At 39.0% G+C, this 144,179-nt stretch overlaps 1 protein-coding gene across 4 annotated transcripts; it reads left to right on the plus strand.

Annotated features, from left to right (window-relative positions):
* The first annotated feature begins 46,998 nt into the window (after positions 1–46,998).
* On the plus strand, positions 46,999–96,129 carry LOC307176500 (centrosomal protein of 78 kDa-like). 4 transcript variants are annotated; one of them, XR_013824802.1, is made up of 8 exons: positions 46,999–47,044; positions 49,076–49,246; positions 53,504–53,615; positions 58,105–58,317; positions 59,346–59,529; positions 81,485–81,575; positions 92,013–92,129; positions 95,812–96,129. XR_013824802.1 is itself a non-coding variant. In XM_079902684.1 (7 exons), the coding sequence occupies exons 1-6, from the start codon at positions 47,027–47,029 to the stop codon at positions 81,531–81,533; spliced, it is 747 nt and encodes a 248-aa protein (XP_079758810.1). In that variant the 5' UTR covers positions 46,999–47,026; the 3' UTR covers positions 81,534–81,575; positions 88,176–88,251. The 4 variants fall into 4 exon arrangements, 2 of the variants coding, with proteins under 2 accessions (XP_079758810.1, XP_079758809.1); XR_013824803.1 differs by having other exon boundaries at positions 92,045–92,129; XM_079902684.1 differs by lacking the exons at positions 92,013–92,129; positions 95,812–96,129 and adding an exon at positions 88,176–88,251.
* The last annotated feature ends 48,050 nt before the right edge of the window (positions 96,130–144,179 follow it).

Consider the following 144,179-nt stretch of genomic DNA (forward strand, 5'->3'; position numbering starts at 1 on the left):
TAAGCTACTACTGCAAAGAGTGCAATGTTACTTGGGGTCATCTAGTGCAGCTCTGTCAAAGTAAAGAAAAGGAAAGGGGCCTAGAATAACTATAATTTTCCCAAGAGGACACTACTATTTTATGGTAAATCTGAGTCAAGAACCCTGATCTCTTTGATGCCATTTCATTGTTCTTTCGTTGGGTTCTGAACAACCCAGAGAAAGAAAGAGAAATAAAACTCCTATGTGTTGTGTCACTGGTACAGGACGTGACAAGATTGGAATTGGAGAACTACATATTAACAGATATTTGGGAAATTCTTCAAACTAATTAAGATATATACCAGGTACATAAAAAACAGTATGTTTTCTCAAGATGATTCTGTGGAATGAACAGAACTGGTAACTGAAGGTGTCTGTGTGCTGCAGTTCCAAACAGGATGGGTGAATGCCTGTTTTCTGGCACCTTTAAGACTCCACCCCAATACACACATTAAAATAAAATTAACATTTCAACTGGGTCATATTTAATTCTGCATGCACTTGTAGGTCAGCAAAATATTCCATATATCATTTAAGTTGTCACTCACTTTTTTTCTTTTTTTTTTTGCGGTACGCGGGCCTCTCACTGTTGGGGCCTCTCCCATTGCGGAGCACAGGCTCTGGATGCACAGGCTCAGTGGCCATACCTCACGGGCCTAGCCGCTCCACGGCATGTGGGATCTTCCCGGACCGGGGCTCGAACCCATGTCCCCTGCATCCGCAGGCGGACTGTCAACCACTGGGCCACCAGGGAAGCACGTCACTCACTTTTTAACTTGAGTTTTAATTTCTAAATGTCTTTCCAAACACAAAACACAGGTGGGAAAATGGTATATGGGAAGCTGCAGAGATGAAATAAGCTTAATTCATTCGGCATAAAGATGAATACCCAAACAACTTCCTCATAGCTGAAAGTGTCCAAATCTACTATCTTCATTTTGTAGTCAAGGCTTCCGGAAAAATATGCTAACGGATTCCTAATTACCCAAATGCCCCATATCTGTTTCAGTAAGTATCATTATATATTATGGAAATTTTTCTCAGTGACAGAGAAAGATATCCTGGCAGAGGATCCCCCTGCCCATGACACAGAGATGATGGTCTCAAGCTACCTTGAAGGCGTTGGAGCCCACTTTATCCATTACTAATATTAATGGAGGACAAAACTTCATATTCTGTTTGCTCTGTATTTGTTAAATCACTTCTTCCCTTCATTAAAATGGGTGACACATAACTGAGTCTGTAGTGTGTGTATCATTGGAAACTGAACACATTTCTGTTGGTTTTATTAATGTCATAGGTTTCTAGGGAGGGTCTACTAAATAACTAAGTCTAGTTTCACAGTTACAAATAAATTATGATGTAACTTTGAATAAATTAAGCTCATCATAAAGGAAGGATACTGATAGTTGCTACTACCCCTTCCTTGAGGGGCTCTTGTAAAGCACTGAATAAAGTAACAGAGATTTATATGCATGCATATATTTTCAATGATATTTGTACACACTTAAAAAGAACTCTACAGAATGCATTATAAAAACCTTGATGCTGTGTGTCCCTAGTTCCCAGCTCTCTCATTAAAACTATTTATATGAACAAAATGTTATCTATTAGGATAGCTATCAGAGTACTCCAAATACTACTTCTTGCAGTACCCTGTTCCAACCATTTGCCTTCCTCTTCCCATTAGTCCTTAATTCAGAAACCCCAGAGATTTGTTCATTAATTTATGAACATATTTCTTCATTCAGCCAAGAAAATTGATTGATCCCTTACCAAATTTCAGGCACCCTTCTTCAGTATATTTTATAGGCATGTTCAGGAAACACAGCAGTGATTAACACAGATGAATATAGCCTCTCTTGAGCTGAGGGGAGAGACAAAAGTAAAGAAGCAAATATAAAATCATAGGTATAAATACATAAATAAAAATTGAATAAATGGTAGAATAACTAGTATATCAGGTAAGTGCTGGAGAAAAACAACAAGCAGGGAAGGGAGATGGAGATTGTTACCTGGTAGGAGGAGGCTGTGATCTGAAACTCAGTGATCACTGAGGGCTTCCTGGGGAAGATAAAATTTAAGAGGGAACCTAAGGTTGTAAGAGGGAGCAAGGTGCATATCTGGGAAGTGAATAGTACAGGCAGAGGGAACAGTCAGATGAAAAGACAATGAGGCAAGAGTGGGTTTGGAGTATCCAAGGAGCAGAAAGGATGTCAGTGTGTGGAAAACGGAGCAAAGTGGAGAGGAGAAGGAAACAGTCAATAGGCCCAGATTTCTAGGGCTGTGGAGGCAACTTTTCTTTTCCTGTGAAGAAGCCATTGAAGAGACTAGAATGACATGATCTGACTTATGTTTTAACAGGATCTCTCTGGATGCCATGATGATTAGAGACTGCAGGAGAATAAGGACAAGCCCCAGAAGACCAATAGTTGATTCAAAGAAGTGATTTACTGAAACATGCACCTCCTCCTCAGTGAGGACGCAGAGCAGGGATCGGCAAATACTGGCCACAAATCAAATCAGGCGCTCAGCCTGGAACTGTGTGACTGAGAGCTAATAATGGTTCTCACGTTCAGAAAGTTTGTTGAAGAAGAAAGAGGAGGAGAAGTTACAGAAAGTGTATATGGCCCACAGAGCCTAAGATATCTAAAATCCAGAAAATGCTTTCCAACACCTGATGGAAGGCATCTGGCTGGTAGGAGGTCCTCAGCAAAATTTGGAAGAGGAATACATGAGTCAGTTAGTTCCTGAAAACACTGTAAAGTGATAGGTGTCAAGAAACATTTATGCCTTCACCCTTAACCTTCACAAATGATGCCATTTCCATTGAGCTATTGAAAAATATATTCTGGCTTTCAAAACAGTAAACCGCAGGGCATTTTCTCACATAGGCAAGGTCATAAACAACTGTCAGCTAAAGCTGAAATAGCAACAAATCAAATAATAACAAAAACATTTTTATAGATTTTTAAACCTTACAAAGCATTTTCATGTTCATTATCTAATTTAATCCTCAAATCAATGCCATGAGATAGTTATTATTTTCCCATTAGAAATGACAACATGTTAAATGCTTAGTGATTGCTCAAGAAAAGCTGAAATCTTGAGTGTTACCTCTATTAATGCCAAGGTTGGGTGTTTTCCCATGGGAACACTGGATGCTAAAATCACCAGGGATTTTCAGCTCAAGATGGCAGACTAGGAAATATATTTACTTTCTGGTCCTCCTGAAACCATACTTAAATAAAACTATAGAAATACCAAAATTCATCAACCAATAAAAGCCAAGACATTGTGGAAGTCATCAACCACAGAAAGATTTCAACACATTTCGAGAAGGCAAACAATGAAATGGAGGGGCCATGAATAAAATAATGAAGAAAAGATTACCCTAAGTAGGGTCTGCACAAAGCCAGTCAGCTTTTGCTGAGCTTTGTTTATACTAAAGGGCAGACGAAAGAAGAGGGGCTGAAAACAAGGAGACAAAAGTCATTTTAGGAAAAAACGTTCACTTAATGAGCTCCAGGGAACACTCAGCCTGCTGCCATACTCACTCACGTATTACAGTGGATTGTTGGTAAGCAAGACAAGAAAACAGGGAACAAACAAAGAAAAATCAAGACACTGTTTCTTACTGAACTCTTCTCAAATGAGATCAAGAAATTATGGTTCAATGCCATAGCTGTAAATCATTTCTGCTCTTGGAGAGGTTAGAAAGGGCTTATAATATTTACCCTTTTTATTCAGACAGAATTTAGGTCTGAGCAAAAGCTTTTGTGTCCTCCAACTTCAACGTTTATTGGGGTGAAAGTCCAAATTTGCTTTGACATACCATAAAAAGAATCTCATGAGCAGAGGGTCAAACTACTTTTGGAATATATGAATTATGCCCAGTGTTATTTTAAATAGATTTTAAACTAAAATATATAAATTTTTACTGATCTATATGATTCTGGGTTCTGAAACTTCTACATGGTACATGCCAGATATATAACACACAATGTCAGTCAAAGGAGAGAGAAAACACTCCAATGAAGCAAGCCAAAGAAACAAGATTCGAACAAGGTAAAGTGATGTGTAGACCAAGACCAGGATTTTTCAATTCTTTCCTGTCATGCTGTAGCTTCCAGCTCCTGAATAACAACACATATTTCCCTTGTCCTAGACACACAAGAGTGTGTCTCTGGGGCATAAGAAGCTCTAGAGTTACATATGTGTAGTAAAGAGTGCACCCAGCTGGCATACTCACAATGACCAGATTCTGTTGATCGTACTTTATTTTAAACCAATACATCGCTCCATGCTGAAGTTGCAATAAATGATATACTTGCTTTCTAGACATGAATGAGATGCCTTACTGGATATACTCCACGAAGGCCAGAGAAACTGGCTTCTAATCCATACAGAATAATTCACTGATGAATTCCTTTCAGGATAGCCCATGATTTATCTAGAATATAAGCTTTACACACCTGGATCCTTCAAACTAGATCAAAGGGAAAAATCTAGGCTGCAAGCCTCAGTTAGAAATGTGGGATGGTGCTATGCTGACAACTGGTGGTCCCTGACCTATCTTGTAAGATTAAAACCCAGTGTGGTGGATTCACGCTTTGAACAAAAGAACACCTCCTGCAGGGCAGTGTATGTGTTCATTACAGGTATGGCACTTAGGGCTAAGTATCATAAGGACTTCAAGAAAAAAAGAAAAAGTATCACATGAAGCATATATGATAAGGAGGCACCAGAGTCCAGAGCACGAGCTCTGGAATCACACAGGCTTGCTTCGAATCCTGGCTAAGCCACTACCATCTGTATACCCTGAAGAACAGTCAAAGGTTTAAATGTTGTTTTACCAAATTTCGAAAAAGAAGTGAAGAAAGAACCTATCTGCCAGGAAGGGACCTCGTGGGGTGCAGCATCCAGTTGGGTCTGGGCTCTGCATCCCCTGCTTAGAAACCTTCACTGTCTGGCTCATGGTGATGCTGGCAGCTCAGCAGCCATGGAGAAGGTGCTCCTGTCTCCACGGCTCTCAGACAAGCTGGGGAGGTCCACGGAGGAGGCAGGCCACAGCCTGGAAATCTCTGGGTGTATTCTGCACTCACCTCTGAGCAGGCTCTGGCCTCTGGGCCCCGTTGTGGGGAAGGGCTGGCCGACAATACCCAGAGCTGAGGCGCCTGCAGAGCCGGTGCCCAGGTAGGGTGAGCTCTGGAGGAGAAGGCTTCCACAGCCCCCAACAGTCTCCGCGTGGTGGCCCATCCGGTGCCAAACACCTGCCACCCACAGCGAGAAGTCCCAGCCGCTAGAAAGTCCAGAAGGGCTCGGGTTCTTTGCCCTTGGGCCGGGTTTCTCCAGGGGCTGGGCTTCTGTGGCGCCCCCAGCCCACCCCCTCACCCGCCCGCCCTTGCTCTGTGACACGTACGATGGAATTTCGAGACCCAGGCTGAGCTGTCCAGTGTCCAGTGCGTGCTAGACCTAGAGAACAGTTAGAAGCTAGGGAGAAGTTCTCCCACTTTCACTCTCTTTTCTCAGATCAGGCAGGCAGCACATCTCACCCCGAAGCTATGGACACCACACCTCCTTCCAAGGCTACCTTTTTCCATTCTGCCCCTCGTTTCCCCTTCCATTCTGCCTCCCTTTTCCCCAGCCCCCCATTTATGGCTTCAGGGGTAATCGGTGCTTCAGCAGGCAGCACGTATGACCCAGAAGCTATGGACACCACACACCCTACCCAGGCTATCTTTTTCCATTTTGCCCCTGTTTTCCCTTTCCATTCTGCCCCTGTTTTCCCCAGCCCCCCTTTTATGGCTTACACCAGTATCGGTGCTTCAGCAGGCAGCAGCTCTGACACCAAAGATATGGACACCACACCTCCTTGCCAGGCTGTCATTTTCCAGTCTGCCTCGTCTCCAAGTAGAACCACTACCCATTTCACACGGCTGTTCCTAGTTCTGGGAACACACCACTCACTGGTAGCAATGCCTCAGCCCATGCCTCGACTCATTTACCTGCAACGTCGGCCAACAGATAGACCAACACTTCAAAGTTATGACAGAAAGTTGAGTAAGTTATATGCTTGGAATTGCATTTATTATTATTAACAAGCACAACTGTAGTGCTTAGACTATAAAAAGTAATATTCTAAGTGCTTAGCAAATATTAACTCATTTAATTCTCAAAATGGAAACACTATAAGTACGTAATATTCATAATATTCACATTTTTTGAGGGAAACTGAGGCCCAGAGGGGTTGAATACCTTGTCTAATGCCACACAGTAAGTAGGGCGCAGAAACCCAGCATGAAAACCAGACTGTCTAGACTTTCATCACTTTGCTGTGTCACCTTATTATATGTTGTGGTTAGGGAAGGAACTAAACTGACAAGACTCTGAACTAGAGGGGGGAGAAATGAGAAAATGACTGATCCTAGAAACTAGAGAGGATTTCAGCTCAGAAATTTCTGGTGATGAGACCTGGAAGAACAAGAACTTGGTTGGAATATTAACTTGGGGTAGTATCTGAATCCATTGAGAAATGGTTTTTTTTTTTTTTAAATTTAGAAAGGCCAGTTGGATGAAGATTAATGAAAAAAAAGGTAGAAGGTGCCATAAGTGAGACATAACCTCTTCTCCCTATGTACTAGGGGTGGGCGTCCTGTGGGAAAGGATGAAGCTCTCTCTACAGGTTTGTCACCAGGATGAACAAGGAGAAACATGGCAACCATTGTACTGGTTTTGATGATCTCTCAAAACCAAGACTTCAGTTTCCAAGAACTACCTATGGTAGCATACCTACCATGTGTCAGACATGCCACCAAGTGTGTTTCCAGTCACACATTTTAATTGGAGAAATAGTTCCTATGAGGTATGCATTAGTTCCCTATGGCTGCTGTAAAAAATTACTACAAATGTGCTTGCTTCAAACAAAACACACTTATTCTTTATGGTTCTGGAAGACAGACTTCCAAAACCAGTTTCCCTGGGCTGGAACCAGGAGTTGACAAGGCCATCCATCCTCCTTCTAGGGGCTCTAAGGGAGAATCCGTTTCCTTGACAGCATTCCTTGCCTTCTGGCAACATCAATCCAACCCCAACTTCATCATCACATTCTCTTTGGAGTAAAAACTCCCTCTGCTTCTCTCTTACGAGAACACCAGTGGTTACATCTGGGTCCATCCAGGTAGTCCAGAAGAAACTTCCCATCTCGAAATCCTTACTTTCATCCCATTGGCAAAGTCCCTTCTGCCATTTAAGGTGACATTCACAGGTTCTGGGGATTAGAAGGTGGACATTTGGGGGCAATGGTATTATTCAGTCTACTACAAGGTAGATACTATTATCTTTCTCAGATGTAGGAAATGAGATTTAGGGAAGTAATTTGTCTCAGGTCTACAATTTCCAGAGTAGAGATTTAAATTCTGCCACTGAGACTTTAGGACACACTCTAAACAACTTTAACCTGTGGCCTTAATTACTGCATACTCCTTGGTTAAGAGTCACACTTAGGTATCAAGACCCAGTTGAATATAACACAAGTACTGTCTCCTCTTTTACTGTGTTTGCCTGGTGTATTTATGAATCTTGCCCAGAGCAGAAGAGTTCAGAAAATTGTAATGCACGTTTACTAAGAGAAAGCATTTACTGTTTGATATGCACAGAGTAAAGGAAGCCTATTTAAAATAAAATAAAATAAAATAAAATATGCCACCAAATCGTCAAATGTCACAACAGAGGTAACCCAATGGGAGTCTTGAGGAGACTAAAATGATCTCCAATAGTGCAGATGAGAAAAGTTTCACTAAAGGCAGGTGTAGTTCAGCCAAGCCCTACAGCACAGAAGTAGGAATTTGGATATGTATGAATGGGGAAAAAGACACTTTAGGCATGGGAAACAGTTTAATGCAGAATGGATGAGAAACATGCATTAGACCTTTCTAAATCAATTGCCTTATTAACTCAGTAAATCAGATTTAGTCAGTCAAACTAGCTTTAGCTGATTACTTATCCAGGGGATAGCTGTTCAGAGTAATTTTTGTCATAGAACAGTAAATAAAATTGTTGAACTATAGCTTTAGGCTTGCTAAGTGAAATAGATTGCTCTAGATGATTTTCAAGTGACTTACTTGGTACTATTCACGAAATTGGAGGTTAACACCTGCTTAAGACAACATAGAGAATTGATCTAATATAGTACTTGAAGTAGTTACTGTGTAAAGTATCTGTTCAGTAGCTCATGGTAAATGGTTGTTTATAATCCCCATTGGACAAACAACTTCTTTTTTGCAAATGGTAATGTAAATTGCTGTTGCATAAACTATAGTAATGACCACCTATCTAATTTGTTGTCCAAACCAGAAATCTTCTAACAACACAGGTCTCCTAATAAAAATAAGCATGAAGGTAACACACACTGGGTGTCTCCCATGTGCCTGTGCATGCATCTATATCTCACTGAACCCCCATAACAGCCCCCAAGAGAGGGACTCTGAGTGTCCCCATGCTGCTGGTGGAGAAACAGGCACAGGAAGGTTCAATAGTCTACCTACCTAAGATCACACAGAGGGTGGGAGAGCCCGTTTTTAAACCACCTGCCTCCAATTCCAGGTGCCAGGAGCCAGACTCAGCCTACAGGCCTCTTCTGCTCGTCTGGAGGTGAAACCATGTGTAAGGATTAGTCAAATCCTGTCTTCACTCATCAAGGTAGCTTGAATACTTGCACATCCTCCAAGTAGCATGTAGCATAAGAAATAAGCAATAAGCAATAAGATGTTTGCCCAGGGTATTGTCCAGGAACTTGGCATCAGCTGTGTCTAGTTAGGTTGAGCTGGTTAAGACTGCAGAGGACCACCGATCTTCCACCTGGGCAAGTGCCTTTTGACCTCCTGCTGTCGGAGGGCCGAAAACTCCAGCCTGAGAATGTGCTGAGCCCTGTAGCCTAGTTACGCCAGCTCAGAACAATGATGAGCACACCTTTTTCCAATCACCTTTCCTCATGCTCCCCATGTCTCATACTGCCCTGCTCCTTTAACCTTTATCCCACAGATACCCCAAGCCCCTTGCCTTTGGGGAGGCGGATTTGAGACCTATTCTCACGTCACTTCCTTGCTTGGCTGCCCTGTTAATAAACCTCCTCTTTGCTGCAAACCTCAGCATGTCAGTGTTTTGGCTTGCTGCGCCTCAGACAAAATGGTTGGGAGCAGTGGTACAGGTCCCTTGCCTGTGAGGGAAACTGGTTCCTAGTAGTCACCTTTCGGATGTTTTCTCCTCCCAGAGGTGAGGGGTTGGGGGGGCAGACGTCCTGCTCTTCCAGAAAGAAGGGAGAAAGGCAGGAGCTGGACCATTGCTCTCAGGGTCACCGTCACCTAGGAGCTCATTAGAAGCACAGAATCCAGGCCCCACCCAGAACTACTGAATACCAGCCTGCATTTAACAAGATCCACAAGAGAGGCATACCCACATTAACGTTGGAGAGGCACCAAGCTGGAGTCCACGTTGCTCATCCCTAGGGTCATCCTCTTCTCCGCAGCTAATGAATACGAAGCAAAGATTCATCCCGAGCCTACTCTGCCTCAGTCACTTGGATATCACATGAGCTCATTTAATCCTCCCCAGAACCTGCAAATGAGACTGAGGGACAGAGTGGTCAAGCACCCAAGGGTCCATAAAAGAACAAGACCAAGGCTCACTGGAGCCCAGACCTCCAAAAAGAAGGCCCCTGAGCACAGCATGGCACCACAGCAGCCCAAACGGTGGGCCTGGAGGGTAGGCCAGGCTTCCCATGCAGAGTTTCCACCATTCGACAGATGCCCACAGCAGACCACAAGGGAATATGAGAAGTAAGTTCTGATTGTGGAATCTCTGAATTTTGAGATTTAAAGGAAAACATCTGTTTTTTGGGATTGGTTAAAACAGTTCTACCAAGGAGTAAAGAGAGGGCATCTCAAGGCCCCTTCTGGACTTAGAATTTAATGCCTATTTATTGAGAAACGCTTCATGCATTTGCTCAGTCCTAAGTCAAGATGAAGTTCTCTGTGCCCTAGAAACTTAGGTTCTAAAAAGGTCACAGAAATGGGTGAGACTTAAAAAATGCCAGAACAATGCAACAGCCTTAATCAGACTGTCTTTGCTTTGCCTTTCTTACAAGTCACTGACTTTAAACTGAATATGGTGTCATGTCTTTATTTTTCTTGAAGTTTTTTTTTTTTAAAGATCATGTAAAGATTTTCTTCCATGGTAAGACTTTTATACTGTATTTTTCTTAATGTGGAGTATGGTACATTTACCCTCCATCAGATGATTGCTTATAACTCAGATTGCTTATAACTCACCTTGCTTTATTAAGAATACCGCTAGAGGTTTCTATGCACCTAGTAATACAAATGCATTTTCAGGATCATTCAAACCAATGACAATCCAAGTTTACAGAGTGCAGGATAATGAAAATTCTCTCGACCCATATCTTTTACTACTTTTAATCTGTTAACAAACCCTAAGTGTCTCAGATGAAAGGTACTGTAGCGGGAATTGACATCATTAACAGCATTCCATACAGGTAAGTCATGATTGTTCCAATTTCTCAAAAATTTGGACACTTTGACTGCCTCTATAATATCTCTAGGGTGTGTGAAAGAAAAGAAAAGAGGCCTCTACAATTTATTTCTCAAAATACGCACAGAAATATTTTGCACATACAAACAGGGAAACCTTATAAATAATGTATGGGGAGAAATGTAATGTCCAAAACAGAACTACTCGTTTCGAAAGACAACACTGTCACCAAGTGTCCTCTCAGCAAAACTGACTGGGAATTTTTAGGGGCTGCCCAACCAGAGGTGGAGATTTATAGGAACCTGGGATGTTTGAAAAATTGTTTTGGACGACCTCCTCGAGGAAGGCACCAAGCCACATCCCAAATTGCAAAAATGGCTCCAGGTTGACTCCTTGTGTCCTCACTCTTTGCAATTTGACATTCCAACTTCTCTCATCAAGAGGCAGAGTTGATTTCCCCACCCTTGAAGTTAGGTGACTTGCCATTGCCAATAGAAGGCAGCAGGAACAATGGCGTGCCAATTCAGAGCTAGGTCCCACGATGCTTCTACTTTCCCTCTCGGAGCCCTGGTACCCCCAAGAGTACAAGCCCCAGTTACTAGCTGGGGCATAGGAGGTATGTGGCCCAGTCAAGCCCCCAGTCCAGCTACAGCCAGCCCCCTACAGGTGTAGCAGCAATTCCAGCCATGATAAGCAGGGTTGTGATGAAGAATTAAGAGCATAAGTGTATTCTATAATTTATAAACCACTCTGTCAAACTATGACATTATTTTTCAAAAGCATTTTTGTTATTTTGAATCCCTACGTGGACATATTGAAAACAGCACTGCAATGATTGTTGGAGAGCAAAGGATGCAACCTGAAATAGAGAGTAAAATATATTAGTTTATCCAGATTCACGTATTTGTATAAATTACTAGAAAATCATCTGAAGAAAAACAGACATGAATGAAGAAAACAGTCCAAAGAACACGGGTGAAGAAAGATGTCTATTTAACACCAACTAGTACATCAAAACATGTAATGGAAAGTATATGTTTAGTTCTCTGCATAATGCTGTATAATTTTCATCACAAAAGAATTATTGATTTGTACATACTTGGAAGAAAACAAAGCATTAAGATCATCTGCTGGTGTGAAAACTGGCCCCTATACACAGAGGGCAACGAGAGACTGAAGAAAGAGGCAGCCTGCCCCAGACTAGTCAGTGGCAGTTTTAACAAGCAAGGGAACCTGCTTACAAGGCTTGCCTTTGTCAACTGAAAGATGAATAGATCTCAGCACCCACCCGCCAGAATCTTGAGTTTACACAGCGACCTTAACAGGGTTCAGTCACATATACTGTCCACATGGTCTCAAGAACACATTACTCTCTCAAGGCTGAGTTTTTGAAAATGGTTCCCCCTGTGGGAACGGTGGGCAAAATGTATATTCCACGGTCAGGGGAGGGGGTCATGCCCTCTCAATGGCCTCCTCTGACATTTCAGCAAGGAAGGATGCCAGAGAAGAAAGCCTAGGGCAGAAACCACTCAACTTGTTATCACGAATACCAGGGGAACCCAAGCAAGTGGATATACAAGCCTGCGTAGGCCTTGGAAGTAGGAAGCATTTGGGGACTACACCTGGGCTGGTACTGGCCTCCCTCCCCCAAAGGGACAAGGACAGCGGAAACCTGGATGGAGTCAAGAGAGAGAACAAAGAAAGGCAAGGCTGGATATGGAGCAACGTGTGGATCCAGGAGCATGTGTCTCAGAACTGCCGGGGCTCTGCAGACCATCTGCATCCCCATTCTCCTTGACCCTCATTGGTATAATTAACTCAGGGTGGGCTCATTCCGGCTGCCAAGTCACTTCCACCTGTCCATGGAGTTGACAGTTACTTGCTCACAGTGAACCAACCTCCGTGGACCTAACAGCTACTGCAGGTGGCAGTAGTGGAGAACAAGGTGACGACAACCACCAGATGCAAAGTAGGAAGACATGCTCAGCATTCTGACTGGGTGGATTGATGGTGTGGGGTTAAGTCTGCAGAGCTAAAGGGGCCAGATGTAGAAAAGGGAAGGGGAATCATGAGGATATGATCAAGCCCCATCGTATGGATATTTCATCCATATGTTGTACACAAATTCCATTAAATTTGCTCTGAATGAAAAAGAGAGAAAAAAATTATCCTTTAAACCATGTCAGTGACTTTATTTACCATCTCATTTGATGAGCTCATAGTCCAGGTTCAGAGGGAAATGGGAGCTCTGAGTCTGCCATATCTCAGGAAGTCTCAAGCTTCAGAGGACACTAATAGCCAAACTACCTCCCCTTTTGCACTTTTCAAGCAACGTTATTCCTAAGTGCGAGTCACCCTCTTCATCGGGTTCTCCAAGAAGCAGCAATCTCTCCCAATGAGAGAGGAAAAATGGGCTACTTTGGCTTTTTGAGGCACAATATGTAGCTCTCCAAAATGGTACCTGTCTGGGGGATTTTTCAAGAAAATTAACCAGCAGTGGTGATTTGTTTGTCTTCACATAACGTATGACCCAGATGTGCTGAGAAATAAGAAAAGGACGAACGAATCAAGGACAGCTGATACAAGGAGGCAAGGGGCAACTTCCACAGCCTCCGTGGAAAGCTACAGGAAGGGAACATCCAGCTGGTGGGAGCTGAAGACAGGGTCCAGTCCTCCTTGGGCTCGGGATGCCATCCTCTCTTCCTACATCTTCATGCTCTCCTTCTCTGTTGGCCCCTCCCAGCCAGATTAAAGAGCCACAAGGAAATGCCCTCCTCCATTCTATTCTCCTCTCATTCATCCACCCCTCCCTTCTTTCCTTTGCCATCAATTTCTTGACTTGCCCCCAGTGCTCCCTTCTCTTCTACACTGCGATCTGGTTTCTGTCCCACTACTCTCATGAAACTGATCTCCTGAAGCCCCCGATGATTTCTCCGTTGACAAGTCCAGGGGACTACTTCTCAATCCTTATCTATGTGACCGCCAAGCCGAGCTAGATCTTAAACAACGTCTCTGTCTTGAAAATCTCTTCCCTTGTCTTCTGCGCCACCCAACCCTCCTGACAGTTTTCTGTCTCTCGGCACCCTCCCAGTGTCTTGCTGAGCTCATCTTCCTTGGGGTAATTCCTGGGGCTCTGTATTAGGCTCTCTGCTCTTCATCCTCTATGCCATCTCCCTGAAGGACCTCATCCTCTCCCTTAGTTTCAATTACCAGCTAAGTCTGTCTCCATCTAAGACCACTCTCTGCACCTTTCAATCAACATATGACTTCCTGTAAAACATCTCCATTTAAATGTCTCATAAGGCACCTCAAATCCAACACGTCCATATTACTGAATGTCCACTAAGAAAAACACCCCGTTACAGGTAGTTCAATACGACAAATTTCATATGGTGATGAAACAGCTAAAAAGCCAAATGGGATGGTGAGACATCCCAGAGAGTCACAGCAGTAGAAAACACACCCACCCCACTGCTGGGCTGGGGGGCAAAGAAGGAAGTGGTGTTGCCACAGCTGCCAGGCAGGAGCTGGAGGCACAGAGGGAGTGGCTTCCTGGTGGGTCAGCCACTCAGAGCAAAGCGGCCACCAGTCCTGCTGCAGCTGCCCGAACAGAGAGAGGAGGGCGAGGGAAAAATACGTTGGCTTCTCCCTTCCCCCTGCCCTCCAACCTCTGGCCAATGTTTTCCATTGGCTGAACGTACCTGGAAGAGTTGGCGAGGAGATCTGGGCGATGGGGTTTGCAGGATCAGCCCTGTGACACGGAGCAGAGCAGTGGAAAGGCAGGGAGCCGGTCTGAGGCAAACAGGCAAATGGCAGCACAGTATCCACTTCTCCCTACCTCCCCTGTCCCACTGAGTGGAACCATCTTCATGCGCGACCTTTCTCTTCCCTCATCTCCCACATCTACCCATCCATCCTCTAAGTAGCTCATCCATTCCTCTCTCTTCCTCAAAGTCACTGCCATCACTCACTATCGTTACTGCAACAAGCACCGCTCTGCTTTCTCCTGTCTCCAGACTCCCTCTTCTAACCAGTCACTACACTCCAGCCAGAAGGTTTTTCTCAAATGCGTATCTTACGTCACTCTGCCGCTTCAAGCCTTACAATGGCTGGCCCGTTGTGCTTAGGATCCAGTCCACATTCCATGGCAGGACTTCATCGCGTCTCCAGTCTCCCCTCCCCTGACATACTCCTCCACCCTCCACATTCCCACACCCTGAACCTCAGGCCCCTGAATTTCCTGGGGCACCTCTCAAGTCAGGGCCTTCACACATGCTATTCTCTGTCTTCACATAGCCCTCCCCTATCCTGCACCTCTTCTGAATTAACCCCTCTCGTGTTGGCCTCAATGGCAATGCTGCTAGGAAGACTTTCCTGGTCCTCCTCACCTGTGTTCCCTTGCACCCAACACTTTCCCCGGTGGTAGGGTTATCAGATTTAAGAAATAAACCATGCAAGTTTAACCGCGTGTCCTGTATTTTATCTGCAACCCTATACCTGACAGGCACTTGTCCCAGAGTATGACAATTGCATGTAGACATTTTAATTTCCCAACTAGCCTCCAAATCGCTTAAGGATAATGATCTTGTCAATACAATTCCCCATTTTGTTAACTAACTAGGTAAGGTTGGAGGAATGGATCAGTGACTTGCGGATGGGAGTTTTACTTGAAATCGTATAGAACTAGACTTCAGCCCTAAACAGGAGAGATGCTTAAGAGACTAAAGGGAGGCTAATGACAATTACTCACCCAAGTGGAGGCTCCTAGGTTAGTTCTGGGCCAGCCTCTCAGGGTGTAAGAGAAGAACTTGGAGGTGGAAACTGTACACTAAAGGGAAATGACCAGAAGGTATGACTGGAAATGATTATTTAAAGCTTTCAGCCTGCACAAAGCTAACACACTAACTTCAGCTGGTTTGGGGATTGCTCTGGCTCAGTTCTGAGTCCTTCACACAGCTGGAAAGTTTATGCTCCTGCTACTGGGGTTAAAACAGTGGAAAAGGCCAGAAGGGTGATACCAAGGATCATCATACTCTTCTTACCTTGCGATGGTTTCCTAATAGAAAGCTTAAATCTAGCTATTTTCAGACCCGGTACCCAAGGACAAGTACGTAACAAATATGAGAAAAGTGAGAAAGGTGGAAGAAAGGCAAATTAGAGCACACCATCTAAAGAGGCAGCCTCTACTGGCTGCAGACAAACCTCTATGCTGAAATGCAGGCCCAAATTTTCTCCCCCTTCAAGAAAAGACAGGAATCAAGATGTTAAGGCTTCATCTCATGATTTTATTTTAACGTGCCCATTAAGTCAATAAGTATTAAATGGTTGAAAAAGAACACAACTATAAGTTTATTACTCCGTGCGGGCTTCCAACACTGTACCGTGGAATCAACATGTGTCTCCAGGCTGAGATTCCCCTCAACTTGCAAACCTCAGGCAGATGCTGATTCAAATCCCAGAAGGCTCTAGTTGAAAATCAACGTCTGACATGCTCTGCGGAATCTAGGGAACCATTTGCTAATTTGCTCTGGGGCGAAATCTTCTATCAATATCAATCAGGCATGAATGTAGATAATTTTCCCATGCTATCAATATAGTCATCTATATGTTTAGTCAACATTTATTGAATATCGCATAGGTAAGGTTTGGTGGTCAGTAAACAGTGGAGAGAGGCCCAGAAAAAAAGGGGGTACACTCAGGCTTGAAATCCAGCAGGTACACGCCTCTGCTACCATACCAGTTATTTATATACTTATCTGCTACTTCCATCCTAGTTGGTTAACAGTCTCTGCCCAAGGCCTAGCCCTGTGGGCCTCAGACGCCATCAGTGGGCCACTCATCTGTGGCCACCTACGGCAAGGTGGTGCTTTCCTGTAGTCATCCTCCTTTGGCCACTTGTAATTTTGCCCTCTTCAGGGTACCATACTGGTTGCTCAATATTTTGAGCATCACACACCAATGCTCCTAAGAGAAAGTAAAGTGATAAATGTTCCCCCAAATGCTCACGTGGCTTTTGTCTCTCCCTAACCTCTTTTCTTGATTAACTCCTGCTCAACCATTCAGATCTCTACTCAAATGTCACTTCCCATTTCGCCATCTGGACTGTGTCTCCCTGACATTTACTCTCACAGCTCTGTTCCTTCACTTCATATCTTGTATCCATTTGCTTATTTGTTTGTCTGCCTCCCTGATGAAGCTGTAAGCTCCATAAGGGAAACAAAAATCAGAACTGATTTGGCAAACTGCACAGGCTTCTATATGGTTTATGTGGGATTGGCCACCTACCCAGCTCCAAGGATGGGTCCTGTTGTATTCCAGCCAGTTAGCATGTCCCTTCCTCCAGGTCTTACTCATTGGCATAGGAATGAGAACCTGACCTAAGGCAGCCCAAGCAGAGTGAGGCTGGACACTCTGGCGAGGAAAGCAGAGCTACAGACCTTTTCTGAAGAGGCAATGTCCCCAATGTGGTTGTCATGAAGCATGACACGAAGGAGGACAAAGACGCAGAGTCCCAGAAAGCTGGCTCCAAAGAATACACAACATGGGCCTCTGGAGTAAACCAGATCTTGGCTGGAGCTTGTCTTTGGACTGTTCAGTTACATTAAGCAATAATTTTTTTTTTTTTTTTTTGCTTTAGCCAGTTGGGACCAAGGTTTCTATGTATTGTGACCAACAAAATCCTAACTGATATATCTTGCCCCCGAAAACACAAGAACCTTGCTCATAGAAGACACCATATCTTGAACAATATGCCATTGGGAGAACTGGAGATGGCTTAATGGGGGAGGCGACTGGGTAACATCAGCCAGAGCCTTAATTTGAACATAGTTCTTTAGAAAATATGTTAGACTGCCCTCGATTTAAATTCATCAGAAATTCAGGAGTATTTTCCCCAGTGTGTTTTACAGCAGAATTGTTCCTACCTGAGGTTATTAACCTGCTCACCTGTCATTTTCTAAGAACTCCTAAAGATTTCTGCTTCAACCCCTGGACTTTCAACCTAAAGAAACTATGGTTTTAAACTGGGGAAAGGGAACAAGAAAGAATGATTCAGCCTCTAGCTGCTTTTTACTCTGCTGGATAAAATCATTATTTTTCCCCCCAGAATGACCTGTAACTTCCTACATTTCTTACATTTCAACATCAATTTTCATTTCTCGGGATGCCTACAGCTTTTCACCCGGCTAGATGGAAGCCAAGATTTTACTTTTCTCTTCGGGGCTATTCTGCTGGGCTAGAGTCATTAGAAGCAACTTTAACTTCAGGTTTTTATATATATCACATCTTTTAAAGCATAATCAGGCTATGTGGTTCATGATCTGGTTATTAGATTAAAGGTCTGTGTGGCCAAAGGGCTGTACTTCTACAACTATTGAGAAATAAACAACCTTGACAAGACAGGGAAGGAAAAGTGTGCAAGTTGGTCCCTATATCCTGATCAGGGGATTCTTTTCCTCCTTCCCTGATTCACCAAAAAGCACACTTGCCCATACTACTATTCACATTCTCAAAACATGTTTGTTACTCTCAGAGCTCCTGGAATATATATCCTCCAACGGTTGCCTTTTGTCAGTGAACTGTTCTGCACACCTCCACTGCTTATATTTTAGCAATTTTTTTTCCTTTGGGAGAGAGAAGAGTGGCTTGTAAAACTACTAGTGGAAAGTAAGCATTAAGAATCACTTCACCTTCTTCATCAAATAAAACCACCTGAATTGCTTGTTCTATGGACCAGTATGTAACTCAAAAGTGTGATGAAGAACAGAATACTTTGAGTCTCAAAATATCTCCCCATAAATTACTTATTAGCTAAAAGAGACAAATAATAACTTGACAGTGGAGAAAGTTCGTGGGCACCACCTTAACCAAGATGCTAATGAGACAGATGACCATCAGGGGGCTCTGGTAAGGATGCACAGAGAGACTCACCATCACCTCTGTGGAACCCCATCCAAAGCACAAAACATGACACAACCATGATGAAACAGAGGACAAACCCAGAATGAGGATCATTCTACACAACAACAGCCTATACTCGTCACAAACTCTCAATAATATGAAGAACAAAGAGGCTGAAGAATTATTTCATACTTAGACCAAAATGACATGAGAACTAAGCGCAATGCATGATTGTACACTGGTTCCTGGCCTGAAAAAATTAGCCATTAAGGATGTTACTGGAATAAGTGGCAAAATTTGAATATAGATGGTAGATCAGTCAACAGTATCAATGTTAAATTTCTGACTTAGACCACTGTGCTGTGGTTTGGTAAGAAAATGTTCTTTCACTTAGGAAGTAATCACTATTTCCAGGGAAAAGGGCACATGTCTCCTTACCCTTAAGGGGTTCAGGAGAAAAAAACATGTATATATGGAGAGACAGTGAATGCCAAAGCAAATAAAGCTAAACATTAATAATTGGTGAATCAAGGTAAAGCACATACAAGAGTTCTTTGTACTAATCTTGCAATTTTTCGTTCAGTTTGAAGTTGTATCTATAACTATATATCTACATCTATATAGATGTATAAAATCAACACACAACATTTAAAATAAAATGCATCAACCTAAAATCCAGCCTATTCTTCAGGAATTGTTGGCAATCTGAAGAGAAACAAAGGCTAGCATACCAAAAGGGATTGGGTCAGTAGATTCATTCATTAGGAACCTGAGTACATTTCTACTAACTTAAAGTATGCTTTCATTTGAATAAAACATTTTGGACTGCCTTAAACTTAGTGCCAATTACTTATACATTTAAACGCTCAAAGTATGAATTCCATACTTTTCCCCAAGTGAGGCGCAAGGCTGTCAGTATTCTCGTGTGCTAACAAGTAAGGAAGGCCAATTTCTATAACCTAACTATAGGACTTCTGGGTACGTAAAACTTTTCTCATAGGCCCAGTTCCCTATTTTCTTAGAAAATCCAATTTGCTCTGGGATTTCAAATATCACCGGCTCTTGTTTTTGTCACAACAAATGAAATATTTTATTCTTTAGATTCTTAAAAAGAAATTCAATGAATCTTTGCTCACTGCTAGCTTTTCTATATCTCTCCCAATATCTCTTTGATCAAGCTTTTCCACCCACTCTGGAATACTCCAGGGTAATTAGAACTTCTTACCTTCTTTAGCCCAAAAGGAGCCAATTCATCACAAGCTGTCATGGATTCTGATTCTAAATTACCAAGAGCCCAATTACTAACAGAGGCAGGGAATCTTCTTTGCAAGTAAAGTGATTATTTCTTTGCAGATGCAGTAGCATTTCACTTTTTAATTATGTTCATTCCGATCAAATGTAAGAAAATTCTTCCTCATTTTATTTTCCTTCCAAAGAAAACGGTAAAAGAAACATTAATCCCAGAGTGATACAAGGCCAGACCTGCAAGGGCCTTAGGCAAAGCTGGACAACTATCAATGGGTCTTGGCCATTTTACAGGGTCTGAGTGGCTCCTTAAACTCTAAAGGGGAAAAAAGGGACTAATTATTTGTTACATAACATACTTCACCTAAGGGCTTGCCAAACCTTCCAGCATCTGCTAAGTTGTGACGAGACAGCATAAGATGTTGAGATAAACATAGACTAGCGCAGAACAGAACAATTTTGTTTCTTGTGCAGGCAAAGAACAGAGCCACAGTGATGGGGATGAAGCAGTGTGTGCAGGTAAACATAAGCAACGAGGGAACAAATCTGTTTTTTCTCACTTAGGTGGTATTAACATGATTATGTGCTGTCAAATTTTGAAAGAGAAAAATAAACAAAAACAGTTTGGGAGAAGAAGGAGGACACTCCGGAGGATCTGAAGGAACATGAGGCCACCAAAGCTTACACAGTATCCCAAGGCCTGAAAGACACCTGTCTGTCCACTTTGCTTTTAACCTTAAAGACTGGCCAGTTGTGGCTCCCGCAGCCTGTAGACCCGAGGCCTGCATCCTTATCTGCCCTTCCCCTCTCTCCACGTGGTCAGCAGACTGACATCCATTCACTGGAGACATTCAAAGGTCAAGGTTTGCGCTCAGTGAGTATCTTCCAACGATCTGTGCTCCAGACAACAGTGACTACACTTTGTCCTGGTATGAATGCAGTTGCTCACCGTTTTCCAAACGCTTTCACACATATTTAAAGAAGAGTTTGGGAGCCCTCCAAGATTTTAAATTTCAGTTAAAAATGAAATTATATAGTAAGCTTTTGAAAAATTAAAACAACCACGTATGTGAGATTGTACCTCTGCCTTTACTGTAGGCTGTTTGCGAAATTCAGGAAGCCCTGCCTTTCCATTCATGAAACAGATAGTCGTTGAGCACGTCCTAAGGGCAAGGCAGGATGCCAGGTGATGGAGGTGGAGAAACAGGGCTTGTTCCTTGCTCTGATGGGGAAGGCACGTAAGCAGACACCCTCGGCACAGGAAAACACAGAATGGAGGTGCTGTGATGGGATAAAAGGGTCACGCTTATAAGAACAAAGGAAAAGTGCATCCTTCCAATGCAGGAGACACAAACAAGGTCAGGAGGTTGGCAGGTGTCTTGAAGGAACTTCAGTCTTGCTGAGTGGGGGCAGAAACTCCAGGCTTACCCGACGTAGCATGGGCATATATGCTTGCCACATTCCAAGAACCAGAAACACAAGAAAGACGAAGCCAGACCAGACACCACAAAGCTGTGACCGTTGGGCTCAGAAGTCTGGGATTTTTATGAACCAAGGAGGAGCATGAAGGGGAAGTGATGGTTCAACTGGCTGTGCTGGTAGGGGCAGGTGGGGGCAGAGGAGGCTGCTGAAATGATCCGCTGAGGGATGACAGAGCTGGCTGTGGCAATGGGAATGGAAATAAGTGGAGATTCAAGAGATATGGGGCCGGTACAAACCGCAGGGACTTGTAACCATCATATGAATGGATGAGGAAGGAGGCAAAATAGACTCTGAGCACTATTATATGTGAACACTCGGATGGCGTCCATGGACTGGCCGGCTTTTGCTGTTGAAACATTTACTGTGTTTAAACAGTCACATCCTGCACTGAGCCCTTGTTTTAAGCTCTTCAAACATCCCTGAGGTAAGTGGGGGAGTTATTTCAATCCTCCTTTTTACAGATGAGAGAACCAAGACTGGCAAGGTTTAGCCCTAAGCAGGAAACCCAACTAACCCAACTAATTGGTGCAGAGCTGGGACGAAAGATCAGTATAGTCCTCATTACACAATCCAACGAAACATGAAGATAGCTCAAAACTGTCCTAGTGACATGTTTCCAGCCTAAGTGGGACAAAGTTCATACAACTTTATACCGTGAGCTGGGTTGTAAGGTGGTTTGTTGATAATGTCCATTCCAAAAGCCAACGGAAAGGTACCAGTATGCTGAATCATTAAAAACATGGATGTGCAGAACTCAAGTCTTACACCTTTCTGAACAAAATACCCTTCACGGATGCTAGTTTTAGACTCAAGTTTTCCCAGCATAAAGATTTTAAAAGAACAATCTGTCTAAAAAGCATGTAAAGAAATTCATTGACAAAGGTTTAGATGTTTTAGGACTTTAATGTCCTTCACACGGTCAACATAAAACACTGACAATGGATGAACAGTAGGGGAAAAGACTCTTCAGCAAAGATCTTCCCAAGCTCACGGCATCACTGGTCAAACACCAGAAAGAGAACAGTCACGTGAAGAAACAGTAAGGGAATTTAACACAGATTTTTAGTTTAACAGCATAACTGAAAAACAAAACCAACCAACCAACCAACCAACCGTTCTTCTACCCACTGAAAGGAAAGTAAAAGTGAATCAGGGAGCTTCTAAATCTTGTGAAGCAGCTTAAAAAGGGAGAGGGGAGGGGGAATGGGAGGCACACAACTGTTGAGAACGTAACACTCTAATGCACAAGGTCAGGGATCCTAACAAATTCTCAAAGTCTCAACATATACCAACAAGAACCGTATTATTAGAAATATAAAGGCACAGAGATATAAATGCATAGAGATATAAACTATTTGGTATTAAAAACAGACCTTGCTATATAAACATATAGTAAGTCACTTTTATCGTTTTATGAGAATAACCGTATAAAGAAAGTCCAGAAGACCGCACTGCTGTCATCTTGCAAAGGATCAAAATTCAGCACCTATAGGGCCCCACCCACCCTCCGTGCTGTGTGTCTGTCTCTAAAAACAACAACTTGCAATTTGCATATACTTAAACCCACAGGCAGCTTTGAATATGAGATCTAGGCAGAAAAAGTAGTAGCAAAGAGAACAGTAGCTAGAATTTGGTAGAAAAGCAACAGAAGACTTTTTAAAAGCTTCCAGTTCAAGTCAGAATTAAGGTTAAGTTTCAACAGCTTGGGATAGCTGTGGATGTTTTGCTGTTCTCTGGAAAAAGAAGAGAATCTATCATAAGTATGTTCATTCGAGAAAAATACTGTGTGTGTTTAGTTTTTTTTAGACATGCCCAAGTGACTTTCAATTTTGTACACCTTCAAGGGCAGAGTGTATATTGGTTAGGATGTGCTCATAGCTGGTGCATCTCCAAAAAATGCTTCATGAAGGCTGCCAGCTTCTGACATCTTCGATGGTGACAGCCTTATGCAGAGAGGCCCGAATCCCTCCCACGGACCCAGAAGAACCACCGATGTAGCCGTTAAGAACAGGAACATCTGGTTGATCATCAGGACGACCCTCCTTCCCGTCACCACCTCCTGCGAGAGTCACGGCACCTGAGGCCATCGTGTCCAACCTCCCACCTGAAAGCCCCCGCAGGTGGCCAGGAGTGTCACACATCTCAGTCATTAGAAAATTCCTTTCCAACGCAGTGAAGGACCGTCACGCTCACAGGTAACCTAGGTTAGCTCAACTCTTCGATGAGCCTGCCGTGCGAGGAGCAGGGAGCGGGCAGCTATTCTCATGCATGAGAACATACATTTTTCATGGAGCTGACAGATTTAACTACTGTCTCTGACGTTCGGGGGAGCAGCAGTGTCTGTTCTTACACTGAACAGGCTGTGCCAGCTGCACCAGAGATGGGATGGCACCCTTTGTACTGTCAGAGCAGAGATTTTCAAAGGAAATTTTGACCAAAGCTCCTAGAAGGTGTGCCCCCCCCCATGCTCCCGGCCATGGAGTCGCGCTAAGGGGCCTGTAAGCAGCAGCAGGAGCACCCCTGTAACAAACGGTCTTTCCCAACTAGTTACAATAACTGCTACTCCAGGATGGGCAGGCTCCTAGATGTGTCTCCTTCAGCGCCTGAAAACTAAACCAATTCTCTGACAAGCTTCTGGATGGGACATGTACTCACCTATGCCCTTTCAGGGAGATCATATTGAGTTCAAGAGCTTTGTCGAGAAGTCTTCTTTCTAAAGCATCATCTCCTTTGGTGTTGCCAGTGTGGAATGGAATATTCATCTTCCTTCTATTCTGGGGCTCCACTGGGCATCTGAAAAACATGTTTCTTCTTCCAGCTATTTTTCTGCAATGTGCAACTGCCATTAACACAGCAACAGAAAAGTTTTAAAAACCATTTTCCAGATGCAAACAAGAGATTAAAAAAAAGATCTGTGACAGGACATTTATAATTTACTTAGGGACACCACTCTTGCATATGGAACAGTGACTTAACATTCCCTTATACGACTCAGACTTAATTTCCAAGAGCCTCAGTTTCCTCATCTGAATATTAGGAATAATAATAATATCTCCATTTCATACTAGTTATGACAGTTAGTGGTATAACATATATGAAGCTTCCAACCCATGGCAGCCACACAGCAATGTGAATGACCCTTTCTCTACAAGACTGCAGAGAAAAAAAATAAGTTGGTCCAAATAGTGGTGGTAAGATTTTAAAATAATGAGCAGCAGCTTTCAAAGCACTTAAAACACTGTATTGTCCCAAGTTGTGTGACCTTGAACAAGTTACTAAATCTCTCTGTTGTGCCTCTCTGATGTGAGGACTACATGGCCACAAATTCTCTGCAGCCCTCCCAGCAAGGGGTGGGGTCTTGTACTCCACACCTTTTGAATCTGGGCTGGCCTTGTGGACTTGCTTTGACCAAGAGACTGCAACAGGAGTGACGCTGTGCAACTTTCAAGCTGAGTCCTCAAGGGGCATGTGGCTTCTATACCTGCACTCTTAAAACATCACTGCCATGTAAGCAATCCCGAGCTAGCCTGCTGGAAATAACAGGCCCAGCCAACAGCTAGCCAGCAACAGCTGCCAGCTGCCAGATGAGGGGGGCCATTTAGACTCTAGGTGGATCACCAGATGAGTTTGGTTGAATAAGTGATCTCAGATGAGACCAACAGAAGGAACCACCCCCACTGAGCCCAGCCCCACCTGTTGACTGAAAAGAATCCTGAGCCAAAGAAATGGCTGTGGTTTTAAGTCACTGTCTTGAAGTGTTCTATGATGCAAAAGTAGATAACTGATAGAATTCAGAACAGCATCTGGAACACATTCAATGCTATGTAAATATCTACTGAAGTCAATAAATTTGTCTTTTCATTCTCCGCAACTTGCACAGGGCTCATACAGACTCTCAAAAATGAATGGGTCATGTTTCATCTAGGATACGTTAGTATTTGACTTCAGTTTCTGATTTGGTAAGTGAGCAAGCCAAAATTATCTTCCACTGACAACCAAAGGAGACTAACTGAAGAAGATCTGACATGCTATTCTGGATTACAAGGAAAATATGTAATAACTCTCTCCATTTTCTCAAGCACATCCTGTCTTATTATTCCACTTCTACAGGGTGGGATTCATTAAAAGTAATCAGCAAAAAAAGCAGTGTGAGGAAGCCCCCATTAAAAGCTATGCTCGCCCCTCAGGGCACACATATAATTCCTGTTAAAGTTAATAGGAGTCAAGTGCACGTCGACAGACAGAAGAGACACAAGCAGGGAAACCAAGTATCTGGTAATAGGCTTTGAGGCTGAATTCTGGGGCCCCCTTTTCACAGCTAGTAGGTATCCTGGTTGACATTTACATTAAAAATTTAGTGTCTAACCTCTTTGATTTTGTGCTGCCTCAGGCTCCCCGGGTGACAGTCCAATCATAGAGCTGGAGCAGCAAAAAGGACACATGATTTAAGGGGAAAAAATATTAAAAGGGGGAAGAATTAGGAACCTGGATTTACAAAGAATCTGTATTTACAGTCATCTCCCGCACATTTACCCATCCTACTGTGAACGTAGATCGTATCATCACAGCAACAGTGTCATAACAACTAGAAATTGAAGATTAAATTTGCACGGTGCCCGAGAGTGTCCCTGCTGTGGGGCTGAGGGAAGGAAGAAAAAGATGAAGGGGAATCGGCTGCTCCCAACCTAGCAAGACGGCTGTGGAGGGAATTCAAATTCCACAGGACAAGCGCTGTGGAAGCACAGAACTGAGCAAGTACCTCTGCCTGAGGGAAGATTGATGGTTTCAGAGGAAGGGAGGTGGGAGGGGTCAGGACAGGGGGAGACAAAGGAATGGCATCTGGCAGAGAGCTGTCTCTGCCAAGGCACGGGGGACACCAGCAAGTTCTCTGCAGCACCTGGGGTGCTGGGTGCCTGGCTGGGGGCAGGACTGCAGACCGCAGAGGGCCCTGCGGACACGCTCTCCTGGAAACTGGATCGATCGGATCCTGGAGCAACAAGGAGCAATCAGGTCTGCACAACAAGGAGTTGTGCGTTTTAGAAAAAGCACTAGGACACAGGGGCTGGAGGTTGGGGACACTGGGGGAGAGGCCTGCTAGAAAGCTCCCACAAAGAACTTTCTAGGTCAACAGAATTAGGGCTCGTGACCAAGACAGGGACACTGGGGAGTTTCAAGCTTGGGCAGTAAATGCAAATGCCAATAGGGACCCAACAGTCATATAAATGAGTATAACAGGCCCAACATGACAGACTCAGCACAAACTCCCTACGTTACCTGTTAACTGTGAGGGCCCGTTCTTTACTTCCACAGAGAAACAGTCTCCCTTTCCTTGAAACACACGGCCCTCCCAGTCTGTTTCTCCCACTTTCAGAGACACGGGGATTATGAAATAAGACATCTGGATTTAAATCATCTTCCCATGTTCCAGTAAGGGCTCAAATTGTGTGTTTTAAACCCTGTGAGCCACACCGAGCACTGCCGTGGGCTGTGCTGGGCCACTGCTCCCAGGCGTTATCACTAAATCCCAGAGCAAGGGCAGCGCCTGTGGCCTGAATGAGTTGGGGGGCAGGGAGAAGGTGCGAGGCTGACAGAGCGCTGGCAGGGGGCCGGGTGGGTGTGGAAGCAGCAGGTAATCCTGGGACTACAAAGCTTCCAGGCAAGAGTCTGAGCAGCGCTCCCCAGGGAGTCTATCAGGGAAGCTGATAAGGATGGTTGTGACTGGAAAAGCAGTGCCACAGTCAGTCCTAGAAATTTAGGAAATCCTGAACTAACAGGGCTACACGGGTTTCTTGACTCAACTTCCTAGAGCATCTCAAGAGCTCCGGTGAATCGTGAACTCCCAAGAGGATAATTCATACAGGAACAGAGTTTTCCCCAAATGCTTGTGGCTTAAAAACCCACTGCATCTCTGGGATGAGTATTCTAGAATGCCCACTGAGAAACCCCGGGACTCCCCTAGGTACCAGAGGGGTGTGTGTGAGGGGAAAGGCACCACCTCAGCGCGAAACAGCATCTCACAAAGGTGGTGAGGGTTAGGAGGGCACAAGAAAACCGCAGGCAGTTGGCGAGCGATGACAAGACGCTCGTTTCAGTGGTGTCTGCTCCAAAAGACAAACCAGAAACAACAAGGGCGCGAAGAGTGCATCCTGTGGTGAGAGAAGCCCACAAAAGAGTCACTAGGCCTCTCCTGACTGCCTAACTTTTAAATAAAAAATTAAATTTGCACACGATTAGGAAAACTAGAGTAAAAATATAAAGATCTATTCCCTGCCATAGAGGTGGTTGCCCTTAACAGCATTTTGTGCATTTTCAGGATCAGATACACAAATGTGTATACGTGTATATATGCGTGTTTCCATATGTACATATATACATATATAGTATTTACAAATACAAACACTGTGGGTTTCTAACTGGAATAATAGACATGTCCTTTTCTACACCTGCTCTTTTTCCTTTTGACCTGATGACGTATCATTTCATCTTCCCAGTTTGCTCACAGACCTTCCCTGTTCTCCACACACATCTTACTCCATACCACCGATGGATCCTAATTTCCTTCATCAGACCCCTCCTGAAGGACATCCGGGTTGTCTCTAGATTTTCCCCATTACATAAGTATCCCTCATTGGACTTGCGGGTGCCTGATTTTATGCACACTTCTGTGCAAGGCAGAGTACTGGCAGAGGGCAGGTGCCTAGAAGTAAAAGTCTTTGGAGAAAGAGCAAGAGAGTTTTGAACTTTGATGGACGCTGCAAACCTCGCTCCAAAATTGAACACTTTTATTATACTTAACATAGGCAAAGTGTGCTTGTTCCCTCATCTACACCAGATGTTATCAGTCTTTAGAATTTCTGCCCATCAGAGGGGAAGAAAATCCCATGGTTTTAATCTGCATTTCCTAAAGAAGTTGGTCTCTCTTCATTTGTCTAGTAGCCAGCTGTGTTTCTTCTGAGTTGTGTGCTCATACAGGTAGAAACCACCTTCTGCCTTTTTAAAATTTGGTTATCCTTTTTCATTTATTTGTGGGTTCTTCTCTATATCAACAGTAACCTTTCTATGTTAATACACTACCAAACTTTTGTGTCTGTCATTATGTTTTGTTTACGTCTTGAACTGTAGAAAAGTTTTAAATTTTCATGTAATTAAATATCTTTTACTTTATGGCTTCTGAGTTTTTTGGCTTACTTAGGAAGGCTTCTGTACTCCCTACACTTACACCGAAATTCTCTCCTGTATTTTATATTTGCTTCTTGCATTTAGTTGCATTTACACCTTTTTGACTGACTAGAATTTGTGTATGCTGTGATGCAAATATCTAATTTCTGTTTAAATGAATTATCAATGCTTCAATCAGTCAATTAGACAAAAAGTCAAGTTAGACTGTAAAATTGTCTAAGTTAAAATACAATTCTCAAGTAAACAGGGACCAGTTTCTGGACTTTTCCACCAATCCGTCTTTCCCTCTGTCAGTGGCTTTATATGTTAATAGATCATATGTTAACATTATATTTTATTAATGTTAACATATATGTTTAAAATGATTCATCTATCCTTTTGCACTAACTTTTTCAGGTGAACACTGAACTGACTTCTAGATTTTTACTAATTTTTGTGACTATTGCGAATGGGATCTTTCCTTGCTTTTAGTGTTATTTCTGGAGAATGGGAAAGTAACTGACTTTTACATATTTAGACACAACTGATCACAATTCTGAACATGATCCTTTCTAGTTTTTCCACTGATTCCTGCATTTGGGAAAAAAAAGTCATTATCATCTGTGATTTTTCTTGTTTCCTTACTAAAGGCCCTGGAACTGGCCCTCCCCCCGACTCTCCCGATGTTCTTTCCCTGCCGGATCCCACTTCCCCGCTGCACCTGACCCTAACCTGTCTGCGCTGCTGTAAAACACTGTCTGCCCACAGGGTTGTGATGACAATAAAATGTATTCATATCTGTAAAGCGCCAAGGGCTCTGCCTAATTTATTTTATTCTGGGGCTGTCATTAGACACATCACATGCATCCCTCTCTTTCCTAAGGCCTGGACCCCACATGAAAGGGAGAAAAGGTGACCTCGTATCTGGATATGGATTTTGTCACTTCAAGAGCTTTATCAGATTAAAATTAATATCTAATACATATTAAACACTATTTGTCAGGAACATCCTAGGTTCGTTCCATAAGAAACACAAGTAATGTTGACAGCTAACCGTTAAGGAAATAATTAACCGTTAAGGAATAACCATTAAGGCTGTTTTAATTTTAGCACACCGGATATATAAGGGGTATAAGTTCTAGTAGCATTAAAAATTAGAAAGAGTTACCAATTCTAATAGTAGCTTTTCCTTTTCGACCACTTCCCAAAATTATAGTTCTCTTTTTCTGTCTAGCAGCTTTGCATGGTTCCTTCACCGATGGAGAAGTTATCCACTGGTACTGAGAAAGCAATGATAAATATGCCATTTACGTTACAGGTAATTTAGGAGGGTTTGATCTTCATTGGAAATTAAGATATTTTAAGTTAATAAAAGGTCTTCAATCTGCATTTCTGGGAAGCTAAATTAAAGCATCACACAACATTTTCAAAACCACAAAAGCCATTTCATTTGACTAAAAACTTAGTTTTAAGATGGCAGAAAGTACCTTGATAATTTTCTTTTAAGAAGGAAAGAAAAACAAGCCATTAAAGAAAAATTCTTCTGAGAGAATTAAAACATGTGATATACCTCTGACTTGGCACTCCTTCCATTCTGGAGACCTTTTTTGATAACTGTTTTCATCACAGAATGATTTAAAGTAAAATAAATTGAAATTAGAGTAATTATTTCCCAATGAGTGGCTATTTCCATTTAAAACCAAAAGCCAACTAATTATTGCTTTTCCCATAAAATTAAATATGAAATCTACATTATGTAATTGTACACTTATTTCCCCCTTTGTGTATTCTAACTTCTTCCTCAGAAACCTAAGATGCCATCTTGCAGACTGCCCACAGTGGCTACAATTTTGGCAGCAGCAAAGGACAACTTTAAACATTTTGCACCTAAGGTGGCTTTGGATACCTCTGGATAGAAAGTACAGTCTGAGCCATTTTACAAAATGTGCGGCCATTTTACAAAACAGCTTGACAGTTCCTGCAAGTGTTAAACATAGAGTTACCCTATGATCCAGCAGTTCCACTACTAAATCTATACCTAAGGGAAATAAAAACTTATGTCTGCACAAAAGCTTGTAGGTGAATGTTCATAGAAGCATATTTCTGAAAACAAAAGGTGGAAAAAATTCAAATGTCAATCTGACAAATGAATAAACAAAATGTGGAATATCCGTACAATAGAATAACATTCAGCTATAAAAAGGTTTGAAATATTGATCCATGTTACAACATGGATGAACCATGAAAGCATTATGTAAAGAAAAGCAGCCACTCTCAAAAGATCACATATTGTATGGTCCCATTTATATGAAATGCCCATAATAGCAAATCTGTAGAGACAGAAAGGAGATTAGTGGTTGCCTAGGGCTGAGAGGGTTGACAGAATCAAAAAACATTGTTAATGTGTAATGGGTTTCTTTATGAGGGGACAGAAATCTAAAGTTGGATTGTTGTGATGGTTACACACGTCTTTTAGTGGTTGCACTAAGAACCACTGAATTGTATACATTAAAGGGTTAAATTATGGTATGTAAATTACATCCTAATAAAGCTGTTAAAATTATAATTTTATATTTATAAATTTGAAAATTCATCCAAAATGACAAATTCTTAAAACATGCAACGTAACAAGAATAACCCAAGAAAAGAAACATCTAAAAAATCTATATCTACTTAAAAACTTGTTTGTATAATGAAGTACCTTTACAGAAAATGATTTCCAGGGATAAATGGCTTTCCAAGTAAATTCTTCCAAATATTTAGGGAAGAAATATTGGTAATCTTACATAAAATCCTTCCAGGAAACATAAAATAATATATTGCTCAAAAATTTAATAGGCCAACATAAGCTTCAGATCAAAACTAAAAAGAATATTACAAGAATAGAATCATAGGCCAGTTTCTCTTTTGAACATGTATGCAAAATTTGTAAACAAAAGCACAAACTGTATCCATGGTATGTAAAACAGTAATATATCACAATCAAAGTGGCTTTATTCTAGTAATGCAAGGTTGGTTTAATGTTCCCACATAAAACTGATCCCAGGAATGAATTAGAGTGGGAAAAAAGTCATTTAAAAAAGAAGTCTTGGGAATTCCCTGGTGGTCCAGTGGTTAGGACTTGGCGCTTTCACTGCTGGGGGCCTGGGGTTCAATCCCTGGTCAGGGAACTAAGATCCTGCAAGGCATGAGGTAGGGCCCCCCCCCAAAAAAGAAGTTTTAACCAGGAGAAGCACAAGAGTGAATAAAAATAACAGATACACCTTATGAAAAGTAGGAGAAGATTATGGAATATTTGAAACTTTAAAAAAAAACAGAAATTGCTAAAGATTCAAGAGGATGTGACAAATGATGTACATAGGGAAAAAATAAAATAAAATAAAATATACAAATGATGGGAGCCCAAACATCCAGATACCCAAGTCCCATCTCTGAAAATCCTCATTCAATGGGTTCTGGATTTCCTCTATGTTTAAAAACCTACAGGTGATTCTGACAAGATTCATAGACAATGTAAAGCTTCTGATTTACAGGGAATAATACCATATTATTTTGTTATTTTATAGTTATATTAACAGGTTGTACTATTCACAGATAAGTCTGATGTCAAAATGCACTCCCCACTAGGGATAAAAAAGGAACTAGTACTCTCTACTGCTACTTGGTGGCAGCATGCATATACTGCAATGGCAATTATTGTAGGAATACAAATTAATGGAACATTTTAGAATTGGAAGACTACATAGAAGTCACCTAGTCAAGCTTCCAACTATTATAGTTGTGAAAACTAAGGCCCATATAAATGAAATGATTTATCTCCAAAGAGGGTTAGTGAAAGAGTATGAAATAAAAAATACCTCTGAACTTTTAATTCAGTGCTATTTTTATTAATCTCACTATTAGCTCAAACTTCAGTGTGACAGATTTGGGATTGAATTCTTGCTTGAACTTAGTGGTTGCATGCCTTTTAGTAAGTTACTAAAACACTTAACTTCACTTTTCACATATGTAAAATGGTGAGCCTTGACTGATATAGAGTATGAGATAGCCTAGCACTGTTTTTAACACAAGCAAGTACTTAAATTTTTTTGCCTTTCATCCCTATTAGACAACCTCTATTTTCTTAAGAATAAAAGTGTCTTTCAGCTAGCAAAACACTCCAGAGCTGACCACATTCTGGCAAGAGATATAGGATTCTTTTCCTTACTGGGGGGTTCTTTATACCTGATATTTGAACTGCACTGAAACATGAACTTCTCTTGTTTATACTGTATTAATGGACTTGATAGATGAATTTTAAAAAGTAATATGCAGGAATTAAGCTGCATGACTCTCAAGAAATATAATTCGATAGTGGTGGCTAGAATGATAAACAGTGTTTGGATAGGGAGTCCATATTGGATATGAACAACCTGTACTCCCATTCGTCTATTAAGAATAAATAGAATCCTTTAAAAATCTGTTTTAAAGGACAGTTATTTTCTTCTACCTCATTTAAGTTACCTCAAGAAAAAGACAATCTCCTGAATCCTTGTTTAAAAGGCTTTTAATATAAAGCACATAATTTTTTGCAACATTTCCCAAACTTTTCATTATCAAGTTAGCTGAGGCTTCTCAACGATTATCATTTCACAACAATATTTCCATTTTCACCTTCTTTAAATGAATTGGCCTCATAGATGTGCCATTAAAACAGAGCTTCACCCTCAACATATTTTAAAGTTTGTATTCAAACAGTATGAAGAAAACAGGATCAGGGAATTCAGCCATAAAAGTGAATGGATTACTGATACATGTTACATCATGGATGCAACTAAGTGAAAGAAATCAGACACGAAAGGCCACATATTGTATGGTTCCATTTATACGAAATGTCCAACAGTGGCAAATCCATACACATGGAAAATATTATACATTAGTGGTTGCCAGGGATTTGGAAGAGACGGAAATAGGGAATGACTGCTTAAAATGGTTGTAGGTTTTCTTTTGGGGTGATGAAAATGTTTTGCAACTAGGCAGTGGTGACAGTTTCATAGCATTGTGACAGTACTAAATTCCACTGAATGGTACAGTGAATTGTAAAATGATCAAAATGGTGAATTTTATGTTATGTTCATTTTACTACAATAAAAAGGAGAAAGAAATAGGGAAAGACTTTGAGTTTGGGAAAGTAAGGTGAACTGGTCAAGAAAAAGACAGCTCTACTATTCAGTTTTCTCTCAGCTCTCCCAGTGCATTAATCCTCAGCAAAAAGTAGCGTGAACTTGTAGATGACAGTCATTCAACAGAGTCCAGGGAAAAGTAAATAAAATAAAACCCAACTCTTCTTCTTTAGCACATCTATGAAATGTTAACTTGCTGCTCAGCCACGTGGACATTCATGAGGACGTTTCACTTTAGGTGTCCTCTACTCCAGTACTTTACTCACAGCTCATTCACACATGTATGCAACAGCATTTCTTAATTTAATGGACTCTGCAGTGCTGGTTGTGATCAGTCTCATGAAAAGAAAAGGGAAGGAGGAAAAAGCCTCCACATTGGCTTGGTGGTCTTGGGATGAAATGGATGCAGAAGACAGTTTGATTGTCAAACTGGAAACTTTTATTTTCCTTTTCCTCTTCTTTTTATCTTTCCTATAAGGTCTTCTGTCCACTTCCCACCGCCTTCTTTCAAACAGGAAAGACACTAATTAGCTGCTGGATTTTTTTTTGTTAAAACAACTATTGTTTTAGATTTCTTGTTGTCCGCTGAATGTTATTGTTTTTACTGCCAAATGAGCTCCGGTGGTTGATGTAGGGGGTCGCTTGGGAACTTAACTTTTTCAAGTTTAAGTGGAAAAGTTTTTTTGTTTGAATTGGCTTTTACTGGGTGCTTCAAGATTTGCTCTTAGCTCTTTGATGGGGGACTGAGTAGCACTATGTTTCCTTTGAGGTCCCAGTAAATAAAGGATCCCATGTCCTCCTGGGCACTTTATCGTGATTTTGCTGTGTGTGTGCTCTCTAATAGCCAGATGCAGATTCCAGGAAAACGACATATAAATGAATATAAATAATCTAATAGTTTTAGAATTTGCTTTGGCCATACTCCTGGTCTCATTCTACTTCTTGTAGCAGATGGCTTTAAAGAGCATTAGCTATGTATATATTAAATATAATATACATATACCAATATTAAATATTATATTGGTGTATAAATGTAATATATTACTGTTTAAATTAGTGTATAACAATTGTGTTTTATATTAACATGTATTTTTGCATAGCATATATTGTACACAAAATATATGACTAATGCAATATATTTATATGTTTAATATGTTCATTCTATTAATATATCATGCAATATTGATTATAAAACAATTACATCATAATATATAAATATATAATTATTATTATCTGATATAATACATTATATTTAAAGTATTCTATATAACACAATACATAATGTATTATTATAAGACAAATATATTACATAAATATAATACTTATATAAAGTATATATATTTTAATTATACATTACACATACAAGTATGTATAACTATTTATAATTTTATTTATGTAGGAATCTTTTCGTAACAATTGATGTAAAAATATGCAAAAATTTAAATCAAATGGGCCATAATCTCACTACCTACACATAACTACTTTTAAAATCTTGAACCCTGTCTAAATCATGCTTACATATCGCTCAACCTGTTTTTCTACACATGCACATATACACACATTTATACACAATATATATGTATACTACCCGTTTTCAGTTCAATGTATATAAATATATGATATATATAATTATATTCCTGTGTATGTATACAAATATAAATCAAAGGTATGTGTAGGGCTTCCCTGGTGGCGCGGTGGTTGAGAGTCCACCTGCCGATGCAGTGGACACGGGTTCGTGCCCCGGTCCGGGAAGATCCCACATGCTGCGGAGCGGCTGGGTCCGCGAGCCATGGCGGCTGAGCCTGCGCGTCTGGAGCCTGTGCTCCGCAACGGGAGAGGCCACAGCAGTGAGAGGCCCAGGTACAGAAAAGAAAAAAAAAAAAGGTATGTGTATAGGTATGTATTTCACATATTTATATAAATATATCATATAATGTATGTGTATATAAATACATGATTATATACATACATATACACAAATAGACTTATTTAAACAACAGAGACCTAAATAAACAGTTCTCGAAAAATAAAACTAGTTATGTCTCACTGTTTCAATAACAGATTATAGTTTTCTACTGTATGTGCTTCTGTAATTGTTATGAACAATTCCCATTTGTTGAATGTTAAGTTGTTTTAATTTTTTGCCATTATTAATGAAGCTCTGAAGAATATGGTGGGCAAAATTACTTGAAAAACTCTCCTGAAAGAAAAGAGTTAGGTATGCTAGGTTAAATGTAAACAACTTATTTTTAAGTGAAAGTCTATTTTTGAAGTGTGCAGTAGAAATTTCCAGGACCCATGAAAGAAGGGGGGGGGGGACATTTGTGAGAGTTATAGCTATATTAAGAGTGGATTGAAGATCTCGATAGCCTAGAACAGAAGCTGGCAATCCTGTTTTTATGGAGCCAAATGGCAAATATTTTAGGCTTTGTGGATCAAAGAGGCAAAATTGAGCATATTATTTAGGTACTTAAGTAACCATTTAAAATATTACCAGTTAAAATGTGAAAATTATTCATAGCTCATAGGCCATAAAAAATAGGCAGCTGTCTGGATTTGGAATAAAGGCCATAGTTTAATGACACACCTGACCTGACATAGAGACTTGTTGTTAAAATGGCCATGACCACATGGGAGGCAGGAGATAAGACTCCATCCCTACTAGATGGGAAGTTAGAACTAAACCTATCTATTCTAGCTTCACCTTTAATGAAAGGGTGTGCCAGTAAAAAATGTATCTGCTGGCAAAGGGAGACTAAGCCCAGATTCTCTTGGCCTCTGCTCTGGGTAGGAAACAGGTAGGAAATCTTGAGAATTCTGAACCCCAGATCTGTGTTCACAGTGTTTGTGTTGCAAATTTATTTGTGGTCTTGCAAACAGAAGGTAAAAAATTACCTTAAAATGCTCCCAGATCGGTGGTATTCCAAACACAGAACTAAACACTCTCTGGAGAAGTAGACCTTCAACCCAGGCCTATAGTCTTCCCACAGAAAAAGTTTAGCTAAACATGAGCTCATGATCTAAATTTACACAATAATGAAGAAATCAGCTACAATGGGAGAGAATCAGCAAAAACAATCAATACCAGAATTAGATTCCCAAGGCCATCCATTGAATGTTGGAATGATCAGGTGCAAGGCAGAAAATATACATAAAACTAGAACTGAAAAAAGGAACAGGGATGTTTTAAAAGACTGGGTAGGATCTTTAAAATATTTTTAAAGTCCATGTCATTGATAAAGCTAAAAACTCAAAGGTTGTGTAAAACAGCAGATTAATCATGGAGAAGAGTGAAATTATGCTGTTTTTAAAAATATGGCAAATCAGATTTTCTGCCTAATTATATAAGTACATTTCTCTTAAAAAATACACATATTTTAAAGACTTATTGGCTGTAAAATAACTAAAGGATATTTCAGAGGGCTTCTCTCCAAAGAAAAGTGTGAAGTAGCAAAACACAGAAAGTCGAGGGGAAAAAAATGTCAATATATACATTGCTATAGGGTGAAGTAAACCTTAGGCCAGCAACAATGTGGAGGAGCTCACCCTTAGGTACTTACAACTAAGCTGGAATCTTCAAAAAGTTCAGTTATTTATAACTAAAAAGATTTCTTAAAATTAATAACCAAGTGTTTTAATTGACATCAGAAGAGCAAAACAATAAACCCTCAGAACATAGAAAAAATAGATAATAAAGATATGAGCAGAACTTAATAAAACAGAAAAAAGTATAAAATTGAGGTGATTTAGTAAGTCAAAAAATATTCTTTGAAAATATTTTAAAAACACACTTTGATTAAGCAAAACAAAAACAAAAGTAAATAATACACAGAAAGAATCAGGACAATGTTATAGCAGAGAACATATGAAATGCCAGTAAATTTGAACATTTATGTAAAGTGGACAATTTCCTGGCTCCTAGAGTTTACCAAAACTGACACAGAAGAAATATATAGCTGGAGTTCTTTCACCAGTAAAGGAATTAAGTCAATAGTTTACAATCTTTCACCAAGAAAATAACAGACCCACCCAGATCGTTTGGGTGGGGAATTCTATCAAACTTCTATTAAACAGATAACATCAGTAGTAATAAAGAAAAACTTCTAGAGAGTAGCAAAGGAAGAATGCTCCTTTATTTATCTTATGAAGTCTATATAATCCTAATACTGACAATAGATTAGGACTGTAAAGAAAAAGAAATTTACAGGTCAAATTTACTTGTAAGTATAAAAGCAAAAATTTTGATCTACGATATTAGCTACCCAAGTTCACTAGAGTAAGAAAAAGCATGAGCAAGTTAGGTCATCCAATGAATGAAAAGGTAGTTTAATGTCAAGAATATATATCAATAGATTGAAAACACCACATTTTCTTTCTTTCATCTGTCTCTTTAAAAAATTGATAAGTACTTATATTGATCTCTCTTGTACTAGGCACTGTGCTAAGTCACTTACATATTTACTTCTTTAAGCCTTCTATTATCCCTGGGGGAAGGTTCTATTTTCCTTCCATTTCTTAGGTAAGACTTTAACCCCCAGAAAAGTAAAGTAACATTTGCAAGTTTCTGTGAATGGTCAGTGATGGGACCAGTACAGGAACATCCAAAGTCTGTGCTTGGAAACAGTGCCCTATATTGACACTCACATTACAGATGAAAGGAAAGGAAGCATGCACTTACCATATAGATTAAATCTCACATTACACGTTAAAGGAAAGGAACCATGCACTTACATTATAGATTAATACCCACATAACAGGTTCAAGGAGAAAAAGGCATGTGCTTCTCTCAAAAGTTGTAAAGAAAGCATATCTATTTCTAACTATATTTCCCAGTTTCTTTTGCTTATTTTCTGACCTTTGTAGTGCATTCTGCCGTGAGGAAAATTTTAATTCTTATATAATTAAATGTATCCTTTTTTTCTTTGAATCTTAGTAAGGTGATCCTCATGAATAATTTATTTCAAGTCTACCAGGTTTCTGATACATTTACAGTTTCATTATTTTTTTACTTTTAACTAGTTGCTGTATCTAGAATTTAGTAATGATAGCCATATTTTCCCACTTTTGTTGAATAAGTTTTGCTACTGACCCAAAATGTCCATTTTATTTTAATCTCAAATCCCTTATGCTCTTGCCTCTAATTTTAAGATGTTTCCTATCCCACTGGTTGTTTTGTCTATCTGAAACAAAATGCTACCTTAATTATAATGTAATTATAATATAATAAGTGTAATTAGTAAACATAATACCATATATAATAAATAGCATAATATAAAATAACAAAATATAATTTACCATATAACAAGGTCAAAAAAGAACAAAACTATACAATCACTTGAAATATCCCCCAAAGATATTTTATAAAATTCAATATTCATTTCTAATTTAAATGAAATAGTAAAATAGGGATTGATGAATGCTTCCATAGTAAGATGAAATTATATATCTAAAAGAGAAAGAGGTAAATGATAAACTTTAGTAACACTGGCAATAAATATAGGACAAGATGAAGATGCCTGATATAATCTTAAAGAAAAAGTATTATGTAACATTGTCTTTGCAGCACTGATGAGTTCAGTGAAAAGAAAATCTAATAGAAAAGAGTATCTCGTTCTGCTTAATGTCTGTACACTTGTCCATTGCATGAACATAACAGCTTATTTAACCAATATGTTACTGATCTGCATCTGGATTTCTAGGTTTTCATGGAATTTTATTATGCACAATTGTTACAAACTCTAGGACTTCCTCTTAGGTTTATATCTTTTGAAAGAAACAGTATCTCCGTAGATGGGTTATGTGGGCTGGCTGCTAGCAGACTATGGCTACTTCTCAGTTCTTCCCTTTACATTCCTAGTCAATGTGAAAACGGAAGGCAAGAAGGTCTTCTGTTTAGAGACTCTAAAGATAGGTCTTGGTGATAAAGCCTTGGTGGTAAAGGCTAAAAATATCAACCCAGAACAAGTGTTTTTCTAGCTGTAACTATGTGTGATTCCCTTGGTTTTATTCTGTAGAGGATGTAATAAGACAAGACTGTAGGATCTGCCCTCAACGTGCTTCCAGTAAGATGAGCTAAGTCAAGTATGGTGGCATATCTAATTCAAGACAAAATATAATGGCTCCTTTTCTCTCATAGCAAAACTTCGTGGAGTGAATATCGAAGTTACTGTAGGCTCTTAATTAAAGGAACACAATAAATCTTGTATTGGAAGGTGGTTATTCTGGTCTCTTTGCAGAGATGAATTGGAAATTGTCTAGAAGAAGGAAAATTAGCTTAACCAAAGTTAAACTCATAAATAATTGAGCATCTGTGGCCTATGTTTCTCTTTGATCATAATTTCTCCCAATTTATAGACCTCTTTGATACCCGATTAATCATTGTCAAAGATGCAATTAACAATGATTATTACTGTGTATTAGGTTTTGCCTGGGCTCTGAAGAAACCATCGTAAATTATGAGCTATGATTTTCACTTGATTTTCTCACAAAGAACAATCAGAACTCCTGGTCTTAAGTGGCTTGGAATGTGAAACTAAGAAGTCTTTTAGATATTATTAGAGGATCCCACAGAGCTCATTGGTGAAAGTTTGGAAAACATTGGGCTTCTTAAAATTAATTCTTGTAGTGTGTTACGAAAGGTGACTGAACCAAAAGGATAACAGTGTTTCTGGTTCTGTTGTTAGCGTTCTCCATGGAAACATCATGGAAGCTTCTGGACTCAATTTCCTTCCCCATGTGTGAATGTCACTGAAAATATCCAACTCCATTCTATCCCCATATAACTTCAGAAACTAAGCAAAATGAAGACTCAAAATTCATTTCAAATAATGAAATGAAGATATAATGTAGAATGGAACTGGGAAAATGCCTGGTTTAAATTGTGGAAAGTACCAACTATACAATTCTGGATAAGTTGCTTAATCTTGCTTAGTCTAATTTAATGCCCATCTCACAGGATGGTATAATGATTAATTTAATATCTTTGTATAACATACAGTGTTATGTAACTTCTTCTTGTTCTTGAGTAAATTCATATCTTTAAGCAACTCACTTTCAAAAATAGTTACTTGCTTAAATTACTCTTACCTTCTATTATCAGCTGAATTGTGTCCTGCTCAAGTTAGTGTGGAAGTCTTAACCCCCAATACCTCGTAATATGACTGTATTTGGAGGTAAGGCCCTTGAATAGGTAATTGAGGTCAAATGGGTGGGCTCTATTCCAATATGACTGGTGTTCTTATAAAAAGAAAATATTAGGACACAGACATGCACAGAGAGAACAAAGTAATTATTAGTAACCACGATCATGTCGTGAATGCACGGAATACGTCACCATTTGCCAACCACCGTGTCAAGTCAGCAGAAACTACAGAAATTAAGAGCTCACCGCAGAAATTCACACACCCTTGCACTAGGTAAGGGACCACAGGCAGACGTTCACTCAGCCTCTCATGTGTCCCTCACGGAGTGCACGCTCTCTCCTGGGCGGGGCGAGCACAGACACTTATTGGGAGTTTTACTACTTTTAAAATGGTTGATACAACCATGTCTCACTGGATGAGTCAACAAACGCTTTTTGTAAATCCAAATTCTCCACACCTCCTACCTTTCGCGTTGCCCTAGTCTCAAAGCTCCTACCCCTGCTCCTCAGGCCGCGTCCCCATGTGAGGCGGGGCTGCGTGCGGACGCACGGCGAGCGCGCAGTCGTCCTCGAGTCCCGCCCCCACGGAGCCGCCGCCGGTTTGAACAGCATCCCCGCGGGCGTAGGGCTATGAGGGAGGCGCCAAGGGCCGGCGATTCGCCGCGGGAGGGGGCGCGGGAGCGCGGCATGGAGGGGCTGGCCTAGCTGGGGCTCGTGGCCCTGCGTCGTCTGGCTGCGACGCGGGTCCTGCGCACGCTGCGGGGCCGCAGCCGCCGGGAGGTGAGCGCCCGAGGGGCCGGGAGGCGAGCCGGGGACCCCAGGCGGGTGTGGGCATCGTGTCCACAGCCAGCGTCCCCGAAGCCGCGCTCGGGCCGTGATCACTCGGTGAAGCTGCGCTGCGACACAGCAGCCGACTTCTTCCCGCGCTGTGAGGACCTGTGCGCGCTGCAGGACTCAGTGCCTCTGCCGGCGGGAGGGCCTGCTGGTCTTAACGCCGACCGCTTCCGCGGGCTGGACTGGGTGCCGCCCCTGAGCACCCTCTGTCCCTGATCTGTATCCAGAGCTTCTTCCAGCCACAGCTGGGCGAGACAGGTTTGTAGTTCCCGCTTCCGGGGGCTGTCGTGTGGGCGCTGCGAAGCGGGGTTTTAGATGGTGCAAGGTGGAGGCTGGGCACTAGAACCGGTGCCCAGTGCCCGGGTGTGCGTGCACTAGACGGGGCGTGCAGCCTAGGACTCCTGCCAGCTCGGTGACCCTGGCCGAGTGCCTTAAGGCTTCTAGGTCTCAGTGTACTCATCTGTAGCATAGGCTTAACAGGACCCACTCTCCGTGGCGGTTACAAGGACTCTCTGTTAATGCTTGTAGACTCTGCAATGTAGAACACTTAGCACGGTTTGGAGCACCGTTAATGGTTGCACAGATGTTACCTGGTGTGTTGAATGGCTTTGCCTGGTACAGGCCAAAGCGATTAGGAAACTGATATATCCCAGCTTCATTTCCTTTCCACTAAAACAGGTCTCAGGATAAAAAAATCTTTTTTTTTTTTTTATAAATTAGTTTTATTTATTAGCTGCATCGGGTCTTCGTTTCTGTGCGAGAGCTTTCTCTGGTTGCGGAGAGCAGGGGCCACTCTTCATCGCGGTGTGTGGGACTCTCACTGTCACGGCCTCTCCTGTTGTGGAGCACAGGCTCCAGACGCGCAGTCTCAGTAGTTGTGGCTCACGGGCCTAGTTGCTCCGCGGCATGTGGGATCTTCCCAGAGCAGGGCTCGAACCCGTGTCCGCTGCATTGTCAGGCAGATTATCAACCACTGCAATACCAGGGAGGCCCCCAAAAATCTTTTTTTCAATAGTCATATCATATAGTGGAAAGAGCACCGGTGTGAAGGCAGCTTAGGGTTTGAATTCCAGGGCTTATGCTCTCTGTGGCCTGTGCAGGTTACTTTTGAACTGCAATCCCCACACTTGTAAAATGACATTAAAAACCACTCTTTCTGAGGGTTCTTACAATTAATTAAGCAGGTTATGTGTGTAAAGTATCCTGGCACTTGAATGAGTTGTTTGAACCAAGCGCTGCTGGAGACGATGCTTCTGCCCTAGGTAATCTCCCCTTCTACTGGGCAGCAGGTAAACACAAGCACAGTAGTCAGTTCTCTGGAAGAAGTGAGTTCTAGTGCTGCAGAGCACAGAATCTTTTTGTTTTTTAATTTAATTTTTATTTTATATTGGAGTATAGTTGATTTACAATATTGTGTTTGTTTTAGGTGTACAGCAAAGTTATTCAGTTATACATATATCCATTCATTTTCAGATTCTTTTCCCGTGCAGGTTATTATAGGATATGGAGTAGAGTTCCCTGTGCTATGCAGTAGGTCCTTGTTGATTACCTATTTTATATATAGCCGTGTGTATATGTTAATCCCAAACTCCTAATTTATCCCTCCCCGCCACCTTTCCCCTTTGCAGAGCACAGAATCTTAAAAGGGAAAGTTCAGGGTAGGCTCCTTGGAGGAGGTGCCATCCTTTCTAAGGATATGTAGAACCTCCTGGGGTGGCAGGAGGGAGCAGTGTGTCAAAGGTTGAGAAATATAAGAAAATATGGCAAAACTAATGTACAGGACTGGAACTCAGGGTTTGGGAAAGAAATGAGAGTTGATACTGGAAACCTAGTGGGGACAAACATAAAGGGGCCTTGTTTGTCCTGTCAGAAGTTTGGATGTTTATCCTGAAGGCTGTGGGAAACCCTAATAAACAATAAGATGGACTTCTGGTTTAGAGGCTCACTCGGACCTCCATGTGGAAGGCAGTTGATTGGGTGCAGGGTGAATTGTAATCTAAAGGTCCCACTTAAGTTATAAAAGGTTGGACTGCATTTTGGAGATCTGAGAGAGAATGGGTGGGGCCTGGTGACCAGCTAGAAAAGGAAGGGCAGCAAGCTTGGGTGACAGTTTACAGCTGCATCTTTTTGTGAGATACAGAGCACAGTAGGAAGGGATTGGGGGTGGGGAGAGGATCTTACTTGATCTTCAGTGCTGTAGAGGGGCCTGGTAGACGGGTCTGGGCCCAAGGTTCAGATCTGGGCTTTTTGGGAGGACAGGTGTTTGAAGGCATGGGAGATACTTAGGTTACCCACAAGACAATACAAAGAATCATGGGTCTGAGAGTTTTTTAAGTGAGTGTATGTATATATATTATTTTTAAAATTTTATTTATTTATTTATGGCTGTGTTGGGTGTTAGTTTCTGTGCGAGGGCTTTCTCTAGTTGTGGCAAGTGGGGGCCACTCTTCATCGCGGTGCGTGGGCCTCTCAAGTGAGTATATTTGAGGATGTTTATAAGCTGAGAGAAAGTAGCCAGCAGAGGAAGGGTGTGAAGATTTAGGATAGGAAATGATTGTTCATTTGTTTTCAAAAAGCTGAATACTTATCGTGTGCCTGGCGTTTTTCTAGGATCTGGGGTTCACACCATCTGTTATCTCTTCTACAAGGACAGTTCAACTCATCCCCTTGGTGAAGAGAAGTCAGATCATTCTTTGCATCCCATTCAGGTGTAGGAACTGTTCTGTACCTCTGAAGGGACTTTACTTAAGCAGAGTAATAAGTTAGAAATCAAAAGAAATTACAGCTGGAGGGGACCTAAAAGGCCACTGTACTTAATTTTGCCACATATTTTACATTGAATGTAACAAAAATTTATTGTTGAGCCCATTCTCTTCAGAGTTCCTTCACTGAACTTCCTTTATGTCTTGCATCAAGTGGGGCTAGTTGTAGATTTTGGCCTCCTCCTAAATTTGCTTCTTCATCCGTATTACATTTTGCCCGGACTATGGCAGAAGCTCCTGGGTGGTTTCACGGCCCCTGGGCTCCGTTCCTCTGTTTATCTGCCTACTCAGTTTAAGTGATCTTCTAACGTAAAAACATACGCTTAAAATAATGCTGCTAATGGCTTGGCCACACCGAGTTAGTGCATACTAGCCTCCCAGCGTGTGCTCTGCACAGAGGCGTGTAGTCTGAACTGTGCTCGGCCAAGCCTCATGGGGCTCTTTGGCCCTGACGAAGGGGAGCTTTTTGTGATCACTCCCTTTATCTAATCGGTCCTTCAGCAGCGGGGTGCCTTTTTCTAATCAGCGGAGGCACCCTACTCAGCCAGTGGTAGCCCCAGGCCTCATCACCTGTGGGATAGAAGCCATGCTCTCTCCCAGGCTTGCTTCGGCCAGCATCTCTATTTTCCTTTCTGTCTCTTCTCACACTTGGACCCCTGGCCTTTAGTCATCCCCACCTGCAGTATTTAATGTGCCCAGCAGGTGTCAGGCTTGAGTGTCTTTGCACAGATATTCCCTGTGCAGTTAATGCACATTGTACTCCAACTCTGCATACTCTCATCTTTCTAGATTGTACTTCAGGGTTATCGTGAAGCCGTCACTTAGATATAACTTTTTGCCTCCATAGGAACCTCTGTGCATAAAAGTTATGGTTCTTTATCTCATGTGATTGAAATTTTGAGTTTATACCTCTCCCTCCTTAATGAAGGCTTTAAGGGCAGGAGTCGTTTCTAATCCTTAGCACAGAATAGATGCTTTGTTTTTTATTTAGATGCTTTTTTTTTTTTTTTTTTTTTTTGCGGTATGCAGACCTTTCACTGCTGTGGCCTCTCCTGCCGCGGAGCACAGGCTCCGAACGCGCAGGCTCAGCGGCCATGGCTCACGGGTCCAGCCGCTCCGCGGCATGTGGGATCCTCCTGAACCAGGGCACGATCCCGTGTCCCCTGCGTCGGCAGGCGGACTCTCAACCACTGCGCCACCAGGGAAGCCCTTTAGATGCTTTTTAATGATGATAAAATATATGGTTTAAATCACTCATTTTACAATAATTTTGGTTTAGGTTGTGACAGAAATAAAGTTTACAGAAGTCGTGTTCCTGCGATTAGAAATAAAGATGTGACCTTCTAGTTGTGTAAAGCTCTTAAATGCTGTGTAAGTGCGTCGTGTGCGCTAAGGAACCTGGAGCTAAGTGGGGTAGTTGTGAGAGAGAAAGACTTAACTATGTTAACAAAGGTAAGCCTTCATTGTGTCCTGCCAACATTTGATAGTTGCTTTGGGGGCAAACTAAACCAATAAAATTTTAAACTTGTTCTCCCCATTAAATGGATTGAATAAATCGGCCACTTCGGTGTACCTGTGTCTTGCGAGTTGTCCACTTGGAGATGGAGATTTAGAAAGTGAGTTTCAGTCTTGTTCAAGTCTCTTCCCATCAGACTGGTCTCGTGATTTCCTACACACCATGTTACTTCCTGTCTACCTTTTCTTGGTGTTGTTCATGCCTGGATTATCTCCTGTGCCTGCTCAAACCTTGGACCATTTTCATTTGTACCATGGAAGTTTGTCATGCTGGATACTGTCAGAACTAATTTTACTTAAGTTTGTGTTAAGCCACAAACCACACATTTTGTATATTTTCTGTTTTTTGTGTTTGTCTGTATTTTAATGTTTCTCTTCAAGAAATATTATGGGAAGGGAAATAGCAAGATGTAAAGAGCAAAAAAGTCATGATGATCTTTAAATTGTTAGAACATGTATCTGCAGTCATAATTATAATAAACTGTGGTATGTGTTAAAATAGGAAATATATGTCATGTCCCGTAAGAGCAGCAAACTCAGTGGTGTTAGTGGGGGGGTGTCATGGAAGTAATCACAAAGCAGGTGACTGTAAGTTGGGGTCCTGAAATATTAGTGTGTGTTCCCTGTGTCCAGTAGTGGTCTGGAGGGGTCAGGAAGCCTGCCTTCAATTTGAGGGAACAGAGGGTTTGAGGTTCTCTCTCTTCTATTGCTCTAGTATACTGCATAGCAGCTAATAAAATACTGGGTTTATAGTTGACATTTAATTCGATGATTGATCATCAAGATTGGCATGTATCATTGGAAATGAAAATAGGAAGAGTCTTAAGATTTTTAGGTTTTTCTTTTTTTTCCTATGTCTGAAAATGTATGTAGTATTTTACTGAGTGGTTGGGAATAAAGTTTGCAGTATTCAGTGTATTCAGTTTTAGTATCTGAATAGAATTAAACTGCTGCTCTTAACTGGAATAACACTTTGTTACTGACAAGTTTTAGAATGCATCTGTTCGTCAATTATCTGTTTGGGAAGATTGTAGTTAATGATTTTAAGAATGTGGCTATAAACCTCCAATTGACTCAAGAAAAACAAATAAGTCAAGATTGAAAAATGTATAGGCTCTTCATCTTATTGTGTGTGTGTGTGTGTGTGTGTGTGTATGCGTGTGTGTTTTTCTGTTATTTGTCAAGGTGTAAAGAACTCTATCACTCTTAAGACAGTAAACTTCACGGGGTGTAATCTGACATGGCAGGGAGCAGATCACATGGCCAAGATCTTAAAGGTGATTTTTTTATGTTTGAACTTTCATGAAAACATATATGATTGAAGCACATTAATATATTGGTACAAATGGCAGTTAATTTTTGTCTTTTGATATCTGTGAATGCAGATTTCGTTTTGTTGAAAGAGTATGACCAGTTTTCAGTTTGGGATTCTACCATTTAGTAAAGATAGTCCACTTAATTTTAGAAATAAGAGATTTAATATATAATACATAATAATACTTTTATGTAGTTTTAGTTACTGAAAACATTGATTGTGATACTGTCAAAAAACTATGCCATTATAGTCTTCAAGACTTAAATGAATCAAGTGTTTATTAGCTGCTGTAGTTTATAAGCTAATAAAATAACTACATCAGCAATTTGTAAATACAGTTTTTAAAATAATGCCTTACCAACTTTACAGTGGTTATAATGACTGTATTTAGGCCTAAAGTTATTTAATAATTTGACATGAAGCCTTTTTAATAGTTTGATGGTGCAGATCAGGGATAGGTAAACTATGGCTGGTGGGCCAGATCCAGCCTGTCGCCCGGTAAAGAAAGTTTTTTTGGAACATAGTCGCACCCATTGTTTAGAAAGTTTTTTTGGAACATAGTCGCACCCATTGTTTACATGGTAGCTATGGCTACTTTCACCCTACGCCAGTGGGGTTGAGTAGTTGCAACAGAAACTGTGTAGCCCGCAAAGCTGGAAATGTTTAAATTTAGATTTTAAAAATTGAAAAATTCTTTGAGCCTATACAGGGCAAGTGCATTGACCCCTGCGGTTGAAAACAGTCAAGAACTTGGGTGCCGAAGCCAAATGGCCTAGGTTCAAATTCCCTTTCTCTCATTTCATAGCTAGTGACCATGGACAAATCACTTAACCTCTGTGCCTCATTATGAGGTTTAAATGAACTAATTTGTATAAATAGTGCCTGGCACATAATAAGCACTGTGTAAGTGCTTGCTGTTATTTCTGCTTGCAGCTTTTATAAGTTATTGTTAATAGAAAAATGACACTAATGATTTTCGTTTTAGAGTGTCAAAGGCACTTTGAGTCTTTTATTTTTTCAAGAATGTAATGAGACTTTTTTCATTTAAAGTCAGTGTTCCCTATTACCATAATTTATTTTATGAATATAAAGAATTGAATGTCTTTAAGACAGTACGTGTGGTTAAATGTCAAACCATTATTTTCCCAAGGCACATCAAACTGGCTCTGCATAGTCCAGGCCTCTAAAGTTTGTGTGCATACCTTAGGTAACATGTGAAATCTATTTTGTAATAGTTTTTAAAATAATGCCTTGGACTTCCCTGGCGGTCCAACAGTTAAGACTCTGCGCTCCCAATGTAGGGGGCCCCGGGTTCTATCCCTGCTCAAGGAACTAGATCCCACATGCATGCCGTAACTAAGAGCCCGCATGCCACAACTAAAAGATCCAGCATGCCGCAAGTAAAGATCCGGCACAGCCAAATAAATATTTAAAAAAAATAATAATAATAAAATAATGCCTTAGATTTAGGAAAAGAAAATATTAGAACGTATTTGCCTTTGTATCATTTTTAAAATATCTGTGTGGTTTATAATGTACATACATTATATGTATAGAACTTCGTGTATATAATTTGTTAATAAATAAGATGCATATTAAAAAGTTTTCTTATGGGTTGCCCAGTCAGGTGTTTGGAGACCAGTGGAGGACAGAATGATGACATTTAGAGCCTCAGCAATGATAGAATTTAGAACCAATTCCCTGACTTAGAAGATCAGGAAAATAATTCATAGACTGTAATTGAGTTGTCCAACTTTACATAACTGTTCAGAAACAGGTCATCCAGTGACTGGAATCTAATCACTGACGGACTAGAATGTTGGTCACTGGACTCGTAAAGCAGAACTGACTGTTTAATTTCTCAGCTTGATTCTCCTGCCACATATGCTTGATATGTGTGTGTGTAAATCTCTGACATAATAAGCCATACTCAGTAGGCACACCCTGTTTCCTTATTGAAGCATCTTAATTTTGTCCCATTAAATCTTTGAAGTATCAGACTACCAGAAGGCACGAAGAAACCTGGGCTGAGAGTCTTCATTCCAGGAGACCTGATCTTGACTGTATGGCTGGTTTGAGACGCATCACTCTGAACTGCGACATGCTCATTGGTGACCTGGGTGCAAGTGCTTTTGCAGAATCTCTTAGTGAGGATTTGTGGCTTGTAAGTAAATTCTAAAATTGAAAATAATTGAATTTTTAATATGATACATGCTTAGCTTTTGGCATGATACTGTCGTGATAGGAATTTTTTTTAAAGCCTCATTTTTCTGATAGGTTTTATTTTGCTTGTAAACTTTCTCTATGAGTTGCATATATTCATTGTAGAAAATGCAGAGTTACAAGAGAACAATTACCTATAATCTTAATACCCAGACATAATCACTGTTCATTTTGGTGTATATACTTTCAGTCTTTTTTTTCTATGAATATATTTTGTACACTTAGGGATAACAAAAATAAAATTGTAGTATACTTGCTATTTCGTATTCCTGCTTTTTTCATTTAATGATGTATCATGTAGTATAGCATCATATTGATGTCCCATAGTTTAATCAATTCTTTGCCATTAGATTTAGACAGTTTGTTTTTCCCTGTCAGAAACATTGTGAATATGTTGTATATACATCTCTGTGTCCATCGGGATTACTTCTGTAGAATAAGGAACTAGAAGTGGAATGACCTGAGTGTGACATATTTTTAAGACTTTTGATACACATGGCCAAATTACCATCCAGAAATGCTATGCCAATCTGTAGTACACCCCAACAGTGGATGTGAAGCCTGCCTCTCACAAACACTGGCTTGTAGCACTTGTAAAAAAATGTAAAACTACAAAAATGAGTACCTCTCCATTTTCTATGCAAGTAGGATTACTCCAAATTTTATAACATTTTTCAGTTAATTTAGTATGAGCATTTTAGCAAGTCAGTAAATTTGCATCTCCTGCATCATTTTTTGTGATTGTTCAGTATTCCATTATATGAATATGCCACAGTGCACATAGATTATCCATTCTTGTATATAAGCTTTGTCCAGTTTTTCAGTTACAAATTGTACTCTGATATATATCCCTACCTATATCTCTGACTATTTCTTTTGGTTAAATTCTTAGAAAGAGAGTTGTTGCATCAAAAGGGTATAGACATTTTGAAGACTTTTCTTACAGAATCTTGGCTTAATCTGATAGGAGAATAACCACATTTTGTTTTATTTTGTATTCATTTGATTTCCTGGTGAGGTTTACTGGCTGTTTGTATTCCTTTGGCTAGTTGGTTAATTACACCGTGTGTCCATTCTTCTGTAGTGAGAGTTTGTAGGGGTTGTATCATATCCTGTCAGATCCGTATGTCTGACTTGCTATTTCTGTATGTCATGGGGTGTTGAAAGACTCCAGTTATTTTAATGTGATGGTCCACTCAACACTTAAATAAATGACTCATGATAGTTTCCTTTCATGTAATAGTTTTTAATACCTGTGCTTTGGTGATGATCCCTTTTGTTTAAATGAGTAGGTTGTTCAGCCCCAGAACTACTAGAAGTCATGATCATTTGCTCTGGTTTTTGTCTGACCTTTTACCGCGAGAGTTCTTGGCCATCATACTTTCATGATAGGTTTTTAGTATGTATTCTGTATTCACACATTGCTTGAATTTGTTATTAGTATGTATTCTCTATTCACACATTGTTTAAATATGTTATTATTTGTATCCTCTTAGACTTGTCTTTTTTGCTCTAAAACTGACAGTTATTACATTTCTTCTATTTTGTTTTCCCCTTTTAACTAGTTTCAAGTGTGATTTGGAGCTGAAGATCATGATCAAACGAATGCAGTGCATTTCTGAGCTCCACCAGGTTTTGCTTGTGAGGTTTACGTGCCACTGCCGCCCTTGCTAAATATGAACTGAGATTCATTTTGTGATGCTTTTTGCTCACAGGTTATATATACAGTTATTCTTCAGTTCTGTAATTGTAAAATATGTTGGATGATTTATTGGTACTAAAGCAAGGGTTATCATTGCACATCCAAGAAGAGGTTTTTAAATTGGATTATGCATTATGTGTGTGCGTATACCTTTCTTTTGTTTTTCCATACCCAAAATTACAAACCTGCCGTGACTTGTCTTGGGCAGGACTCTTCCACACATGAGAAAATGAGAGGTGTCTATATGTTAAATCTGTAGAGTTACTAAGTGACCTTTTGTCTTTCATCAAAATCACTTGACCTGCAGCAGTGTGGCCTCACCAGTGAAGGAGCAAAGGCTTTACTAAAGGCCCTTGAAACCAACAGAACTCTGCTCTTTCTGGATGTAAGAAAATATCCATTTGTTGGTATTTGGTCACTTTTTAAAAATTGATTAACACATAGCAAAACAAAAAGAATTTGTTCATGTATTGACGGTTTTTAAAACTTAATGTGTTTAACTTTCCTCTTCGTATACAGTTGACCCTTGAACAACGTGGGGTTAGCGGTGCCAACCCCTACGCAGTTGAAAATCTGGGTATAAGTTTATAGTCAGTGGTTCCGCATCTGTGGATTCAACCAACCTTGGATCGTGTAGGACGATAGTACATATTTATTGAAAAATACCCTTGTGCCAGTGGACCTGCGAGGTTTAAACCCATGTTGTTCAAGAGTCAACTGTACTTTTCTAGTGTTGCACTTATGTTTTTAGCAGGTAATTTACTAATTAAAGTGAGTTATACTTGTAAATTGTTCTTATCCCTACTCTGAACAGAGGTGGACCTAGATACTAAACCTGCTTCCACCAAGAGCATTATTTCTTTCCTGTGCAACCTCTGAATTCTTGCAAGGAGTACTTTATTCATTTGTCAGATTCACAAGTAATTTTTTTTAATATCTTCTGTGTGCCAGATACGGGTTTAGGCACTAGGGATAAAGCAGTGAACCAGACACACAAAAGTCTTGCCCTCGTGGAGCTTACATTCTAGTGAAGGAGTTCAGATAGAAATGAGTAAACAGATAAGTAATATAATTTTAGATAGTAGGAGGTGCAAAAATATCTTAATGTAAAGAGAGTGAGCGGGAGCAGGTAGGACTCCATTGGACAGGTTTGTTAGGGGACAGCTTCACTGGAGAAGTGGCATTTGAACGGAGACCTGAATGAAGAGAGGAGCAAGCCATGGAAGATCTGGGGTAAGCACATTCCAGGACAAGGAGCCCATGAGTATGCAGGCATATAGGTGGGTGGAGTATTTAAGGAAAACCAATGTGGCCAGAGTACTGAGTGAAGAAGATGTGGTATGACGTGAGGTCAAGGAGCTAGCCAGGGGTCTGCTCTTGTAAAGTCTTGAAGGCCAGAGTAAAGATGTGGATTATTCTATATGAGTAGAAGGTTTTGAAGTGGAAAAAGGCATGATCCAAATAGTATCTGAATAAGATGACCTGGTATAGAGAATAGACTTGGGGGAATAAAAAAGACAAATAGGGAGACCAGTTAGGAGACTATCATAGGGGTCCAAATTAGAGATGTTTATGGCCTAGGTTAGGTTGGAACTTTGCAGCAAGTGAAAAGTGGTTGAATTCAGGTTGTGTTTTGAGGGTGTAGCTAACAAGGCTTGCCGATAGATTAGATGTGGGGTATGAAGGGAATAGTAACAAGGAGACAAGTTGTTGATGATTATGTGTGCAACTGGGTGGTATCACTTAGAAGAAGGGGGCTGATGGGAGGAGCAGCTTTTGAGGGAATATCAGGACTTTGGTTTGTTATCTTAGATGCCCTTTAGGTATCTAAGTGTCTGGACAGTGCTCAGACTGTACTTTCTATCCAAAGGTATCTAAAGCCACTTTAGATGCAAAATGTTTAAAGTTGACCTTTGCTGCTGCCAAAATAGTAGCCACTGGAGGCAGTCTGCAAGATGGCATCTTAGGTTTCTGAGGAAGAAATTAGAATACACAAAGGGGGAGATAAGTGTATAATTACATAATGTAGATTTCATATTTAATTTTATGGGAAGAGCAATAATTAGTTGGCTTTTGGTTTTAAATGGCAGTAGCCACTCATTGGGAAATAATTACTCTAATTTCAATTTATTTTACTTTAAATCATTCTGTGATGAAAACAGTTATCAAAAAAGGTCTCCAGAATGGAAGGAGTGCCAAGTCAGAGGTATATAATATGTTTTAATTCTCTCGGAAGAATTTCTCTTTAATGGCTTGTTTTTCTTTCCTTCTTAAAAGAAAATTATCAAGGTACTTTCTGCCATCTTAAAACTAAGTTTTTAGTCAAATGAAATGGCTTTTGTGGTTTTGAAAATGTTGTGTGATGCTTTAATTTAGCTTCCCAGAAATGCAGATTGAAGACCTTTTATTAACTTAAAATATCTTAATTTCCAATGAAGATCAAACCCTCCTAAATTACCTGTAACGTAAATGGCATATTTATCATTGCTTTCTCAGTACCAGTGGATAACTTCTCCATCGGTGAAGGAACCATGCAAAGCTGCTAGACAGAAAAAGAGAACTATAATTTTGGGAAGTGGTCGAAAAGGAAAAGCTACTATTAGAATTGGTAACTCTTTCAAATTTTTAATGCTACTAGAACTTATACCCCTTATATATCCGGTGTGCTAAAATTAAAACAGCCTTAATGGTTATTCCTTAACGGTTATTTATTTCCTGAACGGTTAGCTGTTCATATTATTTGTGGTTCTTATGGAACACACCTAGCATGTTCCTGACACATAGTGTTTAATATGTATTAGATATTATTTTAATATGATAAATCTCGTGAAGTGACAAAATCCATATCCAGATATGAGGTCACCTTTTCTCCCTTTCTTGTGGAGTCCAGGCCTTAGGAAAGAGAGGGAAGCATGTGATGTGTCTAGTGACAACCCCAAAATCAAGTAGGCAGAGTCCTTGGCGCTTTACAGATATGAATACACTTTTTTGTCATCACAACCCTGTGAACAAACAGTGTTTTACAGCAGCGCAGACAGGTTAGGGTCAGGTGCAGTGGGGAAGTGGGATCCGGCAGGAAAAGAATATCGGGAGAGTCGAGGGGAGCGCCGATTCCAGGGCCTTTAGTAAGGAAACAACAAAAATCACAGATGATAATGACTGTTTTTTCCCAAATGCAGGAATCAGTGGAAAAACTAGAAAGGATCATGTTCAGAATTGTGATCAGTTGTGTCTAAATATGTAAAAGTCAGTTACTTTCCCATTGTCCAGAAATAACACTAAAAGCAAGGAAATCCCATTTGCAATAGTCACAAAAATTAGTAAAAATCTAGAAGTCAGTTCAGTGTTCACCTGAAAAAGTTAGTGCAAAAGGATAGATGAATCATTTTAAACATATATGTTAACATTAATAAGATATAATGTTAACATATGATCTATTAACATATAAAGCCACTGGCAGAGGGAAAGACAGATCGGTGGAAAAGTCTAGAAACTGGTCCCTGTTTACTTGAGAATTGTATTTTAACTTAGACAGTTTTACAGTCTAACTTGATGTTTTGTCTAATTGACTGATTGAAGCATTGATAATTCATTTAAACAGAAATTAGATATTTGCATCACAGCATACACAAATTCTAGTCAGTCGAAGAGGTGCAAATGCAACTAACTGCAAGAAGCAAATATAAAATACAGGAGAGAATTTCGGTGTAAGTGTAGGGAGTACAGAAGCCTTCCTAAGTAAGCCATAAAACTCAGAAGCCCTAAAGTAAAAGATATTTAATTACATGAAAATTTAAAACTTTTCTACAGTTCAAGATGTAAACAAAACAAAATGACAGACACAAAAATTTGGTAGTATATTAACATATAAAGGTTACTGTTGATATAGAGAAGAACCCACAAATAAATGAAAAAGGATAACCAAATTTTAAAAAGGCAGGGGCTGGTTTCTACCTGTATGAGCAAACAACTCAGAAGAAGCACAGCTGGCTACTAGACAAATGAAGAGAGACCAACTTCTTTAGGAAATGCAGATTAAAACCATGGGATTTTCTTCCCCTCTGATGGGCAGAAATTCTAAAGACTGATAACATCTGGTGTAGACGAGGGAACAAGCACACTTTGCCTATGTTAAGTGTAATAAATGTGTTCAATTTTGGAGCGAGGTTTGCAGCGTCCATCAAAGTTCAAAACTCTCTTGCTCTTTGTCCAAAGACTTTTACTTCTAGGCACCTGCCCTCTGCCAGTACTCTGCCTTGCACAGAAGTGTGCATAAAATCAGGCACCCGCAAGTCCAATGAGGGATACTTATGTAATGGGGAAAATCTAGAGACAACCCGGATGTCTTTCAGGAGGGGTCTGATGAAGGAAATTAGGATCCATCCATGGTATGGAGTAACGTGTGTGTGGAGAACGGGGAAGGTCTGTGAGCAAACTGGGAGGATGACATGATACGTCATCAGGTTAAAAGGAAAAAGAGCAGGTGTAGAAAAGGACATGTCTATTATTCCAGTTAGAAACCCACAGTGTTTGTATTTGTAAATACTATATATGTATATATGTACATATGGAAAGACGCATATATACACGTATACATATTTGTGTATCTGATCCTGAAAATGCACAAAAGGCTGTTAATGGCAACCACCTCTATGGAAGGGAATAGATCTTTATATTTTTACTCTAGTTTTCCTAATCGTGTGCAAATTTAGAGTTAATTTTTTATTTAAAAGTTAGGCAGTCAGGAGAGGCCTAGTGACTCTTTTGTGGGCTTCTCTCACCACAGGATGCACTCTTCGCGCCCTTGTTGTTTCTGGTTTGTCTTTTGGAGCAGACACCACTGAAACGAGCGTCTTGTCATCGCTCGCCAACTGCCTGCGGTTTTCTTGTGCCCTCCTAACCCTCACCACCTTTGTGAGATGCTGTTTCGCGCTGAGGTGGTGCCTTTCCCCTCACACACACCCCTCTGGTACCTTGGGGAGTCCCGGGGTTTCTCAGTGGGCATTCTAGAATACTCATCCCAGAGATGCAGTGGGTTTTTCAGCCACAAGCATTTGGGGAAAACTCTGTTCCTGTATGAATTATCCTCTTGGGAGTTCATGATTCACCGGAGCTCTTGAGACGCTCTAGGAAGTTGAGTCAAGAAACCCGTGTAGCCCTGTTAGTTCAGGATTTCCTAAATTTCTAGGACTGACTGTGGCACCACTTTTCCAGTCACAACCATCCTTATCAGCTTCCCTGATAGACTCCCTGGGGAGCGCTGCTCAGACTCTGTCCTGGAAGCTTTGCAGTCTCAGGATTACCCGCTGCTTCCACACCCTCCCAGCCCTCTGCCAGCGCTCTGTCAGCCTGGCACCTTCTCCCTGCCCCCCAACTCATTCAGGCCACAGGTGCTGCCCTTGCTCTGGGATTTAGTGATAACGCCTGGGAGCAGTGGCCCAGCACAGCCCACGGCAGTGCCCGGCGTGGCTCACAGGTTTTAAAACACACAATTTGAGCCCTTACTGGAACATGGGAAGATGATTTAAATCCAGATGTCTTATTTCATAATCCCCGTGTCTCTGAAAGTGGGAGAAACAGGCTGGGAGGGCCGTATGTTTCAAGCAAAAGGGAGACTGTTTCTCTGTGGAAGTAAAGAACGGGCCCTCACAGTTAACAGGTAACGTAGGGAGTTTGTGCTGAGTCTGTCATGTTGGGCCTGTTATACTCATTTATATGACTGTTGGGTCCCTATTGGCATTTGCATTTACTGCCCAAGCTTGAAACTCCCCAGTGTCCCTGTCTTGGTCACGAGCCCTAATTCTGTTGACCTAGAAAGTTCTTTGTGGGAGCTTTCTAGCAGGCCTCTCCCCCAGTGTCCCCACCCTCCAGCCTCTATGTCCTAGTGCTTTTTCTAAAACGCACAACTCCTTGTTGTGCAGACCTGATTGCTCCTTGTTGCTCCAGGATCCGATCGATCCAGTTTCCAGGAGAGCGTGTCCGCAGGGCCCTCTGCGGTCTGCAGTCCTGTCCCCAGCCAGGCACCCAGCACCCCAGGTGCTGCAGAGAACTTGCTGGTGTCCCCGGTGCCTTGGCAGAGACAGCTCTCTGCCAGATGCCATTCCTTTGTCTCCCCCTGTCCTGACCCCTCCCACCTCCCTTCCTCTGAAACCATCTATCTTCCCTCAGGTAGAGGTACTTGCTCAGCTCTGTGCTTCCACAGCGCTTGTCCTGTGGAATTTGAATTCCCTCCACAGCCGTCTTGCTAGGTTGGGAGCAGCCGATTCCCCTTCATCTTTTTCTTCCTTCCCTCAGCCCCACAGCAGGGACACTCTCGGGCACCGTGCAAATTTAATCTTCAATTTCTAGTTGTTATGACACTGTTGCTGTGATGATACCATCTACGTTCACAGTAGGATGGGTAAATGTGCGGGAGATGACTGTAAATACAGATTCTTTGTAAATCCAGGTTCCTAATTCTTCCCCCTTTTAATATTTTTTCCCCTTAACTCATGTGTCCTTTTTGCTGCTCCAGCTCTATGATTGGACTGTCACCTGGGGAGCCTGAGGCAGCGCAGTATCAAAGAGAGTAGACACTAAATTTTTATTTATTTATTTTTATTTTATTTATTTATTTATTTATTTATTTTGCGTTACGCGGGCCTCTCACTGTTGTGACCTCTCCCATTGGGGAGCACAGGCCATGGGCGCGCAGGCTCAGCAGCCATGGCTCACGGACCCAGCCGCTTTGTGGCATGTGGGATCTTCCCGGACCGGGGCACGAACCCGTGTCCCCTGCATTGGCAGGCAGACTCTCAACCACTGCGCCACTAGGGAAGCCCTGTGCTGTTTACTTTTAATGAATCCCACCCTTTAGAAGTGGAAGAATAAGACAGGATGTGTTTGAGAAAATGGAGAGAGTTATTACATATTTTCCTTGTTATCCAGAATAGCATGTCAGCTCTTCTTCTCTTTGTCTCCTTTGGTTGTCAGTGGAAGATAATTTTGACTTGCTCACTTTCCAAATCAGAAACTGAAGTCAAATACTAACGTATCCTAGATGAAAGTTGACTCATTTTTTTTTTTTTTTTTTTTTTTGTGGTACGCGGGCCCCTCAGTGCCGTGGCCTCTCCCGTTGCAGAGCACAAGCTCCGGACGCGCAGGCCCAACGGCCACGGCCCACGGGCCCAGCTGCTCCACGGCATGTGGGATCCTCCCGGACCGGAGCACGAACCCGCACCCCCTGCCTCAGCCGGCGGACCCCCAACCACTGCGCCACCAGGGAAGCCCGACTCATTCATTTTTGAGAGTCTGTATGAGCCCTGTGCAAGGTGCGGAGAATAAAAAGACAAATTTATTGACTTCAATAGATATTTACATAGCATTGAATGTGTTCCAGACGCTGTTCTGAATTCTATCAGTTATCTACTTTTGCATCATAGAACACTTCATGACAGTGACTTAAAACCACAGCCATTTCCTTGGCTCAGGATTCTTTTCAGTCAGCAGGTGGGGCTGGCCTAGTGGGGTGGTTTCTTCTGCTGGTCTCATCTGAGATCACTTATTCAATCAAGGTCATCTGGTGATCCACCTAGAGTCTAAATGACCCCCTTCATCTCTCTGGCAGCTGGTGCTGGCTGGTTGTTGGCTGGGCCTTTTATTTCCAGCAGGCTATCTCGGGCTTGCTTACATGGCAGTGATGTTTTAAGAGGGCAGGTATAGAAGCCACATGCCCCTTGAGGACTCAGCTTGGAAGTTGCACAGCGTCACTCCTGTTGCAGTCTCTTGGTCAAAGCAAGGCCACAAGGCCAGCCCAGATTCAAAAGGCGAGGAGCACAAGACCCCACCTCTTGCTGGGAGGGCTGCAGAGAATTTGTGGCCATTTAGTCCTCACATCAGAGAGGCACAACAGAGAGATTTAGTAACTTGTTCAAGGTCACACAGCTTGGGACAATACAGTGTTTTAAGTGCTTTGAAAGCTGCTGCTCATTATTTTTAAATCTTACCACCACTATTTGGACCAACTTATTTTTTTTCTCTGCAGTCTTGTAGAGAAAGGGTCATTCACATTGCTGTGTGGCTGCCATGGGTTGGAACCTTCATATATGTTGTACCACTGAACTGTCATAACTAGTATGAAATGGAGATATTATTATTATTCCTAATATTCAGATGAGGAAACTGAGGCTCTTGGAAATTAAGTCTGAGTCGTATAAGAGAATGTTAAGTCACTGTTCCATATGCAAGAGTGGTGTCCCTAAGTAAATTATAAATGTCCTGTCACAGATCTTTTTTTTAATCTCTTGTTTGCATCTGGAAAATGGTTTTTAAAACTTTTCTATTGCTGTGTTAATGGCAGTTGCACATTGCAGAAAAATAGCTGGAAGAAAAAACATGTTTTTCAGATGTCCAGTGGAGCCCCAGAATAGAAGCAAGATGAATATTCCATTCCACACTGGCAACACCAAAGGAGATGATGCTTTAGAAAGAAGATTTCTCGACAAAGCTCTTGAACTCAATATGATCTCCCTGAAAGGGCATAGGTGAGTACATGTCCCATCCAGAAGCTTGTCAGAGAATTGGTTTAGTTTTCAGACGCTGAAGGAGACACATCTAGGAGCCTGCCCATCCTGGAGTAGCAGGTATTATAACTAGTTGGGAAAGACCGTTTGTTACAGGGGTGCTCCTGCTGCTGCTTACAGGCCCCTTAGCGCGATTCCACGGCTGGGCGCATGGGGGGGCCACACCTTCTAGGAGCTTTGGTCAAAATTTCCTTTGAAAATCTCTGCTCTGACAGTACAAAGGGTGCCATCCCATCTCTGGTGCAGCTGGCGCAGCCTGTTCAGTGTAAGAACAGACACTGCTGCTCCCCCGAACGTCAGAGACAGTAGTTAAATCTGTCAGCTCCATGAAAAATGTATGTTCTCATGCATGAGAATAGCTGCCCGCTCCCTGCTCCTCGCACGGCAGGCTCATCGAAGAGTTGAGCTAACCTAGGTTACCTGTGAGCGTGACGGTCCTTCACTGCGTTGGAAAGGAATTTTCTGATGACTGAGATGTGTGACACTCCTGGCCACCTGCGGGGGCTTTCAGGTGGGAGGTTGGACACGATGGCCTCAGGTGCCGTGACTCTCGCAGGAGGTGGTGACGGGAAGGAGGGTCGTCCTGATGATCAACCAGATGTTCCTGTTCTTAACGGCTGCATTGGTGGTTCTTCTGGGTCTGTGGGAGGGATTCGGGCCTCTCTGCATAAGGCTGTCACCATCGAAGATGTCAGAAGCTGGCAGCCTTCATGAAGCATTTTTTGGAGATGCACCAGCTATGAGCACATCCTAACCAATATACACTCTGCCCTTGAAGGTGTACAAAATTGAAAGTCACTTGGGCATGTCTAAAAAAAACTAAACACACACAGTATTTTTCTCGAATGAACATACTTATGATAGATTCTCTTCTTTTTCCAGAGAACAGCAAAACATCCACAGCTATCCCAAGCTGTTGAAACTTAACCTTAATTCTGACTTGAACTGGAAGCTTTTAAAAAGTCTTCTGTTGCTTTTCTACCAAATTCTAGCTACTGTTCTCTTTGCTACTACTTTTTCTGCCTAGATCTCATATTCAAAGCTGCCTGTGGGTTTAAGTATATGCAAATTGCAAGTTGTTGTTTTTAGAGACAAACAGACACACAGCATGGAGGGTGGGTGGGGCCCTATAGGTGCTGAATTTTGATCCTTTGCAAGATGACAGCAGTGGGGTCTTCTGGACTTTCTTTATACGGTTATTCTCATAAAACGATAAAAGTGACTTATTATATGTTTATATAGCAAGGTCTGTTTTTAATACCAAATAGTTTATATCTCTATGCATTTATATCTCTGTGCCTTTATATTTCTAATAATACGGTTCTTGTTGGTATATGTTGAGACTTGGAGAATTTGTTCGGATCCCTGACCTTGTGCATTAGAGTGTTACGTTCTCAACAGTTGTGTGCCTCCCATTCCCCCTCCCCTCTCCCTTTTTAAGCTGCTTCACAAGATTTAGAAGCTCCCTGATTCACTTTTACTTTCCTTTCAGTGGGTAGAAGAACGGTTGGTTGGTTGGTTGGTTGGTTGGTTGGTTTTGTTTTTCAGTTATGCTGTTAAACTAAAAATCTGTGTTAAATTCCCTTACTGTTTCTTCACGTGACTGTTCTCTTTCTGGTGTTTGACCAGTGATGCCGTGAGCTCGGGAATATCTTTGCTGAAGAGTCTTTTCCCCTACTGTTCATCCATTGTCAGTGTTTTGTGTTGACCGTGTGAAGGACATTAAAGTCCTAAAACATCTAAACCTTTGTCAATGAATTTCTTTACATGCTTTTTAGACAGATTGTTCTTTTTAAAACTTTATGCTGGGAAAACTTTAGTCTAAAAATAGCATCTGTGAAGGGTATTTTGTTCAGAAAGGTGTAAGACTTGAGTACTGCACATCCATGTTTTTAATGATTCAGCATACTGGTACCTTTCCGTTGGCTTTTGGAATGGACATTATCAACAAACCACCTTACAACCCAGCTCACGGTATAAAGTTGTATGAACTTTGTCCCACTTAGGCTGGAAACATGTCACTAGGACAGTTTTGAGCTATCTTTGTGTTTCGTTGGATTGTGTAATGAGGACTATACTGATCTTTCGTCCCAGCTCTGCACCAATTAGTTGGGTTAGTTGGGTTTCCTGCTTAGGGCTAAACCTTGCCAGTCTTGGTTCTCTCATCTGTAAAAAGGAGGATTGAAATAACTCCCCCACTTACCTCAGGGATGTTTGAAGAGCTTAAAACAAGGGCTCAGTGCAGGATGTGACTGTTTAAACACAGTAAATGTTTCAACAGCAAAAGCCGGCCAGTCCATGGATGCCATCCGAGTGTTCACATATAATAGTGCTCAGAGTCTATTTTGCCTCCTTCCTCATCCATTCATATGATGGTTACAAGTCCCTGCGGTTTGTACCGGCCCCAGATCTCTTGAATCTCCACTTATTTCCATTCCCATTGCCACAGCCAGCTCTGTCATCCCTCAGCGGATCATTTCAGTGGCCTCATCTGCCCCCACCTGCCCCTACCAGCACAGCCAGTTGAACCATCACTTCCCCTTCATGCTCCTCCTTGGTTCATAAAAATCCCAGACTTCTGAGCCCAACGGTCACAGCTTTGTGGTGTCTGGTCTGGCTTCATCTTTCTTGTGCTTCTGATTCTTGGAATGTGGCAAGCATATATGCCCATGCTACGTTGGGTAAGCCTGGGGTTTCTGCCCCCACTCAGCAAGACTGACGTTCCTTCAAGACACCTGCCAACCTCCTGACCTTGTTTGTGTCTCCTGCATTGGAAGGATGCACTTTTCCTTTGTTCTTATAAGCGTGACCCTTTTATCCCATCACAGCACCTCCATTCTGTGTTTTCCTGTGCCGAGGGTATCTGCTTACGTGCCTTCCCCATCAGAGCAAGGAACAAGCCCTGTTTCTCCACCTCCATCACCTGGCATCCTGCCTTGCCCTTAGGACGTGCTCAACGACTATCTGTTTCATGAATGGAAAGGCAGAGCTTTCTGAATTTCGCAAACAGCCTACAGTAAAGGCAGAGGTACAATCTCACATACATGGATGTTTTAATTTTTCAAAAGCTTACTATATAATTTCACTTTTAACTAAAATTTAAAATCTTGGAGGGCTCCCAAACTCTTCTTTAAATATGTGTGAAAGTGTTTGGAAAACGGTGAGCAACTGCATTCATACCAGGACAAAGGGTAGTCACTGTTGTCTGGAGCACAGATCATTGGAAGATACTCACTGAGTGCAAACCTTGACCTTTGAATGTCTGAAGTGAGTGAACGGATGTCAGTCTGCTGACCACGTGGAGAGAGGGGAAGGGGAGGTAAGGATGCAGGCCTCGGGTCTACAGGCTGCGGGAGCCACAACTGGCCAGTCTTTAAGGTTAAAAGCAAAGTGGACAGACAGGTGTCTTTCAGGCCTTGGGAAATCTGTGTAAACCGTGGTGGCCTCATGTTCCTTCAGATCCTCCGGAGTGTCCTCCTTCTTCTCCCAAACTGTTTTTGTTTATTTTTCTCTTTCAAAATTTGACAACACATAATCATGTTAATAGCACCTAAGTGAGAAAAAACAGATTTGTTCCCACGTTGCTTATGTTTACCTGCACACACTGCTTCATCCCCATCACTGTGGCTCTGTTCTTTGCCTGCACAAGAAACAAAATTGTTCTGTTCTGCGCTAGTCTATGTTTATCTAAACACCTTATGCTGTCTCGTCACAACTTAGCAGATGCTGGAAGGTTTGGCAAGCCCTTAGGTGAAGTATGTTATGTAACAAATAATTAGTCCCTTTTTTCCCCTTTAGAGTTTAAGGAGCCACTAAGACCCTGTAAAATGGACAAGACCCATTGATAGTTGTCCAGCTCTGCCTAAGGCCCTTGCAGGTCTGGCCTTGTATCACTCTGGGATTAATGTTTCTTGTATCGTGTTCTTTGGAAGGAAAGTAAGATGAGGAAGAATTTTCTCACATTTGATCCGAATGAACATAATTAAAAAGTGAAATGCTACTGCATCTGCAAAGAAATAATCACTTTACTTGCAAAGAAGATTCCCTGCCTCTGTTAGTAATTGGGCTCTTGGTAATTTAGAATCAGAATCCATGACAGCTTGTGATGAATTGGCTCCTTTTGGGCTAAAGAAGGTAAGAAGTTCTAATTACCCTGGAGTATTCCAGAGTGGGTGGAAAAGCTTGATCAAAGAGATATTGGGAGAGATCTAGAAAAGCTAGCAGTGAGCAAAGATTCATTGAATTTCTTTTTAAGAATCTAAAGAATAAAATATTTCATTTGTTGTGACAAAAACAAGAGCCGGTGATATTTGAAATCCCAGAGCAAATTGGATTTTCTAAGAAAATAGGGAACTGGGCCTATGAGAAAAGGTTTACGTACCCAGAAGTCCTATAGTTAGGTTATAGAAATTGGCCTTCCTTACTTGTTAGCACACGAGAATACTGACAGCCTTGCGCCTCACTTGGGGAAAAGTATGGAATTCATACTTTGAGCGTTTAAATGTATAAGTAATTGGCACTAAGTTTAAGGCAGTCCAAAATGTTTTATTCAAATGAAAGCATAATTTAAGTTAGTAGAAATGTACTCAGGTTCCTAATGAATGAATCTACTGACCCAATCCCTTTTGGTATGCTAGCCTTTGTTTCTCTTCAGATTGCCAACAATTCCTGAAGAATAGGCTGGATTTTAGGTTGATGCATTTTATTTTGAATGGTGTGTGTTGATTTTATATATCTATGTAGATGTAGGTATATAGTTATAGATACAACTTCAAACTGAAAGAAAAATTGCAAGATTAGTACAAAGAACTCTTGTATGTGCTTTACCTCGATTCACCAATTATTAATATTTAGCTTTATTTGCTTTGGCATTCACTGTCTCTCCATATATACATGTTTTTTTCTCCTGAACCCCTTAAGGGTAAGGAGACATGTGCCCTTTTCCCTGGAAATAGTGATTACTTCCTAAGTGAAACAACATTTTCTTACCAAACCACAGCACAGTGGTCTAAGTCAGAAATTTAACATTGATACTGTTGACTGATCTACCATCTATATTCAAATTTTGCCACTTATTCCAGTAACATCCTTAATGGCTAATTTTTTCAGGCCAGGAACCAGTGTACAATCATGCATTGCGCTTAGTTCTCATGTCACTTTGGTCTAAGTATGAAATAATTCTTCAGCCTCTTTGTTCTTCATATTATTGAGAGTTTGTGACGAGTATAGGCTGTTGTTGTGTAGAAGAATCCTCATTCTGGGTTTGTCCTCTGTTTCCTCATGGTTGTTTCATGTTACGTGCTTTGGATGGGGTTCCACAGAGGTGACGGTGAGTCTCTCTGTGCATCCTTACCAGAGCCCCCTGATGGTCATCTGTCTCATTAGCATCTTGGTTAAGGTGGTGCCCACGAACTTTCTCCACTGTCAAGTTATTATTTGTCTCTTTTAGCTAATAAGTAATTTATGGGGAGATATTTTGAGACTCAAAGTATTCTGTTCTTCATCAAACTTTTGAATTACATACTGGTTCATAGAACCAGCAATTCAGGTGGTTTTATTTGATGAAGAAGGTGAAGTGATTCTTAATGCTTACTTTCCACTAGTAGTTTTACAAGCCACCCTTCTCTCTCCCAAAGGAAAAAAAATTCCTAAAATATAAGCAGCGGAGGTGTCCAGAACGGTTCACTGACAAAAGGCAACCGTTGGAGGATATATATTCCAGGAGCTCTGAGAGTAACAAACATATTTTGCGAATGTGAACAGTATGGGCAAGTGTGCTTTTTGGTGAATCAGGGAAGGAGGAAAAGAATCCCCTGATCAGGATATAGGGACCAACTTGCACACTTTTCCTTCCCTGTCTAGTCAAGGTTGTTTATTTCTCAATAGTTGTAGAAGTACAGCCCTTTGGCCACACAGACCTTTACTCTAATAACCAGATCATGAACCACATAGCCTGATTATGCTTTAAAAGATGTGATATATATAACAACCTGAAGCTAAAGTTGTTTCTAATGACTCTAGCCCAGCAGAATAGCCCTGAAGAGAAAAGTAAAATCTTGGCTTCCATCTAGCCAGGTGAAAAGCTGTAGGCATCCCGAGAAATGAAACTTGAAGTTGAAACGTAAGAAATGTAGGAAGTTACAGGTCATTCTGGGGGAAAAAAATAATGATTTTATCCAGCAGAGTAAAAAGCGGCAAGAGGCTGAATCATTCTTTCTTGTTCCCTTTCCCCAGTTTAAAACCATAGGTTCTTTAGGTTGAAAGTCCAGGGGTTGAAGCAGAAATCTTTAGGAGTTCTTAGGAAATGACAGGTGAGCAGGTTAATAACCTCAGATAGGAACAATTCTGCTATAAAACACACTGGGGAAAATACTCCTGAATTTCTGATGAATTTAAATTGAGGGCAGTCTAACATATTTTCTAAAGAACTATGTTCAAATTAAGGCTCTGGCTGATGTTACCCAGTCGCCTCCCCCATTAAGCCATCTCCAGTTCTCCCAATGGCATATTGTTCAAGATATGGTGTCTTCCATGAGCAAGGTTCTTGTGTTTTCGGGGGCAAGATATATCAGTTAGGATTTTGTTGGTCACAATACATAGAAACCTTGGTCCCAACTGGCTAAAGCAAAAAAAAAAAAAAAAAAAAAAAAAAAAATATTGCTTAATGTAACTGAACAGTCCAAAGACAAGATCCAGCCAAGATCTGGTTTACTCCAGAAGCCCATGTTGTGTATTCTTTGGAGCCAGCTTTCTGGGACTCTGCGTCTTTGTCCTCCTTCGTGTCATGCTTCATGACAACCACATTGGGGATATTGCCTCTTCAGAATAGGTCTGTAGCTCTGCTTTCCTCGCCAGAGTGTCCAGCCTCACTCTGCTTGGGCTGCCTTAGGTCAGGTTCTCGTTCCTATGCCAATGAGTAAGACCTGGAGGAAGGGACATGCTAACTGGCTGGAATACAACAGGACCCATCCTTGGAGCTGGGTAGGTGGCCAATCCCACATAAACCATATAGAAGCCTGTGCAGTTTGCCAAATCAGTTCTGATTTTTGTTTCCCTTATGGAGCTTACAGCTTCATCAGGAAGGCAGACAAACAAATAAGCAAATGGATACAAGATATGAAGTGAAGGAACAGAGCTGTGAGAGTAAATGTCAGGGAGACACAGTCCAGATGGCGAAATGGGAAGTGACATTTGAGTAGAGATCTGAATGGTTGAGCAGGAGTTAATCAAGAAAAGAGGTTAGGGAGAGACAAAAGCCACGTGAGCATTTGGGGGAACATTTATCACTTTACTTTCTCTTAGGAGCGTTGGTGTGTGATGCTCAAAATATTGAGCAACCAGTATGGTACCCTAAAGAGGGCAAAATTACAAGTGGCCAAAGGAGGATGACTACAGGAAAGCACCACCTTGCCGTAGGTGGCCACAGATGAGTGGCCCACTGATGGCGTCTGAGGCCCACAGGGCTAGGGCTGGGGCAGAGACTGTTAACCAACTAGGATGGAAGTACTAGATAAGTATATAAATAACTGGTATGGTAGCAGAGGCGTGTACCTGCTGGATTTCAAGCCTGAGTGTACCCCCTTTTTTTCTGGGCTTCTCTCCACTGTTTACTGACCACCAAACCTTACCTATGCGATATTCAATAAATGTTGACTAAACATATAGATGACTATATTGATAGCATGGGAAAATTATCTACATTCATGCTTGATTGATATTGGTAGAAGATTTCGCCCCAGAGCAAATTAGCAAATGGTTCCCTAGATTCCGCAGAGCATGTCAGACGTTGATTTTCAACTAGAGCCTTCTGGGATTTGAATCAGCATCTCCCTGCGGTTTGCAAGTTGAGGGGAATCTCAGCCTGGAGACACATGTTGGTTCCATGGTACAGTGTTGGAAGCCCGCACGGAGTAATAAACTTATAGTTGTGTTCTTTTTCAACCATTTAATACTTATTGACTTAATGGGCACGTTAAAATAAAATCATGAGATGAAGCCTTAACATCTTGATTCCTGTCTTTTCTTGAAGGGGGAGAAAATTTGGGCCTGCATTTCAGCATAGAGGTTTGTCTGCAGCCAGTAGAGGCTGCCTCTTTAGATGGTGTGCTCTAATTTGCCTTTCTTCCACCTTTCTCACTTTTCTCATATTTGTTATGTACTTGCCCTTGGGTACCGGGTCTGAAAATAGCTAGATTTAAGCTTTCTATTAGGAAACCATCGCAAGGTAAGAAGAGTATGATGATCCTTGGCATCACCCTTCTGGCCTTTTCCACTCTTCTAACCCCAGCAGCAGGAGCATAAACTTTCCAGCTGTGTGAAGGACTCAGAACTGAGCCAGAGCAATCCCCAAACCAGCTGAAGTTAGTGTGTTAGCTTTGTGCAGGCTGAAAGCTTTAAATAATCATTTCCAGTCATACCTTCTGGTCATTTCCCTTTAGTGTACAGTTTCCACCTCCAAGTTCTTCTCTTACACCCTGAGAGGCTGGCCCAGAACTAACCTAGGAGCCTCCACTTGGGTGAGTAATTGTCATTAGCCTCCCTTTAGTCTCTTAAGCATCTCTCCTGTTTAGGGCTGAAGTCTAGTTCTATATGATTTCAAGTAAAACTCCCATCTGCAAGTCACTGATCCATTCATCCAACCTTACCTAGTTAGTTAGCAAAATGGGGAATTGTATTGACAAGATCATTATCCTTAAGCGATTTGGAGGATGTAGGGAAATTAAAATGTCTACATGCAATTGTCATACTCTGGGACAAGTGCCTGTCACGTAGGGTTGCAGATAAAATACAGGACACGCGGTTAAACTTGCATGGTTTATTTCTTAAATCTGATAACCCTACCACCGGGGAAAGTGTTGGGTGCAAGGGAACACAGGTGAGGTGGACCAGGAAAGTCTTCCTAGCAGCATTGCCATTGAGGCCAACACGAGAGGGGTTAATTCAGAAGAGGTGCAGGATAGGGGAGGGCTATGTGAAGACAGAGAATAGCATGTGTGAAGGCCCTGACTTGAGAGGTGCCCCAGGAAATTCAGGGGCCTGAGGTTCAGGGTGTGGGAATGTGGAGGGTGGAGGAGTATGTCAGGGGAGGGGAGACTGGAGACGCGATGAAGTCCTGCCATGGAATGAGGACTGGATCCTAAGCACAACGGGCCAGCCATTGTAAGGCTTGAAGCGGCAGAGTGACGTAAGATACGCATATGAGAAAAACCTTCTGGCTGGAGAGTAGTGACTGGTTAGAAGAGGGAGTCTGGAGACAGGAGAAGGCAGAGCAGTGCTTGTTGCAGTAACGATAGTGAGTGATGGCGGTGACTTTGAGGAAGAGAGAGGAATGGATGAGCTACTTAGAGGATGGATGGGTAGATGTGGGAGATGAGGGAAGAGGAAGGTCGCGCATGAAGATGGTTCCACTCAGTGGGACAGGGGAGGTAGGGAGAAGTGGATACTGTGCTGCCATTTGCCTGTTTGCCTCAGACTGGCTCCCTGCCTTTCCACTGCTCTTTTCCGTGTCACAGGGCTGATCCTGCAAACCCCATCGCCCAGATCTCCTCGCCAACTCTTCCAGGTACGTTCAGCCAATGGAAAACATTGGCTAGAGGTTGGAGGGCAGGGGGATGGGAGAAGCCAACGTATTTTCCCCTCGCCCTCCTCTCTCTGTTCGGGCAGCTGCAGCAGGACTGGTGGCTGCTTTGCTCTGAGTGGCTGCCCCACCAGGAAACCACTCCCTCTGTGCCTCCAGCTCCTGCCTGGCAGCTGTGGCAACACCACTTCCTTCTTTGCCCCCCAGCCCAGCAGTGGGGTGGGTGTGTTTTCTACTGCTGTGACTCTCTGGGATGTCTCACCATCCCATTTGGCTTTTTAGCTGTTTCATCACCATATGAAATTTGTCGTATTGAACTACCTGTAACGGGGTGTTTTTCTGAGTGGACATTCAGTAACATGGACGTGTTGGATTTGAGGTGCCTTATGAGACATTTAAATGGAGATGTTTTACAGGAAGTCATATATAGATTGAAAGGTGCAGAGAGTGGTCTTAGATGGAGGCAGACTTAGCTGGTAATTGAAACTAAGGGAGAGGATGAGGTCCTTCAGGGAGATGGCATAGAGGATGAAGAGCAGAGAGCCTAATACAGAGCCCCAAGAATTACCCCAAGGAAGATCAGCTCAGCAAGACACTGGGAGGGTGCCGAGAGACAGAAAACTGTCAGGAGGATTGGGTGGCGCAGAAGACAAGGGAAGAGATTTTCAAGACAGGGACGTTGTTTAAGATCTAGCTCGGCTTGGCGGTCACATAGATAAGGATTGAGAAGTAGTCCCCTGGACTTGTCAACGGAGAAATCATCGGGGGCTTCAGGAGATCAGTTTCATGAGAGTAGTGGGACAGAAACCAGATCGCAGTGTAGAAGAGAAGGGAGCACTGGGGGCAAGTCAAGAAATTGATGGCAAAGGAAAGAAGGGAGGGGTGGATGAATGAGAGGAGAATAGAATGGAGGAGGGCATTTCCTTCCTCTTTAATCTGGCTGGGAGGGGCCAACAGAGAAGGAGAGCATGAAGATGTAGGAAGAGAGGATGGCATCCCGAGCCCAAGGAGGACTGGACCCTGTCTTCAGCTCCCACCAGCTGGATGTTCCCTTCCTGTAGCTTTCCACGGAGGCTGTGGAAGTTGCCCCTTGCCTCCTTGTATCAGCTGTCCTTGATTCGTTCATCCTTTTCTTATTTCTCAGCACATCTGGGTCATACGTTATGTGAAGACAAACAAATCACCACTGCTGGTTAAGTTTCTTGAAAAATCCCCCAGGCAGGTACCATTTTGGAGAGCTACATATTGTGCCTCGAAAAGCCAAAGTAGCCCATTTTTCCTCTCTCATTGGGAGAGATTGCCGCTTCTTGGAGAACCCGATGAAGAGGGTGACTCGCACTTAGGAATAACGTTGCTTGAAAAGTGCAAAAGGGGAGGTAGTTTGGCTATTAGTGTCCTCTGAAGCTTGAGACTTCCTGAGAGATGGCAGACTCAGAGCTCCCATTTCCCTCTGAACCTGGACTATGAGCTCATCAAATGAGATGGTAAATAAAGTCACTGACATGGTTTAAAGGATAATTTTTTTCTCTCTTTTTCATTCAGAGCAAATTTAATGGAATTTGTATACAACATATGGATGAACTATCCATACGATGGGGCTTGACCATATCCTCATGATTCCCCTTCCCTTTTCTACGTCTGGCCCCTTTAGCTCTGCAGACTTAACCCCACACCATCAATCCACCCAGTCAGAACGCTGAGCGTGTCTTCCTACTTCGCATCTGGTGGTTGTTGTCACCTTGTTCTCCACTACTGCCTCCTGCAGTAGCTGTTAGGTCCACGGAGGTTGGTTCACTGTGAGCAAGTAACTGTCAACTCCATGGACAGGTGGAAGTGACTTGGCAGCCGGAATGAGCCCACCCTGAGTTAATTATACCAATGAGGGTCAAGGAGAATGGGGATGCAGCTGGTCTGCAGAGCCCCGGCGGTTCTGAGACACATGCTCCTGGATCCACACGTTGCTCCATATCCAGCCTTGCCTTTCTTTGTTCTGTCTCTTGACTCCATCCAGCTTTCTGCTCTCCTTGTCCCTTTGGGGGAGGGAAGCCAGTACCAGCCCAGGTGTAGTCCCCAAATGCTTCCTACTTCCAAGGCCTATGCAGGCTTGTATATCCACTTGCTTGGGTTCCCCTGGCATTCGTGATAACAAGTTGAGTGGTTTCTGCCCTAGGCTTTCTTTTCTGGCATCCTTCCTTGCTGAAATGTCAGAGGAGGCCATTGAGAGGGCATAACCCCCTCCCCTGACCGTGGAATATACATTTTGCCCACCGTTCCCACAGGGGGAACCATTTTCAAAAACTCAGCCTTGAGAGAGTAATGTGTTCTTGAGACCATGTGGACAGTATACATGACTGAACCCTGTTAAGGTCGCTGTGTAAACTCAAGATTCTGGCGGGTGGGTGCTGAGATCTATTCGTCTTTCAGCTGACCAAGGCAAGCCTTGTAAGCAGGTTCCCTTGCTTGTTAAAACTGCCACTGACTAGTCTGGGGCAGGCTGCCTCTTTCTTCAGTCTCTCGTTGCCCTCTGTGTATAGGGGCCAGTTTTCACACCAGCAGATGATCTTAATGCTTTGTTTTCTTCCAAGTATGTACAAATCAATAATTCTTTTGTGATGAAAATTATACAGCATTATGCAGAGAACCAAACATATACTTTCCATTACATGTTTTGATGTACTAGTTGGTGTTAAATAGACATCTTTCTTCACCCGTGTTCTTTGGACTGTTTTCTTCATTCATGTCTGTTTTTCTTCAGATGATTTTCTAGTAATTTATACAAATACGTGAATCTGGATAAACTAATATATTTTACTCTCTATTTCAGGTTGCATCCTTCGCTCTCCAACAATCATTGCAGTGCTATTTTCAATCTGTCCACGCAGGGATTCAGAATAACAAAAATGCTTTTGAAAAATAATGTCGTAGGTTGACAGAGTGGTTTATAAATTATAGAATACGTTTATGCTCTTAATTCTTCGTCACAACCCTGCTTATCATGGCTGGAATTGCTGCTACACCTGTGGGGTCAGCTGGGGGCCGGCTGTAGCCGGGCTGGGGGCCTGACTGGGCCACATACCTCTTATGCCCCAGCTAGTAACTGGGGCTTGTGCTCATGGGGGTAGCAGGGCTCCGAGAGGGAGAGTAGAAGCATCGTGGGACCTAGCTCTGAACTGGCACACCATTGTTTCTGCTGCCTCCTATTGGCCATGGCAAGTCACCTAACTTCAAGGGTGGGGAAATCAACTCTGCCTCTTGATGAGAGAAGTTGGAATGTCAAATTGCAAAGAGTGAGGACACAAGGAGTCAACCTGGAGCCATTTTTGCAATTTGGGATGGCGCTTGGTGCCTTCCTTGAGGAGGTCGTCCAAAACCATTTTTCAAACATCCCAGGTTCCTATAAATCTCCACCTCTGGTTTGGCGGCCCCTAAAAATTCCCAGTCAGTTTTGGTGAGGGGACACTTAGTGACAGTGTTGTCTTTCATAATGAGTAGTTCCGTTACCGACATTACATTGCTCCCCATACATTATTTATAAGGTTTCCCTGTTTGTATGTGCAAACTATTTCTGTGTATATTTTGAGAAATACATTGTACAGGCCTCTTTTTTTTTCTTTCAAACACCCTAGAGATGTTATAGAGGCAGTCAAAGTGTCCAAATTTTTGAGAAATTGGAAGAATCAACAGTTCCCTGTATGGAATGCTGTTAACGATGTCAATTCCCGCTACAGTACCTTTCATCTGAGACACTTAGGGTCTGTTAACAGATTAAAAGTAGTAAAAGATGCCGGTCGAGAGAATTTTCATTATCTTGTGCTCTGTAAACTTGGATTTTCATTGGTTTGAATGGGCCTCAAAATGCATTTTTCTTAGTAGGGGCATAGAAGCCTCTAGCGGTATTCTTAATAAAGCAAGGTGAGTTATAAGCAATCATCTGATGGAGGGTTTATGTACCACACTCCATTTTAAGAAAAATACAATATGAAAGTCTTACCATGGAAGAAAATCTTTATATGATCTTTAAAAAAAAAAACTTCAAGAAAAATAAAGACATGACACCATATTCAGTTTAAAGTCAGGACTTACAAGCAAAGCAAAGCAAAGACAGTCTGATTAAGGCTGTTGCATTGTTCTGACATTTTTTTAGGTCTCACCCATTTCTGTGGCCTTTTTAGAACCTAAGCTTCTAGGGCACAGAGAACTTCATCTTGACGTAGGACTGAGCAAATGCACGGAGCGTTTCTCAATAAATAGGCATTAAATTCTAAGTCTAGAAGGGGCCTTGAGATGCCCTGTCTTTACTCCTTGGTAGAACTGTTTTAACCAGCCCCCCAAAACAGATTTTTTTCTTTAAATCTCAAAATTCAGAGATTCCACAATCAGAACTTACTTCTCATATTGCCTTGTGGTCTGCTGTGGGCATCTGTCGAATGGTGTGAACTCTGCGTGGGGAGCCTGGCCTACCCTCCAGGCCCACCGTTTGGGCTGCTGTGGTGCCATGCTGTGCTCAGGGGCCTTCTTTTTGGAGGTCTGGGCTCCAGTGAGCCTTGGTCATGTTCTTTTATGGACCCTTGGGTGCTTGACCACTCTGTCTCTCAGTGTCATTTGCAGGTTCTGGGGAGGATTAAATGAGCTCATGTGATATCCAGGTGACTGAGGCAGAGTAGGCTCGGGATGAATCTTTGCTTCGTTTTCATTAGCTGCGGAGAAGAGGATGACCCTAGGGATGAGCAACGTGGACTCCAGCTTGGTGCCTCTCCAACGTTAATGTGGGTATGCCTCTCTTGTGGATCTTGTTAAATGCAGGCTGGTATTCAGTAGTTCTGGGTGGGGCCTGGATTCTGTGCTTCTAATGAGCTCCTAGGTGACGGTGACCCTGAGAGCAATGGTCCAGCTCCTGCCTTTCTCCCTTCTTTCTGGAAGAGCAGGACGTCTGCCCCCCGGGAGGAGAAAATATCCGGAACGTGACTACTAGGAACCAGTTTCCCTCACAGGCAAGGGACCTGTACCACTGCTCCCAACCATTTTGTCTGAGGCGCAGCAAGCCAAAACACTGACATGCTGAGGTTTGCAGCAAAGAGGAGTTTTATTCACAGGGCAGCCAAGCGAGGACGTGACGTGAGAATAGGTCTCAAATCCGCCTCCCCAAAGGCAAGGGGCTTGGGGTATCTGTGGGATAAAGGATAAAGAAGCAGGGCAGTAGGAGGCATGGGGAGCATGAGGAAAGGTGATTGGAAAAAGGTGTGCTCATCATTGTTCTGAGCTGGCGTAACTAGGCTACAGGGCTCAGCACATTCTCAGGCTGGAGTTTTCAGCCCTCTGAAGGCAGGAGGTCAAAAGACACTTGCCCAGGTGGAAGATCGGTGGTCCTCTGCAGTCTTAACCAGCTCAGCCTAACTAGACACAGCTGATGCCAAGTTCCTGGACAATACCCGGGGCAAACATCTTATTTCTTATGCTACCTGCTACTTAGAGGATGTGCAAGTGTTCAAGCTACCTTGATGAGTGAAGACAGGATTTGACTAATCCTTACACATGGTTTCTCCTCCAGACAAGCAGAAGAGGCCTGTAGGCTGAGTCTGGCTCCTGGCACCTGGAATTAGAGAAGATGGTTTAAAAACGGGCTCTCCCACCCTCTGTGTGATCTTAGGTAGGTAGACTATTGAACCTTCCTGTGCCTGTTTCTCCACCAGCAGCATGGGGACACTCAGAGTCCCTCTCTTGGGGGCTGTTATGGGGGTTCAGTGAGATATAGATGCATGCACAGACACATGGGAAACACCCAGTGTGTGTTACCTTCGTGCTTATTTTTATTCGGAGACCTGTGTTAGAAGATTTCTGGTTTGGACAACAAATTAGATAGGTGGTCATTACCATAGTTTATGCAACAGCAATTCACATTACCATTTGCAAAAAAGAGGTTGGTTGTCCAATGGGGATTATAAACAACCATTTACCATGAGCTACTGAACAGACACTTTACACAGTAACTTACTTCAAGTACTATTTTAGATCAATTCTCTATGTTGTCTTAAGCAGGTGTTAACCCCCAATTTCGTGAATAGTACCAAGTAAGTCACTTGAAAATCATCTAGAGCAATCTATTTCACTTAGCAAGCCTAAAGCTATAGTTCAACAATTTAATTTACTGTTCTATGACAAAAATTACTCTGAACAGCTATCCCCTGGATAAGTAATCAGCTAAAGCTAGTTTGACTGACTAAATCTGATTTACTGACTTAATAAGCCATTTGATTTAGAAAGGTCTAATGCATGTTTCTCATCCATTCTGCATTAAACTGTTTCCCATGCCTAAAATGTCTTTTTTCCCATTCGTACATGTCCAAATTCCTACTTCTGTGCTGTAGGGCTTGGCTGAACTACACCTGTCTTTAGTAAAACTTTTCTCATCTGCACTATTGGAGATCATTTTAGTCTCCTCAAGACTCCCACTGGGTTACCTCTGTTGTGACAATTAATGATTTGGTAGCATATTTTATTTTATTTTAAATAGCTTTCATTTACTCCGTGCACATCAAACAGTAAATGCTTTCTCTTAGTAAACGTGCATTAAAATTTTCTGAACTCTTCTGCTCTGGGCAAGATTCATAATACACCAGGCAAACTTAGTTAAAGAGGAGACAGTACTTGTGTTATATTCAATTGGGTGTTGATACCTAAGTGTGACTCTTAACCAAGGAGTATGCAGTAATTAAGGCCACAGGTTAAAGTTTTTTAGAGTGTGTCCTAAAGTCTCAGTGGCAGAATTTAAATCTCTACTCTGGAAATTGTAGACCTGAGACAAATTACTTCCCTAAATCTCATTTCCTACATCTGAGAAAGATAATAGTATCTACCTTGTAGTAGACTGAATAATACCATTGCCCCCAAATGTCCACCTTCTAATCCCCAGAACCTGTGAATGTCACCTTAAATGGCAGAAGGGACTTTGCCAATGGGATGAAAGTAACGGTTTTGAGATGGGGAGATTCTTCTGGACTACCTGGATGGACCCAGATGTAACCACTGGTGTTCTCATAAGAGAGAGGCAGAGGGAGTTTTTACTCAAAAGAGAATGTGATGATGAAGTTGGGGTTGGATTGATGTTGCCTGAAGTCAAGGAATGCTGTCAAGGAAACAGATTCTCCCTTAGAGCCTCTAGAAGGAGGATGGATGCCCTTGTCAACTCCTGGTTCCAGCCCAGGGAAACTGGTTTTGGAAGTCTGTCTTCCAGAACCATAAGAGAACGAGTGTGTTTTGTTTGAAGCAAGCATTTTTGTAGTAATTTGTTACAGCAGCCATAGGGAACTAATGCGTACCTCATAGGAACTATTTCTCCAATTAAAATGTGTGACTGGAAACACACTTGGTGGCATGTCTGACACATGGTAGGTATGCTACCGTAGGTGATTCTTGGAAACTGAAGTCTTGGTTTTTAGGGGTCATCAAAACCAGTACAATGGTTGCCATGTTTCTCCTTGTTCATCCTGGTGACAAACCTGTAGAGAGAGCTCCATCCTTTCCCACAGGACCCCACCCCTAGTACTTAGAGGGAAGCAGTTATGTCTCACTTAAGGCACCTTCCTCTCTTCCTTTCTCCTTTTTTTTTTCATTAATCTTCATCCAACTGGCCTTTCTAAATTTAAAAAAAAAAAAAACCATTTCTCAATGGATTCAGATACTACCCCAAGTTAATATTCCAACCAAGTTCTTGTTCTTCCAGGTCTCATCACCAGAAATTTCTGAGCTGAAATCGTCTCTAGTTTCTAGGATCAGTCATTTTCTCATTTCTCCCCTCTCTAGTTCAGAGTCTTGTCAGTTTAGTCTCTTCCCTAACCACAACATCTAATAAGGTGACACAGCAAAGTGATGAAAGTCTAGACGGTCTGGTTTTCATGCTGGGTTTCTGCGCCCTACTTACTGTGTGGCATTAGGCAAGCTATTCAACCCCTCTGGGCCTCAGTTTCCCCCCAAAAAGGTGAATATTATGAATATTACCTACCTATAGGGTTGACATTATGAGGATTAAGTGAGTTAATATTTGCTAAGCACTTAGAATATTACTTATTATAGTCTAAGCACTACAATTGTGCTTGTTAATAATAATAAATGCAATTCCAAGCATATAACTTACTCAACTTTCTGTCATAACTTTGAAGTGTTGGTCTATCTGTTGGCCAGCATTGCCAATGCAATGGTAAATGAGTCGAGGCATGGGCTGAGGCATTGCTACCAGTGAGTGGTGTGTTCCCAGAACTAGGAACAGCCGTGTGAAATGGGTAGTGGTTCTACTTGGAGACGGGGCAGACTGGAAAATGACAGCCTGGGAAGGAGGTGTGGTGTCCATATCTTTGGTGTCAGAGCTGCTGCCTGCTGAAACACCGATACCGGCATAAGCCATAAAAGGGGGGCTGGGGAAAACAGGGGCAGAATGGAAAGGGAAAACGGGCAGAATGGAAAAAGGTAGCCTGGGAAGGAGGTGTGGTGTCCATAGCTTCAGGGTCAGACGTGCTGCCTGCTGAAGCACCGATGACCCCCGAAGCCGTAAATGGGGGGCTGGGGAAAAGGGGGGCAGAATGGAAAGGGAAAACAGGGGCAGAATAGAAAAAGATAGCCTGGGAAGGAGGTGTGGTGTCCATAGCTTCGGGGTGAGATGTGCTGCCTGCCTGATCTGAGAAAAGAGAGTGAAAGTGGGAGAACGTCTCCCTAGCTTCTAACTGTTCTCTAGGTCTAGCACGCACTGGACTCTGGACAGCTCAGCCTGGGTCTTGACATTCCATTGTACGTGTCACAGAGCAAGGGCTGGTGGGTCAGGGGGTGGGCTGGGGGCCCCACGCAAGCCCAGCCCCTGGAGGAACCCGGCCCAAGGGCAAAGAGTCCCAGCCCTTCTGGACTTTCTAGCGGCTGGGACTTCTCGCTGTGGGTGGCAGGTGTTTGGCACCGGATGGGCCACCATGTGGAGCCTGTTGGGGACTGTGGAAGCCTTCTCCTCCAGAGCTCACCCTGCCTGGGCACTGGCTCTGCAGGCCCCTCAGCCCTGGGTATGTATTGGCCAGCCCTTCCCCACAATGGGGCCCAGAGACCAGAGCCTGCTCAGAGCTGAGTGCAGGATGCACCCAGAGCTTTCCAGGCTGTGGCCCGCCTCCTCCGTGGACTTCCCCAGCTTGTGTGCGAGCCCTGGAGACAGGAGCACCTTCTCCATGGCTGCTGAGCTGCCAGCATCACCATGAGCCAGACAGTGAAGGTTTCTGAGCAGGAGATGCAGAGCCCTGACCCGACTGGATGTTGCACCCCACGATGTCCCTTCCTGGCAGATAGGTTCTTTCTTCACTTGTTTTTCGAAATTTGTTAAAAAAACATTTAAACCTTCAACTGTTCTTCAGCGTATACAGATGGTAGTGGCTTGTCCGGGATTTGAACCAAGCCTGTGTGATTCCAGAGCTCGTGCTCTGGACTCTGGTGCCTCCTTATCATATATGCTTCATGTGTTACTTTTTCTTTTTTTCTTAAAGTCCTTATGATACTTATCCCTATGTGCCATACCTGTAATGAACACATACACTGCCCTGTAGGAGGTGCTCTTTTGTTCAACGTGTGAATTGGTCATCCACCACACTGGGTTCTAATCTCAGAAGATAGGTCAGGGACCACCAGTTGTCAGCATAGCACCATCCCACATTTCTAATTGAGGCTTGCAGCCTAGATTTTTCCCTTTGATCTAGTTTGAAGGATCCAGGTATGTAAAGCTTATATTCTAGATAAATCATGGGCTGTCCTGAAAGGAATTCATCAATGAATTATTCTGTATGGATTAGAAGCCAGTTTCTCTGGCCTTCCTGGAGTATATCCAGTAAGGCATCTCATTCATGTCTAGAAAGCAAGTATATCATTTATTGCAACTTCAGCATGGAGCGATGTATTGGTTTAAAATAAAGTACGATCAACAGAATCTGGTCATTGTGAGTATGCCGGCTGGGTCCACTCTTTACTACAAATATGTAACTGTAGAGCTTCTTATGCCCCGGAGACACACCCTTGTGTGTCGAGGACAAGGGAAACATGTGTTGTTATTCAGGAGCTGGAAACTACAGCATGACAGGAAAGAATTGAAAAATCCTCGTCTTGGTCTACACATCACTTTACCTTGTTCGAATCTTGTTTCTTTGGCTTGCTTCATTGGAGTGTTTTCTCTCTCCTGGGACTGACATTGTGTGTTATATATCAGGCATGTAACATGTAGAAGTTTCAGAACCCAGAATCATATAGATCTGTAAAAATTTATATATTTTAGTTTAAAATCTATTTAGAAAAACACTGGGCATAAGTCATATATTCCAAAAGTAGTTTGACCCTCTGCTCATGAGATTCTTTTTATGGTATGTTAAAGCAAATTTGAACTTCCATCCTCAATAAACTTTGAGGTTGGAGGACACAAAAGCTTTTGCTCAGACCGAAATTCTGTCTGAAAAAAAAGGGTAAATATTATAAGCCCTTTCTCACCTCTCCAAGAGCAGAAATGATTTACAGCTATGGCATTGAACCATAATTTCCTGATCTCATTTAAGAAGAGTTCAGTAAGAAACAGTGTCTTGATTTTTCTTTGTTTGTTCCCTGTTTTCTTGTCTTGCTTACCAACAATCCACTGTAATACATGAGTGAGTATGGTAGCAGGCTGACTGTTCCCTGGAGCTCATTAAATGAACTGTTTTTCCTAAAATGACTTTTGTCTCCTTGTTTTCAGCCCCTCTTCTTTCCTCTGCCCTTTAGTATAAACAGAGCTCAGCAAAAGCTGACTGGCTTTGTGCAGACCCTACTTAGGGTAATCTTTTCTTCATTATTTTATTCATGGCCCCTCCATTTCATTGTCTTCTCGAAATATGTTGAAATCTTTCTGTGGTTGATGACTTCCACAATGTCTTGGCTTTTATTGGTTGATGAATTTTGGTATTTCTACAGTTTTATTTAAATATGGTTTCAGGAGGACCAGAAAGTAAATATATTTCCTAGTCTGCCATCTTGAGCTGAAAATCCCTGGTGATTTTAGCATCCAGTGTTCCCATGGGAAAACACCCAACCTTGGCATTAATAGAGGTAACACTCAAGATTTCAGCTTTTCTTCAGCAATCACTAAGCATTTAACATGTGGTCATTTCTAATGGGAAAATAATAACTATCTCATGGCGTTGATTTGAGGATTAAATTAGATAATGAAAATGCTTTGTAAGGTTTAAAAATCTATAAAAATGTTTGTTATTATTTGATTTGTTGCTATTTCAGCTTTAGTTGACAGTTGTTTATGACCTTGCATATGTGAGAAAATGCCCTCTGGTTTATTGTTTTGAAAGCCAGAATATATTTTTCAATAGCTCAATGGAAATGGCATCGTTTGTGAAGATTAAGGGTGAAGGCATAAATGTTTCTTGACACCTATCACTTTACAGTGTTTTCAGGAACTGACTCATGTATTCCTCTTCCAAATTTTGCTGAGGACCTCCTACCAGCCAGATGCCTTCCATCAGGTGTTGGAAAGCATTTTCTGGATTTTAGATATCTTAGGCTCTGTGGGCCATATACGGTTTCTGTAACTTCTCCTCCTCTTTCTTCTTCAACAAACTTTCTGAACGTGAGAACCATTATTAGCTCTCAGTCACACAGTTCCAGGCTGAGCACCTGATTTGATTTGTGGCCAATATTTGCCGATCCCTGCTCTGCGTCCTCACTGAGGAGGAGGCGCATGTTTGAGTAAATCACTTCTTTGGATCAACTATTGGTCTTCTGGGGCTTATCCTTATTCTCCTGCAGTCTCTAATCATCATGGCATCCAGAGAGATCCTGTTAAAACATAAGTCAGATCATGTCACTCTAGACTCTTCAATGGCTTCTTCACAGGAAAAGTAAAGTCCTCAAAGTGCCTCCACAGCCCTAGAAATCTGGGCCTCTTGACTGTTTCCTTCTCCTCTCCACTTTGCTCGCTCTGTTTTCCACACACTGACATCCTTTCTGCTCCTTGGATACTCCAAACCCACTCTTGCCTCATTGCCTTTCCATCTGACTGTTCCCTCTGCTTGTACTATTTACTTCCCAGATATGTACCTTGCTCCCTCTCACAACCTTAGGTTCCCTCTTAAATTTTATCTTCCCTAGAACACCCTCAGTGATCACTTAATTTCAGATCACAGCCTCTTCCTACCAGGTAACAATCTCCATCTCCCTTCCCTGCTTGCTGTTTTTCTCCATCACTTACCTGATATACTAGTTATTCTGCCCATTTATTCAATTTTTATTTATGTATTTATATTTATGATTTTATATTTGCTTCTTTACTTTTGTCTATCCCCTCAGCTCGAGAGAGGCTATATTCATCTGTGTTAATCACTGCTGTGTTTCCTGAACATACCTATAAAACATACTGAAGAAGGGTGCCTGAAATTTGGTAAGGAATCAATCAATTTTCTTGGCTGAATGAAGGAATGTGTTCATAAATTAATGAACAAATCTCTGGGGTTTCTGAATTAAGGACTAATGGGAAGAGGAAGGCAAATGGTTGGGACAGGGTACTGCAAGCAGTAGTATTTGGAGTACTGTGATAGCTATCCTAATAGATAACATTTTGTTCCTTTAAATAGTTTTAATGAGAGAGCTGGGAACTAGGGACACACAGCATCAAGGTTTTTATAATGCATTCTGTAGAGTTCTTTTTAAGTGTGTACAAATATCATTGAAAATATATGCATGCATATAAACCTCTGTTACTTTATTCAGTGCTTTACAAGAGCCCCTCAAGGAAGGGGTAGTAGCAACTATCAGTATCCTTCCTTTATGTTGAGCTTAATTTATTCAAAGTTACATTGTAGTTTATTTGTAACTGTGAAACTAGACATAGTTATTTAGTAGGCCCTCCCTAGAAACCTATCACGTTAATAAAACCAACAAAAATTTTTTCAGTTTCCAATGGTACACACACTGCAGACTCTGTCTTGATCACTGTAGCTTTGTAGTATAGTCTGAAGTGAGGGTGACTGATTCCTCCAGCTCCATTTTTCTTTCTCAAGATTGCTTTGGTTATTTGGGGTCTTTTGTGTTTTCATACAAACTGTAAAACTTTTTGTTCTGGTGCTGTGAAAAATGCCATTGGTAGATTGATAGGGATTGCCTTGAGTCTGTAGATTGCTTTGGGTAGTGCAGTTATTTTCATAATGTTGATTTTTCCAATCCAAGAACATGGTATATCTCTCGATCTGTTTGTATTGTCTTTGATTTCTTTCATCAGTGACTTACATTTTTCTGCATAGAGTTCTTTTGTCTCCTTAGGTAGGTTTATTCCTAGATATTTTATTCTTTTTCTTGCAATGGTAAATGAGAGTGTTTCCTCAATTTCTCTTTAAGATTTTTTGTTATTAGTTATAGGAATGCAAGCAATTTGTGCATTAATATGTATCCTGCTGCTTTACCAAATTCGTTGATTAGCTCAACTAGTTTTCTGGTAGCATCTTTAGAATTCTCTGTGTACAGTATCATGTCATTTGCTCAAAAGTGAGTTTCACTTTGTTTTTTTTAAATTAATTAATTTGTTTATTTTTGGCTGCATTGGGTTTTCATTGCTGTTTGCAGGCTTTCTCTAGTTGTGGGGAGCAGGGGCTACTCTTTCGTTGCAGTGTACAGGCTTCTCACTGTGGTGGCCCCTCTTGTTTCAGAGCACAGGCTCTAGGCACGTGGACTTCTGTAGTTGTGGCATGTGGGCTCAGCAGTTGTGGCTCAAGGGCTCTTGAGCACAGGCTCAGTATTTGTGGCACATGGGTCTACCTGATCCGCGGCACGTGGGATCTTCCCAGACCAGGGCTCGAACCCATGTCCAGTGCATTGGCAGGAGGATTCTCAACCACTGTGCCACCAGGGAAGCCCTACTTCTTCTTTTCTGATATGGATTTCTTTTTCTTCTCTGATTGCAGTGGCTAAAATTTCCAAAATTATGTCAGATAATAGTGATGAGAGTGGGCACCCTTGTTTTGTTCCTCATCTTAGAGGAAATGGTTTCAGTTTTTCACCATTGAGAAAGATTTTGGCTGTGGGTTTGTCATATATAGCCTTTATTATGTTGAGGTAGGTTCCTTCTATGCCAGTTTCTGGAGAGTTTTTATCATAAATGGGTGTGAATTATGTTGAAAGATTTTTCTGCATCTTTTCTGATTAGCATATGGTTTTTATCCTTCAATTTGTTAATATGGTATATCACATTGCTTGATTTGCATATTTTGAAGAATATCATACCTGGGATAAACCCCACTTAAACATGTTGTATGATCCTTTCAATGTGCTTGGATCCTATTTGTTAGTATTTTGTTGAGGATTTTTGCATCTATGTTCATCAGTGATATTGACCTGTAGATTTCTTTCTTTGTGACTTCTTTGTCTGGTTTTGGTATAGGGTGATGGTGGCCTTGTAGAATGAGTTTGGGAGTGTTTGTCCCTCTGCTATATTTTGGAAGAGTTTGAGAAGGATGGGTGGTAGTTCTTCTCTAAATGTTTGATAGAATTCACCTGTGAAGCCCTCTGGTCCTGAGCTTTTGTTTGTTGGAAGACTTTTAATCACAATTTCAGTTTCAGTGCTTATGATTTGTCTGTTTATATTTTCTATTGCTTCCTGGTTCAGTCTTGGAAGGTTGTACTTTTCTAAGAATTTGTCCATTTCTTCCAGGTTGTCCATTTCATCGGCATATAGTTGCTTGTAGTAGTCTCTCATGATCCTTTGTATTTCTGCAGTATCAGTTGTTACTCCTCCTTTTTCATTTCTATTTCTGTTGATTTGAGCCTTGCCCCTTCTTTTGTTGATGTGTCTGGCTAATGGTTTACCAATTTTGTTTATCTTCTCAAAGAATCAGTTTTTACTTTTATTGATCTTTGCTGTTATTTCCTTCATTTCTTTTTCATTTATTTCTGATCTGATTTTTTGATTTCTTTTTGATGAAGAAATTTGATTTCTTTATGATTTCTTTCCTTCTGTTAACTTTGGGGTTTTTTGTTCTTCTTTCTCTAATTGTTTTAGGTATAAGGTGAGGGGGTTCATTTGAGATTTTTCTTGTTTCGTGAGGTAGAATTTCATTGCTGTAAACTTCCCTCTTAGAACTGCTTTTGCTGCATCCCATAGGTTTTGTCATCGTGTTTTCACTGTCATTTTTTTCTAGGTTTTTTTTTTTTTTTTTTGCTATATGTTGGCCTCTTACTGTTGTGGCCTCTTCTGTTGTGGAGCACAGGCTCCGGACAAGCAGGCTCAGTGACCATGGCTCACGGGCCCAGCCGCTCCACAGCATGTGGGATCTTCCCAGACTTGGGCACGAATCCATGTCCCCTGCATCGGCAGGCGGACTGTCAACCACTGTGCCACCAGGGAAGCCCTAGGTATTTTTTGATTACCTCTGACTTTTTCAGTGATTTCTTGGTTATTTAGTAGCATATGGTTTAGTCTCCATGTGTTTGTATTTTTTACAGTTTTTTTCCTGTAATTGATATCTAGTCTCATAGCGTTGTGGTCGGAAAAGGTACTTGATACAATTTCAGTTTTCTTAAATTTACCAAGGCTTGATTTGTGACCCAATATATGATCTATCCTGGGGAATGTTCCATGTGTACTTTAGAGGAAAGTGCATTCTGTTGTTTTGGTTGGAATGCCCTATAAATATCACTTAAGTCCATCTTGTTTAATGTGTCATTTGAAGCTTGTGTTTCCTAATTTATTTACATTTTGGATGATCTGGCCATTGGTGAAAGTGAGGTGTTAAAGTCCCCTACTATTATTGTGTTACTGTTGATTTTCCCTTTTATGGCTGTTACATTTGCCTTAAGTATTGAGGTGCTCCTATGTTGGTTGCATAAATATTTACAATTGTTCTATCTTCTTCTTGGATTGATCCCTTGATCAGTTTGTAGTGTCCTTCTTTGTCTCTTGTAATAGTCTTTATATTAAAGTCTATTTTGCCTGAGAATTGCTACTCCAGCTTTCTTTTGACTTGAATTTGCATGGAATAACTTTTTCCGTCCCCTCACTTTCAGTCTGTGTGTGTCCCTAGGTCTGAAGTGGGTCTCTTGTAGACAGCATATATACAGGTCTTTTTTGTGTACCCATCCAGCCAGTCTGTGTGTTTTGGTTGGATAACTTAATACATTTACATTTAAGGTAATTATTGATATGTATGTTCTTAGTACCATTTTCTTAATTGTTTCTGGTTTGTTATTGTAGGTCTTTTCCTTCTTTTGTGTTTCCCTCCTAGAGAAATTCCTTTAGCTTTTGTTGTGAATCTGGTTTGGTGTTGCTGAGTTCTCTTCACTCTTGTTTGTCTGTAAAGGTTTTAATTTCTCCGTTGAATCTGAATGAGATCTTTGCTGGGTAGTGTAATCTTGGTTGTAGGATGTAGGTTCCCTTTCATCACTTTAAATATGTCTTGCCACTCCCTTCTGTCTTGCAGAGTTTCTGCTGAGAGATCAGCTGTTAAGCTTATGGGGATTCTCTTGTATGTTTATTTTTTGCTTTTCCCTTGCTGCTTTTAATATTTTATCTTTGTATTTAATTTTTGGTAGTTTGATTAATATGTGTCTTGGCATGTTTCTCCTTGGGTTTATCCTGTATGGGACTCTCTGCACTTCCTGGACTTGATTGACTGTTTTCTTTCCCATATTAGGGAAGTTTTTGACTGTAATCTCTTCTTATATTTTCTCAGACCCTTTCTTTTCCTCTTCTTCTTCTTGGACCCTTATACTTCGAATGTTGGTGCATTTAATGTTGAGTCATAGGCCTCTAAGACTGTCTTCATTTCTTTTCATTCTTTTTTCTTTATTCTTCTCTTCTGCATTTATTTCTACTATTCTATCCACTATTTCCACTATTCTATCTTCCAGCTCACTTATCCATTCGTCTGCCTCATTTTTTCTGCTATTGATTCCTTCTACAGTGTTTTTAATTTCACTTATTGTGTTGTTCATCATTGTTTGTTTGCTCTTTATTTCTTCTATGTCCTTGTTAAATGTTTCTTGTATTTTCTGTTCTATTTCCAAGATTTTGGATCATCTTTACTATCATTACTCTGAATTCTTTTTCAGGTAGACTGCCTATTGCCTCTTCATTTGTTTGATCTGTTGGGTTTTTACCTTGCTCCTTCATCTGTTGCATATTTCTCTGTCTTCTCATTTTGTTTAACTTAATATGTTTGGGGTCTCCTTTTTTTTTTTTGTTTTTGGCAGTATGCAGGCCTCTCACTGTTGTGGCCTCTCCCCTTGTGGACCACAGGCTCCGGACGTGCAGGCTCAGCGGCCATGGCTCATGGGCCCAGCCACTCTGCGGCATGTGGGATCTTCCCAGACCGGGGCATGAACCCATGCCCCCTGCATCGGCAGGCAGACTGTCAACCACTGCGCCACCAGGGAAGCCCTGGGGTCTCCTTTTTGCAAGGCTGCACATTCATCATTCCTCTTATTTCTGGTGTCTGCCCCCAGTGGGTGAGGTTGGTTCAGTGGCTTGTGTAGACTTCCTGGCAAGGGGAATGGTGCCCATGTTCTGGTGGGTTGGGCTGGATCTTGTCCCTCTGGTTGGCAGGGCCATGTCTGGTGGTGTTGTGGGGTGTCTGTGAACTTAGTATGACTTTAGTCAGCCTCTCTGTTAATGGGTGGTGTTGTGTTCCTGTCTTGCTAGTTGTTTGGCATGGGGCATGCAGCACTGGAGCTTGCTGTCCATTGGGTGGAGCTGCATATTAGTGTTAAGACGGAGATCTCTGGGGACCCGTCACCGATTAATATTACATAAATCACCAGAGACCTCTTGGTGAGGTCTCTGGTGATCCATGAGTCTGTCTGGTGTCCTGGACTCGGCTCTCTCGCTTCACTGGCTCAGGCCCAACACCCGGCTGGAGTACCAAGACCCTGTCAGATGCAAGGCATAGAAGAAAAGGAAAAAAAAAAAAAAATAAAACCAAACAGAGAGAACTCCAAAACAAATGGTAAAAACAAAACTAAACAGAGAAAGTCACACAAAGAAACATACATATACACACTCACAAAAAGAAGAAAAAAAAAAAGTACAGACTGAACCCCAAGAGAAATGGTAAAAGCAAAACAGAAAATCACACAAAGAAACATACACACACACACTCACAAAACGAAAAAAAAAAGCGAACAGACAGAACCCCAAGACAAATGGTAAAAGCAAAATTAAATGGCAAAATCACAGAAAGAAACACACACACTCAGAAAAAAGAGAGAAAAAAAAAAAAGGAAGAGAGCAACCAAACCAATAAATAAACCCACATATGAAAACAGACACTAAAAACTAAACTAAACTAAACATAAAACCAAAAACAAATCAAATGCAGAAAGCAAACCCCAAGTCTACAGTTTCCCCCAAAGTCCACTGCCTCAACTTTGGGAACACTGATTGTCTATTCAGGTATTACACACATGCAGTGTTTACAAAGCTGATTGCAGGGATTTAACCTGCTGTTCCTGAGGCTGCACAGAGAGATTTCCCTTTCTCTTCTTTGTTCACACAGCTCCTGGGGTTCAGCATTGGTTTTGGCCCCACCTCTGCATGTAGGCCACCCTCAGGCGTCTGTTGCCAACCAGACAGGAGGGGGTTAAAGCAGTGGCTGATTAGGGCTCTCTTGCTCACTCAGGCCAGGGAGAGGGAAGGATATGGTAGTCACAATTGGAATGCGGGGCATGCCTGTGGTGGCAGAGCCCAGCATGACATTGCAATGTTCAACTCCCAGGGAAGTTGACCCTGGACGACAGGACCCTGGCAGTGGTGTGCTGCACAGGCTCACACAAGGTGTGGGTAGTGACCTGCGTTTGCACACAGTATCTTTGGGGGCAGCATTTGCAGCAGTAGCGGTCTGTGCCTGCCTCTGGGGTCCGAGATGATAGCCACTGCTTGCGCCCATCTCTGGAGCTTGCTTAGGTGGTGCTCTGCTGCCTGTGGGTACACAGAGCAGGAAGCCCCTCTCCTTGTGTACCCCGCAACAATGGTCTCTTGCTTCTCCTGCACGTCCAGACTTTTCCCGGACTCCCTCCCAGCTAGCTGTGGTGCATTAGACCCCTTCAGGCTGTCTTCATGAAGCCAACCCCAGTCCTCTCTTTGGGGTCTGCCCTATGAAGCCCGAGCCTCAACTTCCAGCCCCCACCTGCCTCAGCAGGTGAGCAGAAAACTGTCTCAGATGGTGAGTACTGGTTGGCACCATTCCTCTATGCAGGAATCTCTCAGCTTTGCCCTCCTCACCCCTGTAGCTGCGCTCTCCTCTGTGGCTCCAAAGCTTCCCCCACCACGCTCCCTACCAGTGAGAGGGATTCCTTGTGTGTGGAAACGCTTCCCCCTTCACAGCTCCCTCCCATAGGTGCAGGTCCCATCCCTATTCTTTTGTTTCTTTTTCTTTTGCCTTACTCACATATGTGGGGATTTGCTTGCCTTTTTGGAAGTCTGAGGTCTTCTGCCAGTGTTCAGTAGGTGTTCTGTAGGAGTTATTCCACATGTAGATGTATTTTTGATGTATTTGTGGGGAGGGAGTTGATCTTGACGTCTTACTCCTCTGCCATCTTGTAGGTCTGTATAAATGTTTTCTTAAGCCCAGTTTATCACTGATACAGTCATCTTCCTTCTGTCTCCCTCTACCTCTTTTCTCTTTTATCCTTCCTTATTTCTTCTTTTTCTCTTTTTTCCTTTCATTTTGGCATTGGTTTCATTTTTACCATTTAGGGATTTTAATACAAAGTTCAATTTTAGAGTTAAGAAGAGAATGCAGTGATAAAGTAGTAGTAGTAGTAACTGTAACAAGTGGCAGTAACAGCAGCAGGATCAACGTTATTATCATCTTCATTATCACCATGATAATTTTCACCTTAACTCATGCAAATATTGCCTGATTTTAAATACCAGCATTGTGTTTACCTAAGTGTGTAGTGAAATTCTCTTCCTTAATTTATGAAAATATCATAGAATAAAAAGACACAATGGCAGAATTTGGAATAAATACGTATCCTTATAGAAGAGTAGGAAATTAAATACGGTAAGAATTGTTATATTTTTAAAGCTTTGATGAGAGACCAAAAGAACTTAATATTGTACGTTAGATTTTTGGAATATTAGGGGATTTAATATAACTTAATTTTTCTGGTACTTCATTTGAAATAGTTCTGCTTCTTCAGCATAGTAGAAATTGATTAACTAGAAATACAGCTTGTCCTGATTCTTTACTAAATTCCACATCATATAAGTTTAAAGTTATACAGACTTAAAGTCATACATTAAGTTGATGGGTAATTTAAAATTAGAAAAAAGGCATGTTCAAAATATTGACTTATTTGTAACTCTTTTTCTCTGCTTCTCATGTTCACTTTAAATATATCAAATGAAGTGCTCACATAGTAATAGAGACAGTCAGGGTCTAAATGAACAGATAAAAATTTCAGAATAAATACGAGAATTAATATCTCAAGCCCCAACCAAAATTTCTTGTTTGCAAATATATTATGACAGATAGGATATATTCAAGATGTAGGAAATACTTAAGATGCATTTGTGGAAATATATTCAAGGGAAATTAATAAATATGAAATAAACAGGAAAATATTTTATAGGGTATCTCTGCTTGAAGACTGAACTGTATTCTCTCCTAGAAAATTCTAGATATCAACTAACAGATTAGTCAGAGATTTAAAGTGTCATTTAAAAATTAATGATATATAACAAAGATTTCATTTTAGGGTTTAAAATTATAATGTTAAAATATTATTTGAGGATGTGTAGATACATAAAAAATTAAAATAATTTTAATAATTTAATTTCAATAATTATCAGGCATTCTTCCCAAATTAATACTATTTTCTGAAAACAGAGGTTATAATTTTGCCTTTTTTCTTACTGAAAAAATAGTACAGTTTTCCCCTATTATCTGAAAGTAGAGGGTTCCAATGAAAATTTTCATTAGTAGAAATGATGTAAGGGAAAGAAGCAATTAACTTTTTTTCATAAAAGCTAAACTCCTCTTTGAATTTCTTTCCATTAGTGAAAACAGATACCAATGTAGTTCTTTTGTAAAAGTAAAGTGGCATAAATTGAACTTTAGAAGAGTGGGGCATACCTGTATTCCATACTCTTTTTCTCCCATTCACATGGATATTTTTCTGTGAAATGAGTCTCTTGATCCGAAGAACTATGAACCAAAGAGACAATCTGTCCCACCCACACATAATGTATTTTAATGGAACAGAGAGAACATTCTAATCAATGCTTGTCTCTTTAATTTCCTTTAATTGAGATGAGTACCAAGCCATTTTCATTTTCTTCCATGATAATGAATTTTAAAGAGTCCAAGCCAGTTGTTTGTCAAAATGCTCTCCATATTGTTTGTTTGTTTTCTCACATTTAGATTCAAGTTAAACATTGTTGGAAAGGATGAAACATAGGTGATTATTGGCTAAGGTTTTATTACCAGGTGATAGATGAAAAGTCTTAAGATGCTGATCACTATTTACATGTGCTGCTCTTTTTTGTCAGGTGTCAATGCTTGGGGCAATGATGTCTGACCAGAACTGGAATAGGGTCATTTGAAATATTTGGTAGGCAGATTGATAATGACTCTCCTTCCCCCACCTCCCCACCCACGTTTCCATCCTCTGGTTATTCCATCAAACACTAATGTAGGTAATTCCGTGAAGGTACTTTGCAGATGGAGTTAAGGTTACTAAGTGACTTTAAGAAGAAGTTGACTATTCTGAATTATTTGGGAGGGCCCAATCTCACGAGCCTTTAAAAGGAGTGTAATGAACAAGTGAAAAAAGTATTTCACCATGTTAAGTGTTAGCAAGTGTATGTCGCCTAGATTCAGAGCAACATTCCCAAGTTAGCATAATCAGTCAGTTTTCTTAAGGTTAATATGTGTTAAAAGGGTACATCCCACATTGTTATGGGTTTCCTCCTACCTAGATACCACTCTATGCTCTCAGATATGAGAAATCCATTTAATACCCCATGGTTTCCCAAGATTATTATAAATAGACATCAACCTTGCCTGCTCCTATATCTTTTGCTGCTATAAACTCACTAATTTCCCTGTGTCATTCTCTAGGATTCATGTGCACCCATGTATAAACATGGTTTACTCTCTGTCTCTGTCTCTGTCTCTGTCTCTCTCTCTCTCTATATATATATATATAATTAAAATATATGTTAATTATATCTTAATTTAACGATATATTAGAATCCAGATATTTTCTAGCCCTGTCTACCGAGAAAGCCTAGAAGCAATGACACTATAGTAGCAATGAACACACCCAGCATTCAAATTTTGCTTTCTATTAAAAAGAGCCAGCTCTTTGCAGAAATGGTTGATTCTAGGGCTGGGATAGAAAATATACAACAGGATCCACTTGTATACTTTGTCTTATGCTTTTAGCAAAGGGAAAAGCAATTGAAGGAATTTGACCAGATAAAAAAAATCTGATTTATGCTTGAATAAAATTACTCTGGTTCTTCTGTCAGGGACATAGAATAGGATGCTATTATATTAATGAGGATGACAGAAGATGGTGGAAGTAGGGAGAAGCAGTCAGTTTCTAGATATGTATTGAAAATGAAGTTGGAGTATTCTGATTCATTTGGAGGAGAAATAGAATGTATATCTAAGGGTGGTTTGTGTATGAGAAAGAGGGAAAGAAATTAAATGTAACCCTTACCCAACCTCCAGGGTTTTTTGGTCTGAGCTACTGAGTATAAGTTTTCAAAAGGTGAGTTGGAGAAACACTGTGAGAGAAGAAAATTGGTGGTGGGGGGTGAAAGGTCAGAAAATCAGTTGTGTGCATGTTTATTTAGATCCATCTTTTGCCTTCTATGTAGAATTACACATTGGCTGTGAATCTATATTTAAGTGCAGAAATCTGGACTAAAGATATAAATCTGGGGATCATCTGCCTATTTCTCATATTTAACTTTGAGACTGGATCAAATCACCAGGTAAGTGAGTGAATGTACATAGGGTAAAGAATCCCCAGACTTAAACTTAGGGCACTACTAAGTTCACTGTATTTTAGATCCATAGTCCTAAATACAATTCCATCTAAAATATTGTTTTTGCTAAATTGAATTTTAATTATGACCATCACTGCCTTAAAAAAGTGACTTAGAATGGAGATTTTAGGCCCTATGAGGATACAAGTGAAGTTAGATTTTGGGGGGTGAAGTGCTTTAATAACCATTTCCTGAACTTTCTACCAGCTACTAAAATTATTCTGATAATGGCGGAAATTTAATTTGTTACCACAGTGTGTATAGGGGGTTAAAGCACACATTTTGTTATTTTAAATACTCTGTTTTGGCCTATAAATTCATAAAACTTCTGCATTTCATTTCATGACAAATGTTTGTCTTAATATAAATTAAAAACTCTCTGTGAATATATACCAGGTTTAGCCTATCTTAAATTTGTCTCTCAGATAGCTGTCTAACCCTAGATTTTGAGTGGTTCATCTTCAAATCAAGTGATATAAATAGCTATATGGCTTAATCATTTAATTTATAGGGTGTGGAATGCTGGAATCATATTCTCTATTACTTAGTTTGGGTACATTTTTAAATCCCATTAAATGTCAATTTCCTAATCTATAAAGTGGATTCAATAATAATACTTACAAGGATAGTGTTAGTTATTAGAGAAAATCTGTTTAAAATGCTTAAATTAATAAGTAATAGCTAGCTATTGTTATCATATATAACTAACACAATCTCTAACATTACTGAACAAAGGTCATATATTTAAGAAATTCATCATCTCCTTTAGAAAACATCCAGCCCATAGAAAGTACTTAATATGTAGTTATTATTCTGATTATTATTGCCTTTCATTTCAAGGTGAAGAGAAGAAGCTGCTTCCCTGTAATAATTCCATGTAAAATTATTTTAAAAACTTATACTATTATTTCATAGGTACTTTTACTTCCAGGGATTATAAACAATTCCTAAAAATAATTTTCTTTCTTTTATGAAATATTTGGATAGCAAATATCAAACTTTTTGAAAATAATGAATATTTTCTATAGGCTATTTTTTATTTCATTTAATTATGTTCTTATACTTAATAATTTATGGATAATTAGAATTGTAATAAAATATTTCACATATGTATTAATAGTTTAGTATTTCTTGTGTAGTTACAATTTCTTTAGTTCATTCCATTCTTCAAAATTTGACATATGCTTCTCTGAAACCTGACACTTGCAGACTCATGAAATGGGACAGCTAATTTGAATTTCTGGTAGACACATTCACAAATTCATGTTTAAAATGCTGCTTTGCAAAACTTACCGTTCTACCTTTAGCCGAGATCATCTTTTCTCTAAGCACTTTTCAATTTTTTCTGTCCCTTTTGTGTGTTTCAAATTTGGAGTATAAGACTGGTACCCAGGAACTATTTCACATTCATACAATTGATATAGAAAAATAATTTAACATTTTAGGTATATTTTTCTCTACTGAAAGATACCTATAAATTAAGACATGCTTACTTTTCTGCCTAGCACTGTAACCATCTGCTTAAAAAGTGCTGATTAAATATGATATTTCAGGTCCTTCTTTAAATGAGACACACACATTTCATTTTGGGCTCTACTGAACAATTCTGAATTCCACTCAAAATGACAGTTCAGGTTTGTTCTTTCTGCTCACAGAAATTTGCAAAACTTCCATGTTTTTGAGATGATCTTTCTAGAGAGTATCTAAATGGGGTGAAGTCAACTGCTTGCTAGACCTTACAGGACAGCAGCTATCTACACAGCCTTCTACAGTCCTCTAACACATGGGCTGTCTGGTTTTTAAGCCTTTAGATTCATTAGCAGATTCCATTAAGTTCTAGTAGAATAAGAAACTACAACTCCTGTAAATCAGAGCTTGACAAGCTGTAAATACGAGGTGTATGGTGTCTGGGTTAAAGCACAGGCTTTGGAATTCAACAGAACAGGGGCCTCATTGCTTACAGTTTGACCTTGGGACTATTTATGTTCTGGGTCTCATTTTCTCCAATTAAAGAATAGAGATAGTAAAAGCCACCTCACAAATTGTTGGACAGAATAAATAAGCTCATATACGTGTATAGTATCTGATATTCATTAATACCAAGGAGGATAACTATTCTGTGAAATGTGTCATTATTCTTGGGACTAGCCTTGTTTTACTACAGGTAATAGAACCATTCAGCTTAGCAACACAACCCCACACAATACGTGAGAAAATCAAAACCAAGAATGTATTTTGGGGGGGAAAGGCTCTCCACATTTATTAGTAGGATAACCCAGTGATTTACAAGTTTACAAGCCTTAAAACCACAGTGTCTCTGACTTCACATCTGGTAACCTATCTTCCAGCTATGCTGCTGTATAATCTTGTCCCCATATTCAGTGCGTACCTAGGAATTTTTTTTTCAGATTTAGTTGGTGCTCGTTGAGGACATGGGGTCCATCCAGTACTCTTGAGTAGGGCCCTGATAGATGGCCAGAATTAAATATCTCTCTTTTTGTAGCTGACCATTCTTCAACCTTTAGGTCCAGCTGCAGGCTAAATTCGTGTTGGGTTTTTTTCCCCTCACTTTTCCTTTTTTTAAAAAAATTGACGTATAGTTGATTTACAACGTTGTTGTGTTTTAACTCGGGTCTACCTACTGCTCAATCACCATAATCTTGCTCTAGAACTGGGGTGTTGCCACCATTTTCCTGAGGAGAAACATCATCAAACCTATCAGAGAACACTAGTATCTTGGGTAAGCCAGACCACAGCCTGGGATATTGGAACTTAGCTCTCTGCTCACTTCTATAGTCATGCCAGCTCTCTAATTTGTCACTTTGCTTCTTGGCCTCAGCTGTATCCTTTGACAATGTAGATGGGATTTATAGCCTGGATACACTTGTGGCAAGCACTGTTGGATCACTATCCCATAGCAATCATGCCTTCTTCCTTGCTACCATGATTTTGTTTTTGTTTTTGTTTTTATAACAGTCTGCCCAATCTTGGATGTGAACTGTTCCACTTCAGCTAATCATATTCCCTTTTACTAGTTATTGTTTTAGAAAAACCCAGTTTTCACCAATAAGATGTAAGAGGAAGACAACTGAAAGATGTTTAGAACGATTATTTTCCTGATGAAAATGAGAGCTATATAGGGAGAAAACTCTTTGTTTTTGCCACCACCTTTTACTGTTTTGAATATTATCATGTGAGATGATCCAAAACTTGAAGCTGATGCAGTGATCTTTTAAACACTAGGTGACAAACCTGGGGATGGAATTCAAGGCAGTGATGAACAGAGCAGGCAAGAACCCAGGTCCTTGAAGCCATCACAGATGTGTCAAAGAGCCCCGAGACTGCCCAGTTCTGGGGTTTCTGTTAGTATCATTTTACCAAACTTCAATTGGCTTTCAGGTGTATTTAGCCAGAATATCCTGATTCAAACAATATGCATAGTAATAACTGAGAATTCATTTTAAAAATTGTATTAGCATTTAAATGATCTAAACCTTCTTTGCCAAAGGATCCACTAAATCAGAAATTTCCTACTTTTTCATGAACAATTAACTAAGCAAAAAAAGAAAGTCAGCTTGGGACTTTATTTCACTTTATTTTAATTTACTTGCTTCTTTTCTTTTTGTAGGGAAGAACATGTATTTATTCCAACAGTCACTTATCATGTCCTCAATATAATGAAGAAGTGCCTGTAAGGAGCAGATAATTGACAAAGAGAGATGAAATTTGCTCATAAATAACTACAATACAGAGCAAATATGATGAATAAGCAATAAAAAAAGTAAGATGTGGTTTATTGAAAGTAGAAAGATTACTACCATTAAGCTATTTCTATACCACATATCCTAAAGAAAGGAAATGAGAATCTTGGAGTAATGCAGAGAATGAAAGTTTTGAAGTGGGAAAAATCTGAGTTTGGTTTACTGCAGCTTACCAGAGGAATGACCCTGCATAAGTTAATTAAAATCTCTGTCTTGAAAATTGCATATTTGTAAAATGATGATAATCACACTTTCTTGAAATAGATTAAATGATGCATATAAAATCCTTGGAGCATATTTGTCACTCCATGCATTTTAATTTTCTCATTCATTTTGGATGTATAAACCAATGTTTTGGTATAAGGAGGGTAATTATCTTATAGTTGAATATTGCATTAATATGAATTTTTATTCATTCATTCAATATTTGTTCTTAAAACAACTCTAAAATGTAGGCAGTAGAGTTAACATCATCTATAATGTCAGAAAAGTGGATTTAGGTGCTGTTTTGTTTTGTGACAAGTAAACTAAATAAGAACCTGTATGGCCTAAAATCCAGTCTCATTTTTGCAATAACCTGGCCCGTGTCCATGAGTGTGCAAGTAACCTCTCCTACCCACACTTAACACTTTATAAACTAGAAATATTCAACTGGATAAACTGTAATTCCCTCAGTAACTCTTTGGCTGCTCAAGTGGTATAGTTTTCAAGAGAACAGAATCTGAGACTCGAAGTTACATACTTTAATTTTGAGTCCAATATTTTTTTGATGGGGAGAACCTCACACTAACTATAAGTGAAGTAATAATTAAATGAATTGGACCATTGCACAAAATAGTTTAAATTCACTTTCCACTTTCAATGTCTCTAAATACATATTAATTACCCTCTGCCATTTACAGTTTCAGATTAAAACAATAATTTACCATCATAGATCAACTACATTAATTAAAAAATTGATGAGGATAAGAAAAAAGGACTGGACATCCTGGCAGCCATGAGTACAACCAATGTCCAGAACTTAGTTTCAAACACCATTCTCTAACAAAATGAGCCAAAGCTTCTTGGAATACTGGTTGGATTTAGGGCTTTACCAGGGAAAATACAAGATAAGATAAAAGTATCTTATTGTGACAAAAAATATGGACATGATATTTAAAGAACAATGGAAGGACATGTGAAAGGGACACAAGAGTAAAATTGAAAGAGCTTCCAATGGCCAAGTGTGAAACAATTTGAGCAACAAAATTAATAGCATTTGTTTTTAATAACATTTATAGTGAAGTGAATTATAACACAAAGTATAAAATAAATATCCATGAATCTACACTGATATAAATAACTGAATAAATAAATAAATATGAGAGAAGAGATCAATCTTCCATAGAGAAGTATTCCAAAAAATTGATGTTGGCAATCCCCCTACAGGCAATGGTGCTAAATCCTCCCCCACTCTGCTAGCACGGGCTGTACTCAGTGACTCGATTTCAAAGACTAAAATATGCAAAGGTTTGTAGAGTGTGAGGGTAGAGTAGTGGCTTCCAGTAACTTCATAGTCGAAAAACCTTCCAAACACTACCTGTAATGCAGTGTGGTATCCTGGAAGGGATATAGAAAAGGGACATTAATGGACAAACTAGCAAATGAAGTTCAGAATTTAGTTAAGAATAATGTGCCAACGTTGGTTAGTTTTAACAACTTCTCCTTAGTAATAAAAGCTGCTAACAAAAGAGTAAACTAGGTGAGGAGTATACAGAAACACTCTGTAAATCTGTCTGTAAATCTACAACTTTGTTAAAATTCAAAGTTTATTAAAACAAAAGGAGAATTGTAATCATCAAATTTATGTCTCATTTTAATTTTTAGGTATATAGATACTGAAAAAGAATTATATTACATAACATAAAGAAACAGACCTTTTTTATTCAGTTGTTTTATATCTGTTATTTTATCTGTTGTAACTTTAACTGCATAATTACATTTGAAAGGCAACAGTTTTCACACATGCAAAACAGCTTATCACTCCACCAAAATGGCAGTTAAGCTACAACTGGCCTTTGACATACCTTCTGCTTTTAATAAATAAATGCTTTAGGGACGGTTTTGCTCTTTTCAGCTCTAAATGTTTTATGTGTGTGAGGCAGGGAGATTGTAAGTGTTTATATGTATATGTGTGTACGCATTACAATTATCTAAGCATTTTAATTGTCACCTTGGATTTCCTGGTCACTTGTGATGTATCTTAATCTTTTAGCTATGATACATTAACAATTAAAATACTACTGCTGAGAGAATTTATGACATGAATTCTTATTAATGATATATTTTTCCCTTACCACTATAATTAGTTGAAAAAAAATAACACGTCAAAAGTAATCCTCTACAAAATGAAACTTTTTCTAAAGGAAATCTAAATAATTCGTGTAGAGCAAAGGGCTTAGGGAAATGCCCTTAGCCTCTCTCCATTTCTTGTTGTGTTTGGGAGCCCACATGTATCTTGTCCTGGTGTAATTTCATTTTCCTTTCATCCCATGCAGGGACTTCTCCTGGATTGTGTTGTAGGAAGAGGATGCTGTACACTTGCTGTGCCCCTCTTTTTTCCAAGGCATGGATAACAGTGACCTTTCAGGAAGAGGAAGGAGGTAGCCTAAGCATGGGCATCAGCTGCTTGGGTGATCACACATCAGTCTTGAGGATGCCAGCTGACCAGCTGTGCTTGCTCACACAGAGTTCATGGGAAATGCAAACTGTGTACCACCATCCAGTTGAAGGAGGGGCAGCTGCTGCCCTCAGGCAGTGGACAAGTCTTCACAGTTAACTTGACTTTTTAAAATTCATAAATTATTTTAAGTATTTGTGCTGCCATAGACTTAATGAAACATGGAGTGTTTTGTTATAGAGTCAGGGTTGAATCCTCCCTCCAAAATTACTACTTGTATAAACCATTTAGAATCCCTGAGATTTGGTTATAGTACATGCCACATGGGACCATTCATATGTACCTCACATGGCTATCTTGAAAGTAAAGTGAGATTATACACATATGCATACATGCACACACTCACATGCACACATTTACAATTGCAACTCAAATTTAAGTTGAAATCAGACGGAGTCAAGATCCTGTTAATGATTTTGCAAAGTTTGCCTAAAAGGCACCTAAGATATTTACTCTATGAATCATGGAGATGAAGTAGCTTAAGAAAAAGAGGTCATATTTTCAAGGAAGTAAGCATATGGCATAAATGAATTTCCATCCAAAGAGTAAAATAAAGATAATTTCTTCATTGTCTATGATTAGGCATAATTCCTGCCTCCATTCGATCTACTTTAAAGATAATGTAAATCCTATTTTGGGAGGATACTCCTTGGTCTGGATCATGTCAAGTTTGGGGAAATGGAGTGAAGTGGAATAGGGGATGAGTATGTATGTCTATAAAATCATATGTTATTGTTAGTGTATGTGTTGACTCAATCTTTAAGAATATTAACATCTAAAACCTGCTGCTGCTGTAGAGTAATTTTGCAGAGATTCTTTTGTAAGCCAACCTAGCTTCCTCTTTAGGTTCTGCTCTCTCTCCAGTGCTGCTGCCCAGTCTCATCACCCAGACATAATGCTGAAGTCTCTAAAAACTTTTTTATCCTTGTGTATCTAATCTGAGGAATTTCTTTATGGCTTATCACCAGTAGAATGAAAATATAGGAGTAATTTTCTTGCTTCTTCAGAGATATTTTCTATGTCCATAAATGCTTTGTCTTATCCTTTATTTCTTAAAATCTTCCTAATTAAAGTTAAGAACTTAGTTCTTTCAAAGACAGCACTAGAAAGAATGCAGCCTAATTCTTTAGTCTGCCATAAGCCTTTAAGGTAACACCCTGAAGCAGTTACCAGCTTGAGAGTTTACAATGGAATAGAAAAAATGTTTCTAGGGAATGAAAAATACACAAAAACTTAGGTTAATATTTTAGATGTGCGTTTCACCTATTTACACATGTAAAACCTTGAAGCAACCATGGAACTAGGAACCTTAAGATGGCTTGCAGACACAGAGAGAGTTAAAGGACGCATTAAGGTAATGGACAACACATTCGAAGAATGTAGATAAACATTGGAATTTCTCAGAGATGCTATGCTCCACAGTACAGATAACTCAAACACGTTTATCCTATATAATAATATCCTGATTTTTAGCAGCAGTTTCTACACAAATGTGTCATTTTGGAATAAAAATGAAAACTTCCGCCACTTTAATGAAAAATATCAAATTGAAGAAACTAAATTTGGAGAAATAACCAACTTTTCATTTTGTAATTTAGGAGAAGTACAGTAAAATCTACTAACATGAAAGAAGAAGGTTGAAGTTCCTGACAGGGACTATAATTAAGCAATAGCATATTATTTTGGTGAAGGGGGAAAAGGAAGAAAATAAACACACGAAGCCTCTGTATATCAAGAAGAATATATATCTATGAGACAAAATAAAATTTACATTGTAAATTACTGGCAGAGGAAAAAGAATGATGTGGCAATTAAATTTAAGGAGTTAAAATGTGTAAAAAGCAGGATTAAGTGAATGGTGACTAGCGACGGGAAGCAAACAATGTTGGCAATTAGTACCCTCTTTGGAAAATATTAGGAGGTTATTTCCTTGAAGTGGAAATGTGAGAATTAGAAATTTAATTCCTTGACCCAAATTGTCAAGCTTCCCCAGGTAGGATATAGGCAGTGAAAGAGGCATTGCATTTGACATTTCAGAGTATGTTAGTGTCCTTTGAGAGAGTGATTGTGGTGTACATTTTTTTTAAAAGATAAAGTATTAATTAGAGTGTTGTGAGAGGGAAGGATTCTCATATAGAGATGCATGGGAAGAGGCAGGGAAGTGAGGCAGAGTGCTTAGGCTTCTTTTCATGAGGTTTGGTCATGAGGTAAAGGAAAATGGGACATCCACTTGAGAGCAATAAAAGGTTAAAAGTGTATCCATTTAGACACTTTTGAACATGTCTGTCAGAGGGGTGAAGAGACTGTTCCAAAGTAAAGAATGAAAATTAAAAATCATTGAACAGTGATGTGAATAAAATCCTAGCAGAGGTGAAATAAGAGGGGGAAGAGCAAGTGCCTTTGAAAAGGTCAGTATGATGATGAAGATAACTTGGAAGGTTAAATGTGACTAGAAAAGGAGCACAGAGAATTTTAGTCTTTGTAACCTATATTTTCTCTTGGTATTGCCGTTTTGGGTATATGTACTCGCAACAGAGAATCTGACAATGTTTCTTGGGGAAAACAATATGTAAATGTTGGCAAATATTTGAGACTGATTACTTGTAAGGTTTCTCAGGGTCCTGATACTCAACAATCTTAGTTTATATTGGATAAATATTGAAATCATTCCAAAATATTTTTGCCTAAGAAGTTAAAATAATAGTATGATAAATAAAAATAGAATTTTCTTGTTGTGATTAATATACCTCTGAGGTAATACAAACTTATATTTCAACAAAATATTTAATATAGAGAGGAAAAATAGGGGGAAATGTAATATGAAATCTGAAAGTTACTACAGAGAGATTTATTTTTCCAGGAAACACTGAATGAAAATATTGCCAATGGAAAGGAATTGCAATAAGCAACATTGCACGTAAGCTCCAGATTATCAAAAGCCAGTGATTTCATTGTAGAAAATGTCATAGTCTATAAAATATCCAAGGCCATATTTAATATCTTATTAAACATTTTTATGTCAAATTCATATCATTGAAGTGTAATTAAGAAAATTACATGAATATGGACTATAGTAAATTCTAAATAATTTTCATTGGTTTCCTTCTATATGTATTTGATAAGGGTTTCATTTTAGGTCATTTTAAATTTTGTAGTATCTCTCTATGAACTTACAATATAATTGTCATCAAAGTTGTTCGATGTCATCATAGACTGTGTTAGGAGAACATTAGGTTATGATATTTCTTTTCAGGAAGCATATATTAATTTATAACAATGAGCATATTGATTTTATAATTTATGTAGTATTAGAAATAATTGATCATTATAGTTGAAACTTGTGTTTCAGTGGTGTAATCAGCAAAAGATATTCTATATTTATCATTGTATTAAGAAGCTGTATTTGAAAGATTGATAGTACAGATACAATGCAAATATCATCACTGTAAAAGAAAAATTGTTCTAGACAAATTAAACAGGCAAGGAAGATTTTATTTAAGACTATTGCAATAGGGGAGAGAGAGATTAAGCTCAATCTCACTGACACAAAAGGCAGGGGGATTTTTAAATTCTGTGGTGAGCTAACAGAAAAAGGAGGGTTGGTCAATGTGAGTAGGCCATCTGTGTTTGCTAATTGGTGCTTGGTGCTTATCAAAGGTTTCTATTCCCCCCCCTGCCCCCGCCCCCCCCTAGATACTGCAAGACAGAGACCCTATCTTTCTCAGTAATTACATTTCAAAGGGTGACTCCAAGGTCCTGGATGAAGACATTCCTGGGTTGTAAAACCCCTGGCAGGAGGCTGAAAGAAGATTTACATCTCAAAGAGGCAGAGAAAGGCTTGCAAGTTTTCTAAAGTAAATTCTCTAAGGAAAGGGAGGTTGGGACCTATAGTCAGGAAGAAACCTGTCTAATGTTTAGTCAGGCTGAGGGGAATGTGACAATCATCCTGGTCATCACCTGTCTCATTTCTATTTATTATTAATTCATGGTCTGGCTTCACAGACCCACTTCACATACCTTACAGTAGGGACAATATGTTTTCAGTACCTAAAACCCAATCTCAACAATTTAATCTTCATGAATATAGTAAGATTTACTTAGCCTTGATTAGTGGGAAGGCAGCATGATCTTGAAGGTTAAGAACAAAATTCATCATCTGAATCATTTATTCAGTTCATTGAATCATACTCTCTGCAAGCATTTTTAAATGCCTAAACTGGGGCAAGAATTTACTAATGATTCCCCGATTCGCAGAGACAATATAGTGAACTTAGTTTACTAAACTAAGTTTATCAGACAAATGGGAAAGCAAAACTAAACTCTGATTGCAACTTTCGATTGTATTGCAACCAAATTCTTTTTACTCCAACCACAAACCATGTAGTACTAGACTCAATAGTGAAAGAAGCTGGCTTAAGGATAAACATATGACCTTGTTTTTTTAATATATCACATATCATTCCCCCCCTAGTTTTTCCCTGTCATTTGCATCCATTTAAACTTCCTTTAAATTTTATTGTAAAGAATTGCTCCACATTTTCATGGTCATTGGATCTTTACCAAAAGCAGGCAACTTTTTTTTTTTAACCAATGAAATGGGAAATATTCTCTTCTAGTTCTTTTCTTTGTCATTAACTTTGGTGAATCTTTTGGTGCTTGGGCTGAACTTTTTCATACAGCCTTGCAAATATCTCTCTCCCACTTAAGAACTTCACATAGAAAATGAGTCCCCAAAATACTGAATAAAGAAATGTGTTAAATACAACGTGCAGTCACTGCTTTCAAGGATAGAAGAGTCTACCTGGGGTAACAAGTTACAATGTGACATACAAAATCCTTCTATGAAGACATGTATATGGTGATGATTGAGCACAGAAGAAAAACACTTAACTCAGTCTGGACAGTGAATAAAAGTTTCCCAGATGAGTCCTGAAAATCAAACAGGTATGAATCAGATAAAAGATGGAGGAAAGGCATGTTCTTTAGAGAGTAGTAGTATGTAAAAGTCTTCGACCTGAAAGAAGACAGATTATTTAAGGGCTCTAAAGAGGAGTACAGCAAGGTAAATGAAAATAAGGTCATTAGAAGGAGAATAAACTGGAGAGGTGGGTAAACTTTATATCATGACTGATATTGTGTGTCATGGAAAGGTCCTTGGATTATTATCCCATATAATATGTAAAATGTTTGTATAAGTAAATGCTATAAAACTATAAATTCTAATAATTGTTGAATTAAACTGATACATATGTGAATTGAATTCAATTTAATAGCCACTTCTTGTAAGATATTTTCTAGTGGGTATCCCTTCAATTTTTCCCTAAAAAAAAAATGCCTATTTCAATGTGTTTGAGTAGTTGAGAACTTTCCAATTTCATTTTGCCCATGGAAAATCCATTATATAATGTAAAGTTGGCAGTATCTTAAACATTTACCTTACTTGCCATAGGTGAAAGTGAAAATCAGTGTGTTAATAGAGCAACATGGCAGTTTTCCTGTCAACCATGAAATATTATTAGGAAAGTCAGGGAGATAAATACAAAGTATAAGTTCCTTAAAAGAAATAGCTGAGAAAATTTTAAATTCATGAGCTCCCATGGATATTACGTTGCTTGGAATTATTTATGTGAATATTATCGTGTCCAAGTTTCATAAGTGGTTACTGAAAAGTTGAGGGGCACCTCTAGCCAGTTTTTGGCATGTGACTACATTAATTTTGAATGCAGGACTATATTAATCCTTCTTACACTCTTCTCAGCAAAAATAAGAAATGTGTCATCCTCAAAACAAGCCTCTAAGCAGGTTGGCATGAATTTGAAAGCATATCAACATAAATGAAGAAGAGCAAGGAATAAACGAGTCCCTGTAGAACACAAAGATTTATTGTGGCAAGAGGACAAGTTAAGGTAGCTGGAGAAATGAGTTCCTTGTTGCCTGTTTGTGCAAGTAAAACATTGTTCTACAGAATTTATTTTGTAGAGTTGATAAAGGCTTAGAAATTAGTACTTCATGTCAAAGCCAACTATATAAGAGACAATCTTTACAATAAATTTTATATACTCTTTTCTCAGTTAAAAAGCTGGATAAACTTTAATGAAGTCATGTATCTTAAGAGCATAAAGTTTCAATATTAAAAAAACCCCTAATCTTAGAAAGTGAGGAAACACACATTGAACAATCTTGATAAGAGTCATCAGTTAGTCAAGCTAATGTTTAGATATTACATTAGTGAACTTCGGAGCATTTCTGGACAGTCTGTATATGGTATTGTGAGATATTATTGTAAAATACATGTCTGCCTAGGCCATTGAACATGGATAACTTTTGTTTTCATTTCTTTTACTTTCAAAAATTCAACTTTCAAGATATTAAAGAAGATATCATTGAAATTTAGACCTGCTGTTGCTGTATTACACTAAAATTCATATAGCAAAGCTTAAATTATAGGCTTGTCTTCTGAGTTACTGAATGATTTCCTTAAAACCACAAGTATTTATTGAGTACCTTCTATATGACAGACACTCTTCTAATCAAGGGATATACAGTTTTAGAAAACAGGAAGAGTCACTACTCTTATGGTATATCTATTATATTAGAGGATGACCAGTCAGTATATATAAATTCTGATCAGTCAGATGGCATAAGTTTTATGCAAAGAAATAAAACATTTGCAGTGTTAGGGGCTATCTCTCCAATCAGGTAATGTTTCAATAGAGACAGTAAATCCTTTCAAAGTATCTTGACGAAAATGATAAAAACATGACTCATAAAGCATGTCAATTATTTTTATCCAACACAATTAGAGGGGGAATCAGGAAGATGCTAAAGTTGGTTCCAAAAAATATTTTTGAAAATGATAAGAAATGTTAAAAAAAAGCTCTTAGGCTAGATAGCATTGAATAATATCCCATATGGCAGTAAAACACCACTATTGAGATTATTTTTTTCTGAAGGGATCTCTACAAGTTAATGTGGAACATAACTGAGTTTTGGCTCTAATCAAATAGGAAATTACAAAGTCAAACAGAAAAATTCTCCTATGAAATCAAATAATTCCTAGGTGGGCTTGTTAAACAACAATACTCAAATATAACATTGGAGGACCTGGAGTACTCTTTTGATTTCCAAGCTTTAAATTTTATTACTAATGTTTTGCAAATATTTTATTCACCACCTTATGTTTCCCTTACATGGGAGGATGTATGACTATCTTTGGCTAATAAGATATGAGTAGAAATCATAATAACTCACTTCTATGCTGAGGTAGTATAAAACTTACCCGTAATTCTTTAGTATCTGTCTCCCTCTGCTATGCCATTTGAGGAAGATACTTATTCTTTTCTTGTGGTGGTTCCTTCATGAAACTGCGTGCATTAGACACACTACCTCTCCCTTCAGTCTCCAGTCCCCAAATAACAATATGTAAAATAAATGAGATACAGATTTTGTGGTGTTAACTTATTGAGATTTGAGTGTCAATTTGTTACCATTATATAACTAGTCTACACAGACCAATACAGGAATTGTTACCCAAAGGATGGTGGCATCTTAGAGGTCACCAATGTTATTGAGGAACTCAATATAAGAGGCTGGAAAGATGGCAATCAATTTTTTAAAATACAAAATATCTAGTGAAACTCTCCTGAAATTCCTTGGGAGGTAGATCATGTACTCAAGAAAATTATATTTTTAGACAAAGAGGTTGAAAAATGGAATGTTAGTAGTATATGTTGGTTGCCATTATAGACTGAATTGTGTCCCCCTAAAATTCCTATGTTGAAGTCCTAATCACCAAAGTGACTCGCATTTGGAGATAGGGACTTTAAAGAGATAATTGAAGTTAAGTGGGGTCATAAGGGTGGTGTCCTAATTCAATAAGACTGGTGTCCTTATAAGAAGAGAAAGAGACAACAGAGATGCTGGAGCACCGAGAAAAGGCTATATGAGGACCCAGTGGGAAGGCAGCCATCTCCAAGACAAGAAGAGAGGCCTCAGGAGAAATCAAACCTGATGACACCTTAATCTTGGACTTCTAGCCTCCAAAATGGCGAGAAAATAAATTTCTGTTGTTTAAGCCACCCAATCTGTGGATTTTGTTATGGTAACACTATAAGCTGAAACAGTTACTATTGACAGCTATGGTAAAAAATTACAAGAAAGAGATTATTAGCAAAGAAGAAAAAATGACCCTAGAGATCTCAAATTTTCTAAAGCAGGGAAAGGACTGGGAAAACTGTATGGCTCCCAAGGAAAGTATATTCCTCAAACACATATCAGACATGACCAAAGCTAATAAATTGAAAAGGAAGAAAGTATAAGAGGCCACATTAACAGTGGAAGGGGTAATTATTCCAGGGAGCAAACTTAATGCTTAATCAAGAAACAGTTCACATTTCCAGGGTAAGGGGCACTCATAATTGTCAGAGTAATTGCTGGGTATCTCCCATTCTTCTCTCTCTCTCTTTCTCTCTCATGCACACATACATACCACATCCCGCCTTCTTTAAAGATTTATTTTATTTTATTATTTTTTGGTATATAGGAAATTCAAGTGGACTGGATGTAGAGATTACCACACATAACACTTAGATCCTGAGTTTCAGTATGGATTTGATGCCTGACTGGACTTTTGGCTTATCTCCATTGGAAATAAATTGAGTGTTCTAAATGTGGAAGAAAATAAATCATGGGATATTTGGTCAGCAAACAAGAAAATTGCAAAAAAAAAAACCAGTAATGTTAATCAATTAATCCATTACTCTCTTATTATAGTTAGATGGGATTAAGTGATGAATACTAGAAATAGAAAATGATTGCACATATCAAGTATCATTACTAGACTGAGGCAGTAAAATTTGTGGGTTCATTTTTACCACCGAATAACTTAGTTTATCCTGATAAAGAGAACCAGAGGCACAATGAAGTTGTAGATTAAGTCATATGGATATCCGAGCCAAGAATGTTCCACACATAGAGAACTCAGTTTGCACAGGTTGTGACTTAATGAGTATATTCAGTCATTTGAGGAAATTTCCATGCCTGCATCACTGCCATGTTATTGCATGTAATACTATCAATATTATATCCTCACTTTAACAGCTTACCTTAAGCATATTGAGATATTATGTCACTATTTGGGGGGGTGTATTTTTTATTTAATTTTTATTTTATGTTGGAGTATAGTTGATTTACAATATTGTGTTACTTTCAGGTGTATGGCAAAGTGATTCATATTGAACACATTATTCAGATAAATAAATAAGTAGAATAATTTGAAACTTTTGGAATTATTGTTAACTATTCTGTATCCAACCACATTGACCATTAAGTCATCAACATAGCCATCTGAAGATTTATTCTAAACTCCAGTCTGGTTTTGATATTATTAGCTTGTAACAAGCTATTTTTTTAAACACTTTATGTAATTCCCTCCCCCATTTCCAGTCATAGTCTGTTAACTCTGCCTAGATTCTTTTGCACAAAAAAGACCTTAGTTTAATCTTCTGATCCTACCTATCCTGCCATTTAAAGTGCTATTCTTCCTTTATCTATATGTCAAATAAGAAAAATACAATTGAATTAAGATATTAAATGCTTTATAAGGAACATAAATACATTGCATATTTTACTACCACTATTTCTATAAAGTGAAAAAAGCACTAATAAAATATATTTTTGTTGTTACTATTTATAAAAATGGCTTTTTTCTTACCAATCAGAACAAGTTATTTTCTTACTTTGGTTATATTTAATCTTATGCTTCCCACTGGCTTAATTCCTTAGTCGGATAGTTGATTTGTTTGAAATTCTTGTTTATGTCTCTAATGCCCTCATGTTATTAGGAATGAACAACTTGAAATAGTAAACAAATTAGGAAGCTTTCTGAAGGGTTCTTTAACCCTGACAAAAATAAAACAATTAAAAATATTAAGACAATTTATAAATTATGGATATTAAGATGATTATGAAAATGTAATTTCTTGTGAAACCAAGTTGGATTCAACTTTTCCTTCTTTAAGTATTAAAAAATGAACAAACTGAAAAAAGTCATTACTTACCACACATAACTCTGCTCACCAGTCTGGAAATGCCTCAAATTCCAAAGTTAATTACAGTAGGCTGTCAATGTAAATCAATGTAAATAGGTTTATATTATCACTTCATTCATTATCACACCACTGAGGAAACTGGTCTTTTCAATGGGATGTTTAATATGAAAGCAACAAAATTATCATAGTTATAGTCGGCATATATAACAGATTTTTTAAAAACTCCCAAACTTTTCCCTCTCTCCATATGTGCATGTACAGTATTATGAATCTTATTTAATACAATAACCTTATGATATAGGTATTATTATCCACCTACATATTACAGTAGAGGAAACATGTACCAAGAGGTTAAGTAACCACCTTGTTCTCATTTTCTATTTCTGTGTAAAAATCTGTCCCCAAACCTAATGGCTTAAAACAAAAATTTTATTCTCCTTGTGAATTTGTGGTTGAGGAGTTTGGAAAGGTCTTGGTTGGGCAGTTCTTTTCTTGTCAACAGGGAGTGAGCAGGCAACTGGGACTGGAGGATTCACCTCCAACTCAAGGAGTCTTTTTCACTGACATGTCCGTTGCCTTGCTGCTGCTTTGTCTCTTTTTCTCTCGAAGGCATCTCTGCATCTCTTCCTCCAGAGCTGCTCTATGTAGCTTGTACTTCTCAGAGCATGGTGATTCCGTTAATAAAAACAGAGAGTGGGAAGTCAACAAAGCTGCAATTACCATCAATCAAGGAAGCCAAAGATAAAAGCCTAGGGAAAGTTTCAGATAATATAAGAGCACATAAACTTTTATAACTTATCTAAGCTCATTTTTTACCCCATCTGTTTTTCTATAGTGACTAGCAAAGTAAATTCAAATCGAATATTGTTAAGGCTATAAAATGGGGATGCACTAAGAGGGACTATGCCTCACTCTTCAAAATTTTAAAGGTGGAAGCTATAAAAAGCAATAGATTTAAGGGGAAAATATATATATATGTATATATTCATAGGCTCTGTGATGAGGTAGGAAATGTTTCAAAAGGACAGTTCCCAGCAGCAGTCTTTCTGGGAACTTGGCATTTAGGAGTTTTATGTAGATTTCCCACATATACAAAGGAAAATTTGAATCATTCTTAATCTTAGGAAAGCTTTACAAGACCTTTCCTTAGAGCATCCCATATCTCTTACTATTTTGTTAGGAAGAAGAAAGATCCTATAACACACATGGAATGCTTTCTCATAACTTTCGTTGATTATTTAACTTAGTACATCACTCATCACCCTTCTAACAATAATTATTACCTTAAAAGCTTGGAAGAGGGGCTTCCCTGGTGGCGCAGTGGTTGGGAGTCCGCCTGCCGATGCAGGGGGCACGGGTTCGTGCCCCGGTCTGGGAGGATCCCGCGTGCCGTGGAGCGGCTGGGCCCATGAGCCGTGGCCGCTGGGCCTGCGCGTCCGGAGCCTGTGCTCCGCGACGGGAGAGGTCACAGCAGTGAGAGGCCCGCGTACCATAAAAAAAAAAAGCTTGGAAGATATATTTCTATAGGGAGACATTGGCTTTGCTGATATAATACTTTGATAGTGGTGCCAGGTCTCTTATAGAAAAATATACTCTGCATAATAAAGGCAGAGGAAGAGAAAACCTAAGATGGGGATTGAGTAACAAAGTCTTCAATGAGCAGCTTTATCTGGACATTTTTAGGAAACACTAAATCCCTTGCCCTATCATCCTTTTCTAGATACCACTGGCTCCTCTCCCATCCCATCAACTCTATAACAGAATTATACAGTTATACTATGCCTGCTTTAATTGGATTTATTGTGGAAGCCCAGCCATCTATGTGTTTGTCTTAACCTTGGTACTGATCTCAAAGACTGTCAACCTGAGAAAATTATTGTACATCTGGGTTACATCTGCCTGAGCATGCAACACAGAGGATATGAAGAGTTTTAATCAATAAGTTACCAAAACATGATGTCAAATATTTCTCAACTTTGATTTTTAAAGGGTCTTTCTTAGTTGAAGAAATTTTTAAATACATTATAAGAATTTGAAAATATAAGACATATAAGAATTGATAAAATTTATATATTATAATTTCTATTTCCTTATTAACAAAGAATATTTCTAAATTAATGTGGATAGAAAGGCTTTTGAAATAAACATCAGTAAAATATCCATGTTTAAGATTATGTTCTGCTGCACTTAACAGAATCCCTTCCATAATGGCTTTTAGAGTTTCTCTTTCCTAAGAGAGCTGTGGCAATCCAGGGCTAGAAATGTGGTTCCCTAATCATAATGCTACCAAGTTTCCTTTCTTTTTGCTATATATTATCCTTAATGTGTTACCTTGGGGTCCAAAACCCATGCTTGGGCTCAGCCTATCCTTCTGCATTTTGGACACAAGAAATTTTAGGAGCAGGTATAATGAAAAGGGAGTAGCCCTCCCCACCAAAGAGACTTCCTGGAAATTTCATAAGAAACTATTGCTTATATCTCAGTGCTAATTTTGCCATATATCATAATTATTCTGGAAAGCAACATTCTGTTATTTGGGAAGAAGGGGAGAATGAATTTGACGACAGACAATGAGCATCCTGTCACACACACTGTGAGCATTAAGGTATGCTGATAAGGGAACTATCCAGAGTGCTGGAACAGTCATACAGGCGACTGAGTGAAGCTCGGACTGGGAGGAGTCTTGATGCATGTGAGGAACTAACATCCCCTTGAGCCAGAGATAGTAGAAAAACCAGGGTAGAGTGGAGAGGACCGGCCCATAAGCCTGCTGAAAGGTCTTTTGGGTGCTGCTTCTGCAGAATATACCAGCATCTGTGGCAATGTCACTGACCCAGATATTTTAATGCAGTTGAAGAAATCTTCATTTCTAGCAATTAAGCGGGGACAGGTCAGGGCTGGGCACACCAGTACTCACAGTGAGGATTCCCGGGTCCCCCTCCCTGTCGGTTCTGTCAGACCAGCCTCCCCCTGTCCACACCCAAACACAAACACTGAAGAATGAATTTTCACGGAGGAGAAATAAAACCCAGCAGCTGGTTTTTACCTTCCTGGAGCTCCAATCCTGCAGTCACCCAACACCCTCACATCCGGGATGGAGCTGGGGAGGAGGCCCTGAAGCTGCAGGCTGCACACCTGGGGTCCTCGTCCACAGCTGCGTCCACGTTCAGGGGCAAAGATAAGCACACCAAATGCAAAGTTAATCAAGCACAGCGACCACCTGTGCCTCATGCTACCCCCCAGCGGGGGTGGGGTGGGGGGAACTACAAGGCAATCCAGTTCTTTTTCTCCTTCTGGAAAAGACACTGATAGAACGTAGCTCCATCACGTTTTTGTTTTTTAGTATATGCGTATTGTTAATAGTCAAATTTAGGAACAAAGGTGCAGACATCTCCTAAATACTGAGTGGCTCGTCTCTCGGTACAGGGTCTGAATGAGCCAGGATCGTGCTCACAGGACAACCTGCGATTCTGAAATTAGTCATCTGGTAAACAAAGGAGAGGGAAGGGTTCGGTTTTCTTAACTGGTTTTCCTCGGGAAAAAATGATCAGCAGATGTTAAGGCACTCTGGAAGGCCCCTCCCAGCCCTAGTGGTGCGTTCAGCGAGTGGAGGGAAGCTCAGGGCAGAGACAATGGTCAGCCCCGCAGGTGGGCAAATGCTCAGGCCCAGGACCACCATGGGCATCTTCATGCAAAGTGCTCAGCCGGGCCCACAGGACACAGGGAAAGCTCAAAATCCATTCACCTTTCATTATAGTTATTTAAGTTCCAACTCTGTTTCCTTCTCATCCAGAAAAACAAAAGAGACTGCAGTTATAAACAAGGGGACAGAGGTCATGGGATAGTTTGGTAGCCTGAGCGATGGTCCAGACTTCTCCATGGGGCCACCTTCTCCTTTGCAGGGTCAGCTGCACCCTCGCTGCCCTGGCCACCAGGGGGCGGGGACGTGCTCACTTCGGAGTGGAGGAGGCCAGGTGCGTGTGTTTGGAGTGGGGGGAGAGATTCTTTGTCAACAGCCAGGACAGGTCCCCAGCAGACCCAAAGTTTCCCCCAAAGGAAAGGGATCGTTAATGTGCAAATTGGCGGGGGCGGGGTGGTGGAAGCTGATGAAAGGAAACTCCAGAGGGAAGAGAAGATGGGTCTATCTCAATCTCATCTGCCATCACTTCCACTGTCCCATGGCTCAAGTGGGAGGATACTAGCAGCTCAAGTAAGACTCTTTTTGAGTTTATCTGTTTGTTTTATTTGTGACCAAAATAGAGCATGGTGGTATTTTCATATCCTCTACATAATATATAAATATTACCCTTTGTGAGAATTTATAAAATGTTTTCATGTCCCCACACCCCTGGATTATGACCCCTTTTATTTTTTCAAGATTCATATTATTATCTTTTCCAAGAAGCATTTTTTGAACAATCAGGAAGTATTAACTTCTTATTTCTTTGTTTCCATAGGATCCGTAGGATACTATACTACAGTACTTTTCTGTCTTACAATACTGAGAACATCAAAATTCACATTCATACCATATGGTACTCAAAGTATAGTATATATGGTACTATTTTATTGAAATGACATACTTTATTTGAATTTTCAAAAAGGAAAAGTGAAATAGAACTAATTTCTAAATATTTTAAATAAGAGAGATATAATCATAAAATTATATTTATAAAATACAACGGTTTGAAATTATACTTTTCCAGATATATATATATATATATATATATATTTTTTTTTTTTTTTTGGGTACGCGGACCTCTCACTGTTGTGGTCTTTCCCGTTTTGGAGCACAGGCTCAGCGGCCATGGCTCATGGGCCTAGCCGCTCCACGGCATGTGGGATCTTCCCAGACAGGGGCATGAACCCGTGTCCCCTGCATCAGCAGGTGGGCTCTCAACCACTGCACTACCAGGGAAGCCCTCCAGCTATATTTTTTAAAGGTAGGCATATGTTAGTAAGTTTCTACTAAAAATGGGAAAAAAATAATATTATATTTAATTCAACATTCCTTCTCTACATCCAAATTTTAAAATATTTAATATATGTGTATGTAATCAAGATATATTGTTTGAATTGCATATTTATTATTTATAAGTGTTTATGACATTTATATTTTATAATTTCACAAAGTGTCTAGTTTTAGCTTTACAATTAAATAAGTGCATTATTCCCAATCAGTTACTTTTGCAAAACCTTCTCCATTGCTAAGTTCTTTGAGTCATCTTTTGGTTGGCTGAATTTCCTTATTTGGTAATCATTAAAGTTTACTTTCAATTTCAAGAAGAACTAACATATATGTTAGTCCTTAAATTCTTGGTTGTGTGAAAATAGGTGCTTTCTGTCCTCAGAATTATGGGACAACAACTATTAGTCAGACATTGATTCACCAGAAATTTGTGGTCATTTTGGCAATATTTTCTGCCACACTGTATTGCTGTGGAAAAGTCTGATGCCAAGCTGTATTTTTTCCCCATTCATGACTTTCCTGTCTTGATTTTCAACTATTTTCTGCTTTTTTATATTACCAGATTACATTGTTTAGAAACTTTGAATAATTTTCTTTAGAACACAGTATTGTCTTTCAATATCCAAATAAAATTATGATTGTATGTCAAAATCTTCTATAGCTTTGATTTTTAAAAATATATTCCATGTGATATTTACATTTCATTAGGAATGTTCAGTATTCATATATCAGTGTCATAGTGTATTATATAATTTTTTTCTGTTCTTACTTTATGCTTGTTTTTTGTTTTATTTTTTCTTACCTGTATTCAATCACATTTATTAAATTTTACTGCTCTTTCTAATATGCCTTTCAAAGTTTTATGTAAATTGTGAGCCTGCACTCTCATTCTCCACAGCAGAGCCCATGACACTTCATCATGTCTCCTCCTCCAGTTGACATTCCCTGAAATTTAATGGAGTTGAACTGAGTCTACCAAGGTGATCTCCTCCTCTTCATAGCCTGTTCACACTCTTGTACCTTGTCACTCTGATTAAAATAAGATATTTTAATAGATCTTAGAGGTGTGTGGGACTTAATATAGAGAAAGCTGTTTTCTGATCAAGGTCTGTAGAGATATATGTTGGCTTTTAAATGTGCTTTTTTGTTTTCATTTTGATCTAGATTTCACCATACAGCAATAGAAAAGTGTGCACCAGAGTTTTGTGCTGTTGCTTGGGATTTCAGGCTATTTCTTTGTTTTATTGAAGATAAATAATTTTTCCCTTTTCTTGTTGTTTTGGGAATTGAGGTTATATCATTGCTTCTTTACAGATGTAGTTGGTCCTCTTAATTGTTTTTTGCTGGAGAGAAATGAAAGAAAACATATTAACTTACCACCTTTAACTGGACTTCTCTCAGTTATGTATTATTTAAATGAACCAAGCAGTAACATGCTACTAAAGGAAAAAAATTTAGATGTCTTACCAGTTAGATGAAAATTTCATTATATATATTTTCCCCGCCTCTAGATTATTGTCCTAAACAAAATATATTAATATACTCTCAAAAGAGTACAATCTTACAATTATCTTGTCCTACTCCATCATTTTACAGATGAGAAAATTGAATTTAAAACTGCATCTCTTTTTAAAGTTAGATTTCCAACAGCCCTGGAGGCATTGGGTTTTAATCTTTAGCCCTTATTTTGGGGGCAGCAGTTCCTGGAAATCAGCCAGAGAAATTTCTATGGCAGAAATTTATCTCTGTGCTGGTGGTAACTGACCAAGGCTATGAATGTCCATAACAAAGTTTTATCTTTATCTTTATTAGCTTTCACTCTCAGCAAGTTTGCTTTTTTTCTTCTTTAGTTAGAAAAAAAAAGAAGTAAATAGGAATTATCTTTACACATAGTATTATGAATCTTTTCTTATAAACAGAAAACAAGCTATCTTTGCTGGGTATTTCTAATGTTCTCTAAATTTGCACTTTGCTCCTTGAGTCCAGTTATTTAATATAATTAAAATACAAAGAAAAGATGTATCATGAGAAAGTGCAAAGTTAATCACTGACCATGACATTCTTGAAAAGGAAAGCCTGAAACATCTTTGCAAATTAGTTCTTTGAGATAAACATATAACCAGTTTTTAGACACATAGTCAATGCTGATTTGTCAACAGTGACAGAAAGCAAACCAAAGTTAATTACAAATCTGGATTTCTTAGCTTTCAATAAATGTGCTTTTTCTTGAGTCTGAAATTAGTTCAAAATAGATACGAATTGGTTCCCAGGCTACTTCTTTCTCATATTCTTTTACTGTTCAATTTTAAAACGGAGAGCAAGAAATTTAGACAGCATCTTATAATGTGAAATACTACCATTTTTATGTGTGTCTTTTTTATATGTTGAAAACATAAATTGGGTTAAGTGTAAGCAACTAAACTGATTATGTTTTGGTGTATTCATTATGGAATAGATTGTGATGTGAAATATTTCAGATATAATCAGATTATGTTTACCAATATTAGGTTTAGGAAGAGAAATAACTAGGATGAATGGGGGAAAACAGGAATTTTCTCTCCTGTGATTGATTCAGATTCTCTACATCTGCGGTAGCATTGATACATGTGTATATACATGTATATGGAAAGAAGGCAACATCAATCCTTTGTCAGGACTGAGATATAGGGTATGCATGTTCTCATCTATTTCCTTGAACTGAACTTTGAGTTGATCTACATAAACACATTGTGTATATGGGCTGAATAGTAGCTATAAGTGCCTTTGAGTTCTGCAATAGGAAATAGGACTTTAAGTGGCCAACAGGTTCTCTGGATGCTCTTGGATGTATTTAAAAATGGTACAATTTCTCACAAAGTTTTTGTGTTTGAATATTTATAACTATCAGTGACTAAAATCCAAAGGAGCAATGTCCTATATAAGATAGAATTTTATTTCACTTTCAAGTAAGTAAAACATGTCAAAAGGTAAGTTACCCAGGTCTAATGTGTTGAAACATGGTATCAGAGAATTAGTTTCTATCTTATCCTCCACCATTCTCAGGTATGGTATTTCATATAAAATAAATGATCCAGCTCTAGCCCTCCTGACCTTGGCCCAGGCCAGCAGGAAAGAGTGGGGAGAAAGGAAGGGAAGAAAGATCAGTTCCACTATTACAACACATTGGGTTTTTGGACTCAATAATGTATTTTGACATGTCAACTAGAATATAAGCTCTACAAGAGCTCAGACTTCTCTTTTGTTGATGATGTTTTATTTTGTTGATGTTGTATGCCCAACATGTAGCAGAGTGCATGTTCCATCATAGGTACATAATAAAAACTTGTTGACTGAATATATGTCCTGCTGAAGTGGAACAAGCTCAGAAACATGGAGGCTTGGATTTGAGTTTAGTTCTTAGAGACATTCTCTACCTGAATCTTTCTTCTTTTACAGTGGGGTTTGGTCAAATTATCTCTAGAACATTTCATAATAATACTCATGACCCAGACTGTGTAGTTGAATAAACTGAGCCTGGAGTTTTATACTTTAAAAAACTGTGAAGAATTTATTTTGAAATAAATGTTTTACTGAAATGTATCATGGTTACAGAGCAGTACACATGTTATGAGTGCATGGCTCAAAATTTCACAAATTAAACAAACCTATTTAACCAGGAGCCAGATCAATACATAGAATATTTCCAACACCCTCAAAGACCTCCTGTTGTCCATCCATCACTACACCACAAAGCTAAATACTGTGACAACTTTTGTCAGCATAAATCTATTTTTAAAATTTCATATGTCTGGCTATTTCTTAGCTTCTTAAGGAATATTTTCAGCAGTGCAATTATTTGGTCAAAAAATAAGAGCACTTTAATATGTGTGATGTATTTCACTATCTGTTGTCAAATGGTTTCTACTTGCAGCACCAATGGCAGGATGCAAAAGACAAGTCATTTCTGTATTCTCACCACCTGTATGTAACACCATTTAAAATTTTAACATTTAATAGACATAATACATCCTTGATGATGCCTTACTTTGCTTGTGTTTATACTGAACATTTAAAATTATGTTTGTTTATTAGATTTATTTCTTCTCTTGTAAACCAACCAAGAATCAGAAACATTGACTAAATTTGTGCTTTTTGGCAATCTCACTTCTATTGCTTCAGGAACAATAACCATTGGCTGAACAATAAAGTTTTACATGTAGCATTGTACATGGGTGGCCACTGAAGTGTGGTGAATGAAATAAGTCTACTTGAGATATTTGAGCTGGGGAATCAGTTTTCAGGCTGCCACTATAGTTAAAAGAAAAAATTAAAGAAGTTACACCAGGAATTCCCTCAACTCTTACACCTCTCTCTAGAGCTTGGATCCCATTATTTTTCCATAGAAATGAAGAATCTGGGACCAAACATCTAGAGGATAGAGGTGAACTCTGGTAAACCTGAGTTGAGTAGTATTTACTGTGGTAAACTTTCCCTGATGCTAAATCCAGAGTTCCATTCTTCTCGGTATGGTTGTTGCCATCAATGCCCATTTGTCACCATAGGGTAGCACAGAGACTTCCTCCATTTTCCTGAATCACATCAAGAAACACTTAACCCAGGAAAGTATAATGTAAATATACTTTACTAAGTATAATGGATTTTGGTTCTAAATGTCTTCTTAAGAGGGGTCATTGTTAATGACCCACATATGCCCTCTCTACTGCATGGACTCTTCACATTGTATTTTATATTCTTTTCCCTAATGAGCACCACGTCTGTTATCTTTTCACATAAGTATGTAACCCACAAGCAGTTGCTCTCAGGTATACTCTCCCGTATTACAAATTCTCCTTTCACTTGCTAATTTTATGCATTTCCTCCATTTGTATATTCTCCCCTGAGTCTAGACACAGGGTTAGGAAGACTTATGACTGCCCTATAATCTTGGAACACAAAACTTCCCTCTAACAAAGACAAACTGAAATGTTAGCTGCTCATTTATTTGCTTGGAAAAAATAAGTCATTTTTTCCTAAGAGAAATAATTGAACTTTTGTTTTTATTTTCTAATTCCAACATCTATCTGTCTATCTATCAATCTATCTATCAATCTATCTATCTATCTATCTATCTATCCTATCTATCCCAAAGCCATAATGTTCTAATGTAAATCTGAGTAATGTATACAGTGCCCGTGACTTGGCCATAAATGGAATCCCACATGCCAGGGTCTGGCTGTGGCTCCAGGGAAAAGTACCAGCATAAATCAACAAGCCATAGCATCAGTCTGTATTCCTGATGGTCCAGACTTGGAAAAGTGGCAGCTTCTCATGGTCCTGGAAGTGCTTATTTCCCCATATAAGTCAGTATTCCTATAAATATGTCCAACTTGTTAATGGGAGGCTCTCACTTCACTTGTCCTGGAGAAAAATGAAAGGCTCTGTAGTCTTGGTCTTTTCCTAAGAGAATGGACAAACACAGAAAAGAAAACTCCTCTGTTAAAATTCATGCACATCTCCTTTTCTATCCTTTTCAGCTGCTTCACATTTTTTTACAGCTCCCTACAGAAAGGCAAACAAAGCTTTGTGGGCATCAGAGGACAGTAATTCTGCATGTCACATGGATCACCCAGAGAGAAAAATCCCGTATCACTCATCACCATCATCTTTTCCTATCTTATCACCAGAAGTACTGCCAGATCACATGAGCTCTGAATCTGAAGTGACCTAAAAATTGTCTAACTTAAAGAAAACCTACTATTTTGTTTCAAAATGGAAATAAATTGACTCTTTCCTAATTACTGAAGTAAGATATACCATTTCTAAAAATGTATATAATACTAAAAGTTTAAAGAAGAAAGTTAAAAATCACACATTTATCTGGAGATAAGTGCTATTAATCTTTTATAGTACATCCTTCCAAGTTTTTTTTCATATATATGTACATGATTTTTCTTTATGTTATATGTATATATTTGTTTGCATTATATATAAGATACATAGTCTTTTGCATTTTTCACACAGTAATATACTGTGAATATTTCTCCATATCAATAAATATCAACTTGCATCTCTATTTTTAGTAAATTGTTGTATAGAATTCATTGTATGGATGTAGCATACTTTATTTAACCATTCCCTTGCTGATGAAGATTTGGGTGGGCTAAATTACATCTTACTGCATAAACATAAGTGAGCAAACACAGCCGGTCCAAGTTATCTTCCATGTGATTGGAGATTGAGATGGTCTCTTTTACTTTAGGGTTGATTTTGCTAGAGGAAAAGACACCAGAGTAAGGGACACATACACAGCAGTAGCACAGGTCCAGTTTCTCATATGTCTTCTTGGGGCTTTAGAACATAGGTATTGCCAGCAGAGCTTATGTCTATACAACTTTGAACCTTAACAGTCACTCCCACTGTTTCCATCTCTCATGGACAGTGTTCATGTGGGGCAGCTCTGTAAGAAAGCTGAGTGTCAACCCATTCACTCCCCACCCCCCGTCTTTCCCTTTTGTTTTCTACAGTGAACCAAACATCACATTAACTACCCCATGAGATCTTGCCGGTCTTGTGCTTTATAGAAACTGAACTCATGTCACAAAAGCGCCTGGAGGTGGCACCTGCTCCCTATTGCTTTCTCATCAAAAAATTTTAAGAAGGTTTTTAGCTCTTTTCCTATTCTATTTTTTTTACATGTCTACCTTCTGCTTTTTACCTTTATACAGGTGTACATTTTATTTTAAAATAAACTTTTTCTTTGGAAAAAATTTAGATTTACAGAAAATTTGCAAAGATAGTACAAAGAGTCCCTATATACCTTTAATACAGTTGCATGTTTTCCTCTAACATTATCATCTTATATTACTAAAGTACAGTTGTCAAAGTTAAGAATCTAACAATTGTACATTATTACAAAGTAAAGTCCAACCTATTTGGATTTCAGCAGTTTTCCGCTAATGTCCTTTTCCTGTTCTAATTTCTTCAAACGTGTTTTCCAGTATTTTATTCAGACGTTTTTATTGTTCCTGGTGAAGATATTTATGTGCCCAATCTACTCCAGCGGGCGCACACACACACACACACACACACACACACACACACAGAGTTTTGACTCAGTGGGTCCATATAGCTATCTTTGACCAGCTTCACATATCAATCCTCCTCATGCAAGTGTTTTGAAATGCTATTCCTATCTTTCATCATAGCTCAGTTTTCTCAGCTCCGTTAAGCTGCAAAAAATGGGGATACCAAAAAAAAAATTGCGATACCTTTTTGAATACCTGTTGTATTTCAAAATGTATTATAGTTTCTCTTCCTGACCCTTGATGAAATTCTGTATATGCACACCATCTCTGCCCTTTCCAGCATGTCTAATTTCTTTCTATTGATTAGTGCTTTCTGTCTTCAAACAAAAGGCCTTTCTCAGAGTTGCTTCAATGAGTGTCTGTTGGATGCCAGAGGGATAACAGATATGACTCAGTGAGGCTGAGGGATGTGAAGGAGTAAATAATACTCCTAAATTGTGCTCTACTATAATTTAAATTTTAATAGTGGTTAAATTGTAATTCATAATCAAGTTAACATAATAGATTACAATAAAATATCATTACTATATTAGAACAAATTTTAGTCTTAAAGATTAGCATACCAACATGTTAAGAATTGAGTTATGCTAATGTTTAATCGGGAACCAGGTCAGAATATGGATTGGCAAAGAGTAGGCATGTTTGTAAGTAAGTTTATGAAACTGTGTGAACATATAAAACAAAGATGATTTCAAATGCCTAAAAAATGCGAACATGGCTGAGAGAGAAACATAACAATTTGCAAGTTAATGGAGGCTTTCCCTCCAATAAAAGTGTGAGAGGTATGAAAGTGTTCCATGAACTTCAGCAAGAATGCCATGTTTTCCTAAACTAAGTAAATTCAACCCCAAATTTAGTAATTATCAGGGAGAGTAGCAGATAATCCGATTGTAGATATTTGGAAAACAGGTGGGGTACTAGTGACAATTTTTCTTTTACTGGAATTACACCAGTTCCAGAAAGACTAAGCAGTCTCTAACATTTGGGAAGAACTCTCCAGTTTCAATTTATAACAGTCATTATTTAGATGTTTAAAGGTGATTTGAGGGAAATGGGCCATTTACCTCCTGCCAAGCTAGGGTACAGGGAAATTTATTCAAGGCTTCTAGTCATGTTATCTAGGGTTTTATTTTACTTCAGAATATTAGGTAGGAATCACCCCTCCTCCCAGATTCCTCCTCTCACACACAAACAAGAGTAGCAGAGCTATTTGCAAATAGACTTGACATCTCCACCACTCTTGCAAACACTGTACTCTGCAAGCCAGCATTATGTTCTAATCTCAAAGAAGCTCACTTTTTCTTGAAGTGTTTGTTCATTTGCGCCTTCTGTGGATGCCTATCACTTGGATGAGCTACCCTTTCCCACAAAAAACAGAGGAAGATCAGAGGTTGTCTCTTTGGTATGAGACAATGTTTGTTTCAAGTGTTGCAAAACAAAAGCTGCTAATACCATCCTAAGGCAAGAGGACTGAGATTTAGGATTCAAAATGATACCTTTCATTTTTGGAGAGAAGGACAGGAAAAATACTGCTCCCTTGAAGGAGATTATCCAACACTGGGAGAAAAACCAAATCAAACCAAATGCCAATTAACCACTGAGTGAATTGTCCTGACAAATAAAGCCAAGACAGAGAAGGATTTTCAGATGGACGTGTTGAGAGCTCTGTGCTAAGATACAAAAGAGTTTTCTGAAGAGGCGGGAGATTATGCTAATAAAAAGTAAAATTGTGACCCAGTTCAGTAGCAAAACCCCAGCAAGCCAGGGTTCACAGTTCTTAACTCTTCTATAGCAGCCAAAACATGTGGAAGTGAATTTTGACAGTAAGTCAGAGGAAAACACTCTATAAAAAGACTTTTGAGGAGTAGGGGCAGATCTTTAAAACATTCCTTAATTTATGAGTTTCTGTCTTCCAGCTAAAGCTGGGTGATATGCAAAACCTCTCTCCTGAAGAAGACCCAAGGGAAGGCATTCTGCAGTGCTTTGGTAAAGCTTGGTCTCACTTGAATATTACTGAAGAAAGTTGCTGAATTTTCATCATCATGTACATTGGTAAAAAGGAAGAGAAGTACAGCAAGAGAAGTATGGGTTTAGGACATATTATTTTAAATACTTCCTACTGAATCATTTGAGAGTAATGAGAATTCTTGATAATTATTTTATCAACACATGCACAGAATGGGTCAATATAAACTAAATGGTCAACCATAAACAGAGGTAAGATATAAATTATTTAATAAATATTTATTGGAACAGTATTTATTGAGAAGCTAGCATTGGTAGGGCAGTATTCTGCAAGCTGGGGATATATTATAGAAGTGTCTAAAATATGCAAAACCTCTGTATTTAGGAAATATACATTCTATTGAGGAGCACTATTAGGCGATGATTCCATGAGATTCAACAGTGTAGCAGTGGTTAGTGAGGAGCAAGTTTTTTGGGAAGGGAAAAAAGAGTTATTCTCAGTTAAGGATTTGACTATAGTGAGAGAGATTGCCAGATAATGTTATTGTCAGATAATGTTATTGCTACAAATGCATAAGGTATAATTTGTGTACCTATATACAGTTTAATAAAACTAAATATATTTTAACCCATACTGGGTAATTAACGTTCAAATTGTCTCTCATTTTTTTCTCTTTTGGCCACCACATGGCATGTGGGATCTTAGTTCCCCAACCAGGGATCAAACCCGTGGCCCCTGCAGTGGAAGCGTGAGTCTTAAGCACTGGACCACCAGGGAAGTCCCTCAAGTCATCTCTAATAAGCTTTTTAAAGTCTTCAGAGAGTAAAATTTCCAGGTAATATGATGATGTCGTAAGCCAGACGTGCCCATCTATATCTGATGTGGAGATTCTAAAGCCAGGGAAGACTGAATCACTATTACCTCCTATAATATAATGTCTGAATAAATCTTGGTCATTTTTGGGTGACACTCCTCTTCCATAATAAATCAAAACTTGTTAATAAATATTGAACCATAACAATAATATTATTATAAATCTAGAATTTAAATTTCAAGTGCCCCAAAGCCTTTGTATCATAAGCAGTTTATGCATACATATATCCACAAGATATAAACTTTCACCAAATATCTTATTACTCGAGTTGTCAATTCTGAATATATATTTCTGACTATGCCCTATATGTGTGAGAAGAGATATGGCTTAATAGATGATTTGAATAAATTAGCTTCTACAAATGAAATTTAATGATCTGTGGATAATTGGGATCCATTGGTTAATGGTTATATTTCCCAAATTGACATTCCCTTAGTTATCCAACCTTTACTGTTTATCCAGCCACCTGATGGTTTAAGAAAGTTTTACATTTCTCTGAAAAACACAGTTAGTCAAAATCTCCTTTTCCCAGAGTGACAATTACTAAGGCAAAGGGGATACCCACTACTGTCTGTTTCACAACTTGCTCTTCAGTACTATTTATTCACCAAAAACTCAGTGAGTACCTGATTTGATTCAAACTCTGTCATCTGTATTTATGATCTTTATAAATGATCAAGGAAGCATGTTCCTGAGTCAGTTCTTGAAAAATTCACAGTAATAGGATAGTTAGGAAAGTCAATAAATAATAATGTTAAAATTGGACTGTGAACTGTGTCCTAGGAAATAGTAGAGGTGGTAAAGGCTAATACTGTATGAGGGAACAGCACAGCTGTCACAGAAAAGCTGATATTTGACTTGTATCTCAAAGGATGAGTAAGGGCTCACTGCGAGGGTATGGATGAGGGTAGGAAACCGAAAAAATTCTGGCAGAGAAAACAACATAAAAAACACAATATGTGTCTACAATTGAAATGTAAGAGGGACAGGAGAAGGAAAGAGTACATGTAAGATAGAAGATTTCCAAGGACCTTAATTATACAAAATCATAGGATTGAAAATTGTATTCCCTACTGTATCTGGCATTGAGTTGTGCACAGATCAATTTCTAAATTTAGCACCTGCCTTTCTTTATTAAAACTGAATCATTTCTCTTGAAGTTTCAAATCTCATATTGAATTTGCTTCATTCTTTATTGGGATGTTCTAAGCCTTATGAATTAATTTGTACTGCTAATCATTCCCTATTTCTCCTTTAGTATTCATGATGATTCTATACCAGTCAACTCATTTTATTCCAAATCTGCTAATATGTAAGTATTATTTTTCTATGTATATGTTACTTTATTTCGACTTCTTATAGACACTTTTTTTTTTTTTTTTTGCACATGATCTCCCATAGCAGACTCATTCATTCCAAAGGCTTCAAATATTGACAAAGACTCCATTCTTGACCAAACTTTGTTACATTCTTTTGAGCTTTCTTGGCTGGGTCTCAGCCTTGACCTGCTTCTCTTCCCCTGGCCTTCTAAGGCTAGTGCTAGCAAAGAATACTGCTAAGTAATTTTTTTTTTTTTTTTTTGGTACGCGGGCCTCTCACTGTTGTGGCTTCTCCTGTTGCGGAGCACAGGCTCCGGACGCGCAGGCTCAGTGGCCATGGCTCACGGGCCCAGCCGCTCCACGGCATGTGGGATCTTCCCGGACCGGGGCACGAACCCGTGTCCCCTGCATAGGCAGGCGGACTCTCAACCACTGCGCCACCTGGGAAGCCCTCTGCTAAGTAATTTTAAGAAGAATACCCTGCTCTTGATATCCAATCAAGTTCCTCATCCCCTACCCTTTTCTTTTTTTAAGACTTTTTTTGATGTGGACCATTTTTAAAATCTTTATTGAATTTGTTACAATATCGCTTCTGTTTTATGTTTTGGTTTTTTGGCGGCGAGGCATGTGGGATCTTAGTTCCCCAACCAGGGCTCGAACCCACACCCCCTGCATCGGAAGGCAAAGTCCCAACCATTGGATCGCCAGGGAAGTCCCCCTCATTCCTTACCCTTGATATCTAAGTCAAGATCTGCCTTTAGCAAGAATCCTTCTATCCTTGATACTTATTTAAGTTCCTCTTAGTAATTTTCTATCCACTGACTCACTCACTCTACTCATTGGCTATAAATTCCCTAAATATATTTAGGGGATTTGCTGTATTCAGAGGCAAGTTCAATCTTTCTCCCCTATTGTAATAACCTTGAATAAATCTGTCTTACCTTTTTTTAACAAGTGTCAGAATAATTTTTGGAGTACAGTCCTACCTCCAAGTGAATAGCTACCAAGTCACTATCCCAGGTTTGCTTTGTTACCTGCTTTCTTTCCTGTTTATACCATCTTAGTCAGTCATCAAGTATTTCATCATGTACTCTTGGATCTCTCAAAGGGACTGTGTATTTGTTACAGATATCAACCTTTTCTTATTCTGGGCTTGGAATTTCAATATCATTCTGGGCAACATAATTTCACTGCCCTCTCCCATCATATTCCAGTCCAAAGTTATGTGCATCCTTTATCAGTCATGTCTTGTGTATTCATTCATCCTTTCCATTCTGCCTGCTGCCTCACTAATTCAAGGTTTTGTCAATCAAAGTTGGAATCCTTAATTAGCCTACTTATTGGTTCAGTCTTTTTCTGCTCTCCTCCCCTTTTAATTCTCTTGGTAAACACCATCAACTTATTTTTTCACCAAACAAAACTTTATTCCTTTCACATCTTACTCAAATAGTTCTATTGCTTCCCAATACCTAAAAATGTCTTTCCCAGTGGTGGTATGCAAACTTCTGGTAATATGTAAAATAACAACATAATTACTGAGCACATATTTTTAGATATATTATTATGTTAACTATTATTTATATGTTATAATATAATATGCATTATATATATAATTTCTATATGTTCTATAGTTATTTCTATAATTATGCAGAACCAGGGATCCATGTTCTCACATACCCTACTATAAATTCCTGCCTGTATACTAAAGAGCTGTCAGCTACTAGAAGTAGTAATTTGGTGAATTACTAAGGAAAAAAGGAATGATATTCACGGAAAATAACATTCTTAGTTTATTATATTGGTATATTATATCCCTATAACATGGATCCCCAGTTCCGAACCCAAGTTCTGCTTCTTTAATCTATTTACCCTTTGCCAAATTATTTAATATCTTATACTTCAAATTTCCAATTTGTAAGGTGAAATGATTGTAGAACCTACCTGACATGGTTTTTATGAGGTATGATTGAGATAATATGTGTATGTTAGAACACTACCTAGAAATTTAATGTTTGTTTAAAATTAATGTCAGTTATTAGTATTATTATTAATAAGAATCCATAATTTTGATTAAAAGTTTACATTGTGTTCTTTCTCTCTTCATCCCCTCCATTTTCTTTTGTTGAATCATCGTGTACCAGTGCTGAAAAACTAGAATTTTAAATTTCAAATGTTAAAAAAAAGTGACGGAAAGTAACCCGTATCAGTATATAGAGGAAGCCCTTGCCACAGGATCACAGGTGAATTTAAGAGAGTAATTAATAATCCTGCTAAAATTTCCAATCATATAAAGACCAAGAAAATCAATTTGCTTTCCTTCAGCTTAGTGAAGAGACAAATAGTTCTTACACACAACTTGTCTTTCACCATGAAACTTATTGGTTTTCACACAGAAACACTCTCACTTGTCTATTAAGTTGTAGAAAGCAATTCATATTTCAAGATGAAATATTCAAGCTATGATATAGTGCACAAAATTAGGGCTGGCTTTGCAGATTAACACAAGTCATTTGAACCAACAAGATTACTTTTCACAAAACAAACTCATGTCAAGAATGTACACAGGAGGAGGAGTGAAAGTGATCATTGCAAAACTCAAATTATGTAGTTAATGCTCTTACTAGAGTGAGATGCATGCATTATGTTATCTGAAATATATGCTTATGAATTTGTCTGAAAAATCACAGAAAATATTCTTGTCTGAAAATCATATAAAATATTTTAAACATTAAGAAGACCCCTAAAATTACCTTTATAGTTTTTGTACTATAATTCATGGCAGGTGTAAGTGGAAAAATAATCCTTTTCCAATATTTTGTGGATATTTCTAAAATACATTTATGGAAGTGTCAATAGCTGTATCAAAACAAATGCTTGTTGAAAAATAATTTATATAATTTTGTTTTAGAAAGATTTTCTGGAGTCATACTGTATCAAAAAAGTTGATTATTTTTAATGTTTTATTTTGAAATAATTTTACTTATAAAAAAGATATAAAGATAGTACATAGAGTTCCAATATGCTTCCCTACTACTAACATATTTTATAACCATGGTGCAAATGTTAAAAGTAAGGAATTAACATCAATACACTACTAATGACTAAACTACAGACTTTACTTGGATTTTCCCAGTTTTTCTTGTAATTTTATCCAATTCAAGGCAACAACTTGCATTTGGTTTTCATTCTCCTTAGTTTTTTTCCACTCTGTGCAATCCAACAGTCATATTCTGTATTCCACCTTGGGTTACTCAAAACTCCTGGCTGATTTTTGGAGACTTTTTATTTTTCGCTTGCAGGAAAATTTACTCTTTAAAATATAAAGTTCTAAGGATTATGTTGAATTCATATAGCCATCTCTCCACCACTACAGTACAATACAGAACTGTTCTACAAATCCCTTTATATTATCCTTCTATTAGTATCTCCTCTCCCAATTTACAGTATCTAGCAACAACTGACCTTTCTGTTCCTATAAGTTTGCCTTTTCTAGATTCCATTCATATGTATGGAATCATACACTAGGTAGCAATTTTTTTATTGAAGTACAGTTGACTTACAACATTATAATAGTTTCAGGTATACATAGTGATTAGATATTTTTATAGCTTATGCATCATAAAAGTCATTACAGTATTATTGAGTATATTCCCTGTGCTGTACATACCTGTGACTTATTTATTTTATAATTGGTAGTTAGTGCCCCTTAATCTCCTTCACCTATTTCACCCATTCCCCCACCCCCATCTGCTCTGGAATATTTGTATCTGTGAGTCGGTTTCTGTTTTGTTATAGTTGTTCATTTTATTTGTTTTTTAGATTCCACATGTAAATGAAAACATACAGTATTTGTCTTTCTCTTTCAGACTTATTTCACTTAATATGATACCCTCTAAGTCCATACATGTTGTCACAAATGGCAACAATTCATTCTTCTTTATAGCTGTCTAGTTTTGGTATCAGGGCAATGCTGCCTCATACAATGAGTTTGAAAGTATCTTTTCCTCTTCAATTTTTTGGAATAACTTCAGAAAGATAGATATTAATTCTTTTTTAAATGTTTCGTGGAATTCACCTGTGAAGATATCTGGTCCTGGGACTTTTTTTGGGGGGAGCTTTTTTTTTAATACTGATTTGATTTCATTACTAGTAATTGGTTTGTTCAGATTTTCTATTTTTTCCTGATTCAGTCTTGGAAGATTTTATGTTTCTAGGAATTTATCCATTTCTTCTAGGTTGTACAATTTCCTTAGCATACAATTGTTTGCAGTATTCTGTTATGATTGTTTATATTTCTGTGATATCATTGTAACTTCTCCTCTTCTATTTTTAATTTTATTAATTTCAGTCCTCTCTCCTTTTTCCTTCATGAGTCCGGATGAAGATTTAGCAATTTTGTCTATCTTTTTAAAAAACATGCTCTTAGTTTCATTGATCTTATTTTAAATCTATAGTTCATTTATTTTTGCTATGATCATTATTATTTGCTTTTTCTACTAACTGGGCTTTGTTCTTCTTTTTCTAATTCCTTTAAGTGTAAAGTCAGACTGTTAATTTGAAATTTTTCTTGTTCTTGAGATAATTCCGTATCACTATGAAGTTCCCTCTTTGAACTGCTTTTTCTCTATCCCATAAATTTTAGAAAGTTGTCTTTTTATTTTCATTCATTTCAAAGTATTTTTAAATTTCTTATTTGATTTATTTATTGATCCATTATTTTTTTAGTAGCATCTGGTTTAGTCTCCACATGTTTGTGTTTTTTTTCCAATTTTCTTCCTATAATTGATTTCTAGTTTCATGCCATTTTGGTGGGAAAAGATGCTTGATATGATTTCATCCTTCTTAAATTTACTGAAACATCTTTTGTGACCTAGCATGTGATCAGTCCTGGGGAATGTTCCATGTGCACCTGGAAATAATGTGTATTCTTATTCTGCTGTTTCAGGATGGAACGTTCTGTGGACATCTATGAAATCTATCTAGGCTAGCACATCATTTATGACCAATGTTTCCTTATTGATTTTGTCTGGATGACCTATCTTTTGATGTAAGTGGCATATTACAGTCCCCTACTATTATTGTATTACTGTCAATTTTTCTCTTTATCCATGTTAATATTTGCTTTATATATTTAGGTGCTCCTATGTTAGGTATATATATGTCAATGAATGCTCTTCTTAGATTGACCCACTTGTCATTATGTAGTGTCCTTCTTGTCTTCTTTTATAGTCTGCTTTAAAGTATACTTGTCTTATACGAGTATCGCTACTCAGCTTTTTGTTTTCATTAATGTAGAAACTTTTTCCTTCCCTTTACTTTCAGTCTTCCTGTGTTTTTAGTTCTGAAGTGAGTCAGTTGTAGGTAGTGGATGGGCATTTTTTTTCTTTTAATCCATTCAGCACTTTATGTCTTTTGATAGGGCATTTAGTCCATTGACATTTAAAATGATTATTGATAGGTATGTACATACTACCGTTTTATTACTTGTTTTCTTATTGTTTTTGTAGTTCTTCTCTGTTCTTTTCTTCCTCTTTTAGTCACTACCCTTGTGGTTTGAGAATTTTCTTTTGTGTTATGTTTAGGTTCCTTTTTCTTTGTTTTCTGTGTTCTATTGTAGGCTTCTGGTTTTTGGTTATCATAGAGCATATATATCAACTTAATATATGTATATATTAGTGTATATATATAATATATATATATTTGTTTTAAACTGACAGCTTTTATGTTTGAACAAATTCTAAAAGCTCTACATTTTTACTAACCCCACCCACATTTTATGTTTTGACATCATATTTTATACCCTTTGTGTATCCGTTAACTACTTATTATAGAGTTGGTTTTATGACTTTTGTCTTTTAACATTGATATTAGATTTTTAAGTGGTTGATCCACTGAGTTTACTATATGTTTGCCTTTATCAGTGGGATTTTTTTCCTTCATATGTTTTCTTATTTCTTATTAAAACCTTTTGTTTTTCACTGAAAAGTGACCCTTTAACATTTCATGTAAGGTTAGTTTGATGGTGATGATTGTTTTAGATTTTGCTTGTCTGGGAAACTCTTTACCTCTCCTTTAATTCTGAATGATAACCTTACCAAGTAGAGTATTTTTGGTTGTAGTTTTTTTTTTTTTTTTTTCTTTCAGCACTTTATATATATTGTGCACCTCCCTTGTGGCTTACAAAATTTCTGCTGAAAAATCAGCTGACAATCTTATGAGGGTTACTTTGTTTGTAACTCTTTGCTTTTCTCTTGCTGCCTATAAATTTTTCTCTAATTTTTTTTTTCATTTTAATTTTGATGCCTTGGTGTGGACCTCTTTGGGTTCATTTGTTTGGAATTCTCTGTGCTTCTTCTTCCTGGATATCTGTTTCCTTCCCTAGGTTGGGGAAATTTTCAGCCATTATTTCATCAAATATGCTTTCTTCCCCTTTCTCACTGTCTTCTTCTTCTGGGACTCCTGTAATGTGAGTGTTAGTATGTGTGATGGTGTCTCAGAAAGTCCTTACTCTATCCTCATTTTCTTGAAATTCTTTTTTCTGTTTGCTGTTCTGATTGGGTGATTTCCAATATTTTGTCTTTCAGGACACTTATGCATTCTTCTATGCCACCTAGTCTGATGTTGATTCTCTCTGGTGTATTTTTTATTTCAGTTATTGTATTCTTCAGCTCTGATCAGTTCTTTTCTCTAATTTTTAATTTAGTGTTGAAGTTCTCACTGTGTTTCTGTATTCTTTTCCTCAGTTTGGAAAGCAGTTTTTGGACCATTGTTTAGAACTCTTTATTTTATGTCCAATTCATTAAGTTTTATTTTTCCCCCCTGTGGTATTATTTGGAACATATTCCTCTGTCTTACCATTTTGTTTGATTTTCTGTGTTGTCTCTATGAATTAGGCAAAACCATTACTTCTCTTGATCTTGAAGGCATGTTCTTCTGTAGGCACATCCTTATGCAGACTACTTGTACCCAGTGGCTTTAGCAGGAGGACAGGAGATCATGTGGACATGGACTGGGGCTTTTTCTGGGGTTCCCCAGTGGCCACTGCCTTGTCAAATGGGATTGAGCTGGAGCTTGGTGTGGGCTGAGGCTTTTCCTTTTGTGCACTGAGGGCCACTGCCTTGGCAGTTGAGGCTGTAGCAGTTTGTCCACCTTGGTTTTTGGTGCTCATAAGTTTGTCCCTTTTTATTACTGAGTAATACTCTGTTGTATAAGTATACCTGGTTCAATTATCCCTTTCCCTTTGACAAACTGCTAGCTTGTTTCCAGGTTGAGGTTACTCATGGACAGTATTTTGTCTGTAAACGTTATAATGAGAAAACAAGCATTTTACCTAAAAATATCCCAATAATCTGAATAGGCAATTCATCAGAGAAGTTATGCTAAAGGCAACAGCATATAAAAAAATCTCAACATCATCATTAATTAGGGAAATGTGAATTAAAACCACAGTGAGATGCCACCAAATATCTTTTAACTACATTTTTAAAAAGCTGACTATCCTAAGTGCATAAAAATGATCGACTTCTGTGTATTGATCACAAATATTGTAACTTTGCTAAACACTCCTAAGCAAATAGTTTTCTTTCATGGAAAGACTGAGCATTTCAGTCTGCTGCCTTTGTGCTGAGCCCCAGGGGGATAGCCACAATGAGTCCAAGCAAGCCCATTAAGAATTGATTTTCAGTTCACTATAGTCTTTTGGATCTAATGAATGCAGGCATGTTGGCTTCCAGAGCTAGATATTTTGGGGTCCTGTCTCTCAGATGGAATTCCTAAAAGTTGGGGAGCCAGATGTGGGGTCCAAACCCTTTGCACATCAGAGAGAATCTAGGAGGTGAGTTCCCTCCTAATTATATAGCTCTGTGCTTGGGGTGGAGTTTATTATGATGAGAGAGTGTCTCCGGCTTTTCTACCTGTTTTTATGTGGTATTTTCTCCTTTGCCTGATATGTAGGAGTCACTCAGCTAGTTTCTGGATTTCTTTCAGACAGAATTGCTCTATGTGTAGTTGTTCATTCACTGTGTTTGTGAGAGGAGATGAGTTCAGGAAACTCCTATGTTGCCATCTTGAACTGGAACCTCAAAAACACTTCTTATATGAGTTAGGAGAGTTGACCTTTGTTCTTGGATCAATCATTAACTAGTGGTATGGGTTGAAGCATATAACTAAATCTTCCAGTCTATTTTCTCATCTATAAAATAAAATTTGTAGAATGGTACATATCCAGTGCTAAAAATTATGTGATTTTTCTTTATAGAGTTTGAACCTAAGAAAATTTTCTTGGTGGAGTGAATATATCTACTGCTGGGAATAGGAGTTAACTGAAAGAATAAAATTGGAAAAACAAAGTGTAACCTTATAGAAAAACCCAAACATAGGTTTTTAAAAAGTTAAAGTAGCCTTTGGAAACTGTTGATAGGATGTCTATAGAATGATTTTTGAATTAGTTAAATAAGAACGTTCAATAACAAGAAGACTTCTATTAAAGATAATGTGATTTTCAATCCAAATTAGATTATTTTGAATATGATCATCTCACTAGAAATAGTAAAAGTTGTGTAAGAAGTTACTACAAAAATTATAAAAAGACACTGTTACAAAAATTTGCATTAAAATGTTGTAATCAACATAAAAGTAAAATTGAGAACAAAACTTAAGTATGCCCAAAGAGCACATAATACACTAGATTTCAAAAAATTCAGCTGTGGAATAGAGGACGCTAGATGTGAAACATGGGGTACATTTGTCCCAATGATATAGATGGCAAAGTGTATCCCTTATAGAGCTATGCCAGTAATTACTGATTATGGTCAAATCGTCTTACAAGTCACACTTAGAACCATATCCTTGTTACAAATATCTGACAATATTGAAATCTCAAAAAAGCTGTCATAAATTTTCTCACCTTTGTTGAATATGTACATGTCAAAATTTGAAATAAAGAATTTAATTAAATCTGAATTTAAATTGTGCTAGCTTTAGAGAGATTATTTTAATTATTATGGTGCTCATTTGTGTTACTTAAATTTTTTGAACATTTAGGGGAATGGCATTTTGGGCTTATGTTTTTAATTTGAAATACTGAAGAGAATTTGATTAATTAAAAGTTTGAAAATGTTACTTTGGTGTTTAAAAACATTTGATTTGTTGGATTATGCATCTAATCAATTGTACATTAATTATAGAACAAGTTGTAATAATTATTTTCATTCTTGAATAGTTATACCTACAAAAATAGCATAATAATTTAAAAAACATAATAATTGCCAAAGAAACCAGCATAGAAAAAATACTACACACAAACTAGATGACTTCAGAAGAATTGCAGTGACTATGAAAAAGAAATAAAAATTACAATAATTATAAGAAAGGAAGACATATTTAAGATTCCCCCATAAATAAATGTGAAGAGGATAAATGTCATTTTTAACTACTTATTTGAATCATCTGTACAATATTATTTCTAAGAACAAATAAAAGATTATTTGATCATTGTCAATGCATAGAAGCATTTAAATGATAATAATTATTGTTGATATAGCCTTGTGAATTTGTGACAAAGTTGGGTGAGAAGGTCATTTTGACAATGTCTAAGAAGAGATTTGATGGAAAGAACAGACGTTAACTGAATATTTCCTGATATTTTTAGGCTTTATCTTTCAGTAATGTCCAAAGGTACATTTCCCTAATATGTAGTTTGTCAATTGACATAATTTAAAAACAAGTTATTGATGATGATGATGATGATGACAATGATGATTGTACTAGTTTTAGATCTTGGATGTCTCTGACTTGGTGTTTAAACGTAACTTTCTTTTAATATACATAGCCATATGTGCACAATTATCTTCATTTTTATTATTATTTTTTTTTGTGGTATGTGAGCCTCTCACTGTTGTGGCCTCTCCTGTTGCGGAGCACAGGCTCCAGACGCGCAGGTTCAGTGACCATGGCTCACGGGCCCAGCCGCTCCACGGCATGTGGGATCTTCCCAGACCAGGGCATGAACCCGCATCCCCTGCATCGGCAGGCAGACTCTCAACCACTGCACCACCAGGGAAGCCCTTTTTTTTTATTTTTGAATTTTAGAATTTTATTAATTTTTTTCTACAGCAGATTCTTATTAGTTATCCATTTTATACATATTAGTGTATACATGTCAATCCCAATCTCCCAATTTATCACAGCACCACCCTGCCGACACTTTCCCCCCTTGGTATCCATACGTTTGTTCTCTACATCTGTGTCTCTATTTCTGCCCTGCAAACCAGTTCAACTGTACCATTTTTCTAGGTTCCACATATATGCATTAATATACAATATTTGTTTTTCTCTTTCTGACTTACTTCACTCTGTATGACAGTCTCTAGATCCATCCATATCTCTACAAATGACCCAATTTCATTCCTTTTTATGGCTGAGTAATATTCCATTGTATATATGTACCACATCTTCTTTATCCTTTCTTCTGTCAATGGGCATTTAGGTTGCTTCCATGACCTGGCTGTTGTAAATAGTGTTGCAATGAATATTGGGGTGCATGTGTCTTTTTGAATTATGGTTTTCTCTGGGTATATACCCAGTTGTGGGATTGCTGGGTCATATGGTAATTCTATTTTTAGTTTTGTAAGGAACCTCCATACTGTTCTCCATAGTGACTATATCAATTTACATTCCAAACCAACAGTGCAAGAGGGTTCCCTTTTCTCCACACCTTCTCCAGCATTTGTTGTTTGTAGATTTTCTGATGATGCCCATTCTAACTGGTGTGAGATAATACCTCAGTGTAGTTTTGATTTTCATTTCTCTAACAATTAGTGATGTTGAGCAGCTTTTCATGTGCTTCTTAGCCATCTGTATGTCTTCTTTGGAGAAATGTCTATTTAGGTCCTAGACCATTTTTTGATTGGGTTGTTTGGTTTTTTTTAATTGAGCTGCATGAGCTGTTTATATATTTTGGAGATTAATCCTTTGTTGGTTGATTCATTTGCAAATATTTTCTCCCATTCTGAGGGTTGTCTTTTCACCTTGCTTGTAGTTTGCTTTGCAAAAGCTTTTAAGTTTTATTAGGTCCCATTTTTTTATTTATGCTTTTATTTCCATTACTCTAGGAGGTAGATCAAAAAAGATCTTACTGTGATTTATATCAAAGAGTGTTCTTCCTATGTTTTCCTCTAAGAGTTTTATAGTGTCTGGCCTTACATTTAGGTCTCTAATTCATTTTGAGTTTATTTTTGTGTATGGTTTAGGGAGTGTTCTAATTTCTTTCTTTTACATATAGCTGTCCAGTTTTCCCAGCACCACTTATTGAAGAGGCTGTCTTTTCACCATTTTATATCCTTGCCTCCTTTGTCATAGATTAGTTGACCATAGATTCTTCGATTTATCTCTGGGCTTTCTATCCTGTTCCATTGATCTCTATTTCTGTTTTTGTGCCAGTACCATATTGTCTGCTTACTGTAGCTTTGTCATATAGTCTGAAGTCAGGGAGTCTGATTCCTCCAGCTCTGTTATTTTCCCTCAAGACTGCTTTGGCTATTCAGGGTCTTTTGTGCTTCCATACAAATTTTACGATTTTTTTGTTCTAGTTCTGTAAAAAATCCCTTGGTAGTTTGATAGGGATTGCGTTGAATCGGCAGATTCCTTTGGGTAGTATATTCATTTTCACAATATTGATTCTTCCAATCCAAGAGCATGGTATATCTCTCCATCTGTTTGTATCATCTTTAATTTCTTTCATCAATATCTTATAGTTTTCTTCATAAAGGTCTTTTGTCTCCTTATGTAGGTTTATACCTAGGTATTTTATTCCTTTTGTTGCAATGGTAAATGGGAGTGTTTCCTTAATTGCTCTTTCAGATTTTTCATCATTAGTGTATAGGAATGCAAGAGATTTCTGTGCATTAACTTTATATCTTGCTACTTTACCAAATTCATTGATTAGCTCTAGTAGTTTTCTGGTGACATCCTTAGGATTCTCTATGTATAGTATCATGTCATCTGCAAACAGTGACAGTTTTACTTCTTCTTTTCCAATTTCTATTCCTTTTACTTCTTTTCCTTCTCTGATTGACATGGCTAGGACTTCCAAAATTATGTCAAATAATAGTGGTGAGAGTGGACATCCTTTTCTTGTTCCTGATCTTAGAGGAAGTGCTTTTAGTTTTTCACCATTGAGAATGATATTTGCTGTGGGTTTGTCATATATGGCCTTTATTATATTGAGTAGCTTCCCTCTATGCCCACTTTCTAGAGAGTTTTGATCATAAATGGGTGTTGAATTTTGTCAAAAGCTATTTCTGCATCTGTTGAGATGACCATATGGTTTTTATTCATCAATTTGTTAATATGGTGTATCACATTGATTGAATTGTGTATATTGAAGAATCCTTGCATCCCTGGGATAAATTCCACATGATCATGGTGTATGATCCTTTTAATGTGTTGTTGGATTCTGTTTGCTAGTAATTAGTTGAGGATTTTTGCATCTATATTCATCAGTGTTATTGGTCTGTAATTTTCTTTTTTTGTAGTATCTTTGTCTGGTTTGGGTATCAGGGTGATGGTGGCATCATAGAATGAGTTTGGGAGTATTCCTTCCTCTGCAATTTTTTGGAAGAGCTTGAGAAGAATGGGTGTTAGCTCTTCTCTAAATGTTTGACAGAATTCACCTGTGAAGCAATCTGCTCCTGGACTTTTGTTTGTTGGAAGATTTTTAATCACAGTTTTAACTTCATTACTTGAGATTTGCCTGTTCATGTTTTCTATTTCTTCTTCATTCAGTCTTGGAAGGTTATACCTGTCTAAGAATTTGTCCATTTCTTCTAGGTTGTCCATTTTATTGGCATAGAGTTTGCTTGTTGTAGTCTCTTAGGATGCTTTGTATTTCTGCAGTATCTGTTGTAAGTTCTCCTTTTTCATTTCTAATTTTATTGAGTCCTCTCCCTGTTTTTCCTGATGAGTCTGGCTAATGGTTTATCAATTTTGTTTATCTTCTCAAAGAACCAGCTTTTAGTTTTATTGATCTTTGCTATTGTTTTCTTTGTTTCTATTTCATTTATTTTTCCTCTAATTTTTATGATTTCTTTCTTTCTACTAAATGTGGGTTTTGCTTGTTCTTTCTCTAGTTCCTTTAGGTGTAAGGTTAGATTGCTTATTTGAGATTTTTCTTGTTTCTTGAGGTAGGCTTGTATTGTTATAAACTTCCCTCATAGAACTGCTTTGTTGCACCCCACAGGTTTTGGATCATCGTGTTTTCATTGTCATTTGTCTCTAGGTATTTTTTGATTTCCTCTTTGATTTCTTCAGTGATCTCTTGGTTATTTGTTAACATATTGTTTAGCCTCCATGTGTTTGCATTTTTTACGTTTTTTTCCCTGTAACTGATTTCTAATTTCATAGTGTTGTGGTAAGAAAAGATGCTTGATATGATTTCCATTTTCTTAAATTTACTGAGGCTTGATTTGTGACTCAAGATGTGATCTATCCTAGAGAATGTTCCATGCACACTTGAGAAGAAAATGTAATCTGCTGTTTCTGGATGGAACGTCCTATAAATATCGATTAGATCTCTCTGGTCTATTGAGTATTTTAAAGCTTGTGTTTCCTTATTAATATTCTATTTGGATGATCTGTCCATTGGTGTAAGTTAGGTATTAACATCCCCCAGTATTATTGTGTTGCTGTCAATTTCCTCTTTTATAGCTGTTAGCAGTTGCCTTATGTATTGAAGTGCTACTTTGTTGGGTGCATATATATTTATAATTGTTATATCTTCTTGTTGGATTGATCTCTTGATCATTATGTAGTGTCCTTCCTTGTCTCTTGTAACATTCTGTATTTTAAAGTCTATTTTATCTGATATGAATATTGCTACTACAGCTTTCTTTTGATTTCCATTTACACTGAATATCTTTTTTCATCCCCTCACTTTCAGTCTGTATGTGTCCCTAGGTCTGAAGTGGGTCTCTTGTAGACAGCATATATATGCCTCTTGTTTTTGTATCCATTCAGCAAACCTGTGTCTTTTGCTCGGAGCATTTAATGCATTCACGTTTAAGGTAATTATCGATATGTATGTTCCTATGACCATTTTCTTAATTGTTATGGGTTTGTTTTTGTAGGTCCTTTTCTTCTCTTGTGTTTCCCACTTAGAGAAGTTCCTTTAGTGTTTGTTTTAGAGCTGGTTTCGTGGTGCTGAATTCTCTTAGGTTTTGCTTGTTTGTAAAGCTATTGATTTCTCCATTGAATCTGAATGAGATCCTTGCCGGGTAGAATAATCTTGGTTGTAGGTTCTTCCCTTTTGTCACTTTAAATATATAATGGCACTCTCTTCTGGCTTTTAGAGTTTCTGCTGAGAAATCAGCTGTTAACCTTATGGGAGTTCCCTTGTATGTCATTTGTCATTTTTCCCTTGTTGCTTTTGATAATTAATCTTTGTCTTTAATTTTTGTCAATTTGATTACTATGTGTCTTGGTGTGTTTCTCTTTGGGTTTATCCAGTCTGGGACACTCTGCGCTTCCTGGACTTGGTTGGCTATTTCCTTTCCCATGTTAGGGAACTTTTTGAGTATAATCTCTTCAAATATTTTCTTGGGTCCTTTCTCTCTTCTCTTTCTGGGACCCCTATAATGAGAATACTGTTGTCTTTAATGTTGTCCCAGATGTCTCTTAGGCTGTCTTCATTTCTTTTCATTCTTTTCCCTTTATTCTGTTCTGTGACAGTGAATTCCACCATTCTTTCTTCCAGGTCACTTACCTGTTCTTCTGCTTCAGTTATTCTGCTATTGATTCCTTCTAGTGTATTTTTCATTTCAGTTATTGCATTGTTCATCTCTGTTTGTCTGTTCTTTAATTCTTCTAGGTGTTTATTCTTTAATTCTTTTAGGACTTTGTTAAACATTTCTTGCATCTTCTCGATCTTTGCTTCCATTCTTTTTCTGAGGTCCTGGATCATCTTTACTATCTGTATTCTGAATTCTTTTTCTGGAAGGTTGCATATCTCCACTTCATTTAATTGTTTTTCTGGGATTTTATCGTGTTCCTTCATCTGGTACATAGTCCTCTGCCTTTTCATCCTGTCTACCTTTATGTGAATGTGTTTTTTGTTCCATAGGCTGCAGGGTTTTAGTTCTTCTTGCTTCTGCCCTCTGCCCTCTGATGGATCACACAATTATCTTTTGTTTAGCTGAAGGCAAGTAACCAATCCTAAACACAAGTGACATGAAATTTCTAGGGACTGAGTGATTTGTAACGGAGCCAGATGCATAGTTGGTATTCAACAAATATTGAATTCAATTAAGAAAATTTTTCTTGGTACCATCAGTCATCTTTTGTTAATTTGTCATTGACTGATCATTTTTTTCTCACTGGTAATTTCCTTCCCTACCTTATTTCAATGACCTAGTGCTTTCCTTCCTCTTTTCTACAGCAGGTTAAATAAATTATTTTGTTAAGAGTCAATAAAAGTTTCTTGATAGTATATAAAACTTCATGTGTGTGTGCATGTGAGCTTGTAAGTTTGTGTGTGAGAGATTTGTTTTTCTATATTGGGCTCACTTGGGAGCAAAGAAATCTGCTCAGTTGTCAGAGTTATCTTTCAGACACAGCCCTGGCAGTGGAGTTTGGCCTGCTCAAGCAAATTGTTCTTTTTTTTCATCTTGGGGTTCACAAACTTCTACTCACATATTTTCCTTCTATCTCCCCCTTCATTCTTATCCTTTCCTTGCTTCAGCATAAATGATTCTGTCTCCTGCCTTGATTTTTAGTCCATGTGTATCAAAAATCTCAAGGTCAAACTATGTCCAGAACATTGCAACTGTCTTGGACCAGTCCTTTGTGTTATAAAGGATATGAGTCTTCATGAATGCTCATAAATACTTGTGTTGATAAAAAGTAAAAATGAAATAATACAAGGTCTTATGAATACTGTGAAAATCCACATTATTTTCAGAAACAGAATGAAGGGAAATGACATTTGTGACTAAGAAAAATTATTTTAATTTTATTACAATCTTAAACCCATTTCAGAGTTTTTGGTTTAGGACTTTACTAATCTCAATGATTTGTAATTGTAGAACAATTGTAATGGCAAGGAGGGAGATGAGTGGGAAGTAGATTGGGAGTGGGGACAAAATCCAAAGGTTTCCATAATCACTATGAGATTTCTAATGATTCATTTAAAAATTAATGTGTACTTTACATTGAACTCTATTCTTTGCATAACGATGTTTGTTATGACGATATTGCCTTAAAATTGCTCACCATTTAGTAAAATTGCCATTCCAGGAAGATTCTGTGAAATTATTCTTCTATAGTGATGTACTCACCAATTTACTCTTCCTATCCTAGGGAAGATTCATGTCCCAGTATGAGAAACATGCCCTTATTCCTATTAATGATGGATGCCTAGAATCCATCATTAGGTAGCCAAATAGTGTTAAATACTCAACTATGCACAGTTCTCCAAGGGTGGTTAAAAACCACATTGTCAGAAAAAATATGTAAGTAATAAGACATTTCAGAAAGCAGCTCTGAGACCAGAAAGAAGTAAACAAATTATTCAGTAATAATGTTCTAATTTTCTGTATGAAGTATGAATCCATCAAAGAAAATTAGAGTTAAGTTCTAATATACAGTCTTAAATGAATGGTATATGAAAACAAATTTTTTTCAAGCCTGAATTAAAAATATATACCTTTATTTCTTTTAGGTAAGTAATTTAAATAGAAATAGTATTACAAAACAAACACAGTTTTGGTCATAGGCTGATGTTTGAAGAAGAGTCCTTTAAAATGCAAACCAGGAGGGAATATGAGCATGTTTTTAGTTGATGGGCATAAAGTTTAAATGAAACATAGATTCTACTGAAAATGCAAATATGAAGCCCTGTTATTTGACATTTTAAAAATGCATAATCCAACCAGACAGGAGTAAAAGAAATGGAAAAACTGAGCTTGTTACCCTTACCATTCATCCTACCTGTGTATAGAAATTTACTGTTACTTTGTGTCTATTAAATGTATGCCTCTCAAGTACACTCTTTGAAGCTAAGGATACATAACATTAAGTTTAATATTAATAGAAGAAAAATTCTTTTCCCAAACTCATTATAGACAATGGAAAATCAATCCCAGAATGAATTGTACTTTGCAGTTGAGCTTGCTGTGATAGTTACTGCATTGCAATTGATGTACAAATACACTGATTATACCTGGTCATCATCTCTCTCTATGCCACCTGCTGTATCCACCTTTTTTGTCACCTGCAAATGTCCTAATGATTTATATAGGGCTAAGGAATTAATTTGCAACTATATTTTCTCCCTTGAGTTATGGAATTAGTTATGAGAACATTCACATAACCAGGAGAGGAAATAAACTCACTGAGCTAGATCTGCAAGCTTAATAACCTGGTTATTTAATGGAGGAGTCAAATCAGAGGGAAGAATTCAAGAGTTTCCCATGCCACCTCTAGGATATGGAAAGACCTGTTAGCAATATCTGGAAAGTTTTGCATGTGGATTTTTCTTGGCTTATGCCCCAGTCTCAGTTCAGCTTATTAATATGCAATTGAGGTTACTCTGGGTTAAGTTCCCAGACCTCATACCCAAGTAAAAATAGAACATAGCATGCTTCTTTGATTCACAGGAGAAACAAAGGACCAGGTGTTTGTCCATTTGCCTTATGAAATTTGAGGTGCCTGCCTGGGAATCAAAATAGACTGGTCTATTTCTGGTGGAAATACTTAAAAGTATTTACAGACAAACTAATAGTCTGTTACAGTTTTGCTTCCATAGGTTACTAGTGGTGATGAGGAAAGGAAAAGTAATACATTATAAAGTATATACATACTTCTAAAGGCAATGAACCATTATTTTACTGGCTTTCCCTTCCTAAAATACTTTAAGAATATAACTTTAAAACTTCCCAAGGAAATCACACCCAATAACCATTGAGATAAGATCTATTTGTTACATCTTTACTTTTAAAATTAATAAATATAAAGCTGAGTCCTTAGTGTTTCTCTAATTATCAAGTTTTATATTGCCAAATCTTACCCACTCCTCCATATTTTGTCAAAAATATGTGTCAGTTGGCATGGTGATGCAACTTTGCTGCATGGCAGTTTGGCCATAGGAACATATCTCACCATCTTTTCAAATCATAGGTTAGGACCTTTTAGTTTTGATGCAAAAAAGTAAAAATAATTGTAAAATATATTATATTTCATGAAGAATAATAGTTATTATTTAAGTAATAATAATTTTTTAAAGGGGAATAATCAATTTAAGAAATACAGAATTGGATTTTCCTGAGGAATGAAATGTTTTCTCCCAATGGCTCCTGATGGTGAGATTATATGATAACTGCAATATATTTTTTATACTTGCTAAAATGTACAGTGAAAATCAGATCTCTTGAGTACCCTAAGGATAAGAAGTCAAAGTACATTTGGCAGTTGCTTGTTGCTGGGTAATTGTACCATTGCACAGTAACCATATTCTTTAAATATCCTTGGTATACCTAACTGATATCACTTAAATCTTTGTGCTTTTCAATAAAAGGAAGAACAAACAATTCTTTATATGATTTTTAAAAAAAACCCTACAAATCTGTTAAAAGATTATTTGCCAGATTACCTGGCAAAAATTTTAGTACAGAAATTTTGTATCTAGAGTACATATATTTGATAAAATTTATTACTCCTGGAGGTGCCTTACAAAAGTCAGAGGCCACCTGGAAGCATTGCCCTCACATCTGTTTGGAATTCATCTCAATCCTTTTTATAAGAAATTAAAAGTGCCATTGAAGTGGATTCTGCCTTGAAGATATCAAACTAATTTTCCAATATCCCTCTAAAACATATTCTTATTACAAACAGTTTAATATTTGATAATCACACAACTGTTTACTTTCCCAAAACTTTACATGCAAAAAGAATACAAGATAGACATTTTATTGAATGTCTAATATTTCAAAACAGAATATAATTAGATATAATTTATTAGTTCTGATTAACATTTTTGAAGTGTCTGACATTCACAATGAACAGCGTCAAGTGCTAGGGCTACAAAAGAAATACACATTCCTATATTTAAAAGACATCATTTACTTGGAATAGATTTATAAACATAATTTCAGTAGAATGTGTAGGAAGTGATATAGAGGACGCCAAACAGTGTAGATCCAAATATTCTGATAAATTACTTTATATATACACCCCCACTCATTCATTCAATAATACAGTAATATTGCATACTAATGAAAGGTTTGA

Source organism: Stenella coeruleoalba (assembly GCF_951394435.1).
Source record: "Stenella coeruleoalba genome assembly, chromosome: 18".
Lineage (NCBI taxonomy): Eukaryota > Metazoa > Chordata > Mammalia > Artiodactyla > Delphinidae > Stenella > Stenella coeruleoalba.

Coding starts and splice junctions, on each gene's coding strand:
- LOC307176500 (XM_079902683.1), top strand. Junction 49,247..53,503: donor TTAGTGAGGATTTGTGGCTT/GTAAGTAAATTC, acceptor TTGCTTTCTCAG/TACCAGTGGATAACTTCTCC. Junction 53,616..58,104: donor AAAAGCTACTATTAGAATTG/GTAACTCTTTCA, acceptor CGGGCCCCTCAG/TGCCGTGGCCTCTCCCGTTG.